We start from the raw sequence: 144,179 nt of genomic DNA on the forward strand, positions 1-144,179 counted from the left end.
TTTTCGACAAAAATGGGGGTTGTGTGGCCATTGATATTCGACCAAAGGCTCATACACCTCACTACACATGTTTCCTTTCCATAGATCACATTCTTGGATTTATGGTGGAGATCATTTCTTGGTCAAAAATCCGTAGGTGTTAGCGTTCAGTGTCATTGAAAATGGTTGTTCATGGCCATTTTCGACAAAAATGGGGTTTGTGTGGCCATTGATCATCAACTAGAGGCTCGTACACTTCACCCCACATATGTTTTCTTGCCATAGATCACATTCTTGGATTTCTGGTGGGGACCATTTCTTGGTCAAAAATCCGTTGGTGTTAGCCTTCGGTATTGTTGGAACTTGCTCTCTGGTGCAAGGGGATCCAACGGGGGTGTGCAGTGACGTAAACAGGGTTCTCGCACGAGATGGGAATAGCTCTGTTAATCTCGCCTCTCAAGGGCACTGTGCGGGGGTATTTATAGGTATCTGAGTGCCCAACGTCCTGTGTTAAGGACGCTTGTGCCCTCAGACACCTAGGTTATCCCCAGAATATTCCCATAAAGCGGGGTTACAGACCGTAATTACAGGGATGCCTTTACAAATTAGGCACGTAACGCGCAGCGGCCACGCAGGGCCTGTTACAATGGGCCGGATCACACGTGGGCCTCCATGCTGGACGAGGTCACGATGATGGGACGACCTCGTCACAGGTCTTCGTCCGATGACATATGAGACGAAGGGTGAGCCTGTCCGTTGTCTTGTCTCCGTTGGTCCAACGATTGCGGCGAAGGCATCGAGCGAAGGGTGGCGACTTCGCCTTCGCCCCAACATTTGCCCTCCGAGGGACCAGTTCGACTAAGTCATCTTGTGTCGAAGACGTCGCTAGATGGCGGAGACGCTGCCCTCGCTCGAAGTGGTTCCCCGGGGGTTTTTGACATGACCGTTGATTGACACCGTACTGTTGGACTGCGGGTTTCCCGAAGCGTCGCGCCCTGTGTATAAAAGGGGGCGGGGGGCGGCGTGTTTTGAACTTTATCTTTCCGCGCTCCGTGAAAACCCTAGCCGCCTTTTCCACCTTCCTGTTGCTCGTCTGCCCTCCTTGCTCCTGTTCGCCGGAGATCTGGCCCGAGTGAAGCAGACCGCCCGCCGCCGCCGATGGTACGTAGCGATGCCGACCTCTTCTTCTTTTGCTGCCGCTACGCCGCCGGTCGACGCGTCGTCTGAGGAGACATTGAGCACTGTGGCGGCAGAGGAGTTGCGCGCCGGCGATACGGTGGATTTCGGTGTGTCGCAGATGTCCTCGGTCCGCGTGCAAGATATGCAGCAGCTTGGTTACTTTGGCGGTGGAGTCGCTCGTGTCCCGGGAACGGAGGAGGTCCTCGAGCCGAAAGGCGAGTTGGTTGTGTTCGAGGCGTTCTTTGCCGCTGGTCTTCGCCTGCGTGCGCACTGATTTGTGGGAGAAGTCCTGCGCAGATTTAACGTTCAGATCCATCAGCTGACTCCAAATGCCGTGGTGGCTCTGTCGAAGTATGTCTGGGCGACGACTTCGTACGGCGAACAGCCATCAGTCGAAGTCTTCGCGAAGTACTATTGCCTGCACTGGCTGAAGAGGATGATCGGAAATGAAGTTGCCCAGTTTGGGTCCTGTACATTTACGCCGAAGACCGGCAAGACCTCGATGGAGGTAGTTGAGTTGGTTCCTTGCGCCCGCAACAAGTGGGGCAACTGGCATGAGTTTTGGTTCTACGTCGCGGAGGGCACAGTCGAAGACCATACGGGGCTCCCCGTGTCCGAGATGTGCTCGCATTATTACTCAGCATACCCGTCGTTTGAAGTGGCGGAGGAGGATGCAAACGAAGGAGCCCTTCGGTGCGCCGCCGGCCTGAGCAGCGGGCGCGATTTGGTTGAGGAGTTTGTGGCGTACGGGGTATGGCCTTTGGCGCATTGCTGGGCGTTGGGCGAAGTATGCCCTCACCAGATGCCTTCCCATGGTGGGAAGCTGGTGCGAAGTCCCGCCTTCGCGCTGGATCTGCGTAGCCGCGATCCAGCCACCTTTGTTCGTGAGGCAGAGGATGGGGCGGTGCGGATCGTCGGTCGGTACGTGCCGAAGACAGAGGGCCAGCGTAGCTGGGATATTCGCGGGTCTAATGACCGCTTGAACACGGTTTTTGAGTTGAACCGTCTGTCGTATGGCGGTTATCCGGGCCAAGACGATGTGGATCGTCGCGGGAAGAAACCGGTGGTAGAGACTGGAGACGACCCCACGCCGGCGGCCGCCCCGTCCTCTAAGAAGAGGAAACTAGGTATTGCTATGGGAGGACTGGGGGTTTCTGATGGTTTTGCTAGGGAACTGATGAGGACATGCGCGGCCCCGGGGGGGAGGATGTCTTCGCCTGAGCTCCGGGAGTCTTCGGCGCGGATGCTGAGGGTTACCGGGGGTTGGTGGCCTAGGAATGTTCCTATCCCCCGCGCGGCCGGCGAAGACTTTTTTACATCTCGCATGGTTCGTGATTGGAAAGTGTTTCCTTACGGGCAGAATATTGCTGTTGTTGTGTCGGCAGTGATGGACAAGGATCGTCAGGGAGCTGCGCAGAAGCGCTAGGCGGTCGTCAGGCTTTATGAGGCCAGGCTGAAGAGACAACGGGGGGCTGCGAAGGCTGCTGCCCCCGGCGGAGTCCAGCCGCCGCTAGCGACGAAGTCGGCCGTCCCTGCATCCAGCAGGGCGCCGGAGGCTGCGAAGGCGGCTGCCGCCGGTGGTTCCAAGTCTGTGAAGGCCGCCCCTGCGTCCAGCAGGGTGCCGGAGGCTGCGAAGGCGGCCCGAGAGTTGCCGCCGCCGGGCAAGCACGTCGCCGACTTCGCCACCGACATTAGTGTGGAAGATTATCTTGTTGGTAAGTCGTTGGCTCGAGTTATTTTTTTTAAATCTGTTGATACGTCGCAGGGTCGGACGAAGGCCAACTTGTTGTTGTTCCGCCTGCCGTGGCGACCGCGGCGGCTGCCGTGGTGCCCAGGGCGAAGGGCAGTGCTCTTAGTGCCGGCGGCGAGATACCGGCACTCACTGCCGTCAGGGACGAGGCGGGTGCTGTGTCCCGCCGGCTGAAGGAGATGAAGGAGGCACTAAGTCAGGTGCGTTGAGCTAGACTTCGGTTTTTTATCGGCTTCGCTGGGGCTGTGGTCTTATGTGTGTCTTGTAGGCGGCTGACTTCGCAGACCGCGCGGCGTCGGGGGCCCTGACGGCAGTTGTGTCTGCTGAAGTCGAGAGACTTCGGACGCAACATGCTGATGCCGTCCGGGAAAAGTCGGCCGCCGAAAGTAAGTGCCGCAAGCTGGCGGATAAGGTGGCCGCGCTGGAGGGTGAGAAAATTGACCTCCGGCGCCAACTGGCGGAGGAGAGGAAGGAGGCTAATGAGGCCCTCGCCAAGGCGCAGGCTACGCAGGCGGAGGCCAATTTGGCGCGGGCGGAGGGCAGTCTTGCCAAGCAGCGCGCCGAGCAGTTGGAGGAGCGGCTCAGCGCTCTGCAGGCCCGTGTGGAGAGGGCCGAGGCCTCGACGCGCTCGGAGGCTGAGCGGACACGCAAACAGCTTATGGATTCATACCATGAGCTGGGCGCGTGGACCGCTGACTTCGAAGTGCCGGACCGAGAGCCCAGACTTCGCTGCCTCGAGTGGATACAGGAGGAGTTGTTGGCGCTTCCCGCCATCGTGGAGGGGTTTATGTCCTATGCCTCCCTGGTCACCTGCGAGGGGGCGATGAGCGCGCTCTCTTGCGAAGGGTGCCGGCACTATGAGGTCTTCGACCAAGCTGATGAGGATTTCGAGCGCGATATCTACAAGGTTGAAGACCCTGTGGTGAAGGAATCCGCGGGAGCCCTCTATGACCGGATGTGGGGCCCCCACTGCGGGGGCATCAGGAACGCCTTCGGCGGTTTTCGGGGGCGGCTGCAGGGCGGCCTCGGACACAGCCACCGCCGGGTTCGGCTCCGGGTCAGGCAGCACGCTGTTCAAAGCCCCGAAGTCATCCACCCTCTCGCCACGCGTCGCCTGAAACACAGCACACAGATTCAGCAAACCCACATATAGCCCACATTCAACCAACGCCAAACAAAAGCCAAACATTACCTCACCGTCTCGGCCCGCTCCCTGACCACCAGCCGGCGGAGGCCCGTAGCCAACTGCCGCGCCGAGGGCTGAGGATCCTGTGAAGGTGGCGGCGGAGCCGACAGCGGAGGATCCCGCGACGGCTGGGTCTTCGCAGGTGGCTTAGTGGGTGTGGGTAGTTAGGGAATTTTGGATATGTTGCTGAATCTTGGTTGCTGCGCAGGTTCAAGATTTTGGGCCTGCGCACGCAACCGCTACTACTAATTTTTTGGCGGCTTCGACCGTGGATGATGGTAATAAATCGGATGGGTCTGCATCTAAGTTTTCTGATTTTGGTGACTCTGGGAGCTCGGTTGAGTGGACTGAGGAGTCGTCGGATGAGGACTTGGACTACTTTGCAGCCTTGGATGTGGCAGCGGCGGAGGCTTCGCCGCATGCTGCGGATGCTGAAGTTGTGCCTGGTCCGAGTACTGGGCGTAGGCGGCGAAGGGCGGTTGCGAAGCGTAGAGTGAGTGGGGCGGACGGCGGTCGGCTTCGTGTGAGTAGGGCTGGCAGGCAGGAACTGTTGTCCTTGCCGGCCGCTGTGAGTGCAGGTGAGGGGCAGTTGCGAAGTCTTTTTGCGGGTGAGGAGCTTAGGATAATGTTATTTAACTATAGGGAGATGGGAATTATTCTGAAGGTTGAGCTGATGTAGAGTGTGATGCCCTCGCTTGTACATGTGTAATGGCTTGTATGATGAGGTTGTGTGCCTTCGCACATTCGGCTATGCTCGCGAAGGCGTTACGTACTTGGTCTGCTGCATTTGTTATGTTGGTCTGGTGCGCATGTAGTCGGTCTTTGCGCGGACAGTTAGGTGTAGTCGTTTTCGCACTTGTTAAGCTTCGTCCGGCTGCACCCTTAGGCAACTGTTGCACGGATAGTCTTCGTGGAAGACTTTGATTTTTCGCACCTGTTGTGCTAGCCCAGCTGCACCCTTAGGCGACTTCTGCACGGATAGTCTGCGCGGAAGACCACGATTTTTCGCACTTGTTGTGCTAGCCCGGCTGCACCCTTAGGCGACTTCTGCACGGATAGTCTTCGCGGAAGACTACGATTTTTAGCACTTGTTGTGCTAATCCGGCTGCACCCGTAGGTGACTTCTGCACGGATAGTCTTCGCGGAAGACTACGATTTTTCGCACTTGTTGTGCTAATCCGGCTGCACCCATAGGCGACTTCTGCACGGATAGTCTTCGCGGAAGACTTCGATTTTTCGCACTTGTTGTGCTGGTCCGGCTGCACCCTTAGGCGACTTCTGCACGGATAGTCTTCGCGGAAGACTACGATTTTTCGCACTTGTTGTGCTAGTCCGGCTGCACCCTTAGGCGACTTTTGCGCGGAGTTGTCGCACGCGAGGGTGGCTAGCGCTGAGCCTCGCGGTGACTTTGTATTGGTCGAATGTCAAAGACCGTCGGCGCGGTCTTTTTTCGACGCAGGTTTTTGCGGGGGATTTTTCACTTGTATATTACATGACTCCGCCTCGTTAAAAACCTCACACCCCGGGAGGAAAAGAGTGCAGGCCAGAATAAAATTGTTTTGGCGAATTACAAGGGCGAATCGGCCCTGATGAGTCAAACAAAAAATTTGCGGAGATTGTCGATGTTCCAGGAGTGCTCCAGGTCTTCGCCGTTTGGTGTTGCGAGCCTGTAAGCGCTGGGGGAAGCCTTCGTCTTGACAATGAAAGGGCCCTCCCACTTGGGCTCTAGCTTGCCCCTGGACTCTGTCCGAGCTGTTCGGACGAGTACGAGGTCCTCTTCGCTGAATTCCCTCGGGATGACTGCGTGGTCGCGTCATGCTTTTGTCTGGGCTTGGTATTTATTTAGAGCCTGTAGGGCGAACACTCGGTCTCCATCGATGAGATCCTTCGAAGTGGGCTCGTCCACGTCTGGGACGGCTGACGGAACTGTTCGCGGGGACCCATGTTTTATTTCTTGTGGGTTCATGGCCTCCGATCCATATAGAAGGCGGAAAGGGGTGAACCCGGTCGCCCTGCACTCAGTCGTGTTTAGCGCCCAGACCGCCTCGGGTAACAGATCGGCCCACCTGCCCTTTTTTCGTCGAGGAGCATCTTTTTGACAGTTGTGAAAATTTTTCCATTGGCTCGTTCCACAACTCCGTTGGACTGCGGGTGATATACTGAGGCGAAGGCAAGCTTGGTGCCAATGGAGAAGCAAAAATCCTTGAAGTCTTGGATGTCAAACTGCTTGTCGTTGTCCACTGTTAGTTCGGACGGTACTCCGAAGCGGCAAACAATGTTTTGCCAAAAGAATTTCTGTGCAGTCTTTGATGTTATTGTGGAAACAGCCCTCGCCTCGATCCATTTGGTAAAGTATCGACAGCGACGAAGGCGAACTTAAGGTTCCCCTGAGCCGTGGGCAGGGGCCCGACGATGTCCAGGCCCCAGCGCTGCAGAGGCCATGTGTGGGCGATCAGTTTTGTGAATTACGAGGGGCTGCCTGATCGAGGAGAAAACTTCTGGCAGGCTTCGCAGGACCTTGCAACCCGATTTGCGGCGCAGATCATTGCGGGCCAGTGGAAACCTTGGCGGATCACCTTTGCGGCTAGGGCCCTTGGCCCTGCGTGAGAGCCGCAAGTACCACTGTGGACTTCGCGCAGGATTTGGATGCCTTCGGTCTCGGTGACACATTTAAGCATTGGTTGACTGACACCTTTCTTGTAGAGTTGGCCCTCAATCAGTGAGAAGTCCCGGCTTCGATGTTTGAGGCGCTTGGCCTCGTTGATGTCGGTTGGGTGGTAGTACCCCTGTAGGAACAGGGTTATTGGTGCCCGCCAGTCTTCGGTCATAATAAGGTTGACTATGCGGTGGCCCTCGCTGTCATTGGTTATTTGGAGCCCTTCGGGGCTCCGGACGGCTGGCGTGCCGATGACATGGTAGAACCCGTCGGAGGGCAGGGACTCGCCTCTGGTGGCAGCCTTGGCCAGTGCGTCGGCCTCTTCATTCTTGGCCTGGTCCACATGCTGCAAGGTGAATCCCTTGAATTGTCTCTCGAGACTTCGGATGGCCGCGAGGTATTGCATAAGTGTGGGGTCCTTTGCTGCATAGTCTTTCTCGACTTGGCCGGCAACTACCTTGGAGTCTGTTCTGATGATGCAGGTGGTGTCCCCAAGGGCCCTCAGCTTGCGGAGGCCGAGGATGACTGCTTCGTATTCTGCTATGTTATTTGTGCATCTGTCAGATTACAGAGCGAAGCTGAGGCGTGTTGCGTATCTGTGCTTGACCCTGGCGGGTGAGGTGATGACTGCAGCAGCGCCTGCCCCCGCATGGCACCACGCGCCGTCGTAGTGGATCGTCCAAACCTTCTCTGCGGACGGGTCCGGCTGTGTTATTGGCCCAGTCCAGTCGACGACGAAGTCTGCCAGGACTTGTGACTTGATGGCTGTCCTGGGCTCGAAATTGATGTGGTAGCCGGAGAGTTCGGCCGCCCACTTGGCAATCCTCACCGATGCCTCCGGGTTTCTGAACAATTCACCGTGTCCCCTGTCTGAGGTGACTCGGACCTTGAATGCTTCAAAATAATGGCGCAATTTGCGCGAAGACATAACAACTGCGTAGGCAATCTTCTCCAGCTCTGTCATGTTACATTTGGACGGTGTCAGCACTTCGAAGACGTAATAAACTGGGCACTGCCTGATCACGCCCTCAACTGTCTGCTCCTGCACCAGCGCCACGCTGACCGCATGCAGTGAAGCCGCAACATAGAGCAACAGGGGTAGCGAAGAGTCGGGGCTTGTAAGGACTGCCAACTCCGATAGGTACTGTTTTAATGAGACGAAGGCCGCTGCCTGCTCTGGTCCCCAAGCGAAGTCTTTTGTGCCATGGAGAGTTTTGAGGAAAGGGAGACTTCGCTCAGCGGATTTGGAGATGAATCTGTTGAGGGCGGCCAACCTGCCCGTCAGGCGCTGGACGTCTCTGGCGAACTGCGGAGGCGTCATGTTGATGATGGCCTGAATTTTGGTTGGGTTGGCCTCGATGCCGCGGTGTGATACCAGGTAGCCCAATATTTTGCCTTGGCGAACGCCGAAGACGCACTTTTCCGGGTTCAGGCAAAGTCGTGCGTCTCGCATGTTCGCGAATGTCTCAGCGAGGTCAGCGAGATGGTCCTCCTTGCTCTTGCTGGCGACGACGATGTCGTCCACATATGTGAATATATTTCTGCCGACTTGCCCTTCGAGCACTGTTTTAGTAAGCCGGGAGAAGGTGGACCCGACGTTCTTGAGTCCCTCCGGCATTCTAATGAAGCAATATGTGCCGAAGGGTGTTATAAAGCTGGTGCTAGCCTTGTCTTCCTCCTTCATGTATATCTAGTGGTAACCGGAGAAGCAGTCGAGGAGTGACATGACTTCGCATCCGGCCGCGCTATCGACTATTTTGTCGATCCGCGGCAACGGGTAGTTGTCCTTTGGGCAGGCCTTGTTGAGACTGGTGAAGTCGATGCACATTCGCCACTTGCCGCTCTTTTTCTGCACCATCACAACGTTGGAGAGCCACGTGGGGTAAGCCACCGGCTCGATGAATTTGGCTTCCAGGAGGCGGTGTACCTCTGCCTTGGCGGCCTCTGTCTTCTCGTCGGACATTTTGCGCAGCCGCTGTTTCTTCGGTCTCACCGAAGGGTCGATTCCCAAGCTGTGCTCAATTATGGATCGGCTGACCCCGACCAAGTCGAGGGCTGACCAGGCGAAGACATCTTTGTTCTTGGACAGGCAGCAGAGGAGTTTCTCCTCTTCATGCGAAGTGAGGTCTTCGCTGATAGTGACTGTCTGCTTGGGCGTGGCCTGGTCGAGGGGAACAGTCTTGGTCCCGTCGTTGCTCTGCAGCTGTGCCTTGTCGTGCTCTTTGTCGGTTGGGTTGACGGACGTTGGGACCTCGCGCTGGGTCGTGAGGCAGTGCACGTTTCTTTGTCCGGGGACGAAGTTCCGCTCTATGTTGCGCGCAGTCTGTTGGTTGCCGTAGACCGCAATGGCGCCTAACGGACCTGGTATCTTCATGCACAGGTACAGTCTGTGAATGGCTGCCTCAAACTTGTTGATAGAGCCCCGGCCCATGATGGCGTTGTACGGATACACCATATCGACGATATCAAAGGTTATTTGCTCACTTCGGGCATTGGGTGCTACACCGAAGGAGAGAGGCAGCTCTATTTTGCCGACAGGAAAAGTGCCCTTGCCGCCGAAACCATACAATGGGTTGTCCGAAGGCTTGAGAAGGATGTGGCTTATGCCCATGAGGTCGAAGGCATGGAGGAAAATGATGTCTGCTTGACTGCCATTGTCGACTAGTACTTTGTGCAGGTCCCAGCCTGCCACGCTGCAGTTGATAACCATGGCGTCGATGTGGGGGCGCTGAGCAGGTCGACGTCTCATGCGTCGAAGGTTAGCGATACGTGGGACCACTTCGTCTGCATGACTGGGCCGGTGATGGCGACGTGGTTGATGCTGCGGTAGTGGTCCCGCTTCTGCCGCTTTGTGTCGAAGTCGGTGCTGGACCCCCCAGTGATCATATGAATGACTCCGCGATACGGCTGATTGGCGAAGTCTTCTTGTTTTGGGGCGTGGGGGTGGGGGATGTTCTGATGTTGCTAGTGTGGAGGTGGGGTGGGGGAGGTATGATTTTTACTTCTTGGTGGTGTTGGTATGCGTGGTGCGGTGGATGCGGGGCGGGGGCATGGATGTATGGTGGAGGGGGTTGCTGATAAGTGTGCGCGACAACTCTGGGGTTGTCGGCTGGCTGCGCCCGTGCCATCCTGTCTTTGGTGGCCTTCGTTTCTGGGCAGTCTTTGGTTTGGTGGGCGCAGTCTTCGCCATGAAAAAGACAGTAGAATTGGCGCGGCGGCTGCGAACGCCCCCGACCCCTACAGCGAGTTCTGTTTCCGCGGCCCTGGGGGGGATACTCCTGGCGGCGAGGGGCGTCAGTAGCTGGGTGCTGGTTGGCGATGTTGTGCACCTGCTGCTGATTGCGGCCGTCTCGACCGAAGTCTGGCTGTGGAGTCCTCGTCCACGTGCGGCTGGACTGTGGAGCATCTTTGGGTTTCCGCTGAGACTCAACCTTGCGCTGGTGGAGCTCTTCGGATTTGGCATATTTTTCAAAGAGCTGATATAATTCCTGGAGGTTCTTGGGCGGGTCCCTGAAGCAGTGGCTGTAAAGGACGCCGGTGTGAAGGCCACTGATGGCGTAGTGGATGGCGATCTGGTCATCAACTGAGGGCAGCTGTAACTTGAGTGTTAGAAACTTGCGATAATACTCCCGCAGAGTCTCTTTTTCCAGCTGCTTGCAGAGTGAGAGTTCGGCCAAGGCGTCGGTGTCTGGGCGGTACCCTTGGAAGTTGAGCAGGAATTTGTCCCGGAGGCTTCTCCAGGAGTCAATGGACAGCGGGGGCAACCTGGTGAACCAAGTGAGAGCTGGGCCTTCGAGGGCGATGATGAAGGACTTGGCCATCGTGGCGTCGTCCCCTCCAGCAGATGCAACGGCGACCTGATAACTCATGATGTACAGTGCTGGGTCCGTGCTGCCGTTGTACTTGGGATAGGTCCCTGCCCGGAAGTTGGCAGGCCAGGGTGTCACTTGCAAGTGTGGCGCCAGAGGACTTCGCTCGTCGAGGTAGTTGACCCCTTGGAAAGGCGCGGCGTGTGGGAAGGCGTGGTCGCGTTAGGGGAAGTGCAGGTCTTCCATTTGCGCGCGCTGTTGCAGGGGTGGCCCGTGCTGCAGGCCAAGGTGGCCTTCGCGTATGTCTTCTAGTTGTGCGCGCTGTTGCAGGGGTGGCCCGTGCTGCAGGCCGAGGTGGCCTTCGCGCTGCATCAGCGCGATCTCCCGCTCGAGGTCCTGGGCCTTCTGCTCTTTGTCGCGTATCATTTGTCGCACCTTGGCTAGTGCGGACACGCGCTGGCGCTTGGCCTCCAGTATCTCCTTTTGCCTCTGGAGATTGCGGTTCTTGATGCGCAAAGCACGCAACTGTAACTGTTCTTCCGCTGAGACGCCGAGGACCTCGCCGTCCTCGGTGAAGTCCGCGCCCTCCGGTGGGGCGAAGCCTGGGGGAGGTTGCGGTTGTCCTTCGGGGCCGCAGGTGCGGAGAGCGTCGTCTTCGCAGGTGCGGAGAACATCGTCTTCAGTAGCCTCTTGGTGGGTGGAGTTGGTGAGGGCGAGGGCCTTGCCCTTTTTTGCGGCAAGCAGTGCTGCCTTCGCAGCCTCGTCAGCCTTCGAGTTAGCTTTCTTGGGTGCCATCACGGGTGGTTTTTTCATAGCACGAACGGTGGGCGCCAAATGTTGGAACTTGCTCTCTGGTGCAAGGGGATCCAACGAGGGTGTGCAGTGACGTAAACAGGGTTCTCGCACGAGATGGGAATAGCTCTGTTAATCTCGCCTCTCAAGGGAACTGTGCGGGGGTATTTATAGGTATCTGAGTGCACGGCGTTCTGTGTTAAGGACGCATGTGCCCTCATACACCTAGGTTATCCCCGGAATATTCCCATAAAGCAGGGTTACAGACCGTAATTACAGGGATGCCTTTACAAATTAGGCCCGTAACGCGCAGCGGCCACGCAGGGCCTGTTACAATGGGCCGGATCACACGTGGGCCTCCATGCTGGACGAGGTCGCGATGATGGGACGACCTCGTCATAGGTCTTCGTCCGATGACGTATGAGACGAAGGGTGAGCCTGTCCGTTGTCTTGTCTCCGTTGGTCCAACGATTGCTGCGAAGGCATCGAGCGAAGGGTGGCGTCTTTGCCTTCGCCCCAACAGGTATTATTGAAATGGTCGTTCATGGCTATTTTCGACAAAAATGGGGGTTGTGTGGCCATTTATCATCGACCAGAGGCTCATACACCTCACCCCACATATGTTTCCTTGCCATAGATCACATTCTTGGATTTCTGGTGGAGACCATTTCTTGGTAAAAAATCCGTAGGTGTTAGCCTCTGGTATTATTGAAAATGGTCGTTCATGGCTATTTTCATCAAAAATGGGGGTTGTGTGGCCATTTATCATCGACCAGAGGCTCGTACACCTCAAACCCACATATGTTTCCTTGCCATAGATCACATTCTTGGATTTCTGGTGGAGACCATTTCTTGGTCAAAAATTCATACGTGTTAGCCTTCGGTATTATAGAAAATGGTTGTTCATGGCTATTTTCGACAAAATAGGGGTTGTGTGGCCATTGATCATCGACCAGAGGCTCGTACACCTCACCCCACATATGTTTCCTTGCCATAGATCACATTCATGGATTTCTGGTGGAGACCATTTCTTGGGCAAAAATCCGAATGTGTTAGTCTTCGATATTTTTGAAAATGGTCATTCATGGCTATTTTCGACAAAAATGGGGGTTGTGTGGCCATTGATCTTCGACCAGAGGCTCATACACCTCACTACACATATGTTTCCTTGCCATAGATCAAATTCTTGGATTTATGATGGAGACCATTTCTTGGTCAAAAATCCATAGGTGTTAGCCTTCAGTGTCATTGAAAATGGTCGTTCATGGCTATTTTCGACTGAAATGGGGGTTGTGTGGCCATTTATCATCGACCAGAGGCTCATACACCTCACCCCACATTTGTTTTCTTGCCATAGATCATATTCTTGGATTTCTGGTGGAGACCATTTCTTGGTCAAAAATCTGTTGGTGTTAGCCTTCGGTGTTATTGAAAATGGTCGTTCATGGCTATTTTCGACTGAAATGGGGGTTGTGTGGCCATTTATCATCGACCAGAGGCTCATACACCTCACCCCACATATGTTTCCTTGCCATAGATCACATTCTTGGATTTCTGGTGGAGACCGTTTCTTGGTCAAAAGTCCGTAGGTGTTAGCCATCGGTATTATTGAAAATGGTCGTTCATGGCTATTTTCGACAAAAATGAGGGTTGTGTGGCCATTGATCATCGACCAGAGGCTCACACACCTCACTCCACATATGTTTCCTTGCCATAGATCACATTCTTGGATTTCTGGTGGAGACCATTTCTTTGTCAAAAATCCGTAGGTGTTAGCCTCTAGTATTATTGAAAATGGTCGTTCATTTTTGACCAAGAAATGGTCTCCACCAGAAATCCAAGAATGTGATCTATGGCAAGGAAACATTTGTGGGGTGAGGTGTACGAGCCTCTGGTCGATTATCAATCGCCACACAACCCCCATTTTTGTCGAAAATAGCCATGAACGGTTGTTTTCAATGACACTGAAGGCTAACACCTACGGATTTTTGACCAAAAACTGGTCTCCACCATAGATCCAAGAATGTGATAAATGGCAAGAAAACATATGTGTAGTGAGGTGTATGAGCCTCTGGTTGAAGATAAATGGCCACACAACCCCCATTTCTGTCGAAAATAGCCATGAATGACCATTTTCAATAATACCGAAGGCTAACACCTACGGATTTTTGACCAAGAAATGGTCTCCACCAGAAATCCAAGAATGTGATCTATGGCAAGGAAACATATGTGGGGTGAGGTGTATGAGCCTCTAGTCGATGATCAATGACTACAGAACCTCTATTTTGTCGAAAATAGCCATGAACGACCATTTTCAATGACACTGAGGGCTAACACCTATGGATTTTTGACCAAGAAATGGTCTCCACCATAAATCCAAGAATGTGATATATGGCAAGGAAACATATGTGTAGTGAGGTGTATGAGCCTCTGGTCGAAGATCAATGGCGAAACAACCCCCATTTTTATCGAAAATAGCCATGAATGACCATTTTCAAAAATACCGAAGGCTAACACATTCGGATTTTTGCTCAAGAAATGGTCTCCACCAGAAATCCAAGAATGTGATCTATGGCAAGGAAACATATGTGGGGTGAGGTGTACGAGCCTCTGGTCGATGATCAATGGCCACACAACCCCCATTTTGTCGAAAATAGCCATGAACGACCATTTTCAATAATACCGAAGGCTAACACGTACGAATTTTTGACCAAGAAATGGTCTCCAACAGAAATCCAAGAATGTGATCTATGGCAAGAAACATATGTGGGGTGAGGTGTACGAGCCTCTAGTCGATGATAAATGGCCATACAACCCCCATTTTTTATCAAAATAGCCATGAACGACCATTTTCAATAATACCAGAGGCTAACACCTACAGATTTTTGACCAAGAAATGGTCTCCACCAGAAATCCAAGAATGTGATCTATGGCAAGGAAACATATGTGGGGTGAGGTGTATGAGCCTCTAGTCGATGATCAATGGCCACACAACCCCCATTTTTATCGAAAATAGCCATGAACGACCATTTACAATAATATCGAAGGCTAACACTTACGGATTTTTGACCAAGAAAGGGTCTCCACCAGAAATCCAAGAATTTGATCTATGGCAAGGAAACATATGTGGGGTGAGGTGTACGAGCCTCTGGTCGATGATCAATGGCCACAGAACCCCCATTTTTGTCGAAAATAGCCATGAAAGACCATTTTCAATAATACCGAAGGCTAACACCTACGGATTTTTGACCAAGAAATCGTCTCCACCAGAAATCCAAGAATATGATCTATGGCAAGGAATTATATGTCGGGTGAGGTGTACGAGCCTCTGGACGATGATCAATGGCCACACAACCCCCATTTTTGTCGAAAATAGCCATGAACGACCATTTTGAATAATACCGAAGGCTAACACGTACGGATTTTTGACCAAGAAATGGTCTCCACGAGAAATCCAAGATTTTGATCTATGGCAATAAAACATATGTGGGGTGAGGTGTACGAGCCTCTGGTCGATGATCAATGGCCACACAACCCCCATTTTTGTCGAAAATAGCCATGAACGACCATTTTCAATAATACCGAAGGCTAACACCTACGGATTTTTGACCAAGAAATGGTCTCCACCAGAAATCCAAGAATCTGATCTATGGCAAGGAAACATATGTGGGGTGAGGTGTATGAGCCTCTGGTCGATTATCAATGGCCACACAACCCCCATTATTGTCGAAAATAGCCATGAACGACTATTTTCAATGACACTGAAGGCTAACACCTATGGATTTTTGACCAAGAACTGGTCTCCACCATAGATCCAAGAATGTGATCTATGGCAACAAAACATATGTGTAGTGAGGTGTATGAGCCTCTGGTTGAAGATAAATGGCCACAAAACCCCCATTTTTGTCGAAAATAGCCATGAATAACCATTTTCAATAATACCGAAGGCTAACACATTCGGATTTTTGCCCAAGAAATGGTCTCCACCAGAAATCCAAGAATGTGATCTACGGCAAGGAAACATATGTGGGTGAGGTGTATGAGCCTCTGGTCGATGATCAATGGCCACAGAACCTCTATTTTGTCGAAAATAGCCATGAACGACCATTTTCAATAATACCGAAGGCTAACACGTACGGATTTTTGACCAAGAAATGGTCTCCACGAGAAATCCAAGAATGTAATCTACGGCAAGGAAACATATGTGGGTGAGGTGTACGAGCCTCTAGTCGATGATCAATGGCCACACAACCCCCATTTTTTCGAAAATAGCCATGAACGACCATTTTCAATAATACCGAAGGCTAACACCTATGGATTTTTGACCAAGAACTGGTCTCCACCATAGATCCAAGAATGTGATCTATGGCAACAAAACATATGTGTAGTGAGGTGTATGAGCCTCTGGTTGAAGATAAATGGCCACACAACCCCCATTTTTGCCGAAAATAGCCATGAATAACCATTTTCAATAATACCGAAGGCTAACACATTCGGATTTTTGCCCAAGAAATGGTCTCCACCAGAAATCCAAGAATGTGATCTACGGCAAGGAAACATATGTGGGTGAGGTGTATGAGCCTCTGGTCGATGATCAATGGCCACAGAACCTCTATTTTGTCGAAAATAGCCATGAACGACCATTTTCAATAATACCGAAGGCTAACACGTACGGATTTTTGACCAAGAAATGGTCTCCACAAAAAATCCAAGAATGTGATCTACGACAAGGAAACATATGTGGTTGAGGTGTACGAGCCTCTAGTCGATGATCAATGGCCACACAACCCCCATTTTGTCGAAAATAGCCATGAACGACCACGACCATTTTCAATAATACCGAAGGCTAACACGTACAAATTTTTGACCAAGAAATGGTCTCCACTAGAAATCCAAGAATGTGATCTATGGCAAGGAAACATATGTGGGGTGAGGTGTACGAGCCTCTGGTTGATGATAAATGGCCACACAACCCCCATTTTTGATGAAAATAGACATGAACGACCATTTTCAATAATACCGAAGGCTAACACCTACGGATTTTTGACCAACAAATGGTCTCCACCAGAAATCCAAGAATGTGGTCTATGGCAAGGAAACATATGTGGGGTGAGGTGTATGAGCCTTTGGTCGATGATCAATAGCCACACAACCCCCATTTTTGTCGAAAATAGCTATGAACGACCATTTTCAATAATACCGAAGGCTAACACCTACGGATTTTTGACCAAGAAATGGTCACCACCAGAAATCCAAGAATGTGATCTATGGCAAGGAAACATATGTGGGGTGAGGTGTACGAGCCTCTGGTCGATAATCAATGGCCACACAACCCCCATTTTTGTCGAAAATAGCCATAAATGACCATTTTCAATAATACCGAAGGCTAACACGTACGAATTTTTAACCAAGAAATGGTCTCCACCAGAAATCCAAGAATGTTATCTATGGCAAGTAAACATATGTGGGGTGAGGTGTACGAGCCTCTGGTCGATGATAAATGGCCACACAACCCCCATTTTTGTCGAAAATAGCCATGAACGACAATTTTCAATGACACTGAAGGCTAACACCTATGGATTTTTGACCAAGAAATGGTCTCCACCAGAAATCCAAGAATCTGATCTATAGCAAGAAAACATATGTGGGGTGAAGTGTATGAGCCTCTGGTCGATGATCAATGGCCACACAACCCCCATTTTTGTCGAAAATAGCCATGAACGACCATTTTCAATGACACTGAAGGCTAACACCTATGGATTTTTGACCAAGAAATGGTCTCCACCAGAAATCCAAGAATGTGGTCTATGGCAAGGAAACATATGTGGGGTGAGGTGTATGAGCCTTTGGTCGATGATCAATTGCCACACAACCCCCATTTTGTCGAAAATAGCCATGAACGACCATTTCAATAATACCGAGGGCTAACACCTACGGATTTTTGACCAAGAAATGGTCTCCACCAGAAATCCAAGAATGTGATCTATGGCAAGGAAACTTATGTGGGGTGAGGTGTACAAGCCTCTGGTTGATGATCAATGGCGACACAACCCCCATTTTTGTCGAAAAAAGCCATGAATGACCATTTTCAATGACACTGAAGGCTAACACCTACGAATTTTTGACCAACAAATGGTCTCCACGAGAAATCCAAGATTGTGATATATGGCAAGAAAACATATGTGGGGTGAAGTGTACGAGCCTCTGGTCAATGATCAATGGCCACACAACCCCCATTTTTGTCAAAAATAGCCATGAACGACCATTTTCAATGACACTGAAGGCTAACACCTTTGGATTTTTGACCAAGAAATGGTCTCCACCATAAATCCAAGAATATGATCTATGGAAAGGAAACATATGTGTAGTGAGGTGTATGAGCATCTGGTTGAAGATAAATGGCCACACAACCCCCATTTGTGTCGAAAATAGCCATGAATGACCATTTTCAATAATACCGAAGGCTAACACGTACGAATTTTTGACCAAGAAATGGTCTCCACCAGAAATTTAAGAATGTTATCTATGGCAAGGAAACATATGTGGGGTGAGGTGTATGAGCCTCTGGTCGATGATCAATGGCCACACAACCCCCATTTTTGTCGAAAATAGCCATGAACGACCATTTACAATAATACCGAAGGCTAACACCTACGGATTTTTGACCAAGAAATGGTCTCCACCAGATATCCAAGAATGTGATCTATGGCAAGGAAACATATGTGGGGTGAGGTGTACGAGCCACTGATCGATGATCAATGGCCACACAACCCCCATTTTTGTTGAAAATAGCCATGAACGACCATTTTCAATAATTCTGAAGGCTAACACCTACGGATTTTTGACCAAGAAATCGTCTCCACCAGAAATCCAGGAATATGATCTATGGCAAGGAAACATATTTGTGGTGAGGTGTACGAGCCTCTGGTCGATGATCAATGGCCACACAACCCCCATTTTTGTCGAAAACAGCCATGAACGACCATTTTCAATAATATCGAAGGCTAACACGTACGGATTTTTGACCAAGAATTGGTCTCCACGAGAAATCCAAGATTGTGATCTATGGTAATTAAACATATGTGGGGTGAGGTGTACGAGCCTCTGGTCGATGATAAATGGCCACACAACCCCATTTTTGTCGAAAATAGCCATGAACGACCATTTTCAATAATACCGAAGGCTAACACCTACAGATTTTTGACCAAGAAATGGTCTCCACTAGAAATCCAAGAATGTGATCTATGGCAAGGAAACATATGTGGGGTGAGGTGTACGAGCCCCTGGTCGATTATCAATGGCCACACAACCCCCATTTTTGTCGAAAATTGCCATGAACGACTATTTTCAATGACACTGAAGGCTAACACCTATGGATTTTTGACCAAGAACTGGTCTCCACCATAGATCCAAGAATGTGATCTATGGCAAGAAAACATATGTGTAGTGAGGTGTATGAGCCTCTGGTTGAAGATAAATGGCCACACAACCCCCATTTTTGTCGAAAATAGCCATGAATGACCATTTTCAATAATACCGAAGGGTAACACGTTCGGATTTTTGCCCAAGAAATGGTCTCCACCAGAAATCCAAAAATGTGATCTATGTCAAGGAAACATATGTGGGGTGAGGTGTATGAGCCTCTGGTCGATGATCAATGGCCACATAACCTCTATTTTGTCAAAAATAGCCATGAACAACCATTTTCAATAATACCGAAGGCTAACACGTACGGATTTTTGACCAAGAAATGGTCTCCACCAGAAATCCAAGAATGTGATCTATAGCAAGAAAACATATGTGGGGTGAAGTGTACGAGCCTCTGGTCGATGATCAATGGCCACACAACCCCCATTTTTGTCGAAAATAGCCATGAACGACCATTTTCAATGACACTGAAGGCTAACACCTATGGATTTTTTGACCAAGAAATGGTCTCCACCAGAAATCCAAGAATGTGGTCTATGGCAAGGAACCATATGTGGGTGAGGTGTATGAGCCTTTGGTCCATGATCAATTGCCACACAACCCCCATTTTTTGTCGAAAATAGCCATGAACGACCATTTTCAATAATACCGAAGGCTAACACCTACGGATTTTTGACCAAGAAATGGTCTCCACCAGAAATCCAAGAATGTGATCTATGGCATGGAAACTTATGTGGGGTGAGGTGTACGAGCCTCTGGTCGATGATTAATGGCGACACAACCACCATTTTTGTCAAAAATAGCCATGAATGACCATTTTCAATGACACTGAAGGCTAACACCTACGAATTTTTGACCAACAAATGGTCTCAACGAGAAATCCAAGATTGTGATCTATGGCAAGAAAACATATGTGGGGTTAAGTGTACGAGCCTCTGGTTGATGATCAATGGCCACGCAACCCCCATTTTTGTCGAAAATAGCCATGAACGACCATTTTCAATGACACTGAAGGCTAACACCTATGGATTTTTGACCAAGAAATGGTCTCCACCATAAATCCAAGAATGTGATCTATGGAAAGGAAACATATGTGTAGTGAGGTGTATGAGCCTCTGGTCGAAGATCAATGGCCACACAACCCCCATTTGTGTCGAAAATAGCCATGAACGACCATTTTCAATAATACCGAAGGCTAACACGTACGAGTTTTTTACCAAGAAATGGTCTCCACCAGAAATCCAAGAATGTAATCTATGGCAAGGAAACATATGTGGGGTGAGGTTTATGAGCCTCTAGTCGATGATAAATGGCCACACAACCCCCATTTTTTATGAAAATAGCCATGAGCGACCATTTTCAATAATACTAGAGGCTAACACCTACAGATTTTTGACCAAGAAATGGTCTCCACCAGAAATCCTAGAATGTGATCTATGGCAAGGAAACATATGTGGGGTGAGGTGTATGAGCCTCTGGCGATGATCAATGGCCACACAACCCCCATTTTTGTCGAAAATAGCCATGAACGACCATTTTCAATAATACCGAAGGCTAACACCTACGGATTTTTGACCAAGAAATGGTCTCCACTAGAAATCCAAGAATGTGATCTACGACAAGGAAACATATGTGGGGTGAGGTGTATGAGCCTCTGGTCGATGATCAATGGCCACACAACCCCCATTTTTGTCGAAAATAGCCATGAACGACCATTCACAATAATACCGAAGGCTAACACCTATGGATTTTTGACCTAGAAATGGTCTCCACCATAAATCCAAGAATGTGATCTATGGCAAGGAAACATATGTGTAGTGAGGTGTATGAGCCTCTGGTCGAAGATCAATGGCCACACAACCCCCATTTTTGTCGAAAATAGCCATGAATGACCATTTTCAAAAATACCAAAGGCTAACACATTCGGATTTTTGCCCAAGAAATGGTCTCCACCAGAAATCCAAGAATGTGATCTATGGCAAGGAAACATATGTGGGGTGAGGTTTACGAGCCTCTGGTCGATGATCAATGGCCACACAACCCCCATTTTGCCAAAAATAGCCATGAACGACCATTTTCAATAATACCGAAGGCTAACACGTACGAGTTTTTGACCAAGAAATGGTCTCCACCAGAAATCCAAGAATGTGATCTATGGCAAGGAAACATATGTGGGGTGAGGTTTATGAGCCTCTAGTCGATGATAAATGGCCACACAACCCCCATTTTTTATGAAAATAGCCATGAGCGACCATTTTCAATAATACTAGAGGCTAACACATACGGATTTTTGACCAAGAAATGGTCTCCACCAGAAATTTAAGAATGTTATCTATGGCAAGGAAACAAATGTGGGGTGAGGTGTATGAGCCTCTAGTCGAAGATCAATGGCCACACAACCCCCATTTTTGTCGAAAATAGCCATGAATGACCATTTTCAAAAATACCAAAGGCTAACACATTCGGATTTTTGCCCAAGAAATGGTCTCCACCAGAAATCCAAGAATGTGATCTATGGCAAGGAAACATATGTGGGGTGAGGTGTACGAGCCTCTGGTCGATGATCAATGGCCACACAACCCCCATTTTGTCGAAAATAGCCATGAACGACCATTTTCAATAATACCGAAGGCTAACACCTACGGATTTTTGACCAAGAAATGGTCTCCACCAGAAATCCAAGAATGTGATCTATGGCAAGGAAACATATGTGGGGTGAGGTGTATGAGCCTCTGGCGAAGATCAATGGCCACACAACCCCCATTTTTGTCAAAAATAGCCATGAACGACCATTTTCAATAATACCGAAGGCTAACACTTACAGATTTTTGACCAAGAAATGGTCTCCACCAGAAATCCAAGAATGTGATCTACGGCAAGGAAACATATGTGGGGTGAGGTGTATGAGCCTCTGGTCGACGATCAATGGCCACACAACCCTAATTTTTGTCGAAAATAGCCATGAACGACCATTTTCAATGACATTGAAGGCTAACACCTACGGATTTTTGACCAAGAAATGGTCTCCACCATAAATCCAAGAATGTGATCTATGGGAAGGAAACATATGTGTAGTGAGGTGTATGAGCCTCTGGTCGAAGATCAATGGCCACACAACCCCAATTTTTGTCGAAAATAGCCATGAAAGACCATTTTCAAAAATACCAAAGGCTAACACATTCGGATTTTTGCCCAAGAAATGGTCTCCACCAGAAATCCAAGAATGTGATCTATGGCAAGGAAACATATGTGGGGTGAGGTGTACGAGCCTCTGGTCGATGATCAATGGCCACACAACCCCCATTTTGCCGAAAATAGCCATGAACGACCATTTTCAATAATACCGAAGGCTAACACGTACGAGTTTTTGACCAAGAAATGGTCTCCACCAGAAATCCAAGAATGTAATCTATGGCAAGGAAACATATGTGGGGTGAGGTTTACGAGCCTCTAGTCGATGATAAATGGCCACACAACCCCCATTTTTTATGAAAATAGCCATGAGCGACCATTTTCAATAATACTAGAGGCTAACACCTACGGATTTTTGACCAAGAAATGGTCTCCACCAGAAATCCAAGAATGTGATCTATGGCAAGGAAACATATGTGGGGTGAGGTGTATGAGCCTCTGGCGATGATCAATGGCCACACAACCCCCATTTTTGTCAAAAATAGCCATGAACGACCATTTTCAATAATACCGAAGGCTAACACCTACAGATTTTTGACCAAGAGATGGTCTCCACTAGAAATCCAAGAATGTGATCTACGACAAGGAAACATATGTGGGGTGAGGTGTATGAGCCTCTGGTCGACGATCAATGGCCACACAACCCTAATTTTTGTCGAAAATAGCCATGAACGACCATTTTCAATGACACTGAAGGCTAACACCTACGGATTTTTGACCTAGAAATGGTCTCCACCATAAATCCAAGAATGTGATCTATGGCAAGGAAACATATGTGTAGTGAGGTGTATGAGCCTCTGGTCGAAGATCAATGGCCACACAACCCCCATTTTTGTCGAAAATAGCCATGAATGACCATTTTCAAAAATACCAAAGGCTAACACATTCGGATTTTTGCCCAAGAAATGGTCTCCACCAGAAATCCAAGAATGTGATCTATGGCAAGGAAACATATGTGGGGTGAGGTGTACGAGCCTCTGGTCGGTGATCAATGGCCACACAACCCCCATTTTGCCGAAAATAGCCTTGAACGACCATTTTCAATAATACCGAAGGCTAACACGTACGAGTTTTTGACCAAGAAATGGTCTCCACCAGAAATCCAAGAATGTGATCTATGGCAAGGAAACATATGTGGGGTGAGGTTTATGAGCCTCTAGTCGATGATAAATGGCCACACAACCCCCATTTTTTATGAAAATAGCCATGAGCGACCATTTTCAATAATACTAGAGGCTAACACCTACGGATTTTTGACCAAGAAATGGTCTCCACCAGAAATCCAAGAATGTGATCTATGGCAAGGAAACATATGTGGGGTGAGGTGTATGAGCCTCTGGCGATGATCAATGGCCACACAACCCCCATTTTTGTCAAAAATAGCCATGAACGACCATTTTCAATAATACCGAAGGCTAACACCTACAGATTTTTGACCAAGAGATGGTCTCCACTAGAAATCCAAGAATGTGATCTACGACAAGGAAACATATGTGGGGTGAGGTGTATGAGCCTCTGGTCGACGATCAATGGCCACACAACCCTAATTTTTGTCGAAAATAGCCATGAACGACCATTTTCAATGACACTGAAGGCTAACACCTACGGATTTTTGACCTAGAAATGGTCTCCACCATAAATCCAAGAATGTGATCTATGGCAAGGAAACATATGTGTAGTGAGGTGTATGAGCCTCTGGTCGAAGATCAATGGCCACACAACCCCCATTTTTGTCGAAAATAGCCATGAATGACCATTTTCAAAAATACCAAAGGCTAACACATTCAGATTTTTGCCCAAGAAATGGTCTCCACAAGAAATCCAAGAATGTGATCTATGGCAAGGAAACATATGTGGGGTGAGGTTTACGAGCCTCTGGTCGATGATCAATGGCCACACAACCCCAATTTTGCCGAAAATAGCCATGAACGACCATTTTCAATAATACCGAAGGCTAACACGTACGAGTTTTTGACCAAGAAATGGTCTCCACCAGAAATCCAAGAATGTGATCTATGGCAAGGAAACATATGTGGGGTGAGGTTTATGAGCCTCTAGTCGATGATAAATGGCCACACAACCCCCATTTTTTATGAAAATAGCCATGAGCGACTATTTTCAATAATACTAGAGGCTAACACATACGGATTTTTGACCAAGAAATGGTCTCCACCAGAAATCCAAGAATGTGATCTGTGGCAAGGAAACATATGTGGGGTGAGGTGTATGAGCCTCTGGTCGATGATCAATGGCCACACAAACCCCATTTTTGTCAAAAATAGCCATGAACGACCATTTTCAATAATACCGAAGGCTAACACCTACGGATTTTTTACCAAGAAATGGTCTCCACCAGAAATCCAAGAATGTGACCAACGGCAAGGAAACATACGTGGGGTGAGGTGTATGAGCCTCTGGTCGACGATCAATGGCCACACAACCCTAATTTTTGTCGAAAATAGCCATGAACGACCATTTTCAATGACACTGAAGGCTAACACCTACGGATTTTTGACCAAGAAATGGTCTCCACCATAAATCCAAGAATGTGATCTATGGCAAGGAAACATATGTGTAGTGAGGTGTATGAGCCTCTGGTCGAAGATCAATGGCCACACAACCCCCATTTTTGTCGAAAATAGCCATGAATGACCATTTTCAAAAATACCAAAGGCTAACACATTCGGATTTTTGTCCAAGAAATGGTCTCCACCAGAAATCAAAGAATGTGATCTATGGCAAGGAAACATATGTGGGGTGAGGTTTACGAGCCTCTGGTCGATGATCAATGGCCACACAACCCCCATTTTGCCGAAAATAGCCATGAACGACCATTTTCAATAATACCGGAGGCTAACACGTACGAGTTTTTGACCAAGAAATGGTCTCCACCAGAAATCCAAGAATGTGATCTATGGCAAGGAAACATATGTGGGGTGAGGTTTATGAGCCTCTAGTCGATGATAAATGGCCACACAACCCCCATTTTTTATGAAAATAGCCATGAGCGACCATTTTCAATAATACTAGAGGCTAACACATACGGATTTTTGACCAAGAAATGGTCTCCACTAGAAATCCAAGAATGTGATCTGTGGCAAGGAAACATATGTGGGGTGAGGTGTATGAGCCTCTGGTCGATGATCAATGGCCACACAACCCCCATTTTTGTCGAAAATAGCCATGAATGACCATTTTCAATAATACCGAAGGCTAACACCTACAGATTTTTGACCAAGAAATGGTCTCGACCAGAAATCCAAGAATGTGACCTACGGCAAGGAAACATACGTGGGGTGAGGTGTATGAGCCTCTGGTCGACGATCAATGGCCACACAACCCTAATTTTTGTCGAAAATAGCCATGAACGACCATTTTCAATGACACTGAAGGCTAACACCTACGGATTTTTGACCAAGAAATGGTCTCCACCATAAATCCAAGAATGTGATCTATGGCAAGAAAACATATGTGTAGTGAGGTGTATGAGCCTCTGGTCGAAGATCAATGGCCACACAACCCCCATTTTTGTCGAAAATAGCCATGAATGACCATTTTCAAAAATACCAAAGGCTAACACATTCGGATTTTTGCCCAAGAAATGGTCTCCACCAGAAATCCAAGAATGTGATCTATGGCAAGGAAACATATGTGGGGTGAGGTGTACGAGCCTCTGGTCGGTGATCAATGGCCACACAACCCCCATTTTGCCGAAAATAGCCATGAACGACCATTTTCAATAATACCGAAGGCTAACACGTACGAGTTTTTGACCAAGAAATGGTCTCCACCAGAAATCCAAGAATGTGATCTATGGCAAGGAAACATATGTGGGGTGAGGTTTATGAGCCTCTAGTCGATGATAAATGGCCACACAACCCCCATTTTTTATGAAAATAGCCATGAGCGACCATTTTCAATAATACTAGAGGCTAACACCTACGGATTTTTGACCAAGAAATGGTCTCCACCAGAAATCCAAGAATGTGATCTGTGGCAAGGAAACATATGTGGGGTGAGGTGTATGAGCCTCTGGTCGATGATCAATGGCCACACAACCCCCATTTTTGTCGAAAATAGCCATGAATGACGATTTTCAATAATACCGAAGGCTAACACCTACGGATTTTTGACCAAGAAATGGTCTCCACCAGAAATCCAAGAATGTGACCTACGGCAAGGAAACATACGTGGGGTGAGGTGTATGAGCCTCTGGTCGATGATTAATGGCCACACAACCCTAATTTTTGTCGAAAATAGCCATGAACGACCATTTTCAATGACACTGAAGGCTAACACCTACGGATTTTTGACCAAGAAATGGTCTCCACCATAAATCCAAGAATGTGATCTATGGCAAGGAAACATATGTGTAGTGAGGTGTATGAGCCTCTAGTCGAAGATCAATGGACACACAACCCCCATTTTTGTCGAAAATAGCCATGAATGACCATTTTCAAAAATACCAAAGGCTAACACATTCAGATTTTTGCCCAAGAAATGGTCTCCACCAGAAATCCAAGAATGTGATCTATGGCAAGGAAACATATGTGGGGTGAGGTGTACGAGCCTCTGGTCGATGATCAATGGCCACACAACCCCGATTTTGCCGAAAATAGCCATGAACGACCATTTTCAATAATACCGAAGTCTAACACGTACGAGTTTTTGACCAAGAAATGGTCTCCACCAGAAATCCAAGACTGTGATCTATGGCAATGAAACATATGTGGGGTGAGGTTTATGAGCCTCTAGTTGATGATAAATGGCCACACAACCCCCATTTTTTATGAAAATAGCCATGAGCGACCATTTTCAATAATACTAGAGGCTAACACCTACGGATTTTTGACCAAGAAATGGTCTCCACCAGAAATCCAAGAATGTGATCTATGGCAAGGAAACATATGTGGGGTGAGGTGTATGAGCCTCTGGTCGATGATCAATGGCCACACAACCTCCATTTTTGTCGAAAATAGCCATGAACGACAATTTTCAATAATACCGAAGGCTAACACCTACGGATTTTTTGACCAAGAAATGGTCTCCACCAGAAATCCAAGAATGTGATCTACGGCAAGGAAACATATGTGGGGTGAGGTGTATGAGCCTCTGGTCGACGATCAATGGCCACACAACCCTAATTTTTGTCGAAAATAGCCATGAACGACCATTTTCAATGACACTGAAGGCTAATACCTATGGATTTTTGACCAAGAAATGGTCTCCACCATAAATCCAAGAATGTGATCTATGGCAAGGAAACATATGTGTAGTGAGGTGTATGAGCCTCTGGTCGAAGATCAATGGCCACACAACCCCCATTTTTGTCGAAAATAGCCATGAATGACCATTTTCAAAAATACCAAAAGCTAACACATTCGGATTTTTGCCCAAGAAATGGTCTCCACCAGAAATCCAAGAATGTGATCTATGGCAAGGAAACATATGTGGGGTGAGGTGTACGAGCCTCTGGTCGATGATCAATGGCCACACAACCCCCATTTTGCCGAAAATATCCATGAACGACCATTTTCAATAATACCGAAGGCTAACACGTACGAGTTTTTGACCAAGAAATGGTCTCCACCAGAAATCCAAGAATGTGATCTATGGCAAGGAAACATATGTGGGGTGAGGTTTATGAGCCTCTAGTCGATGATAAATGGCCACACAACCCCATTTTTTATGAAAATAGCCATGAGCGACCATTTTCAATAATACTAGAGGCTAACACCTACGGATTTTTGACCAAGAAATGGTCTCCACTAGAAATCCAAGAATGTGATCTATGGCAAGGAAACATATGTGGGGTGAGGTGTATGAGCCTCTGGTCGATGATCAATGGCCACACAACCTCCATTTTTGTCGAAAATAGCCATGAATGACAATTTTCAATAATATCGAAGGCTAACACCTACGGATTTTTGACCAAGAAATGGTCTCCACCAGAAATCCAAGAATGTGATCTACGACAAGGAAACATATGTGGGGTGAGGTGTATGAGCCTCTGGTCGACGATCAATGGCCACACAACCCTAATTTTTGTCGAAAATAGCCATGAACGACCATTTTCAATGACACTGAAGGCTAACACCTACGGATTTTGACCAAGAAATGGTCTCCACCATAAATCCAAGAATGTGATCTATGGCAAGGAAACATATGTGTAGTGAGGTGTATGAGCCTCTGGTCGAAGATCAATGGCCACACAACCCCCATTTTTGTCGAAAATAGCCATGAATGACCATTTTCAAAAATACCAAAGGATAACACATTCAGATTCTTGCCCAAGAAATGGTCTCCACCAGAAATCCAAGAATGTGATCTATGGCAAGGAAACATATGTGGGGTGAGGTGTACGAGCCTCTGGTCGATGATCAATAGCCACACAACCCCCATTTTGCCGAAAATAGCCATGAACGACCATTTTCAATAATACCGAAGGCTAACACGTACGAGTTTTTGACCAAGAAATGGTCTCCACCAGAAATTCAAGAATGTGATCTATGGCAAGGAAACATATGTGGGGTGAGGTTTATGAGCCTCTAGTCGATGATAAATGGCCACACAACCCCCATTTTTTATGAAAATAGCCATGAGCGACCATTTTCAATAATACTAGTGGCTAACACCTATGGATTTTTGACCAAGAAATGGTCTCCACCAGAAATCCAAGAATGTGATCTATGGCAAGGAAACATATGTGAGGTGAGGTGTATGAGCCTCTGGTCGATGATCAATGGCCACACAACCTCCATTTTGTCGAAAATAGCCATGAACGACCATTTTCAATAATACCGAAGGCTAACACGTACGAGTTTTTGACCAAGAAATGGTCTCCACCAGAAATCCAAGAATGTGATCTATGGCAAGGAAACATATGTGGGGTGAGGTTTATGAGCCTCTAGTCGATGATAAATGGCCACACAACCCCATTTTTTATGAAAATAGCCATGAGCGACCATTTTCAATAATACTAGTGGCTAACACCTATGGATTTTTGACCAAGAAATGGTCTCCACCAGAAATCCAAGAATGTGATCTACGGCAAGGAAACATATGTGGGGTGAGGTGTATGAGCCTCTGGTCGACGATCAATGGCCACACAACCCTAATTTTTGTCGAAAATAGCCATGAACGACCATTTTCAATGACACTGAAGGCTAACACCTACGGATTTTTGACCAAAAAATGGTCTCCACCATAAATCCAAGAATGTGATCTATGGCAAGGAAACATATGTGTAGTGAGGTGTATGAGCCTCTGGTCCAATATCAATGGCCACACAACCCCCATTTTTGTCGAAAATAGCCATGAACGACCATTTTCAATAGTTCCGAAGGCTAACACATTCAGATTTTTGACCAAGAAATGGTCTCCACCAGAAATCAAAGAATGTGATCTATGGCAAGGAAACATATGTGGGGTGAGGTGTACGAGCATTTGGTCGATGATCAATGGCCACACAACCCCCATTTTTGTCGAAAATAGCCATGAATGAACATTTTCAATAATACCGAAGGCTAACACGTACAGATTTTTGACCAAGAAATGGTCTCCACCAGATATTCAAGAATGTGATCTATGGCAAGGAAACATATGTGGGTTGAGGTGTATGATCCTCTGGTCGATGATAAATGGCCACACAACCCCCATTTCAGTCGAAAATAGCCATGAACGACCATTTTCAATAATACAGAAGGCTAACACCAACAGATTTTTGACCAAGAATTGGTCTGCACCAGAAATCCAAGAATGTGATCTATGGCAAGAAAACATATGTGGGGTGAAGTGTACGAGCCTCTGGTCGATGATCAATGGCCACACAACCCCCATTTTTGTCGAAAATAGCCATGAACGATAATTTTCAATGACACTGAAGGCTAACACCTATGGATTTTTGACCAAGAAATGGTCTCCACCATAAATCCAAGAATTTGATCTATGGCAAGGAAACATATGTGTAGTGAGGTGTATGAGCCTCTGGTCGAAGATCAATGGCCACATAACCCCCATTTTTGTCGAAAATAGCCATGAATGACCATTTTCAAAAATACCTAAGGCTAACACTTTCGGATTTTTGCCCAAGAAATGGTCTCCACCAGAAATCCAAGAATGTGATCTATGGCAAGGAAACATATGTGGGGTGAGGTGTACGAGCCTCTGGTCGATGATCAATGGCCACACAACCCCCATTTTATCGAAAATAGCCATGAACGACCATTTTCAATAATACCGAAGGCTAACACGTACGAATTTTTGACCAAGAAATGGTCTCCACCAAAAATCCAAGAATGTGATCTATGGCAAGGAAACATATGTGGGGTGAGGTGTACGAGCCTCTGGTCGATGATAAATGGCCACACAACCCCCATTTTTGATGAAAATAGCCATGAACGACCATTTTCAATAATACCAGAGGCTAACACCTACGGATTTTTTTACCAAGAAATGGTCTCCACCAGAAATCCAAGAATGTGATCTATGGCAAGGAAACATATGTGGGGTAAGGTGTATGAGCCTCTAGTCGATGATCAATGGCCACACAAACCCCATTTTTGTCGAAAATAGCCATGAATGACCATTTTCAATGACACTGAACGCTAACACCTACGGATTTTTGACCAAGAAATGGTCTCCACCATAAATCCAAGAATGTGATCTATGGAAAGGAAACATATGTAGTGAGGTGTATGAGCCTTTGGTCGAATATCAATGGCCACACAACCCCCATTTTTGTCGAAAATAGCCATGAACGACCATTTTCAATAGTACCGAAGGCTAAAACTTTCAGATTTTTGACCAAGAAATGGTCTCCACCAGAAATCAAAGAATGTGATCTATGGCAAGGAAACATATGTGGGGTGAGGTTTACGAGCCTCTGGTCGATGATCAATGGCCACACAACCCCCATTTTTGTCGAAAATAGCCATGAAGGACCATTTTCAATAATACTGAAGGCTAACACGTATAGATTTTTGACCAATAAATGGTCTCCACCAGAAATCCAAGAATGTGATCTATGGCTAGGAAACATATGTGGGGTGAGGTGTACGAGCCTCTGGTCGATGATAAATGGCCACACAACCCCATTTTAGTCGAAAATAGCCATGAACGACCATTTTTAAATAATACCGAAGGCTAACACCAACGGATTTTTGACTAAGAAATGGTCACCACCAGAAATCCAAGAATGTGATCTATGGCAAGAAAACCTATGTGGGGTGAAGTGTACGAGCCTCTGGTCGATGATCAATGGCCACACAACCCCCATTTTTGTCGGAAATAGCCATGGACGACCATTTTCAATGACACTGAAGGCTAACACCTACGGATTTTCGACCAAGAACTGGTCTCCACCATAAATCCAAGAATGTGATCTATGGCAAGGAAACATATGTGTAGTGAGGTGTATGAGCCTCTGGTCAAAGATCAATGGCCACACAACCCCCATTTTTTGTCGAAAATAGCCATGAATGACAATTTTCAATAATACCGAAGGCTAACACGTACGAATTTATGACCAAGAAATGGTCTCCACCAAAAATCCAAGAATGTGATCTATAGCAAGGAAACATATGTGGGGTGAGGTGTACGAGCCTCTGGTCGATGATAAATGGCCGCACAACCCCCATTTTTGATGAAAATAGCCATGAACGACCATTTTCAATAATACCAAAGGCTAACACCTACGGATTTTTGACCAAGAAATGGTCTCCACCAGAAATCCAAAATGTGATCTATGGAAAGGAAACATATGTGGGGTGAGGTGTACGAGCCTTTGGTCGATGATCAATGGCCACATAACCCCCATTTTTGTCGAAAATAGCCATGAACGACCATTTTCAATGACACTGAAGGGAAACACCTACGGATTTTTGACCAAGAAATGGACTCCACCATAAGTCCAAGAATGTGATCTATGGCAAGGAAACATATGTGGGGTGAGGTGTATGGGCCTCTGGTCGTTGATCAATGGCCACACAACGCCCATTTTTTGTCGAAAATGGCGATCAACGACCATTTTCAATAATACAGAAGGCTAACACATATGGATTTTTGACCAAGAATGGTCTCCACCAGAAATCCGAGAATGTGATATATGGCAAGGAAACATATGTGGGGTGAGGTGTACGAGCTTCTGGTGGATGATCAATGGCCACATAACCCCCATTTTCGTCGAAAATAGCCATGAACGACCATTTTCAATGACACTGAAGGCTAACACCTACGGAATTTTGACGAAGAAATGGTCTCCACCATAAATCCAAGAATGTGATCTATGGCAATGAAACATATGTGGGGTGAGGTGTACGAGCCTCTGGTCGATGATCAATGGCCACACAACCCCCATTTTTGTCAAAAATAGCCATGAACGACCATTTTCAATGACACTGAAGGCTAACACTCACGGATTTTTGACCAAGAAATGGTCTCCACCATAAATCCAAGAATGTGATCTATGGCAAGGAAACATATGTGTAGTGAGGTGTATCAGCCTCTGGTCGAATATCAATGGCCACACACCCTTATTTCTGTCGAAAATAGCCATGAACGACCATTTTCAATAGTACCGAAGCTAACACATTCGGATTTTTGACCAGGAAATGGTCTCCACCAGAAATCAAATAATGTGATCTATGGCAAGAAAACATATGTGGGGTGAGGTTTATGAGCCTCTGGTCGATGATCAATGGCCACACAACCCCCATTTTTGTTGAAAATACTCATGAATGGCCATTTTCAATAATACCGAAGGCTAACACGTACGGATTTTTGACCCAGAAATGGTCTCCACCAAAAATCAAAGAATGTGATCTATGGCAAGGAAACATATGTGGGGTGAGGTGTACGAGCCTCTGGTCGATGATAAATAGCCACACAACCCCCATTTTAGACGAAAATAGCCATGAACGACCATTTTCAATAATACCGAAGGCTAACACCAACGGATTCTTGACCAAGAAATGGTCTCCACCAGAAATCCAAGAATGTGATCAATGGCAACATATGTGGGGTAAAGTGTACGAGCCTCTGGTCGATGATCAATGGCCACACAACCCCCATTTTGTCGAAAATTGCCATGAACGACCATTTTCAATGACACGGAAGGCTAACACCTACGGATTTTTGCCCAAGAAATAGTCTCCACCATAAATCCAAGAATGTGATCTATGGCAAGGAAACATATGTGAGGTGAGGTGTATGAGCCTCTGGTCGATGATAAATGGCCACACAACCCCCGTTTTTTACGAAAATAGCCATGAACGACCATTTTCAATAATACCGAAGGCTAACACCTACGGATTTTTGATCAAGAAATGGTCTCCACCAGAAATCCAAGAATGTGATCTATGGCAAGGAAACATACGTGGGGTGAGGTGTATGAGCCTCTGGTCGATGATCAATGGCCACACAACCCCCATTTTTGTCGAAAATAGCCATGAACGACCATTTTCAATAATCCCGAAGGCTAACACCTTCGGATTTTTGACCAAGAAATGTTCTGCACCAGAAATCCAAAATGTGATCTATGGCAAGGAAACATGTGTGGGGTGAGGTGTACGAGCCTCTGGTCGATGATCAATGGCCACACAACCCCGATTTTTGTCGAAAATAGACATGAACGACCATTTTCAATGACACTGAAGGCTAACACCTACGGATTTTTGACCAAGAAATGGTCTCCACTAGAAATCCAAGAATGTGATCTATGGCAAGAAAACATATTTGATAAAAATGGGCGTTGTGTGGCCATTGATCATCGGCTAGAGGCCCACACACCTCATCCCACATATGTTTTCTTGCCATAGATCACATTCTTGGATTTCTAGTGGTGACCATTTCTTGGTCAAAAATCCGTAGGTGTTAGCCTTCAGTGTCATTGAAAATGGTCGTTCATGTCTATTTTCGACAAAAATGGGGGTTGTGTGGCCATTGATCATCGACCAGAGGCTCGTACACCTCACCCCACATATGTTTCCTTGCCATAGATCACATTTTGGATTTCTGGTGGAGAACATTTCTTGGTCAAAAATCCGTAGGTGTTAGCCTTCGCTATTATTGAAAATGGTCGTTCATGGCTATTTTCGACAAAAATGGGGGTTGTGTGGCCATTGATCATCGACCAGAGGCTCATACACCTCACCCCACGTATGTTTCCTTGCCATAGATCACATTCTTGGATTTCTGGTGGAGACCATTTCTTGATGAAAAATCCGTAGGTGTTAGCCTTCGGTATTATTGAAAATGGTCGTTCATGGCTATTTTCGTAAAAAACGGGGGTTGTGTGGCCATTTATCATCGACCAGAGGCTCATACACCTCACCTCACATATGTTTCCTTGCCATAGATCACATTCTTGGATTTATGGTGGAGACCATTTCTTGGGCAAAAATCCGTAGGTGTTAGCCTTCCGTGTCATTGAAAATGGTCGTTCATGGCAATTTTTGACAAAATGGGGGTTGTGTGGCCATTAATCATCGACCAGAGGCTCGTACACTTTACCCCACATATGTTTTCTTGCCATTGATCACATTCTTGGATTTCTGGTGGAGACCATTTCTTGGTCAAGAATCCGTTGGTGTTAGCCTTCGGTATTATTGAAAATGGTCGTTCATGGCTATTTTCGTCTAAAATGGGGGTTGTGTGGCCATTTATCATCGACCAGAGGCTCGTACACCTCACCCCACATATGTTTCCTTGCCATAGATCATATTCTTGGATTTTTGGTGGAGACCATTTCTGGGTCAAAAATCAGTACGTGTTAGCCATCGGTATTATTGAAAATGGCCATTCATGGCTATTTTCGACAAAAATGGGGGTTGTGTGGCCATTGATCATCGACCAGAGGCTCATAAACCTCACCCCACATATGTTTCCTTGCCATAGATCACATTCTTTGATTTCTGGTGGAGACCATTTCTTGGTCAAAAATCTGAATGTGTTAGCTTTGGTACTATTGAAAATGGTCGTTCATGGCTATTTTCGACAGAAATAAGGGTTGTGTGGCCATTGATATTCGACCAGAGGCTCATACACCTCACTACACATATGTTTCCTTGCCATAGATCACATTCTTGGATTTATGGTGGAGACCATTTCTTGGTCAAAAATCCGTGAGTGTTAGCCTTCAATGTCATTGAAAATGGTCGTTCACGGCTATTTTTGACAAAAATGGGTGTTGTGTGGCCATTGATCATCGACCATAGGCTAGTACACCTCACCCCACATATGTTTCATTGCCATAGATCACATTCTTGGATTTCTGGTGGAGACCATTTCTTGGGCAAAAATCTGAATGTGTTAGCCTTCGGTATTATTGAAAATGGTCATTCATGGCGATTTTCGACAAAAATGGGTGTTGTGTGGCCTCGACCAGATGCTCATACACCTCACTACACATATGTTTCCTTGCCATAGATCACATTCTTGGACTTATTGTGGAGACCATTTCTTGGTCAAAAATCCGTAGGTGTTACCCTTCAGTGTCATTGAAAATGGTCGTTCATGGCTATTTTCGACAAAAATGGGGGTTATGTGGCCATTGATCATCGACCAAAGGCTCGTACACCTCACCCCACATATGTTTCCTTGCCATAGATCACATTTTGGATTTCTGGTGGAGACCATTTCTTGGTCAAAAATACGTAGGTGTTAGCCTTCGGTATTATTGAAAATAGTCGTTCATGGCTATTTTTGACAAAAATGGGGGTTCTTTGGCCATTGATCATCGACCAGAGGCTCATACACCTCACCCCACATATGTTTCCTTTCCATAGATCACATTCTTGTATTTCTGGTGGAGACCATTTCTTGGTCAAAAATCCGTAGGTGTTAGCCTTCGGTATTATTGAAAATGGTCGTTCATGGCTATTTTCATCAAAAATGGGGGTTGTGTGGCCATTTATCATCGACCAGAGGCTAGTACACCTCACCCCACATATGTTTCCTTGCTATAGATCACATTCTTGGATTTCTGGTGGAGACCATTTCTTGGTCAAAAATTCGTACGTGTTAGCCTTCAGTATTATTGAAAATGATCGTTCATGGCTATTTTCGACAAAATGGGGGTTGTGTGGCCATTGATCATCGACCAGAGACTCGTACACCTCACCCACATATGTTTCCTTTCCATAGATCACATTTTTGGATTTCTAGTGGAGACCATTTCTTGGGCAAAAATCCGAATGTGTTAGCCTTCGGTATTATTGAAAATTGTCATTCATGGCTATTTTCGACAAAAATGGGGGTTGTGTGGTCATTGATCTTTGACCAGAGGCTCATACACCTCACTACACATATGTTTCCTTGCCATAGATCACATTCTTGGATTTATGGTGGAGACCAGTTGTTGGTCAAAAATCTGTAGGTGTTAGCCTTCAGTGTCATTGAAAATGGTCGTTCATGGCTATTTCCGACAAAAATGGGGGTTGTGTGGCCATTTATCATCGACCAGAGGCTCATACACCTCACCCCACATATGTTTCCTTGCCATAGATCACATTCTTGGATTTCTGGTGGAGACCATTTCTTGGTAAAAAATCCGTAGGTGTTAGCCTCTGGTATTATTGAAAATGGTCGTTCATGGCTATTTTCATCAAAAATGGGGGTTGTGTGGTCATTTATCATCGACCAGAGGCTCGTACACCTCACACTACATATGATTCCTTGCCATAGATCACATTCTTGGATTTCTGGTGGAGACCATTTCTTGGTCAAAAATTCGTACGTGTTAGCCTTCGGTATTATTGAAAATGGTCGTTCATGGCTATTTTCGACAAAATGGGGGTTGTGTGGCCATTGATCATCGACCAGAGGCTCGTACACCTCACCCCACATATGTTTCTTGCCATAGATCACATTCTTGGATTTCTGGTGGAGACCATTTCTTGGGCAAAAATCCGAATGTGTTAGCCTTCGGTATTTTTGAAAATGGTCATTCATGGCTATTTTCGACAAAAATGGGGGTTGTGTGGCCATTGATCTTCGACCAGAGGCTCATACACCTCACTACACATATGTTTCCTTGCCATAGATCAAATTCTTGGATTTATGGTGGAGACCATTTCTTGGTCAAAAATCCATAGGTGTTAGCCTTCAGTGTCATTGAAAATTATCGTTCATGGCTATTTTCGACAAAAATGGGGGTTGTGTGGCCATTGATCATCGACCAGAGGCTCGTACACTTAACCCCACATATGTTTTCTTGCCATAGATCACATTCTTGGATTTCTGGTGGAGACCATTTCTTGGTCAAAAATCTGTTGGTGTTAGCCTTCTGTATTATTGAAAATGGTCGTTCATGGCTATTTTCGACTGAAATGGGGGTTGTGTGGCCATTTATCATCGACCAGAGGCTCACACACCTCAACCAACATATGTTTCCTTGCCATAGATCACATTCTTGGATATCTAGTGGAGACCATTTCTTGGTCAAAAATCCGTACGTGTTAGCCTTCGGTATTATTGAAAATGGTCATTCATGGCTATTTTCGACAAAAATGGGGGTTGTGTGGCCATTGATCATCGACCAAAGGCTCGTACACCTCACCCCACATATGTTTCCTTGCCATAGATCACATTCTTTGATTTCTGGTGGAGACTATTTCTTGGTCAAAAATCCGAATGTGTTAGCCTTTGGAACTATTGAAAATGGTCGTTCATGGCTATTTTCGACAAAAATGGGGGTTGTGTGGCCATTGATATTGGACCAGAGGCTCATACACCTCACTACACATATGTTTCCTTGCCATAGATCACATTCTTGGATTTATGGTGGAGACCATTTCTTGGTCAAAAAGCCGTAGGTGTTAGCCTTCAGTGTCATTGAAAATGGTCGTTCATGGCTATTTTCGACAAAAAATAGGGTTGTGTGGCCATTGATCGTCGACCAGAGGCTCATACACCTCACCCCACATATGTTTCCTTGCCGTAGATCACATTCTTGGATTTCTGGTGGAGACCATTTCTTGGTCAAAAATTCGTAGGTGTTAGCCTTCGGTATTATTGAAAATGGTCGTTCATGGCTATTTTCGACAAAAATGGGGGTTGTGTGGCCATTGATCATCGACCAGAGGCTCATACACCTCACCCCACATATGTTTCCTTGCCATAGATCACATTCTTGGATTTCTGGTGGAGACCATTTCTTGGTCAAAAATCCGTAGGTGTTAGCCTCTAGTATTATTGAAAATGGTCGCTCATGGCTATTTTCATAAAAAAAATTGGGGTTGTGTGGCCATTTATCATCGACTAGAGGCTCATAAACCTCACCCCACATATGTTTCCTTGCCATAGATCACATTCTTGAATTTCTGGTGGAGACCATTTCTTGGTCAAAAACTCGTACGTGTTAGCCTTCGGTATTATTGAAAATGGTCGTTCATGGCTATTTTCGGCAAAATGGGGGTTGTGTGGCCATTGATCATCGACCAGAGGCTCGTACACCTCACCCCACATATGTTTCCTTGCCATAGATCACATTCTTGGATTTCTGGTGGAGACCATTTTTTGGGCAAAAATCCAAATGTGTTAGCCTTTGGTATTTTTGAAAATGGTCCTTCATGGCTATTTCGACAAAAATGGGAGTTGTGTGGCCATTGATCTTCGACCAGAGGCTCATACACCTCACTACACATATGTTTCCTTGCCATAGATCACATTCTTGGATTTATGGTGGAGACCATTTCTTGGTCAAAAATCCGTAGGTGTTAGCCTTCAGTGTCATTGAAAATGGTCGTTCATGGCTATTTTCGACAAAAATAAGGGTTGTGTGGCCATTGATCGTCGACCAGAGGCTCATACACCTCACCCCACATATTTTTCCTTGCCGTAGGTCACATTCTTGGATTTATGGTGGAGACCATTTCTTGGTCAAAAATCCGTAGGTGTTAGCCTTCGGTATGATTGAAAATGGTCATTCATGGCTATTTTCGACAAAAATGGGGGTTGTGTGGCCATTGATCATCGACCAGAGGCTCATACACCTCACCCCACATATGTTTCCTTGCCATAGATCACATTCTTGGATTTCTGGTGGAGACCATTTCTTGGTCAAAAATCCGTAGGTGTTAGCCTCTAGTATTATTGAAAATGGTCGCTCATGGCTATTTTCATAAAAAATGGGGGTTGTGTGGCCATTTATCATCGACTAGAGGCTCATAAACCTGACCCCACATATGTTTCCTTGCCATAGATCACATTCTTGGATTTCTGGTGGAGACCATTTCTTGGTCAAAAACTCGTACGTGTTAGCCTTCGGTATTATTGAAAATGGTCGTTCATGGCTATTTTCGGCAAAATGGGGGTTGTGTGGCCATTGATCATCGACTAGAGGCTCGTACACCTCACCCCACATATGTTTCCTTGCCATAGATCACATTCTTGGATTTCTGGTGGAGACCATTTCTTGGGCAAAAATCCGAATGTGTTAGCCTTTGGTATTTTTGAAAATGGTCATTCATGGCTATTTTCGACAAAAATGGGGGTTGTGTGGCCATTGATCTTCGACCAGAGGCTCATACACCTCACTACACATATGTTTCCTTTCCATAGATCACATTCTTGGATTTATGGTGGAGACCATTTCTTGGTCAAAAATCCGAAGGTGTTAGCCTTCAGTGTCATTGAAAATGGTTGTTCATGGCTATTTTCAACAAAAATTAGGGTTGTGTGGCCATTGATCGTCGACCAGAGGCTCATACACCTCACCCCACATATGTTTCCTTGCCGTAGATCACATTCTTGGATTTCTGGTGGAGACCATTTCTTGGTCAAAAATCCGTAGGTGTTAGCCTTCGGTATTATTAAAAATGGTCGTTCATGGCTATTTTCGACAAAAATGGGGGTTGTGTGGCCATTGATCATCGCCAGAGGCTCATACACCTCACCCCACATATGTTTCCTTGCCATAGATCACATTCTTGTATTTCTGGTGGAGACCATTTCTTGGTCAAAAATCCGTAGGTGTTAGCCTCTAGTATTATTGAAAATGGTCGCTCATGGCTATTTTCATACAAAATGGGGGTTGGGTGGCCATTTATCATCGACTAGAGGCTCATAAACCTCACCCCACATATGTTTCCTTGCCATAGATCACATTCTTGGATTTCTTGTGGAGACCATTTCTTGGTCAAAAACTCGTACGTGTTAGCCTTCCGTATTATTGAAAATGGTCGTTCATGGCTATTTTCGGCAAAATGGGGGTTGTGTGGCCATTGATCATCGACCAGAGGCTCGTACACCTCACCCCACATATGTTTCCTTGCCATAGATCACATTCTTGGATTTCTGGTGGAGACCATTTCTTGGTCAAAAATTCGTACGTGTTAGCCTTCGGTATTATTGAAAATGGTCATTCATGGCTATTTTCGACAAAAATGGGGGTTGTGTGGCCATTCATCTTCGACCAGAGGCTCATACACCTCACAACACATATGTTTCCTTGCCAAAGATCACATTCTTGGATTTATGGTGGAGACCATTTCTTGGTCAGAAATCCATAGGTGTTAGCCTTTAGTGTCATTGAAAATGGCCGTTAATGGCTATTTTCGACAAAAAATTGGGTTGTGTGGCCATTGATCATCGACCAGAGGCTCGTACACTTCACCCCACATATGTTTTCTTTCCATAGATCACCTTCTTGGATTTCTGGAGGAGACCGTTCCTTGGTCAAAAATCTGTTGGAGTTAGCCTTCGGTATTATTGAAAATGGTCGTTCATGGCTATTTTCGACTAAAATGGGGGTTGTGTGGCCATTTATCATCGATCAGAGGCTCGTGCAATTCACCCCACATATGTTTCCTTGCCATAGATCACATTCTTGGATTTCTAGTGGAGACCATTTCTTGGTCAAAAATCCGTACGTGTTAGCCTTCGGTATTATTGAATATGGTCATTCATGGCTATTTTCGACAAAAATGGGGGTTGTGTGGCCAATGATCATCGACCAAAGGCTCGTACACCTCACCCCACATATGTTTCCTTGCCATAGATCACATTCTTGGACTTCCGGTGGAGACCATTTATTGGTCAAAAATCTGTACGTGTTAGCCTTCAGTATTATTGAAAATGGTCACCCCACATATGTTTCCTTGCCATAGATCACATTCTTTGATTTCTGGTGGAGACCATTTCTTGGTCAAAAATCTGAATGTTTTAGCCTTCGGTACTATTGAAAATGGTCGTTCATGGCTATTTTCGACAAAAATGGGGGTTGTGTGGCGATTGATATTCGACCAAAGGCTCATACACCTCACTACACATATGTTTCCTTGCCATAGATCACATTCTTGGATTTATTGTGGAGACCATTTCTTTGTCAAAAATCCGTAGGTGTTAGCCTTCAGTGTCATTGAAAATGGTCGTTCATGGCTATTTTCGACAAAAATGGGGTTTGTGTGGCCATTGATCATCGACCAGAGGCTCGTACACTTCACCCTGAAAGGGAAATGTGCCCTTGGGCCATTTCTAAGTATTTTGGTGATTGAGTGCCAACACAAGTGCTTAAATGTGAATTTATGCTCATGGATGGACAAAGTGCAAATCAAGAGTAAAGGTATGTTTCTAAGCCTTAGTACATTGGTTTTGTGTACTAATATACTTGTCTAAGTGTTAGAAACAGGTAAAAACGAGTCAGAGAAAAGTTGGCTGTGTACAGCCAAAAGGCTGTTCGGTCTGGAGCACCGGACTGTCCGGTGGTGCACCGGACAGTGTCCGGTGCGCCAGGCTGACTCGGCGTGAAGTGACCGCTCTCGGAAATTCGCCGATGGCGTACGGCTAAAATTCACCGGACTGTCCGGTGTGCACCGGACTGTCCGGTGAGCCAACGGTCGGCCGAGCCAACGGTCGGCAGCGGAATCTGCGCGCGACACGTGGCCGGGCCAACGGTCGGAAGGGGGCACCGGACTGTCCGGTGTGCACCGGACATGTCCGGTGCACCAACGGCTCCCAGATCTGCAACGGTCGGCTGCGCCATTTTAGGAAGGAGATTGGGCACCGGACAGTGTCCGGTGTGCACCGGACTGTCCGGTGCACCCGACGACAGAAGGCAAGATTGGCCTTCCAGATTTGCTCTCAACGGCTCCTAGCTGCCTTGGGGCTATAAAAGGGACCCCTAGGCGCATGGAGAAGTTAACCAAGCAACCTTAGAGCATTCTTGATCATCCACACTCAGTCTTTGCGCATTCGTTTGTCATTCTCAGTGATTCGAGCTTCGTTCTAGTGAGAACTTTGAGATAGTGTCTTGAGCTCGATTCTTGGCCGTGTGTGTGCACATTTTGCTGTGGATTTGTGTGTGTTGCTAATCCCTCCCTTACTCCGTATTTCTTTGTGAATCTCAAGTGTAAGGGCGAGAGGCTCCAAGTTGTGGAGATTCCTCGCAAACGGGATATTGAAAGGCAAAGCAAAACACCGTGGTATTCAAGTTGGTCTTTGGACCGCTTGAGAGGGGTTGATTGCAACCCTCGTCCATTGGGACGCCACAACGTGGAGTAGGCAAGCGTTGGTCTTGGCCGAACCACGGGATAAACCACTGTGTCATCTCTGTGATTGATCTCTTGTGGTATTGTGTTTTGTTGAGACTCCTCTCTAGCCACTTGGCGATTATTGTGCTAACACTTAACAAGTTTTTGTGGCTATAAGTTTAAGTTTCACAGGATCACCTATTCACCCCCCCCTCTAGGTGCTCTCAATTGGTATCAGAGCCGTTCTCTTCAAGAAGGGACTAATCGCCCGAAGAGATGGATCCTAAGGGAAAGGGGATGGTGGTCGACAACAACGAGAAGGAGTCTATCTTCAACGAGCCGAAGAATGACAAGTCTACCAACTTGGGCTCAAGCCACAAGCGCAAAGATGGGAAGAAGAAGAAGACAAGGCGCATCAAGGAGATCGTCTACTACGACAGCGACGAATCCTCTTCTTCCCAAAAGGACGACGACAACGACTACAGGAAGACGGTCAATTCGAACTTTTCATTTGATTATTCTCGCATTCCACATAGTTCGAATTCGCATTTGCTTTCCATTCCTCTTGGCAAACCTCCACACTTCGATGGGGAAGACTACGGATTTTGGAGTCACAAAATGCGTAGTCACTTATTCTCTCTCCATCCAAGCATATGGGAGATTGTAGAGAATGGAATGAAATTTGATAGCTCGGATAGCCCTATGTTTATTAATGAACAGATTCATAAAAATGCACAAGCTACTACTGTGTTGCTAGCCTCTTTGTGCAGGGACGAATACAATAAGGTGAGCGGCTTGGACAATGCCATGCAGATATGGGACACCCTCAAGATCTCTCACGAGGGGAACGACATCACCATGCTTACTAAAATGGAGTTGGTGGAGGGCGAGCTTGGAAGATTTGCAATGATAAGGGGCGAGGAGCCAACCCAAACATACAACCGGCTCAAGACCCTTATCAACAAAATAAGGAGCTATGGAAGCACGCGATGGACGGACCATGACGTCGTCCGACTATTACTAAGGTCCTTTACCATTCTTGATCCTCATTTGGTGAACAAAATTCGTGAGAATCCCAGGTACACCAAAATGTCGCCCGAAGAAGTCCTAGGAAAATTCGTCAGCGGGCGAATGATGATTAAGGAAGCAAGGTACGTGGACGACGCCTTGAATGGACCGATCAACGAGCCACAACCTCTTGCTCTCAAAGCAACAAGAAGCAAGGAGGCGCTACCTAGCAAGGTGGCACAAATTGAGGCGGCCGGACTTAATGATGAAGAGATGGCTCTCATCATCAAACGCTTCAAGACGGTGCTAAAGGGTCACAAGGGGCAGCCAAGCAAGACCAAGACAAAGGGGAAGCGCTCATGCTTCAAGTGCGGTAAGATTGGTCATTTTATCGCTAACTGCCCCGATAATGATAGTGACCAGGAACAGGGAAACAAGAGGGAAAAGAAGAAGAATTACAAGAAGGCAAAGGGCGAGGCGCATCTAGGCAAGGAGTGGGACTCGGACTGCTCCTCTTCCGACTCCGACAATGAAGGACTCGCCGCCACCGCCTTCAACAAATCAACCCTCTTCCCCAACGAGCGTCACACATGCCTTATGGCAAGGGAGAAGAAGGTATGTACTCGAAACTCTACCTATGCTTCTTCAAGTGAGGACGAATCTAGTGATGAGGATGAAGTAGATTACTCATGTTTGTTTAAGGGCCTAGATAGAACCAAGGTAGACAAAATTAATGAATTGATTGATGCCTTGAATGATAAGAATATGCTTTTAGAAAAGCAAGAGGATTTGTTGTATGAAGAACATGATAAATTTGTAGAAGCTCAACGATCTCATGCTCTAGAAGTTAAAAGAAATGAAATGCTTTCTTGTGAATTATCTTCTTGCCATGAGACAATTTCTAAATTAAGGAGCATTAATGATGATTTGAATGCTAAGTTAGAGATTGCTAGTAAATCTACCTCTTGTGTAGAAAATATTGTAACGTGCACTAGGTGTAAAGATATTAACATTGATGCTTATAGTGAACACCTAGCTTGCATTTCTAAATTAAATGAAGAGGTAGCTAGTCTTAATATCCAACTTAAGACTAGCAAAAGTGATTTTGAGAAACTAAAATTTGCTAGGGATGCCTACACGGTTGGTAGACACCCCTCAATTAAGGATGGGCTTGGCTTCAAGAGGGAAGTCAAGAACTTAACAAGCCATAAGGCTCCCATCTCCGCCAAGGAGAAAGGGAAGGCCCCTATGGCTAGTAGTGATAAAAAGAACTATGCCTTTTTGTATCATGATAAGAGACAATCCAGAAATGCTTATCGGAGTTATAATGCATATGATGCTTTTGATTCTCATGCCATGTTTGCTTCTAGTTCTTCCTATGTGCATGATAGAAATGTTAGTAGGAGAAATGTTGTTCATAATATGCCTAGGAGAAATGTTGTTAATGTTCCTAGGAAAGCGAATGAACCTTCTACAATATATCATGCTTTAAATGCTTCATTTGCTATTTGTAGAAAAGATAGGAAGATAGTTGCTAGAAAATTAGGGGCAAGATGCAAGGGAGACAAAACTTGCATTTGGGTCCCTAAGGATATTTGTGCTAACCTTGTAGGACCCAACATGAGTTGGGTACCTAAGACCCAAGCCTAAATTTTCCTTGCAGGTTTATGCATCCGGGGGTTCAAGCTGGATTATCGACAACGGATGCACAAACCATATGACGGGGGAGAAGAAGATGTTCACCTCCTACGTCAAGAATAAGGATTCCCAAGATTCAATTATATTCGGTGATGGGAATCAAGGCAAGGTAAAAGGGTTAGGTAAAATTGCTATTTCTAATGAGCACTCTATCTCTAATGTGTTTTTAGTAGAGTCTCTTGGATATAATTTGCTATCGGTTAGTCAATTATGCAATATGGGATATAACTGTCTATTTACAAATGTAGATGTGTCTGTCTTTAGAAGAAGTGATGGTTCACTAGCTTTTAAGGGTGCATTAGACGGCAAACTTTATTTAGTTGATTTTGCAAAAGAAGAAGCCGGTCTAGATGCATGCTTAATAGCTAAGACTAGCATGGGCTGGCTGTGGCATCGCCGCTTAGCACATGTGGGGATGAAGAACCTTCACAAGCTTCTAAAGGGAGAACACGTGATAGGTTTGACTAACGTGCAATTCGAAAAAGATAGACCTTGTGCAGCTTGTCAGGCAGGTAAACAGGTGGGAGGAGCGCATCACAACAAGAATGTGATGACCACAACAAGACCCCTGGAGCTGCTACATATGGACCTCTTCGGACCCGTCGCCTATTTGAGCATAGGAGGAAGTAAGTATGGTCTAGTTATTATTGATGACTTTTCCCGCTTCACTTGGGTGTTCTTTTTGCAGGATAAGTCTGAAACCCAAGGGACCCTCAAGCGCTTCCTCAGGAGAGCTCAAAATGAGTTTGAGCTCAAGGTGAAAAAGATAAGGAGCGACAACGGGTCCGAATTCAAGAATCTTCAAGTGGAGGAATTCCTTGAGGAGGAAGGGATCAAGCACGAATTCTCCGCTCCCTACACACCACAACAAAATGGTGTGGTAGAGAGGAAGAACAGGACGCTCATTGATATGGCGAGGACGATGCTAGGAGAATTCAAGACCCCCGAGTGCTTTTGGTCGGAAGCCGTGAACACGGCTTGCCACGCCATCAACAGGGTCTACCTTCATCGCCTCCTCAAGAAGACTTCATATGAGCTACTAACCGGTAACAAATCCAATGTATCTTACTTTCGTGTATTTGGGAGCAAATGCTACATTCTAGTGAAGAAGGGTAGAAATTCTAAGTTTGCTCCCAAAGCTGTAGAAGGGTTTTTGTTAGGTTATGACTCAAATACAAAGGCGTATAGAGTCTTCAACAAATCATCGGGTTTGGTTGAAGTCTCTAGCGACGTTGTATTTGATGAGACTAATGGCTCTCCAAGAGAGCAAGTTGTTGATCTTGATGATGTAGATGAAGAAGATGTTCCAACGGCCGCGATACGCACCATGACGATTGGAGATGTACGGCCTCGGGAACAATTGTAGCAAGATCAACCTTCTTCCTCAACTATGATGCATCCCCCAACTCAAGACGATGAACAGGTTCATCAACAGGAGGCGTGTGATCAAGGGGGAGCACAAGATGATCATGTGATGGAGGAAGAAGCGGAACCGGCACCTCCAACCCAAGTTCGAGCGATGATTCAAAGGGATCATCCCGTCGACCAAATTCTGGGTGACATTAGCAAGGGAGTAACTACTCGGTCTCGATTAGTTAATTTTTGTGAACATTACTCCTTTGTCTCTTCTATTGAGCCTTTCAGGGTAGAAGAGGCCTTGCTAGATCCGGACTGGGTGTTGGCCATGCAGGAGGAGCTCAACAACTTCAAGAGAAATGAAGTTTGGACGCTGGTGCCTCGTCCTAAGCAAAATGTTGTGGGAACCAAGTGGGTGTTCCGCAACAAACAAGACGAGCACGGAGTGGTGACGAGGAACAAGGCTCGACTTGTGGCAAAAGGTTATGCCCAAGTCGCAGGTTTGGACTTTGAGGAGACTTTTGCTCCTGTGGCTAGGCTAGAATCAATTCGTATCTTGCTAGCATATGCCGCTCACCATTCTTTCAGGTTGTACCAAATGGATGTGAAGAGCGCTTTCCTCAACGGGCCAATCAAGGAGGAGGTGTACGTGGAGCAACCCCCTGGCTTCAAGGATGAACGGTACCCCGACCACGTGTGTAAGCTCTCTAAGGCGCTCTATGGACTTAAGCAAGCCCCAAGAGCATGGTATGAATGCCTTAGAGATTTCTTAATTGCTAATGGTTTCAAGGTTGGGAAAGCCGATCCAACTCTTTTCACTAAGACATGTGATGGTGATTTGTTTGTGTGCCAAATTTATGTCGATGACATAATATTTGGTTCTACTAATAAAAAGTCTTGTGAAGAGTTTAGCAGGGTGATGACGCAGAAATTCGAGATGTCGATGATGGGCGAGTTGAACTACTTCCTTGGATTCCAAGTGAAGCAACTCAAGGACGGCACCTTCATCTCCCAAACGAAGTATACGCAAGATCTGCTAAAGCGGTTTGGGATGAAGGACGCCAAGCCCGCAAAGACTCCGATGGGAACCGACGGACACACCGACCTCAACAAAGGAGGTAAGTCCGTTGATCAAAAAGCATATCGGTCAATGATAGGATCGTTACTTTACTTATGTGCTAGTAGACCGGATATTATGCTTAGCGTATGCATGTGTGCTAGATTTCAATCCGATCCTAAGGAGTGTCACTTAGTGGCGGTGAAGCGAATCCTTAGATATTTAGTTGCTACGCCTTGCTTCGGGCTCTGGTATCCAAAGGGGTCTACCTTTGACTTGATTGGATACTCCGATTCCGACTATGCTGGATGTAAGGTCGATAGGAAGAGTACATCGGGGACGTGCCAATTCTTAGGAAGGTCCCTGGTGTCATGGAATTCTAAGAAACAAACTTCCGTTGCCCTATCCACCGCTGAGGCCGAGTATGTTGCCGCAGGACAGTGTTGCGCGCAACTACTTTGGATGAGGCAAACCCTCAGGGACTTTGGCTACAATCTGAGCAAAGTCCCACTCCTATGTGATAATGAGAGTGCCATCCGGATGGCGGAAAATCCTGTTGAACACAGCCGCACAAAGCACATTGACATCCGGCATCACTTTTTGAGAGACCACCAGCAAAAGGGAGATATCGAAGTGTTTCATGTTAGCACCGAGAACCAGCTAGCCGATATCTTTACCAAGCCTCTAGATGAGAAGACCTTTTGCAGGTTGCGTAGTGAGCTAAATGTCTTAGATTCGCGGAACTTGGATTGAATTGTAGCATACATGTGTTTACACCTTTGATCATGTTCTTTCTGCATTTTGTTGCTTAGTTATGGTGCTCAAGTTGTACAAACACTCCTAGGACCTCACAAGTCCGTTGCAAAGTGATGCACATGTTTAGGGGGAGATGTGTTACAACTTGACCCTTTGAGACTAACCATGTGCTTGAGTTGATGCTTTAGTCTCAAAGAAGGATTGAAAGGGAAAAGGTGGACTTGGACCATGAAAGACTTCCACTGCACTCCGATGAGAGGGTAACTTATTCCAAGTTCATCTCATATACTCTTATTGCCTTTGTATTCTTATTGAAGATTTTGGTGAGGCAATGGGGTTAAAGGGCCAAGATTGATCCCGTTTTGGTGCTTGATGCCAAAGGGGGAGAAAATAAAGGCCAAAGTGATAAATGGATCAGCTACCACTTGAGAGATTTTGAAAATAGTAGAATAGAGTTTTTGTTTTGTCAAAACTCTTTTATTGTCTCTCTTGTCAAAAGTTGTTTTCTTGTGGGGAGAAGTGTTGATTATGGGAAATAGGGGGAGTTTTTGAAATCTTTGATCAATCTCTTTTGGAATGACTCTCTTTATGCTTCAACATGTGTGTTTGACTTAGAGATAGAGAATTGAGGTTGATTTGCAAAAACAAACCAAGTGGTGGCAAAGGATGATCCATATATGCCAAAATTGAATCAAAATAAATTTGAGTGTTATTTGAAGTGATATTGCACTTGTTATAGCTGCTTTATGTTGAGTTGGCATAAATCACCAAAAAGGGGGAGATTGAAAGGGAAATGTGCCCTTGGGCCATTTCTAAGTATTTTGGTGATTGAGTGCCAACACAAGTGCTTAAATGTGAATTTATGCTCATGGATGGACAAAGTGCAAATCAAGAGTAAAGGTATGTTTCTAAGCCTTAGTACATTGGTTTTGTGTACTAATATACTTGTCTAAGTGTTAGAAACAGGAGAAAACGAGTCAGAGAAAAGTTGGCTGTGTACAGCCAAAAGGCTGTTCGGTCTGGAGCACCGGACTGTCCGGTGGTGCACCGGACAGTGTCCGGTGCGCCAGGCTGACTCGGCGTGAAGTGACCGCTCTCGGGAATTCGCCGACGGCGTACGGCTAAAATTCACCGGACTGTCCGGTGTGCACCGGACTGTCCGGTGAGCCAACGGTCGGCCGAGCCAACGGTCGGCAGCGGAATCTGCGCGCGACACGTGGCCGGGCCAACGGTCGGAAGGGGGCACCGGACTGTCCGGTGTGCACCGGACATGTCCGGTGCACCGGACATGTCCGGTGCACCAACGGCTCCCAGATCTGCAACGGTCGGCTGCGCCATTTTAGGAAGGAGATCGGGCACCGGACAGTGTCCGGTGTGCACCGGACTGTCCGGTGCACCCGACGACAGAAGGCAAGATTGGCCTTCCAGATTTGCTCTCAACGGCTCCTAGCTGCCTTGGGGCTATAAAAGGGACCCCTAGGCGCATGGAGAAGTTAACCAAGCAACCTTAGAGCATTCTTGATCATCCACACTCAGTCTTTGCGCATTCGTTTGTCATTCTCAGTGATTCGAGCTCCGTTCTAGTGAGAACTTTGAGATAGTGTCTTGAGCTTGATTCTTGGCCATGTGTGTGCACATTTTGCTGTGGATTTGTGTGTGTTGCTAATCCCTCCCTTACTCCGTATTTCTTTGTGAATCTCAAGTGTAAGGGCGAGAGGCTCCAAGTTGTGGAGATTCCTCGCAAACGGGATATTGAAAGGCAAAGCAAAACACCGTGGTATTCAAGTTGGTCTTTGGACCGCTTGAGAGGGGTTGATTGCAACCCTCGTCCATTGGGACGCCACAACGTGGAGTAGGCAAGCGTTGGTCTTGGCCGAACCATGGGATAAACCACTGTGTCATCTCTGTGATTGATCTCTTGTGGTATTGTGTTTTGTTGAGACTCCTCTCTAGCCACTTGGCGATTATTGTGCTAACACTTAACAAGTTTTTGTGGCTATAAGTTTAAGTTTCACAGGATCACCTATTCACCCCCCCCTCCAGGTGCTCTCACACCCCACATATGTTTTCTTGCCAGAGATCACATTCTAGGATTTCTGGTGGAGACCATTTCTTGGTCAAAAATCCATTGGTGTTAGCCTTCGGTATTATTGAAAATGGTCGTTCATGGCTATTTTCGACTAAAATGGGGGTTGTGTGGCCATTTATCATCGACCAGAGGCTCATACACCTCACCCCACATATGTTTCCTTGCCATAGATCACATTCTTGGATTTCTGGTGGAGACCATTTCGTGGTCAAAAATCAGTTGGTGTTAGCCTTCAGTATTATTGAAAATGGTCGTTCATGGCTATTTTCGACTAAAATGGGGGTTGTGTGGCCATTTATCATCGACCAGAGGCTCGTACGATTCACCCCACATATGTTTCCTTGCCATAGATCACATTCTTGGATTTCTGGTGGAGACCATTTCTTGGTCAAAAATCCGTACGTGTTAGCCTTCGGTATTATTGAAAATGGTTATTCATGGCTATTTTCGACAAAAATGGGGGTTGTGTGGCCATTGATCTTCAACCAGAGGCTCATACACCTCACTACACATATGTTTCCTTGCCATAGATCACATCTTGGATTTATGGTGGAGACCATTTCTTTGTCAAAAATCCATAGGTGTTAGCCTTCAGTATCATTGAAAATGGTCGTTCATGGCTATTTTCGACAAAAATGGGGGTTGTGTGGCCATTGATCATCGACCAGAGGCTCGTACACTTCACCCCACATGTTTTCTTGACATAGATCACATTCTTGGATTTTAGAGGAGACCATTTCTTGGTCAAAAATCTGTTGGTGTTAGCCTTCGGTATTATTGAAAATGGTCGTTCATGGCTATTTTTGACTAAAATGGGGGTTGTGTGGCCATTTATCATCGACCAGAGGCTCGTACAATTCACCCCACATATGTTTCCGTGCCATAGATCACATTCTTGGATTTCTGGTGGAGACCATTTCTTGGTCAAAAATCCGTACGTGTTAGCCTTCGGTATTATTGAAAATGGTCATTCATGATTATTTTTGACACAAATGGGGGTGTGTGGCCATTGATCTTCGACCAGAGGCTCATACACCTCACTACACATATGTTTCCTTGCCATAGATCACATTCTTGGATTTATGGTGGAGACCATTTCTTGGTCAAAAATCCATAGGTGTTAGCCTTAAGTGTCATTGAAAATGGTCGTTCATGGCTATTTTCGACAAAAATTGGGGGTTGTGTGGCCATTGATCATCGACCAGAGGCTCGTACACTTCACCCCACATATGTTTTATTGCCATAGATCAGAATCTTGGATTTCTCGTGGAGTCCATTTGTTGGTCAAAAATTCGTAGGTGTTAGCCTTCAGTGTCATTGAAAATGGTCATTCATGGCTATTTTCGACAAAGATGGGGGTTGTGTCGCCATTGATCATCGACCAGAGGATCGTACACCTCACCCCACATAAGTTTCCTTGCCATATATCACATTCTAGGATTTCTGGTGGAGACCATTTCTTGGTCAAAAATCCGTAGGTGTTAGCCTTCGGTATTATTGAAAATGGTCGTTCATGGCTATTTTCGACAAAAATCGGGGTTGTGTGGCAATTGATCATTGACCAAAGGCTCATACACCTCATCCCACATGTGTTTCCTTGCCATAGACTACATTCTTGGATTTCTGGTGGTGACCATTTCTTGGTCAAAAATCCGTAGGTGTTAGCCTTCGGTATTATTGAAAATGGTCATTCATGGCTATTTTTCGACAAAAATGGTGGTTGTGTGGCCACTGATCATCGACCAAAGGCTCATACACCTCACCCCACATATGTTTCCTTGCCATAGACCACATTCTTGGATTTCTGGTGGAGACCATTTCTTGGTCAAAAATCTGTAGGTGTTAGCCTTCGGTATTATTGTAAATGGTCGTTCATGGCTATTTTCGACAAAAATGGGGGTTGTGTGGCCATTGATCATCGACCAGAGGCTCGTACACCTCACCCCACATATGTTTCCTTGCCGTAGAGCACACTCTTGGATTTCTGGTGGAGACCATTTCTTGGTCAAAAATTCGTACGTGTTAGCCTTCGGTATTATTGAAAAATGGTCGTTCATGGCTATTTTCGACAAAATGGGGGTTGTGTGGCCATTGATCATCGACCAGAGGCTCGTACACCTCACCCACATATGTTTCCTTGCTGTAGATCACATTCTTGGATTTTTGGTGGAGACCATTTCTTGGTCAAAAATCCGTACGTGTTAGCCTTCGGTATTATTGAAAATGGTCGTTCATGGCTATTTTTGACAAAATAGAGGTTCTGTGGCCATTGATCATCGACCAGAGGCTCATACACCTCACCCCACATATGTTTCCTTGACATAGATGACATTTTTGTATTTCTGGTGGAGACCATTTCTTGGGAAAAAAATCCGAATGTGTTAGCCTTCGGTATTATTGAAAATGGTCATTCATGGCTATTTTTGACAAAAATGGGGGTTGTGTGGCCATTTATCTTCAACCAGAGGCTCATACACCTCACTACACATATGGTTTCTTGCCATAGATCACATTCTTGGATCTTTGGTGGAGACCAAATCTTGGTCAAAAATCCATAGGTTGCCTTCAGTGTCATTGAAAATAGTCGTTCATGGCTATTTTCGACAAAAATGGGGGTTGTGTGGCCATTGATCATCGACCAGAGGCTCGTACACTTCACCCCACATATGTTTTCTTGCTATAGATCACATTCTTGGATTTCTGGTGGAGGCCATTTCTTGGTCAAAAATCCGTACGTGTTAGCCTTCGGTATTATTGAAAATGGTCGTTCATGGCTATTTTTGACAAAATAGAGGTTCAGTGGCCATTGATCATCGACCAGAGGCTCATACACCTCACCCCACATATGTTTCCTTGACATAGAACACATTTTTGGATTTCTGGTGGAGACCATTTCTTGGTCAAAAATCCGTACGTGTTAGCCTTCGGTATTATTGAAAATGGTCGTTCATGGCTGTTTTCAACAAAAATGGGGGTTGTGTGGCCATTGATCCTCGACCAGAGGCTCATACACCTCACTACACATATGTTTCCTTGCCATAGACCACATTCTTGGATTTCTGGTGGAGACCATTTCTTGGTCAAAAATCCATAGGTGTTAGCCTTCAGTGTCATTGAAAATGGTCGTTCATGGCTATTTTCGACAAAAATGGGGGTTGTGTGGCCATTGATCATCGACCAGAGGCTCGTACACTTCACCCCACATATGTTTTCTTGCTATAGATCACATTCTTGGATTTCTGGTGGAGACCATTTCTTGGTCAAAAATCCGTAGGTGTTAGCCTTCGGTATTATTGAAAATGGTCATTCATGGCTATTTTTCGACAAAAATGGTGGTTGTGTGGCCATTGATCATCGACCAAAGGCTCATACACCTCACCCCACATATGTTTCCTTGCCATAGACCACATTCTTGGATTTCTGGTGGAGACCATATCTTGGTCAAAAATCTGTAGGTGTTAGCCTTCGGTATTATTGTAAATGGTCGTTCATGGCTATTTTCGACAAAAATGGGGGTTGTGTGGCCATTGATCATCGACCAGAGGCTCGTACACCTCACCCCACATATGTTTCCTTGCCGTAGAGCACACTCTTGGATTTCTGGTGGAGACCATTTCTTGGTCAAAAATTCGTACGTGTTAGCCTTCGGTATTATTGAAAATGGTCGTTCATGGCTATTTTCGACAAAATGGGGGTTGTGTGGCCATTGATCATCGACTAGAGGCTCGTACACCTCACCCACATATGTTTCCTTGCCGTAGATAACATTCTTGGATTTTTGGTGGAGACCATTTCTTGGTCAAAAATCCGTACGTGTTAGCCTTCGGTATTATTGAAAATGGTCGTTCATGGCTATTTTTGACAAAATAGAGGTTATGTGGTCATTGATCATCGACCAGAGGCTCATACACCTCACCCCACATATGTTTCCTTGACATAGATCACATTTTTGTATTTCTGGTGGAGACCATTTCTTGGGAAAAAAATCCGAATGTGTTAGCCTTCGGTATTATTGAAAATGGTCATTCATGGCTATTTTTGACAAAAATGGGGGTTGTGTGGCCATTTATCTTCAACCAGAGGCTCATACACCTCACTACACATATGTTTTCTTGCCATAGATCACATTCTTGGATCTTTGGTGGAGATCAGTTCTTGGTCAAAAATCCATAGGTTGCCTTCAGTGTCATTGAAAATAGTCGTTCATGGCTATTTTCGACAAAAATGGGGGTTGTGTGGCCATTGATCATCGACCAGAGGCTCGTACACTTCACCCCACATATGATTTCTTGCTATAGATCACATTCTTGGATTTCTGGTGGAGACCATTTCTTGGTAAAAAATCCGTACGTGTTAGCCTTCGGTATTATCGAAAATGATCGTTCATGGCTATTTTTGACAAAATAGAGGTTCTGTGGCCATTGATCATCGACCAGAGGCTCATACACCTCACCGCACATATGTTTCCTTGACATAGAACACATTTTTGGATTTATGGTGGAGACCATTTCTTGGTCAAAAATCCGTACGTGTTAGCCTTCGGTATTATTGAAAATGGTCGTTCATGGCTGTTTTCAACAAAAATGGGGGTTGTGTGGCCATTGATCCTCGACAAGAGGCTCATACACCTCACTACACATATGTTTCCTTGCCATAGACCACATTCTTGGATTTCTGGTGGAGACCATTTCTTGGTCAAAAATCCATAGGTGTTAGCCTTCAGTGTCATTGAAAATGGTCGTTCATGGCTATTTTCGACAAAAATGGGGGTTGTGTGGCCATTGATCATCGACCAGAGGCTCGTACACTTCACCCCACATATGTTTTCTTGCTATAGATCACATTCTTGGATTTCTGGTGGAGACCATTTCTTGGTCAAAAATTCGTACGTGTTAGCCTTCGGTATTATTGAAAATGGTCATTCATGGCTATTTTCGACAAAAATAGGGGTTGTGTGGCCATTGATCATCGACCAAAGGCTCATACACCTCACCCCACATATGTTTCCTTGCCATAGACCACATTCTTGGATTTCTGGTGGAGACCATTTGTTGGTCAAAAATCCATAGGTGTTAGCCTTCGGTATTATTGAAAATGGTCGTTCATGGCTATTTTCATCAAAAATGGGGGTTGTGTGGCCATTGATCATCGACCAAAGGCTCATACACCTCACCCCACATATGTTTCCTTGCCATAGACCACATTCTTGAATTTCTGGTGGAGACCATTTCTTGGTCAAAAATCCATAGGTGTTAGCCTTCGGTATTATTGAAAATGCTCGTGGTCATTCATGGCTATTTTCGACAAAATGGGGGTTGTGTGGCCATTGATCATCGACCAGAGGCTTGTACACCTCACCCACATATGTTTCCTTGCCGTAGATCACATTCTTGGATTTCTGGTGGAGACCATTTCTTGGTCAAAAATCCGTACGTGTTAGCCTTCGGTATTATTGAAAATGGTCGTTCATGGCTATTTTTGACAAAATATTGGTTGTGTGGCCATTGATAATTGACCAGAGGCTCATACACCTCAGCCCACATATGTTTCCTTGCCATAGATCACATTCTTAGATTTCTGGTGCAGACCATTTCTTGGTCAAAAATCCGTAGGTGTTAGCCTTCGGTATTATTGAAAATGGTCGTTCATGGCTATTTTCGACAAAAATGGGGGTTGTGTGGCCATTGATCATCGACCAGAGGCTCGTACACCTCACCCCATATATGTTTTATTGCCATATATCAAAATCTTGGATTTCTCGTGGAGACCATTTCTTGGTCAAAAATCCGTACGTGTTAGCCTTCGGTATTATTGAAAATGGTCGTTCATGGCTATTTTCGACAAAAATGGGGGTTGTGTGGCCATTGATCATCGACCAGAGGCTCGTACACCTCACCCGACATATAATTACTTGCCATAGATCATATTCTTGGATTTCTGGTGGACACGATTTCTTGGTCGAAAATCCATAGGTGTTAGCCTTCGGTATTATTGTAAATGGTCGTTCATGGCTATTTTCGACAAAAATGGGGGTTGTGTGGCCATTGATCATCGACCAGAGGCTCATACACCTCACCCCACATATGTTTCCTTGCCATAGATAACATTCTTGAATTTCTAGTGGAGACCATTTCTTGGTCAAAAAACCGTACGTGTTAGCCTTCGGTATTATTGAAAATGGTCATGCATGGCTATTTTGGACACAAATGGGGTTGTGTGGCCATTGATCTTCGACCAGAGGCTCATACACCTCACTAAACATATGTTTCCTTGCCATAGATCACATTCTTGGATTTATGGTGGAGACCATTTCTTGGTCAAAAATCCATAGGTGTTAGCCTTCAGTGTCATTGAAAATGGTCGTTCATGGCTATTTTCGACAAAATGGGGGTTGCGTGGCCATTGATCATCGACCAGAGGCTCGTACACTTCACCCCACATATGTTTTCTTGCTATAGATCACATTCTTGGATTTCTGGTGGAGACCATTTCTTGGTCAAAAATCTGTTGGTGTTAGCCTTCGGTATTATTGAAAATGGTCGTTAATGGCTATTTTCGGCTAAAATGTGGGTTGTGTGGCCATTTATCATCGACCAGAGGCTCGTACACCTCACCCCACATATGTTTACTTGCCATAGATCACATTCTTGGATTTCTGGTGGAGACCATTTCTTGGTTAAAAATCCGTACGTGTTAGCCTTCGGTATTATTGAAAATGGTCATTTATGGCTATTTTCGACAAAAAATGGGGGTTGTGTGGCCGTTGATTATCGACCAGAGACTCGTACACCTCACCCCACATATGTTTCCTTGCCATAGATCACATTCTTGGATTTCTGGTGGTGACCATTTCTTGGTCTAAAATCCGTAGGTGTTAGCCTTCGGTAATATTGAAAATGGTCATTCATGGCTATTTTCGACAAAAATGGGGGTTGTGTGGCCATTGATCATCGACCAAAGGCTCATACACCTCACCCCACATATGTTTCCTTGCCATAGACCACATTCTTGGATTTCTGGTGGAGACCATTTGTTGGTCAAAAATCCGTAGGTGTTAGCCTTCGGTATTATTGAAAATGGTCGTTCATGGCTATTTTCATCAAAAATGGGGGTTGTGTGGCCATTGATCATCGACCAAAGGCTCATACACCTCACCCCACATATGTTTCCTTGCCATAGACCACATTCTTGGATTTCTGGTGAAGACCATTTCTTGGTCAAAAATCCATAGGTGTTAGCCTTCGGTATTATTGAAAATGCTCGTGGTCGTTCATGGCTATTTTCGACAAAATGGGGGTTGTGTGGCCATTGATCATCGACCGGAGGCTCGTACACCTCACCCACATATGTTTCCTTGCCGTAGATCACATTCTTGGATTTCTGGTGGAGACCATTTCTTGGTCAAAAATCCGTACGTGTTAGCCTTCGGTATTATTGAAAATGGTCGTTCATGGCTATTTTTGACAAAATATTGGTTGTGTGTCCATTGATAATCGACCAGTGGCTCATACACCTCAGCCCACATATGTTTCCTTGCCATAGATCACATTCTTAGATTTCTGGTGGAGACCATTTCTTGGTCAAAAATCCGTAGGTGTTAGCCTTCGGTATTATTGAAAATGGTCGTTCATGGCTATTTTCGACAAAAATGGGGGTTGTGTGGCCATTGATCATCGACCAGAGGCTCGTACACCTCACCCCACATATGTTTTATTGCCATAGATCAAAATCTTGGATTTCTCGTGGAGACCATTTCTTGGTCAAAAATCCGTACGTGTTAGCCTTCGGTATTATTGAAAATGGTCGTTCATGGCTATTTTCGACAAAAATGGGGGTTGTGTGGCCATTGATCATCGACCAGAGGCTCGTACACCTCACCCGACATATAATTCCTTGCCATAGATCATATTCTTGGATTTCTGGTGGACACGATTTCTTGGTCGAAAATCCGTAGGTGTTAGCCTTCGGTATTATTGAAAATGGTCGTTCATGGCTATTTTTGACAAAAATGGGGGTTCTGTGGCCATTGATCATTGACCAGAGGCTCGTACACCTCACCCCACATATGTTTCCTTGCCATAGATCAAATTCTTGGATTTCTGGTGGAGACCATTTCTTGGTCAAAAATCCGTAGGTGTTAGCCTTCGATATTATTGTAAATGGTCGTTCATGGCTATTTTCGATAAAAATGGGGGTTGTGTGGCCATTGATCATCGACTAGAGGCTCAAACACCTCACCCCACATATGTTTCCTTGCCATAGATCACATTCTTAGATTTCTGGTGGAGACCATTTCTTGGTCAAAAATCTGTAGGTGTTAGCCTCTGGTATTATTGAAAATGGTCGTTCATGGCTATTTTGATAAAAAAATGGGGGTTGTATGGCCATTTATCATCGACAAGAGGCTCGTACACCTCACCCCACATATGTTTCTTGCCATAGATCACATTCTTGGATTTCTGGTGGAGACCATTTCTTGGTCAAAAATTCGTACGTGTTAGCCTTCGGTATTATTGAAAATGGTCGTTCATGGCTATTTTCGACAAAATGGGGGTTGTGTGGCCATTGATCATCGACCAGAGGCTCATACACCTCACCCCAAGAATGTGATATATGGCAAGGAAACATATGTGTAGTGAGGTGTATGAGCCTCTGGTCGATGATAAATGGCCACACAACCCCCATTCTTGTCGAAAATAGCCATGAACGACCATTTTACAATAATATCGAAGGCTAACACCTACAAATTTTTGACCAAGAAATGGTCTCCACCAGAAATCCAAGAATTTGATCTATGGCAAGGAAACATATGTGGGGTGAGGTGTACGAGCATCTGGTCGATGATCAATGGCCACACAACCCCCATTTTTGTCGAAAAAAGCCATGAACGACCATTTTCACTAATACCGAAGGCTAACACCAACGGATTTTTGACCAAGAAATCGTCCACCAGAAATCCAAGAATATGATCTATGCCAAGGAATTATATGTCGGGTGAGGTGTACGAGCCTCTTGTCGATGATCAATGGCCACACAACCCCCATTTTTGTCGAAAATAGCCATGAATGACCTTTTTCAATAATACCGAAGGCTAACACGTACGGATTTTTGACGAAGAAATGGTCTCCACGAGAAATCCAAGATTTTGATCTATGGCAATAAAACATATGTGGGGTGAGGTGTACGATCCTCTGGTCGATGATCAATGGCCACACAACCCCCATTTTTGTCGAAAATAGCCATGAACGACCATTTTCAATGATACCGAAGGCTAACACGTATGGATTTTTGACCAAGAAATGGTCTCCACCAGAAATCCAAGAATGTGATCTATGGCAAGGAAACATATGTGGGGTGAGGTGTATGAGCCTCTGGTCGATTATCAATGGCCACACAACCCCCATTATTGTCGAAAATAGCCATGAAGGACTATTTTCAATGACACTTAAGGCTAACACCTATGGATTTTTGACCAAGAACTGGTCTCCACCATAGATCCAAGAATGTGATCTATGGCAAGAAAACATATGTGTAGTGAGGTGTATGAGCCTCTGGTTGAAGATAAATGGCCACACAACCCCCATTTTTGTCGAAAATAGCCATGAATAACCATTTTCAATAATACTGTAGCCTAACACATTCGGATTTTTGCCCAAGAAATGGTCTCCGCCAGAAATCCAAGAATGTGATCTACGGCAAGGAAACATATGTGGGTGAGGTGTATGAGCCTCTGGTCGATGATCAATGGCCATAGAACATCTATTTTGTCGAAAATAGCCATGAACGACCATTTTCAATAATACCGAAGGCTAACACGTACGGATTTTTGACCAAGAAATGGTCTCCACCAGAAATCCAAGAATGTGATCTACGGCAAGGAAACATATGTGGGTGAGGTGTACGAGCCTCTGGTCGATGATCAATGGCCACACAACCCCCATTTTGTCGAAAATAGCCATGAACGACCACGACCATTTTCAATAATACCGAAGGCTAACACGTACGAATTTTTGACCAAGAAATGGTCTCCACTAGAAATCCAAGAATGTGATCTATGGCAAGGAAACATATGTGGGGTGAGGTGTACGAGCCTCTGGTTGATAATAAATGGCCACACAACCCCCATTTTTGATGAAAATAGCCATGAACGACCATTTTCAATAATACCGAAGGCTAACACCTACGGATTTTTTACCAACAAATGGTCTCCATCAGAAATCCAAGAATGTGGTCTATAGCAAGGAAACATATGTGTTAAGGACGCATGTGCCCTCAGCCACCTAGGTTATCCCCAGAATATTCCCATAAAGCAGGGTTACAGACTGTAATTACAGGAATGCCTTTACAAATTAGGCCCGTAACACGCGGCGGCCACGCTGGGCCCGTTACGATGGGCCGGATCACACGTGGGCCTCTGAGCTGCACGAGGCCGCACGGTGGGATGACGCCATCGCAGGCCTTCGTCTGGTGCCGAATAAAGCGAAGGGTGTCCCTGCCTGTTTTGTCTCCGTCGGACCAGCGACTGCAGAGAGGGCCTCGAGCGAAGGGTGACGTCTTTGCCTTCGCCCCAACATTTGCCCTCCGAGGGACCAGTTCGACAAAGTCACCTGGTGCCAAAGACGTCGCTAGATGGTGGAGACGCTGCCCTCGCTCGAAGTGGTTCCGCGGGGGTTTTTGACATGACCGTTGATTGACATCGTGCTGTTGGATTGCGGGTTTCCCGAAGCGCCGTGCCCTGTTGGATTGCGGGTTTCCCGAAGAGCCGCGCCCTGTCTATAAAAGAGGGCGGGGGTCGGCGCTTTTTGAACTTCACTTTCCTCGCTCCGTGAAAACCCTAGCCGCCTTTTCCACCGTCTTGCTGCTCGTCTGCCCGCCGTGCTCTTGTTCGCCGGAGATCTGGCTCGAGTGAAGCAGACCGCCCGCCGCCGCCGACGGTACGTAGCGATGCTGACCTCCTCTTCTTCCGCTACCGCTACGCCGCCGGCCGACGCCTCGTCTAAGGAGACGCTGAGTAGTTTGGAGGCGGAGGAGTTGCGCGCCGGCGATTCTGTGGATTTTGGCGTGTCGCGGATGTCGTCGGTCCGCGTGCAAGATATGAAGAGGCTGGGTTACTTTGGCGGCGGAGTTGCTCGTGTTCCGGGGACGGAGGAAGTCCCCGAGCTGGAAGGCGAGTTGGTTGTGTTCGAGGCGTTCTTCGCCGCCGGTCTCCGTCTGCCGGCGCACCGATTTGTTGGCGAAGTCCTGCACAGGTTTAATGTTCAGATACATCAGCTGACTCCGAATGCCGTGGTGGCTCTGTCGAAGTATGTCTGGGCGACGACTTCGTACGGCAGACAGCCATCAGTCGAAGTCTTTGCGAAGTACTATTGCCTGCACTGGCAGAAGAGGATGATTGGAGATGAAGTTGCCCAGTTTGGGTCCTGTACGTTTACGCCGAAGACCGGCAAGACCACAATGCAGGTAGTCGAGTTGGTTCCTTGCGCCCGCAACAAGTGGGGCAACTAGAATGAATTTTGGTTTTACGTCGCGGAAGGTATCGTCGAAGACCATGAGGGGCTCCCCGTGTCCGAGATGTGTTCTCATTTTTACTCAGCATACCCGCCCTTTGAGGTGGCGGAGGATGATGCGGACGAAGGGGCCCTTCGGTGCGCCGCCGGCCTGAGCAGTGGGCGCGATTTGGTTGAAGAATTTGTGGCGTACGGGGTATGGCCCTTGGCGCATGGCTGGGCGTTGGGCGAAGTGTGCCCTCGCCAGATGCCTTCCCATGGTGGGAAGATGGTGCGAAGTCCTGCCTTCGTGCTAAATCTGCAAAACTGCGATCCGGCCGCCTTTGTGCGTGAGGCGGAGGATGGGGCGGTGCGGCTCGTTGGTCGTTACATGCCGAGGACAGAGGGCCAGCGCAGCTGGGATATCCGTGGGTCGAATGACCGTTTGAACAGGGTTTTTGAATTAAATCAATTGCCGTATGACGGCTATCCCGGCCAAGACGATGTGGACCACCATGGGAAGAAGCCGGTGGTGGAGACTGGAGACGTTCCTGCGCCGGCGACCGCCCCATCCTCTAAAAAGAGGAAATTAGGTACTGCTATGGGAGGACTTGGGGTTTTCGATGGTTTTGCTAGAGAGTTGATGAGGACATGCGCGGCCCCGGGGGGAAGGACGTCTTCGCCCGAGCTCCGGGAGTCTTCGGCGCGGATGCTGAGGGTTACCGGGGGTTGGTGGCCTAGGAATGTTCCTATCCCCCGCGCGGCCGGCGAAGACTTTTTTACATCTCGCATGGTTCGTGAATGGAGAGTTTTTCCTTACGGGCGGAATATTGCTGTTGTTGTGTCGGCAGTGATGGACAAGGATCGCCAGGGAGCTGCACAAAAGCGTCAGGCGGTTGTCAGGCTTCATGAAGCCAGGCCGAAGAGGCAGCGGGGGGCTGCGAAGGCTACGGCCCCCGGCGGAGGCAAGCCGCCGCTGGCGGCTAAGTCGGGCGTCCCTGCATCTAGCAAGGCGCCGGAGGCAGCGGCAGGCGCCGGTGGTTCCAAGTCGACGAAGGCTGTGCCGCCGTCCAGCAGGGTGCCGGAGATCGCGAAGGCTGCCCGAGTGTTGCCGTCGGCTGGCAAGCGCGTCGCCGACTTCGCCACCGACATTAGTGTGGACGACTATCTTGGTGGTAAGTCGTTGGCTCTTTTTTTTTATTCGTTGATACGTTGCAGGGTCGGACGAAGGCCAACTTGCTATAGTTGCGCCTGCTGCGGCGACCACGACGACTGCCGTAGTGCCAAAGGCGAAGGGCAGGGCTCTTAGCGCCGGAGGCGAGATGTCGGCACTCGCGGCAGTCAGGGATGAGGCGGGCGCTGTGTCCCGCCAGCTGAAGGAGGTGAAGGAGGCACTAAGTCAAGTCCGTTGAGCTAGACTTCAGTGTTTTTTTATGCCGGTTTTGCTGGGGGCCGCGGTCTTACGTGTGTTTTGCAGGCGGCTGACTTCGTCGACCGCACAGCGTCGGGGGCGCTCACGGCAGTTGTGTCTGCCGAAGTCGAGAGACTTCAGACGCAACATGCTGACGCCGTCCGTGAAAAATCGGTCACCGACAGTAAGTGCCGCAAGCTGGCGGACAAGGTGGCCGCATTGGAGAGGGAGAAGACTGACCTCCGGCGCCAACTGGCAGGGGAGAGGAGGGAGACCAACGAGGCCCTCGCCAAGGAGTAGGCTGCGTAGGCGAAGGCCAAACTGGCGCGGGCAGAGGGCAGTCTTGCCAGGGAGCGCGCCGAGCAGCTGCAGGAGCGGTTCACCGCCCTGGAGAGCCGTGTGGAGAGGGCCGAGGCCGCGTCGCGCGCGGAGGCAGAGCAGACGCGCAAACAGCTTATGGATTCATACCATGAGCTGGGCGCGCGGACCGGTGACTTCGAAGTACCGGACCGAGAGCCCGGACTTCGCTGCTTGGAGTTGGTGCAGGAGGAGTTGCAGGCACTCCCCACTATCGTGGAGGGGTTTATGTCGTATGCCTCCCTGGTCACCTCGGAGGGGGCGATGAACGCGCTCTCCCGCGAAGGGTGCCGGCACTTCGAGGTCTTCGACCAAGCCGATGAAGATTTTGAGCGAGATATCTACAAGGTTGAGGACCCCATAGTGACGGAATCCGCCGGAGCCATCTACGACCGGATGTGGGGTCCGCACGGTCGCGAGGTGGTCAGGGAGCGGGCCGAGATGGCGAGGGCTCAGGTAACGTTTGGCGTTTGCTTGGCGTTTGCTGGATGTGGGCTATGTGTGGGTTTGCTGAATTTGTGTGCTGTGTCTTAGGCGGCGCGTGGCGAGAGGGTGGATGACTTCGGGGCGTTGAACAGCGTGCTGCCTGACCCGGAGCCGATCCCGGCGGAGGCGTGTCCGGGGCCGCCCTGGAGCCACCCCCGGAGACTGAGGAAGGCGCTCCGGATGCCCCTGCATCTGCTGCGGCCGTCGGAGACCTTCCCCCAGAGACCGCCGAAGGCGCGCCAGATGCCCCCGCAGCCGCTGCGCCGAGTGCTGAGGATCCTGCGACGTTGGCGGCGGAGGCGACAGCGGAGGCAACGGCGGAGGCAACGGCGGAGGCTCCCGCAACGGCTGGGTCTTCGCGGGTGGCGTAGTGGGTGTAGATAGTTAGGGAATTTTGGATATGTTGCTGAATTTTGGTTGCTGCGCAGGTTCAAGATTTTGGGCCTGCGCACGCAACCGCCACTACTAAATTTTTGGCGGCTTCGACCGTGGATGGTGGTGTTAAATGTGATGGTTCTGCATCTGAGTTTTCTGATTTTGCTGACTCTGGGAGCTCGGTTGAGTGGACTGAGGAGTCGTCGGAGGAGGACTTGGACTACTTTGCGGCCTTGGATGTGGCTGCGGCGGAGGCTTCACCACACGCTGTGGACACAGAAGATGTGCCTGGTCCTAGTACCGGGCGCCAGCGACGAAGGGCGGTTGCGAAGCGCAGAGTGAGTGAAGCGGAGGGAGGTCGGCTTCGCGTGAGTAGGGCTGGCCGGCAGGAACTGTTTCTTTGCCAGCCGCCGCGAGTACAGGTGAAGGGGAATTGCGAAGTCTTTTGCGGGTGAGGAGCTTAGGATAATGTTATTTAATTATAGGGAGATGGGAATTATTCCTAAGGTTGAGCCGATGTAGAGTGTGGTGCCCTCGCTTGTACATGTGTAAAGGCTTGTATGATGAGGTTGTGTGCCCCCACACACTTGGCTATGCTTGCGAAGGCGTTATGTACTTGATCTAGTGTGTTTTGTTATGCTGTGCTGGTGCGCATATAGTCGGTCTTGGCGCGGACAGTTTGGTGTTGTCGATTTTGCTTTTGTTGTGCTAGTCCGGCTGCACCCTTAGGCGGCTTCTGCACGGATAGTCTTCGCGGTAGACTGAGGTTTTTCGCACTTGTTGTGCTAGTCTGGCTGCACCCTTAGGCGACTTCTGTGCGGATAGTCTTCGCGGTGGACTTCGGTTTTTCGCACTTGTTGTGCTAGTCCGGCTGCACCCTTAGGCGACTTCTGCACGGATAGTCTTCGCGGTAGACTGAGGTTTTTCGCACTTGTTGTGCTAGTCCGACTGCACCCTTAGGCGACTTCTGCGTGGATAGTCTTCGCGGTGGACTTCGGTTTTTCGCACTTGTTGTGCTAGTCCGGCTGCACCCTTAGGCGACTTCTGCGCGGATAGTCTTCGCGGTAGACTTCGGTTTTTTCGCACTTGTTGTGCTAGTCCGGCTGCACCCTTAGGCGACTTCTGCGCGGATAGTCTTCGCGGTAGACTTCGGTTTTTTCGCACTTGTTGTGCTAGTCCGGCTGCACCCTTAGGCGACTTCTGCACGGATAGTCTTCGCGGTAGACTTCGGTTTTTTCGCACTTGTTGTGCTAGTCCGGCTGCACCCTTAGGCGACTTCTGCGCGGATTTGTCGCACGCGAGGGTGGCTAGCGCTGAGCCTCGTGGTGACCTCGTAGTGGTCGAATGTCGAAGACCGTCGTCGCGGTCTTTTTTCGACGCATGTTTTTGCGGGGGATTTTTCACACATATATTACATGGCTGCGCCTCGTTAAAAACCTCACCCCCCGGGAGGAAAAGAGTGCGGGCCAGTATAAGATTGTTTTTGCGAATTACAAGGGCGAATCAGCCCTGATGAGTCAAACAAAAAATTTGCGGAGGTTGTCGATGTTCCAGGAGTGCTCCAGGTCTTTGTCGTTTGGCGTTGTAAGCCTGTAAGCGCTGGGGGAAGCTTTCGTCTTGACTATAAAGGGGCCCTCCCACTTGGGCTCCAGCTTGCCCCTGGACTCTGTCTGAGCTGTTCGGACGAGTACGAGGTCCCCTTCACTGAATTCCCTCGGGATGACTGTGTGGTCGCGCCATGCTTTTGCCTGGGCTTGGTATTTGTTTAGGGCCTGTAGGGCGAAGACTCGGTCTCCGTCAATGAGATCCTTTGAAGTTGGCTCGTCCACGTCGGGGACGGCTGACGGAACTGTTCGCGGGGACCCATGTTTTATTTCTTGTGGGGTCATGGCCTCCGATCCGTATAGAAGGCGGAAAGGAGTAAACTCGGTCGCCCTGCACTCAGTCGTGTTTAGTGCCCAGACTGCCTCGGGTAACAAATCGGTCCATCTGCCCTTTTTTTCATCGAGGAGCATCTTTTTGACAGCTGTGAAGATTTTCCCATTGGCGCGTTCCACAACTCCGTTGGACTGCGGATGATAGACTGAGGCGAAGGCAAGCTTGGTGCCAATGGAGAAGCAAAAATCCTTGAAGTCTTGGCTGTCAAACTGCTTGCCGTTGTCGACTGTTAGTTCGGACGGTACTCCGAAGCGGCAAACAATGTTTTGCCAAAAGAATTTCTGGGCAGTTTTTGATGTTATTGTGGAAACAGCCCTTGCCTCGATCCATTTGGTGAAGTACTCGACTGCGACGAAGGCGAACTTAAGGTTCCCCTGAGTGGTGGGCAGGGGCCCGACAATGTCCAGGCCCCAGCGCTGGAGAGGCCATGTGTGGACAATCAGCTTTGTATACTGCGAGGGGCTGCTTGACCGAGGAGAAAACTTCTGGCAGGCTTCGCAGGACCTTGTGACCCGATTTGCGGCGCAGATCATTGCGGGCCAGTAAAAGCCTTGGCGGATAACCTTAGCAGCTAGGGCCCTTGGCCCTGCGTGCGAGCCGCACGTGCCGCTGTGGACTTCACATAGGATCTGGATGCCCTCGGTTTCGATGACGCACTTAAGCATTGGCTGACTGACCCCTTTCTTGTAGAGTTGGCCTTCAATCAGTGCGAAGTCTCGGCTTCGATGTCTGAGGCGCTTGGCCTCACTGATGTCGGTTGGATGATAGTACCCCTGTGGGAACAGGGTTATTGGTGCCCGCCAGTCTTCGGTCATGATAAGGTTGACTATGCGGTGGCCCTCGCTGTCATTAGTTATTTGGAGCCCTTCGGGGCTCCGGACGACTGGTGTGCCGATGACATGAAAGAACACGTCGGAGGGCAAGGACTCGCCCCTGGCGGCGGCCTTGGCCAATGCGTCGGCCTCTTCATTCTTGGCCCGATCCACATGCTGCAAGTTGAATCCCTTGAATTGTCTCTCGAGGCTTCGGATGGCCGCGAGGTATTGCATAAGCGCGGGGTCCTTTGCTGCATAGTCTTTCTCGACTTGGCCGGCAACTACCTTGGAGTCTGTTTTGATGATGCAGGTGGTGACTCCGAGGGCCCTTAGCTTGCGGAGGCCGAGGATGATTGCTTCGTATTCTGCTATATTATATGTGCATCTGTCGGATTCCAGAGCGAAGCTGAGGCGTGCTGCATATCTGTGCTTGACCCCGACTGGTGAGGTGATGACTGCAGCGGCGCCTGCCCCCGCATGGCACTATGCGCCGTCGCAATGGATCGTCCAAACCTTCTCTGCGGACGGGTCTGGCTGCGTTGTTGGCCCAGTCTAGTCGACGACGAAGTCTGCCAGGACTTGCGACTTGATGGCTGTCCTGGGCTCGAAGCTGATGTGGTAGCCGGAGAGTTCGGCCGCCCACTTGGCAATCCTCACCGATGCCTCCGGGTTTCTGAATAATTCGCCGAGTCCCCTGTCTGAGGTGACTCGGACCTTGAATGCTTCGAAGTAATGGCGCAATTTGCGCGAAGACATAACGACTGCGTAGGCAATTTTCTCCAGCTCTGTCATGTTGCACTTGGACGGTGTCAGCACTTCGGAGACATAGTAAACGGGGCACTGCCTGACCACGCCCTCAACTGTCTGCTCCTGCACTAGTGTCGCGCTGACCGCGTGCGGCGAAGCCGCGACGTAGAGCAACAGGGGGAGCGAGGAGTCGGGGCTTGTAAGGACGGCCAACTCTGTCAGGTACTGTTTTAATGAGGCGAAGGCTGCTGCCTGCTCTGGTCCCCAGGCGAAGTCTTTTGCACCACGAAGTGTTTTGAGGAAGGGGAGACTTCGCTCGGCGGACCTGGAAATGAATCTGTTGAGAGCGGCCAATCTGCCTGTCAGGCGCTGAACGTCTCTGGCGGACTGTGGAGGCGTCATGTTTATGATGGCCTGAATCTTGGTTGGGTTGGCTTCGATGCCCCGGTGCGATACCAGGTAGCCCAATATTTTGCCTTGGCGAACGCCGAAGACGCACTTTTCCGGGTTTTGGTGGAGTCGTGCGTCTCGCATGTTTGCGAATGTCTCGGCGAGGTCAGCGAGATGGTCCGCCTTGCTCTTGCTGGCGACGACAATGTCGTCCACATATGTGAATATATTTCTGCCAACTTGCCCGTTGAGCACTGTCTTGGTTAGCCTGGAGAAGGTGGACCCGGCGTTCTTGAGTCCCTCCGGCATTCTAATGAAGCAATATGTGCCGAAGGGTGTTATAAAGCTGGTGCTAGCCTTGTCTTCCTCCTTCATGTATATCTGGTGGTAACCGGAGAAGCAGTCGAGGAGTGACATGACTTCGCATCCGGCCGCGCTATCGACTATTTTGTTAATCCGCGGCAACGGGAAATTGTCCTTTGGGCATGCCTTATTGAGACTGGTGAAGTTGATGCACATTCGCCACTTCCCGCTCTTTTTCTGCACCATCACTACATTGGAGAGCCACGTGGGGTAAGCCACCGGCTCGATGAATTTGGCCTCCAGGAGGCGGTGCACTTCTGCCTTGGCGGCCTCTGTCTTCTCGTCGGACATCTTGCGAAGCCGCTGTTTTTTCGGCCTTACCGAAGGGTCGATTCCCAAGCTGTGCTCAATTATGGAACGGCTGACCCCGACCAGATCGAGGGCTGACCAGGCGAAGACATCTTTATTCTTGGAAAGGCAGCAGAGGAGCTTCTCCTCTTCATGCGAAGTGAGGTCTTCGCTGATAGTGACTGTCTGCTTGGGCGTGGCCTGATCGAGGGGGACAGTCTTTGTCCCGTCGTTGCTCTGCAGCTGTGCCTTGTCGTGCTGTTTGTCGGTTGGGCTGGCGGGCGCGGGGACCTCGCGCTGGGCCGTGAGGCAGTGCACGTTTCTCTGACCGGGCACGAAGTCCCGCTCTATGTTGCGCGCCGTCTGTTGGTTGCCGTAGACCGTAATAACGCCTGACGGACCTGGTATCTTCATACATAGGTACAGTCCGTGAATGGCGGCTTCGAACTTATTGATAGAGCCCCGGCCCATGATGGCGTTGTATGGATATACCATATCCACAATATCAAATGTCACCTGCTCACTTCGTGCATTGGGTGCTACACCGAAGGAGAGGGGCAACTCTATTTTGCCGACAGGAAAGGTGCCCTTGCCGCCGAAGCCATACAACGGGTTGTCCGAAGGCTTGAGCAGGCTTTGGCTTATGCCCATGCGATCGAAGGCGTGGAGGAAGATGATGTCCGCTTGACTGCCATTGTCAACTAGGACTTTGTGCAGGTCCTAGCCTGCCACGCTGCAATTGATAACCATGGCGTCGCAGTGGGGGGCGCTGCGCAGGTCGACGTCCCGTGCGTCGAAGGTTAGCGGTATGTGGGACCACATTGTCTGCACGACTGGGCCGGTGACGGCGACGTGGTTGATGCTGCGGTAGTGGTCCCGCTTCTGCCTCTTTGTGTTGAAGTCAGTGCTGGACCCCCCAGTTATCATGTGAATGACTCCGCGATACGGCTGATCGGCGAAGTCCTCCTGCTTTGGAGCATGGGGGATGTTTTGATGTTGCTGGTGTGGTGGTGGGGGTGGGGAAGGCACGATTTGTACTTCCTGATGGTGTTGGTAAGCGTGGTGCGGTGGATGCGGGGCGGGGGCGTGGATATATGGTGGAGGGGGTTGCTGGTAAGTGTGTGCGACAACTCTGGGGTTGTCGGCTGGTTGCGCCCGTGCCATCCTGTCTCTGGTGGCCTTCGTTTCTGGGCAGTCTTTGGTTTGGTGGGCGCAGTCTTCGCCGTGGAAGAGGCAGTAGAATCGGCGCGGCGGCTGTGCACGCCCCCGACTCCTACCGGGAGTTCCATTTCCGCGGCCCTGGGGGGATACTCCTGACGACGAGGGGCGTCAGCAGCGGGGTGCTGGTTGGCGATGTTATGCACTTGCTGTTGATTGCGGCCGTCTCGTCCGGAGTCCGGCTGCGGAGTCCTCGTCCACGTGCGGCTAGACTGTGGAGCATCTTTTGGCTTCCTTTGAGACTCAACCTTGCGCTGGTGGAGCTCTTCAGATTTGGCGTATTTTTCAAACAGCTGATATAATTCCTGGAGGTTCCTGGGTGGATCTCTGATGCAGTGGCTGTAAAGGACGCCGGCGCGAAGGCCACTGATAGCGTAGTGGATAGCGATCTGGTCATCGACTGAGGGCAGTTGTGACTTGAATGTTAAAAATTTGCGGTAATACTCCCGCAGCGTCTCCTTTTCCAGCTGCTTGCAGAGCGAGAGTTCGGCCAAGGCGTCGGTGTCTGGGCGGTACCCTTGGAAGTTGAGCAGGAACTTGTCCCGTAGGCTTCTCCAGGAATCAATGGACAGCGGAGGCAACCTGGTGAACCAGGTGAGAGCGGGGCCTTCTAGGGCGATGATGAAAGACTTCGCCATTGTGGCGTCGTCCCCTCCGGAAGATGCAACGACGACCTGATAACTCATTATGTACTGCGCTGGGTCGGTGCTGCCGTTGTACTTGGGATAGGTCCCTGCCCGGAAGTTAGCTGGCCAAGGCGTCACTTGCAGGTGTGGCGCCAGGGAACTTCGCTCATCGAGATAGTTGACCCCTTGGAATGGCGAAGCGTGCGGGAAGGTGTGGTCGCGCTGGGGGAAACGCGGGTCTTCCGGTTGTGCGCGGTCTTGCAGGGGTGGCCCATGCTGCAGGCCGAGGTGGCCTTCGCGCGTGTCTTCCAGTTGTGCGCGCTGCTGGAGGGGTGGCCCGTGCTGCAGGCCAAGGTGGCCTTCGCGCTGCATCAGCGCGATCTCCCGCTCGAGGTCTTGGGCCTTCTGCTCTTCGTCGCGTATCATTTGCCGCACTTTGGCTAGTGCGGACACGCGCTGGCACTTGGCCTCCAGTATCTCTTTCTGCCTCTGGAGATTGCGGTTCTTGAGGCGCAGGGCGCGCAGCTGTAGCTGTTCTTCCGCTGAGACGCCGAGGACTTCACCATCCTCGGTGAGGTCCGCGCCCTCGAGTGGGGCGAAGCCTGGGGGTGGCTGCGATTGTCCTTCAGGGCCGCAGGTGCGGAGAGTGTCGTCTTCGCAGGTGCGGGGAACGTTGTCTTCAGTGGCCTCTAGGTGGGTGCATTGGGTGAGGGCGAGGGCCTTGCCCTTTCTTGCGGCAAGCAGTGCTGCCTTCGCAGCCTCGTCAGCCTTCGGGTTAGCTCTCTTGGGTGCCATCGCGGGTGGTTTTCTCGTAGCACGAACGGTGGGCGCCAAATGTTGGAACTTGCTCTCGGTCGCAAGGAGGGCCAACAAGGGTGAACAGTGACGTTAACAGGGTTTACACGCTAGATGGCAATAGCTCTGTTAATCTGGCCTCTCACGGGCACTGTGCGGGGGTATTTATAGGTATCTGAGCGCCCAGCGCCTTGTGTTAAGGACGCATGTGCCCTCAGCCACCTAGGTTATCCCCAGAATATTCCCATAAAGCAGGGTTACAGACTGTAATTACAGGAATGCCTTTACAAATTAGGCCCGTAACACGCGGCGGCCACGCAGGGCTCGTTACGATGGGCCGGATCACACGTGGGCCTCTGAGCTGGACGAGGCCGCACGGTGGGATGACGCCGTCGCAGGCCTTCGTCTGGTGCCGAATAAAGCGAAGGGTGTCCCTGCCCGTTTTGTCTCCGTTGGACTGGCGACTGTAGAGAGGGCCTCGAGCGAAGGGTGGCGTCTTTGCCTTCGCCCCAACAACGACCATTTTCAATAATACCAGAGGCTAACACCTACAGATTTTTGACCAAGAAATGGTCTCCACCAGAAATCCAAGAATGTGATCTATGGCAAGGAAACATATGTGGGGTGAGGTGTATGAGCCTCTAGTCGATGATCAATGGCCACACAATCCCCATTCTTGTCGAAAATAGCCATGAACGACCATTTACAATAACATCGAAGGCTAACACCTACAAATTTTTGACCAAGAAATGGTCTCCACCAGAAATCCAAGAATTTGATCTATGGCAAGGAAACATATGTGGGGTGAGGTGTACGAGCATCTGGTCGATGATCAATGGCCACACAACCCCCATTTTTGTCGAAAAAAGCCATGAACGACCATTTTCAATAATACCGAAGGCTAACACCTACGGATTTTTGACCAAGAAATCGTCTCCACCAGAAATCCAAGAATATGATCTATGGCAAGGAATTATATGTCGGGTGAGGTGTACGAGCCTCTTGTCGATGATCAATGGCCACACAACCCCCATTTTTGTCGAAAATAGCCATGAACGACCTTTTTCAATAATACCGAAGGCTAACACGTACGGATTTTTGACGAAGAAATGGTCTCCACGAGAAATCCAAGATTTTGATCTATGGCAATAAAACATATGTGGGGTGAGGTGTACGAGCCTCTGGTCGATGATCAATGGCCACACAACCCCCATTTTTGTCGAAAATAGCCATGAACGACCATTTTCAATGATACCGAAGGCTAACACCTACGGATTTTTGACCAAGAAATGGTCTCCACCAGAAATCCAAGAATGTGATCTATGGCAAGGAAACATATGTGGGGTGAGGTGTACGAGCCTCTGGTCGATTATCAATGGCCACACAACCCCCATTATTGTCGAAAATAGCCATGAAGGACTATTTTCAATGACACTGAAGGCTAACACCTATGGATTTTTGACCAAGAACTGGTCTCCACCATAGATCCAAGAATGTGATCTATGGCAAGAAAACATATGTGTAGTGAGGTGTATGAGCCTCTGGTTGAAGATAAATGGCCACACAACCCCCATTTTTGTCGAAAATAGCCATGAATAACCATTTTCAATAATATCGAAGGCTAACACATTCGGATTTTTGCCCAAGAAATGGTCTCCGCCAGAAATCCAAGAATGTGATCTACGGCAAGGAAACATATGTGGGTGAGGTGTATGAGCCTCTGGTCGATGATCAATGGCCATAGAACATCTATTTTGTCGAAAATAGCCATGAACGACCATTTTCAATAATACCGAAGGCTAACACGTACGGATTTTTGACCAAGAAATGGTCTCCACCAGAAATCCAAGAATGTGATCTACGGCAAGGAAGCATATGTGGGTGAGGTGTACGAGCCTCTGGTCGATGATCAATGGCCACACAACCCCCATTTTGTCGAAAATAGCCATGAACGACCACGACCATTTTCAATAATACCGAAGGCTAACACGTACGAATTTTTGACCAAGAAATGGTCTCCACTAGAAATCCAAGAATGTGATCTATGGCAAGGAAACATATGTGGGGTGAGGTGTACGAGCCTCTGGTTGATAATAAATGGCCACACAACCCCCATTTTTGATGAAAATAGCCATGAACGACCATTTTCAATAATACCGAAGGTTAACACCTACGGATTTTTTACCAACAAATGGTCTCCATCAGAAATCCAAGAATGTGGTCTATGGCAAGGAAACATATGTGGGGTGAGGTGTATGAGCCTTTGGTCGATGATCAATGGCCACACAACCCCCATTTTTGTCGAAAATAGCTATGAACGACCATTTTCAATAATACCGAAGGTTAACACCTACAGATTTTTGACCAAGAAATGGTCACCACCAGAAATCCAAGAATGTGATCTATGGCAAGGAAACATATGTGGGGTGAGGTGTATGAGCCTCTGGTCGATAATCAATGGCCACACAACCCCATTTTTGTCGAAAATAGCCATAAATGACCATTTTCAATAATACCAAAGGCTAACACGTACGAATTTTTAACCAAGAAATGGTCTCCACCAGAAATCCAAGAATGTGATCTATGGCAAGTAAACATATGTGGGGTGGGGTGTACGAGCCTCTGGTCAATGATAAATGGCCACACAACCCCCATTTTAGTCGAAAATAGCCATGAACGACCATTTTCAATAATACCGAAGGCTTACACCAACAGATTTTTGACCAAGAAATGGTCTCCACCGGAAATCCAAGAATGTGATCTATAGCAAGAAAACATATGTGGGGTGAAGCGTACGAGCCTATGGTCGATGATCAATGGCCACACAACCCCCATTTTTGTCGAAAATAGCCATGAACGACCATTTTCAATGACAATGAAGGCTAACACCTATGGATTTTTGACCAAGAAATGGTCTCCACCAGAAATCCAGGAATGTGGTCTATGGCAAGGAAACATATGTGGGGTGAGGTGTATGAGCCTTTTGGTCGATGATCAATTGCCACACAACCCCCATTTTTGTCGAAAATAGCCATGAACGACCATTTTCAATAATACCGAAGGCTAACACCTACGGATTTTTGACCAAGAAATGGTCTCCACCAGAAATCCAAGAATGTGATCTATGGCAAGGAAACTTATGTGGGGTGAGGTGTACGAGCCTCTGGTCGATGATCAATGGCGACACAACCCCCATTTTTGTCGAAAATAGCCATGAATGACCATTTTCAATGACACTGAAGGCTAACACCTACGATTTTTTGACCAACAAATGGTCTCCACGAGAAATCCAAGATTGTGATCTATGGCAAGAAAACATTTGTGGGGTTAAGTGTACGAGCCTCTGGTCGATGATCAATGGCCACACAACCCCCATTTTTGTCGAAAATAGCCATGAACGACCATTTTCAATGACACTGAAGGCTAACACCTATGGATTTTTGACCAAGAAATGGTCTCCACCATAAATCCAAGAATGTGATCTATGGCAAGGAAACATATGTGTAGTGAGGTGTATGAGCCTCTGGTCGAAGATCAATGGCCACACAACCCCCATTTGTGTCGAAAATAGCCATGAATGACCATTTTCAATAATACCGAAGGCTAACACGTACGGATTTTTTACCAAGAAATGTTCTCCACCAGAAATCCAAGAATGTGATCTATGGCAAGGAAACATATGTGGTGTGAGGTGTATGAGCCTCTAGTCGATGATCAATGGCCACACATCCCCCATTTTTGTTGAAAGTAGCCATGAACGACCATTTACAATAATACCGAAGGCTAACACCTACAGATTTTTGACCAAGAAATGTGTTGGGTCTATGCTTCGTCGCCGAAGGTCTTCTAGGAAGAAGCGGCTTTCGGCTGAAGCTGTTTGTATGAGATGGCCGAAGGTTCCTCTTCATGAAGCTTCGGTATTACAAACCGACTTAAAGATAGAATGACCTTTTAGTCCATAAAAGTCTGAGTCAATGTTGTAAACTTTTATAAGGGGCATACTTGTAATTCCTCACAGGCTGCGTTCTGTGCCTATAAATAGTGAACAGTATTCCTTTACTGTCCACGCATTCTGGTAATTGCAATCGCATCTTTCGGGAATCAACCTTTGTCAAGGCAGAGGTATTATTGTATTCAATAATTCAATATATTAAGTAAATATAATATAATTCGTCTATGATTTATTTACCCTTTTATACCCTTTATTTTATGTTATCTCATACAATCTATTGAAATTTTATTACGAAGATTTAAGCTCCGTAATTATATTCTCATCAACCTTCGTCCAAGGCTCATTATCCTCGAGGGAACAATGTTTCATGGACGAAGGACGTTAACATTTAACATTTTATGTTGCCTTGTTCTTAATTCATAGCATTTGAGAACAAGTCCCCAACATTGGCGCCCACCTCCGGTGAACTCACTTCCACTTTTTGAGCTGATGGCTTCGTTCAACGATCAAGCTGGAGCTGCTTCGGACCCGAAGCTGGTGCTCCCGATCACAGGTGGTTCGTCCTCAGAGCCAGCCAACAAGAAACAGAAGAAGGAAGCACAGAGAAGGGTACAGCATGTTGGGGTGCAAGGACCCTTCATCAAGTCAAGATGGTCTCACATTCCTATTACCTTCTCCCAAGAGGACCTTCAGCTCAAGGATTACCCACACAACGATGCCATGGTTATCTCTTGTGTTATCAAAGGATTTCTGGTCCACAATGTCTTGGTTGACACAGGCAGTGCAGCTGATATCATATTTGCTAAGGCCTTCAGACAAATGCAAGAGCCAGAAGATAAGATTCATGATGCTACACATCCTCTCTGTGGCTTCGGAGGAAGACAGATTGTAGCACTGGGCAAGATCACCATGTCAGTGACCTTCGGGTTCATCAACAACACTAGAACTGAGCAAGTTGTGTTTGACATTGTTGACATGGAATACCCTTACAATGCAGTTATTGGTCGCGACACCCTCAATGCTTTCGAAGCAATTCTTCATCCTGCCTATCTTTGCATGAAGATACCTTCGGATCAAGGACCCATCGCTATTCATGGAAGTCAGGAAGCTGCCAGAAGGGCCGAAGGAAACTGGACTGACTCAAAAGCAATCCATAACATAGATGGAGCTGAAGCTTGTGAATAGTACAAATTCAGAAGGGAGAAAGCAGCTTCAGCAGATCAGCCGAAGCCTATGCTCTTATGTGAGGACATAGCAGAGCAGAAGGTGTTGTTGGGCTCTCAATTATCCGAAGAGCAGGAGAAAACCTTGATAAGGTTTTTGTTCAACAACAAAGATGTTTTTGCATGGTCAGCCAATGATCTCTGCGGAGTAAATAGGGATGTTATTGAACACTCGCTCAATGTTGACCCATCCTTCAGACCCAGAAAGCAGAGGCTTCGGAAAATGTCTGATGATAAGGCCGAAGGTGCTCGTAACGAAGTCAAAAGACTCCTCATTGCAGGAGTTATCAGAGAAGTAAAGTACCCAAAATGGCTAGCTAACACTGTTATGGTAAAAAAGGCCAATGGCAAGTGGCGAATGTGTATCGATTTTACAGATCTCAACAAGGCTTGTCCGAAGGACGAATTCCCATTGCCAAGGATAGACTCTTTAGTTGATGCAGCAGCTTCTTCAGAGCTCATGAGTCTGCTAGACTGTTACTCAGGCTATCACCAAATCTGGATGAAGAAGGAAGATGAGCCGAAGACTAGCTTCATAACCCCAAGTGGCACATATTGCTATCTTCGGATGCCTGAGGGGCTCAAAAACGCTGGAGGAAGTTTCAGCAGAATGACTGCGAAGGTTCTCCAGTCTCAGATAGGCAGAAATGTGCTAACTTATGTTGATGACATCATTGTAAAAAGCACGAAACAGGAAAATCATATTCCTGATTTGCAGGAGACTTTCGCCAGTTTCAGACAAGCTGGCTTAAAGTTGAATCCAGAAAAATGTGTTTTCGGAGTAAAGAAGGGGAAATTTCTTGGATGCTTGGTTTCAACAAAGGGAATCGAAGCTAATCCAAGTAAAATTGAAGCTATACTTCGGATGGAACCACCAACTACAAAAAAGGGGGCCCAAAGATTAACAGGGAGGTTGGCATCTCTTAATAGATTTATATCCAGATCAGCAGAAAGAAATTTACCATTCTTCGAAGTGCTGAAATCAGCCGAAGTCTTTCAATGGGGACCAAGCCAGCAAAAAGCCTTCGAAGAGCTGAAGCAATATCTGATAGATTTGACAACATTAACTCCACCAACACCAGGGGCTCCTTTGTTATTATATGTGGCAGCTTCGCACTCAGCGGTAAGTGCAGCACTTGTCCAGGAGAAGCTTGATGGCCAAGTCAGGAAGCAGGTCCCAGTGTATTTTGTATCTGAAGTTCTTAGTATATCAAAGAAAAACTACACAGAATTAGAGAAGGTGTTATATGCTGTTTTGATGGCATCCAGGAAGCTTCGGCATTATTATCAAGCATTATTATCAAGGATATTATGAGAAATAAAGAAGCTACTGGGCGCATTGGAAAATGGGCTGCAGAGCTCAATGAATTTTGCATTGATTATGTGCATAGATCTTCGATCCAATCCCAGGCGTTAGCAGACTTCATTGCTGACTGGACGCCAGGGGCTCAGGATGAAGAAACAAATAAGGATGCCGAAGTATGGACAGTTTTTTGCGATGGGTCTTGGGGAACCTTCGGGGCAGGAGCAGCTGTTGTGTTGGTCTCGCCATCCAAAGTTAAAACTTGTTATGCGGCAAGACTCGATTTCAGTTGTACAAACAATATTACTGAGTACGAAGCCCTGCTTTTGGGTCTTCGGAAGCTAAAAGCAATGGGAATCAGAAGAGCCATACTTAAAACTGATTCCCAGGTTGTTTCGGGTCATATCGACAAGAGTTGCAAGGCTAAAGATCCGAAGCTTGAAAAATATCTGGATATGGTTCGAAGAGTCGAAGCTTCCTTCGAAGGATTTTCTGTCAAAAATATCCCTCGAGGACAAAATGAGCATGCTGATTTGCTAGCTAAGTCAGCAGCACAGGGGCTGCCTTTACCTTCGGATGTGTTCTTCGAAACAATAAAGGCACCTTCAGTGGAACTCCTTGAAAGAGCAGTCCTCAATATATCTCCTGTTTATAGCGAAGATTGGAGAACTGAGATCATCTCTTACCTACAGGGTAAATTCCTTTCAGATGATGAAGCTTATAACAGGAGGATAGAGGCAAGAGCTCGTCCATATGTCATGATAGAAGGGGAGTTGTACAAGCATGGAGTTTGTGCTCCGCTACTCAAGTGTTTATCTAGAACCGAAGGTATAGAGTTAATGAAAGAAATACATACAGGCCTGTGTGGATCTCACATTGGATCTAGGCCGTTACTTGGAAAAATTTTCCGCCAAGGGTTTTATTGGCCGAAGGCAGCTTCGGATGCAGCGGAATTAGTTCAAAAGTGCGAAGGTTGTCAGAAATGTGCAAGAGATCAAAAACAACCTTCGTCCTTAACACAGCTCATACAACCCATTTGGCCATTGCAAAGGTGGGGCCTTGACTTGTTAGGTCCGTTACCACCGGCCCAAGGGAACCTAAGATATGTTGTAGTGGCTGTGGAATATTTTTCTAAATGGATTGAGGCAAAGCCTTTAGCCACAATAACTTCGGCCATCGTCCAAAAGTTTTTCTGGCAGAATATTGTTTGTCGTTTCGGGGTACCAAAGGCTATCACTGTGGATAATGGAACACAGTTTGACTCCGAAGCTTTCAGGGATTTCTGTGATCAAATTGGTACGAAGATCCATTTTGCATCAGTCAGGCATCCGGAGTCAAACGGACTCGTTGAAAGAGCCAATGGCATTATAATGACAGGAATAATGAAGTTAATCTTCAATCAACCCAGGGGAAAGTGGCCAGATCAGTTAACCAAAGTGGTGTGGAGCCACAACACAACAACATCAAGGTCTACAGGCTTTACTCCATTCAAGTTATTATTCGGTGACGAAGCAATAACTCCGGAGGAAGCTAAAACCGGATCAATAAGAGTAGTAGCTTCGGCAGAATCAGGTTCCGAAGCTGCTTATTCTGTAGAAAAAGATGCTTTAGAAGGGATCAGACTGCAAGCCGTGGAAAACATCAATAAATATCAAGCCGAAACAATCAAATGGCGTGATAGAAAGGTTCGGCTAAAGAATATTGAGCCAGGACATTTGGTGTTTCGAAGAGTGGCCAACCCAGATACAGTAGGCAAGTTGCAGCTGAAATGGGAAGGACCTTTTTTGGTAGTATCTTCGTCAAGACCCGGTTCGTACAGATTGAAGGATATGGACGGTAACGACATTCCTAGATCTTGGAATGCGGATGAGCTTCGGCGATATTATGTATAACTTGATGTAATTTTCTATATTTTTTCACTTTTTCTTTCATGGCACCCTTTTCCTTTCTGAAGGGGGAGAAAGGTTTTTAATGGGGCCATCACATGTAATTTCCTTTTTTAGTTCTATAAGAGCAAAATCCCCCAAGGTTGTAAATGTAAAAGCTGAGAACGCACCATCGAGTGCCAAAAAGTAAAGGCGAAGAAGCTCCAAAGTCGTTCCTAAGGGAATGCAGAGCTTACAGCGAAAAGTCAATGCTGATTTTGCCAAAAGTAAAGGCAAAGAAGCTCCAAAGTCGTTCCTAAGGGAATGCAGAACTTACAGCGAAAAGTCAATGCTGATTCCGCCAAAAGTAAAGGCGAAGAAGCTCCAAAGTCGTTCTTAAGGGAATGCAGAGCTTACAGCGAAAAGTCAACGCTGATTCCGCCAAAAGTAAAAGGCGAAGAAGCTCCAAAGTCGTTCCTAAGGGAATGCAGAGCTGAGGTGTGATTGTTTCTAAGGAAATAATGGCTATGAGTATGGCTTCGGATATGTGTTTGGACATTCATTTGCACATCACATTACATCATAGCATTTGCATTCATAAACATTCATCCAGGCATATGTAGGATAATCATCATCATGGCATAAGTGGTTGTTTCGGCAAAAAAAAAGAAAGAGCTTCGTATACAAAAAGGAGAGCTTCGAAAGAAAGGGAAATGTTGTTTTCTATGCTTAGCTGCGTACGAAAAGAAGGGAAGGTGTTTTTCGCCTTCGGCTCAAAAAAGAAAATTTCGTCCACATCAAAGCACTTCTCATACATCAATGGAAGGATAAGAGTATATTACAAGGTATGAACAGAATTCATTAAAGACAAGTTTTAGTTACATTTACAAAAGTTATCTCAAAAGTTTCTTAAGTCTGTCTACAGTCTACTCCTATTTAATCTCCAAGGAGCTTCAGCTTCGACGTCATTTTTTAATCATCGGCTTCGGCTTCGTCATCCTACATGAATTAAGTTGTTGTAAGTCAAAATCGAGCTTGAAGGAAGAGGTAAGCACAAGGTATGATTTCTTACTGGTTCAAGATGACTACGAGCTTCGTCTCCAGCCTTTTCTCGCCCACCTTTTGTCCATATCATTTTTATAAATCTATTGGAGATACTTCGGGCGAGATCAGGAATGTCATCTAGGATTGATGGTGATAAAGTGAAATTTGGCCTATTGACAATCTTTCCATGATCGCAGCCAGCTTTTAGGAAAGCTGCAGCAGTGCCCCGAGAAGCTACCCAGGCACAGAAGTCACCGTGCCCAGCTATAACTTCGTCGAGCTCGTCAATTTCACCCTCAATGTGTTCGAAGGTCTTCGGTAGATCTTCAGCTGAGGGAGTGAATTTCTCACTGCTGGCTCCAACTGAGTGGAAAATTTTTCTTAATCGCTGAATGCATTTGTTGCTAAATTCCAAACATTTTTCTTGAAGGCTCGTCAATAGTTTTTTCAAATCTGAATTTTGTTGAGCTTCGGCTTCAAGTTTTGCATTAAGATCTTGCTTTTCTTGTTCGAACTGCTCAGATTGGCGGAGAAGCTTTGCGTTCAGTTCTGTTATTTTAGCTTCGGCCTCCGCCAATAAACCTTCAGTTGCTTGGAGCTCAAAGTTCTTCTTCTCAACAGCAGTTGTTTGCTCCTTTATTTTGCTTTCTAAATTTTCAATTATAACTTCGTGTTTCTTGTCTTCAAAATCTTGCTGCATTTTCAAGGCTTTGCTCAACAGCATACTCTGCACGAAAACAACCTTCGTTAGACATGTTTTCATTATTAAAAACAATAAAAGTTAAGGGAAAGGTAGTTCACCTTGAAATTGGAATAAAATAAACTACCGACGATATGTTGTCGTCGGTAGCGGCTAATGTCCGTTTCTAGCTTCGGAAAACCGATACTCTTTGACAGAGTACCGATAACTTTGGCTCCAGTTTGATCTCGAATACAATCTATTTTTTCATCATCAATACCTCCGAAGAGGAGTGCTCCTGGTTTGTACCCGCAAGATTTGGCATACTCTTTTAGCTCTTCTATTTCGGGTTTTTACAATGTCTCTCCAACTAAATTCTGAAACATGAAGGCCTCCTCCTCCGAAGCTTCGTCAGCAATTTCCTTTTCTTTCTCCGACACTGCGGCCGTGGCCTCTTCGGTGGCAGTGGTAGCTTCTTCTGTGGCCATGTCTAGCAGTATTTTGTCAATGTGTTTGATTGTGCTCTCCAGGTTCAAATCTTCAACTGAGGCAGCTTCGGCAGCTGCGACCTCCGAAGGTGTGATTTCAATATATGTCCTTTCTTCAGCTGCTGGTGTCTTCTGGGCTGAAGCTCTTGGCGGTGTCTTGTCAATGACCTCTGTCACACCGATGATTCTTTGTCTCTTTACTTTAGTTGTTTTCTTCATTTGTTCGGGCTCCTTTTCCTTCTGAAAAAACTTTGTCAGTTGAGGCCCCAATGGACTTAGCTTCGCAGGCAGAGATTCAGTCATTACCTTCAAAATTTCCTCCACATCAGTGGCAGAGGGTGATGCGGGGGTTTCTTCTTCGTCAGATATTTTTCGCTTCGGAGAAGACGCTTTCCTCTTCTTCGGAATTTTCTTCTTTGGTAGTTCTTTTTCGTCTTCGTTTAAGGCTTCAGTTATCTTTTTCCTTTTCTGGCCTCCGACACCTTTGTTCAGATTTTCATAGTCAGGGTATTCAAAACCCAAGGCGTCCAGCACTCGATTTAGTCTTCGCTTCGGACGGGTGCCGAAGGCTTCGGTCATCAACTGATCTTCTTTTTTGGAATAATTGCCAAGTATTTCATTGCACATTACTTCAATTGTGTCTAGCCACTCTTGGCAAGGCGTTTTAAAGTATTTCTTAAACTTGAAATAGTAAGGTAAACGTACAAGTTCACCTTCTCTCTTCTCCCCCTTTAGCTTCGGCATTTCCCATTCTTTCAAACTAGGAAAAACTTTGAAAGCCAAAAACTCCTGAACCAGGTCTCTTGTACTGATATGCTCTGCAATAATTCTGAATTCATTCAGTGCTTGTTGTGTTGGACCTTCGGGTGTCATGTTGCAGCGAGGTCGGGTTTCTCCGAAGATTGGTTCGAGTGGACTTTGCACAAGCTTCTCCTTGTCGTCATCAACCTTGACATAGAACCACTCCGATTTCCAGCCTGCTGCCCATTTGCTCCGGTAACTGATTACAGGAAACTTTGTGGTTTTCCGGTAGGCGAAATTATAGCAACCAAAATTGTCATGCAATCCATCTTTTCTAGCCTTCGTCTGATAGTGCAATTCGTGAACTCGGCAAAAGCTGTCCGCAAATGGCTCCACTGCTTGGCTTCGAAGTGCCCAGATATAAACACTAAGCCTAACGATAGCGTTAGGAGTCAGCTGGTGAAAATAGATACCGAACCTCTTCAGTACCTCTGCAATAATCCCATGTAGGGGGAATCTTAATCCAGCCTTTAGAAAGCTTTTGAAAATAACAATTTCATCCTTCTCTGGCTTTGGGGTAGTCTCTTCTCCCCCGAAGCGTAGTAGCTTCTTCTGATTTTCATTAAAAAAGCCCGACTTTACCATCTTGGAAAGATCAGCCTTCGAAACAGTAGACTTTCCGAAATCCAAGTGGCTGGGCTTGCTTGGCATGGCAATGCGATAATCATCTTCGGGATCAGTTTCCTCAATATCTTCTTCTTCTGCTTCAGCAATTGCTTGTTCTGCTTGTTCTGCATCATCGCTGGGGATCTTTTCCAAAGTTACCAGTCCGGATCTTTGCATTGCTTCGGAGATGGGAACAGTCTCCGAAGCTTCAGTTTCGCCCCCCTCACGCTCAACCCTGGCGGTAGAACGCACTCTGGCCATTTAATTATGAATTTGTGGAAGTTTAATACTTTTTTCTTCCGAAGTTTTTTCTTCGGACGAAGCAGGCTTCAAGCTGGAGCTTCGTTCGATTCCGAGAGTCAAGCTTCGGCGATGGCTAAAAATTTTGGCAGCAAAACAGTGCAAATAGCAATGAATGCTGTGGTAACTTCACACCTACTCGTCTGTTTATATAGTACTGCAGGTAAGAAGGCGAAGCGCCAGGATTTTTACACCAGGCGGACACCCGCTCGCACTCACTGTGTGGTGGACCGCAAAGACCAAACAGTAACTCTGCAAGGTGGGACCGCTACGCGCTGGGAAACTGAATCGTTTCTCGACAACGAGCTCAGGGAAGGTGTTTTTTAGACCTTCGGCGCCCCGAAGCTTAAGAGACTTTTTTCACGGATCAAGCTCGTTACGAAAAACGATCTAGCACCGCGAAAGGGGCTACTGTTGGGTCTATGCTTCGTCGCCGAAGGTCTTCTAGGAAGAAGCGGCTTTTGGCTGAAGCTGTTTGTATGAGATGGCCGAAGGTTCCTCTTCATGAAGCTTCGGTATTACAAACCGACTTAAAGATAGAATGACCTTTTAGTCCATAAAAGTCTGAGTCAATGTTGTAAACTTTTATAAGGGGCATACTTGTAATTCCTCACAGGCTGCGTTCTGTGCCTATAAATAGTGAACAGTATTCCTTTACTGTTCACGCATTCTGGTAATTGCAATCGCATCTTTCGGGAATCAACCTTTGTCAAGGCAGAGGTATTATTGTATTCAATAATTCAATATATTAAGTAAATATAATATAATTCGTCTATGATTTATTTACCCTTTTATACCCTTTATTTTATGTTATCTCATACAATCTATTGAAATTTTATTACAAAGATTTAAGCTCCATAATTATATTCTCATCAACCTTCGTCCAAGGCTCATTATCCTCGAGGGAACAATGTTTCATGGACGAAGGACGTTAACATTTAACATTTTATGTTGCCTTGTTCTTAATTCATAGCATTTGAGAACAAGTCCCCAACAAAATGGTCTCCACCAGAAATCCAAGAATGTGATCTATGGCAAGGAAACATATGTGGGCTGAGGTGTACGAGCCTCTGATCGATGATCAATGGCCACACAACCCCCATTTTTGTCGAAAATAGCCAGGAACGACCATTTTCAATAATTCTGAAGGCTAACACCTATGGATTTTTGACCAACAAATCGTCTCCACCAGAAATCCAAGAATATAATCTATGGCAAGGAAACATATTTGGGGTGAGGTGTACGAGCCTCTGGTCGATGATCAATGGCCACACAACCCCCATTTTTGTTGAAAACAGCCATGAACGACCATTTTCAATAATACCGAAGGCTAACACGTACAGATTTTTGACCAAGAAATGGTCTCCACGAGAAATCCAAGATTGTGATCTATGGCAATTAAACATATGTGGGGTGAGGTGTACGATCCTCTGTCGATGATCAATGGCCACACAACCCCCATTTTGTCGAAAATAGCCATGAACGACCACGACCATTTTCAATAATACCGAAGGCTAACACGTACGATTTTTTGACCAAGAAATGGTCTCCACTAGAAATCCAAGAATGTGATCGATGGCAAGGAAACATATGTGGGGTGAGGTGTACGAGCCTCTGGTTGATAATAAATGGCCACACAACCCCCATTTTTGATGAAAATAGCCATGAACGACCATTTTCAATAATACCGAAGGCTAACACCTAAGGATTTTTGACCAACAAATGGTCTCCACCAGAAATCCAAGAATGTGGTCTATGGCAAGGAAACATATGTGGGGTGAGGTGTATGAGCCTTTGGTCGATGATCAATGGCCACACAACCCCCATTTTTGTCGAAAATAGCTATGAACGACCATTTTCAATAATACCGGAGGCTAACACCTACGGATTTTTGACCAAGAAATGGTCACCACCAGAAATCCAAGAATGTGATCTATGGCAAGGAAACATATGTGGGGTGAGGTGTACGAGCCTCTAGTTGATAATAAATGGCCACACAACCCCCATTTTTGATGAAAATAGCCATGAACGACCATTTTCAATAATACCGAAGGCTAACACCTAAGGATTTTTGACCAACAAATGGTCTCCACCAGAAATCCAAGAATGTGGTCTATGGCAAGGAAACATATGTGGGGTGAGGTGTATGAGCCTTTGGTCGATGATCAATGGCCACACAACCCCCATTTTTGTCGAAAATAGCTATGAACGACCATTTTCAATAATACCGAAGGCTAACACCTACGGATTTTTGACCAACAAATGGTCACCACCAGAAATCCAAGAATGTGATCTATGGCAAGGAAACATATGTCGGGTGAGGTGTACGAGCCTCTGGTCGATAATCAATGGCCACACAACCCTGTTTTTGTCAAAAATAGCCATAAATGACCATTTTCAATAATACCGAAGGCTAACACGTACGGATTTTTAACCAAGAAATGCTCTCCACCAGAAATCCAAGAATGTGATCTATGGCAAGTAAACATATGTGGAGTGAGGTGTACGAGCCTCTGGTCGATGATAAATGGCCACACAACCCCCATTTTAGTCGAAAATAGCCATGAACGACCATTTTCAATAATACCGAAGGCTTACACCAACAGATTTTTGACCAAGAAATGGTCTCCACCAGAAATCCAAGAATGTGATCTATAGCAAGAAAACATATGTGGGGTGAAGTGTACGAGCCTCTGGTCGATGATCAATGGCCACACAACCACCATTTTTGTCGAAAATAGCCATGAACGACCATTTTCAATGACACTGAAGGCTAACACCTATGGATTTTTGACCAAGAAATGGTCTCCACCAGAAATCCAAGAATGTTGCCTATGGCAAGGAAACATATGTGGGGTGAGGTGTATGAGCCTTTGGTCGATGATCAATTGCCACACAACCCCCATTTTTGTCGAAAATAGCCATGAACGACCATTTTCAATAATACCGAAGGCTAACACCTACGGATTTTTGACCAAGAAATGGTCTCCACCAGAAATCCAAGAATGTGATCTATGGCAAGGAAACTTATGTGGGGTGAGGTGTACGAGCCTCTGGTCGATGATCAATGGCGACACAACCCCCATTTTTGTCGAAAATAGCCATGAATGACCATTTTCAATGACACTGAAGGCTAACACCAACGATTTTTTGACCAACAAATGGTCTCCACGAGAAATCCAAGATTGTGATCTATGGCAAGAAAACTTTTGTGGGGTGAAGTGTACGAGCCTCTGGTCGATGATCAATGGCCACACAACCCCCATTTTTGTCAAAAATAGCCATGAACGACCATTTTCAATGACACTGAAGGCTAACACCTATGGATTTTTGACCAAGAAATGGTCTCCACCATAAATCCAAGAATGTGATCTATGGCAAGGAAACATATGTGTAGTGAGGTGTATGAGCCTCTGGTCGAAGATCAATGGCCACACAACCCCCATTTGTGTCGAAAATAGCCATGAATGACCATTTTCAATAATACCGAAGGCTAACACGTACGGATTTTTTACCAAGAAATGTTCTCCACCAGAAATCCAAGAATGTGATCTATGGCAAGGAAACATATGTGGGGTGAGGTGTATGAGCCTCTGGTCGATGATCAATGGCCACACAACCCCCATTTTTGTTGAAAATAGCCATGAACGACCATTTACAATAATACCGAAGGCTAACACCTACAGATTTTTGACCAAGAAATGGTCTCCACCAGAAATCCAAGAATGTGATCTATGACAAGGAAACATATGTGGGCTGAGGTGTACGAGCCTCTGATCGATGATCAATGGCCAAACAACCCCCATTTTTGTCGAAAATAGCCATGAACGACCATTTTCAATAATTCCGAAGGCTAACACCTACGGATTTTTGACCAAGAAATCGTCTCCACCAGACATCCAAGAATATGATCTATGGCAAGGAAACATATTTGGGGTGAGGTGTACGAGCCTCTGGTCGATGATCAATGGCCACACAACCCCCATTTTTGTCGAAAACAGCCATGAACGACCATTTTCAATAATACCGAAGGCTAACACGTACGGATTTTTGACCAAGAAATGGTCTCCACGAGAAATCCAATATTGTAATCTATGGCAAGGAAACATATGTGGGGTGAGGTCTACGAGCCTCTGTCGATGATAAATGGCCACACAACCCCCATTTTTGTCAAAAATAGCCATGAACGACCATTTTCAATAATACCGAAGGCTAACACCTACGGATTTTTGGCCAAGAAATAGTCTCCACCAGAAATCCAAGAATGTGATCTATGGCAAGGAAACATATGTGGGGTGAGGTGTACGAGCCCCTGGTCGATTATCAATGGCCACACAACCCCCATTTTTGTCGAAAATTGCCATGAACGACTATTTTCAATGACACTGAAGGCTAACACCTATGGATTTTTGACCAAGAACTGGTCTCCACCATAGATCAAAGAATGTGATCTATGGCAAGAAAACATATGTGTAGTGAGGTGTATGAGCCTCTGGTTGAAGATAAATGGCCACACAACCCCCATTTTTGTCGAAAATAGCCATGAATGACCATTTTCAATAATACCGAAGGCTAACACATTCGGATTTTTGCCCAAGAAATGGTCTCCACCAGAAATCCAAAAATGTGATCTATGTCAAGGAAAAATATGTGGGGTGAGGTGTATGAGCCTCTGGTCGATGATCAATGGCCACAGAACCTCTATTTTGTCAAAAATATCCATGAACGACCATTTTCAATAATACCGAAGGCTAACATGTACGGATTTTTGACCAAGAAATGGTCTCCACCAGAAATCCAAGAATGTGATCTACGGCAAGGAAACATATGTGGGTGAGGTGTACGAGCCTCTGGTCGATGATCAATGGCCATACAACCCCCATTTTGTCGAAAATAGCCATGAACGACCATTTTCAATAATACCGAAGGCTAACCCGTACGAATTTTTGACCAAGAAATGGTCTGCACCAGAAATCCACGAGTGTGCTCTATGGCAAGGAAACATATGTGGGGTGAGGTGTACGAGCCTCTGGTCAATTATAAATGGCCACACAACCCCCATTTTTTATGAAAATAGCCATGAACGACCATTTTCAATAATACCGAAAACTAACACCTACGGATTTTTGACCAACAAATGGTCTCCACCAGAAATCCAAGAATGTGGTCTATGGCAAGGAAACATATGTGGGGTGAGGTGTATGAGCCTTTGGTCGATGATCAATGGCCACACAACCCCCATTTTTGTCGAAAATAGCCATGAACGACCATTTTCAATAATACCGAAGGCTAACACCTACAGATTTTTGACCAAGAAATGGTCACCACCAGAAATCCAAGAATGTGGTCTATGGCAAGGAAACACATGTGGGGTGAGGTGTATGAGCCTTTGGTCGATGATCAATTGACACACAACCCCCATTTTTGTCGAAAATAGCCATGAACGACCATTTTCAATAATACCGAAGGCTAACACCTACGGATTTTTGACCAAGAAATGGTCTCCACCAGAAATCCAAGAATGTGATATATGGCAAGGAAACTTATGTGGGGTGAGGTGTACGATCCTCTGGTCGATGATCAATGGCGACACAACCCCCATTTTTGTCGAAAATAGCCATGAATGACCATTTTCAATGACACTGAAGGCTAACACCAAGAAATTTTTGACCAACAAATGGTCTCCACGAGAAATCCAAGATTCTGATCTATGGCAAGAAAACATATGTGGGGTGAAGTGTACGAGCCTCTGGTCGATGATCAATGGCCACACAACCCCCATTTTTGTCGAAAATAGCCATGAACGACCATTTTCAATGACACTGAAGGCTAACACCTATGGATTTTTGACCAAGAAATGGTCTCCACCATAAATCCAAGAATGTGATCTATGGCAAGGAAACATATGTGTAGTGAGGTTTATGAGCCTCTGGTCGAAGATCAATTGCCACACAACCCCCATTTGTGTCGAAAATAGCCATGAATGACCATTTTCAATAACACCGAAGGCTAACACGTACAAATTTTTGACCAAGAAATGGTCTCCACCAGAAATCCAAGAATGTGATCTATGGCAAGGAAACATATGTGGGGTGAATTGTACGAGCCTCCGGTCAATGATAAATGGCCACACAACCCCCATTTTAGTCAAAAATAGCCATGAACGACCATTTTCAATAATACTGAAGGCTAACACCAACAGATTTTTGACCAAGAAATGGTCTCCTCTAGAAATCCAAGAATGTGATCTATGGCAAGAAAACATATGTGGGGTGAAGTGTACGAGCCTCTAGTCGATGATCAATGGCCACACAACCCCCATTTTTGTCGAAAATAGCCATGAACGACCATTTTCAATGACACTGAAGGCTAACACCTATGGATTTTTGACCAAGAAATGGTCTCCACCATAAATCCAAGAATGTGATCTATGGCAAGGAAACATAAGTGTAGTGAGGTGTATGAGCCTCAGGTCGAAGATCAATGGCCACACAACCCCCATTTTTGTCGAAAATAGCCATGAATGACCATTTTCAAGAATACCGAAGGCTAACACGTACGGATTTTTGACCAAGAAATGGTCTCCACCAGAAATCCAAGAATGTGATCTATGGCAAGGAAACCAATGTGGGGTGAATTGTACGAGCCTCTGGTCGATGATAAATGGCCACGCAACCCTCATTTTAGTCGAAAATAGCCATGAACGACCATTTTCAATAATACCGAAGGCTAACACCAACAGATTTTTGACCAAGAAATGGTCTCCTCCAGAAATCCAAGAATGTGATCTATGGCAAGAAAACATATGTGGGGTGAAGTGTACGAGCCTCTGGTCGATGATAAATGGCCACACAACCCCCATTTTTGTCGAAAATAGCCATGAACGACCATTTTCAATGACACTAAAGGCTAACACCTATGGATTTCTGACCATGAAATGGTCTCCACCATAAATCCAAAAATGTGATCTATGGCAAGGAAACATATGTGTAGTGAGGTGTATGAGCGTCTGGTCGAAGATCAATGGCCACACAACCCCCATTTTTGTCGAAAATAGCCATGAATGACCATTTTCAAAAATACCGAAGGATAACACATTCAGATTTTTTCCCAAGAAATGATCTCCACCAGAAATCCAAGAATGTGATCTATGGCAAGGAAACATATGTGGGGTGAGGTGTACGAGCCTCTGGTCGATGATCAAGGGCCACACAACCCCCATTTTGTCGAAAATAGCCATGAACGACCATTTTTAATAATACCGAAGGCTAACACGTACGAATTTTTTACCAAGAAATGGTCTCCACCAGAAATCCAAGAATGTGATCTATGGCAAGGAAACATATGTGGGTGAGGTTTACGAGCCTCTAGTCGATGATAGATGGCCACACAACCCCCATTTTTGATGAAAATAGCCATGAGCGACCATTTTCAATAATACTAGAGGCTAACACCTACGGATTTTTGACTAAGAAATGGTCTCCACCAGAACTCCAAGAATGTGATCTATGGCAAGGAAACATATGTGGGGTGAGGTGTATGAGCCTCTGGTCGATGATCAATGGCCACACAACCCCCATTTTTGTCGAAAATAGCCATGAACGACCATTTTCAATAATACCGAAGGCTAACACCTACGGATTTTTGACCAAGAAATGGTCTTCACCAGAAATCCAAGAATGTGATCTACGACAAGGAAACATATGTGGGGTGAGGTGTACGAGCCTCTAGTCGATGATCAATGGCCACACAACCCCTATTTTTGTCGAAAATAGCCATGAACAACCATTTTCAATGACACTGAAGGCTAAGAACTACGGATTTTTGACCAAAAAATGGTCTCCACCATAACTCCAAGAATGTGATCTATGGCAAGGAAACATATGTGGGTTGAGGTGTACGAGCCTCTGGTTGATGATCAATGGCCACACAACCCTAATTTTTGTGGAAAATAGCCATGAACGACCATTTTCAATGACACTGAAGGCTAACACATTTGGATTTTTGACCAAAAAATGGTCTCCACCAGAAATCAAAGAATGTGATCTATGGCAAGGAAACATATGTGGGGTGAGGTTTACGAGCCCCTGATTGATGATCATTGGCCACACAACCCCCATTTTTGTCGAAAATAGCCATCATTGACCATTTTCAATAATACCGAAGGCTAACACGTACGGATTTTTGACCAAGAAATGGTCTCCACCAGAAATCCAAGAATGTGATCTATGGCAAGGAAACTTATGTGGGGTGAGGTGTATGAGCCTCTGGTAGATGATAAATGGCCACACAACCCCCATTTTAGTCGAAAATAGCCATGAACGACCATTTTCAATATTACCGAAGGCTAACACCAACGGATTTTTGAGCCATAGATCACATTTTTGCCGAAAATAGCCATGAATGACCATTTTCAAAAATACCAAAGGCTAACACATACAGATTTTTGACCAAGAAATGGTCTCCACCAGAAATCCAAGAATGTGATCTATGGCAAGGAAACATATGTGGGGTGAGGTGTATGAGCCTCTGGTCGATGATCAATGGCCACACAACCCCCATTTTTGTCGAAAATAGCCATGAATGACCATTTACAATAATACCGAAGGCTAACACCTACGGATTTTTGACCAAGAAATGGTCTCCACCAGAAATCCAAGAATGTGATCTATGGCAAGGAAACATATGTGGGGTGAGGTGTATGAGCCTCTGGTCGATGATCAATGGCCACACAACCCCCATTTTTGCCGAAAATAGCCATGAATGACCATTTTCAAAAATACCAAAGGCTAACACATACGGATTTTTGACCAAGAAATGGTCTCCACCAGAAATCCAAGAATGTGATCTATGGCAAGGAAACATATGTGGGGTGAGGTGTATGAGCCTCTGGTCGATGATCAATGGCCACACAACCCCCATTTTTGTCGAAAATAGCCATGAATGACCATTTACAATAATACCGAAGGCTAACACCTACGAGTTTTTGACCAAGAAATGGTCTCCACCAAAAATCCAAGAATGTGATCTATGGCAAGGAAACATATGTGTAGTGAGGTGTACGAGCCTCTGGTCGATGATCAATGGCCACACAACCCCCATTTTTGTCGAAAATAGCCATGAATGACCATTTTCAATAATACCGAAGGCTAACACCTACGGATTTTTGACCAAGAAATGGTCACCACCAGAAATCCAAGAATGTGATCTATGGCAAGGAAACATATGTGGGGTGAGGTGTACGAGCCTCTGGTCGATGATCAATGGCCACAGAACCCCCATTTTGCCGAAAATAGCCATGAACGACCATTTTCAATAATACCGAAGGCTAACACGTACGAGTTTTTGACCAAGAAATGGTCTCCACCAAAAATCCAAGAATGTGATCTATGGCAAGGAAACATATGTGTAGTGAGGTGTACGAGCCTTTGGTTGATGATCAATGGCCACACAACCCCCATTTTTGTCGAAAATAGCCATGAATGACCATTTTCAATAATACCGAAGGCTAACACCTACGGATTTTTGACCAAGAAATGATCTCCACCAGAAATCCAAGAATGTGATCTATGGCAAGGAAACATATGTGGGGTGAGGTGTACGAGCCTCTGGTCGATGATCAATGGCCACACAACCCCCATTTTGCCGAAAATAGCCATGAACGACCATTTTCAATAATACCGAAGGCTAACACGTACGAGTTTTTAACCAAGAAATGGTCTCCACCAGAAATCCAAGAATGTGATCTATGGCAAGGAAACATATGTGGGGTGAGGTTTATGAGCCTCTAGTCGATGATAAAAGGACACACAACCCCCATTTTTTATGAAAATAGCCATGAGCGACCTTGAAAATAGCCATGAGCGACCATTTTCAATAATACAAGAGGCTAACACCTACGGATTTTAGACCAAGAAATGGTCTCCACCAGAAATCCAAGAATGTGATCTATGGCAAGGAAACATATGTGGGGTGAGGTGTATGAGCGTCTGGTCGATGATCAATGGCCACACAACCCCCATTTTTGTCGAAAATAGCCATGAATGACCATTTTCAATAATACCGAAGGCTAACACCTACGGATTTTTGACCAAGAAATGGTCTCCACCAGAAATCCAAGAATGTGATCTATGGCAAGGAAACATATGTGGGGTGAGGTGTATGAGCCTCTGGTCGACGATCAATGGCCACACAACCCTAATTTTTGTCGAAAATAGCCATGAACGACCATTTTCAATGACACTGAAGGCTAACACCTACGAATTTTTGACCAAGAAATGGTCTCCACCATAAATCCAAGAATGTGATCTATGGCAAGGAAACATATGTGGGGTGAGGTGTATGAGCGTCTGGTCGATGATCAATGGCCACACAACCCCCATTTTTGTCGAAAATAGCCATGAACGACCATTTTCAATAATATCGAAGGCTAACACCTACGGATTTTTGACCAAGAAATGGTCTCCACCAGAAATCCAAGAATGTGATCTACGACAAGGAAACATATGTGGGGTGAGGTGTATGAGCCTCTGGTCGACGATCAATGGCCACACAACCCCCATTTTTGCCGAAAATAGCCATGAATGACCATTTTCAAAAATACCAAAGGCTAACACATACGGATTTTTGACCAAGAAATGGTCTCCACCAGAAATCCAAGAATGTGATCTATGGCAAGGAAACATATGTGGGGTGAGGTGTATGAGCCTCTGGTCGATGATCAATGGCCACACAACCCCCATTTTTGTCGAAAATAGCCATGAATGACCATTTACAAATAATACCGAAGGCTAACACCTACGGATTTTTGACCAAGAAATGGTCTCCACCAGAAATCCAAGAATGTGATCTATGGCAAGGAAACATATGTGGGGTGAGGTGTATGAGCCTCTGGTCGATGATCAATGGCCACACAACCCCCATTTTTGTCGAAAATAGCCATGAACGACCATTTTCAATAATACCGAAGGCTAACACGTACGAGTTTTTGACCAAGAAATGGTCTCCACCAAAAATCCAAGAATGTGATCTATGGCAAGGAAACATATGTGTAGTGAGGTGTACGAGCCTCTGGTCGATGATCAATGGCCACACAACCCCCATTTTTGTCGAAAATAGCCATGAATGACCATTTTCAATAATACCGAAGGCTAACACCTACGAATTTTTGACCAAGAAATGATCTCCACCAGAAATCCAAGAATGTGATCTATGGCAAGGAAACATATGTGGGGTGAGGTGTACGAGCCTCTGGTCGATGATCAATGGCCACACAACCCCCATTTTGCCGAAAATAACCATGAACGACCATTTTCAATAATACCGAAGGCTAACACGTACGAGTTTTTAACCAAGAAATGGCCTCCACCAGAAATCCAAGAATGTGATCTATGGCAAGGAAACATATGTGGGGTGAGGTTTATGAGCCTCTAGTCGATGATAAATGGACACACAACCCCCATTTTTTATGAAAATAGCCATGAGCGACCTTGAAAATAGCCATGAGCGACCATTTTCAATAATACAAGAGGCTAAGGAAACATATGTGGGGTGAGGTGTATGAGCGTCTGATCGATGATCAATGGCCACACAACCCCTATTTTTGTCGAAAATAGCCATGAACGACCATTTTCAATAATACCGAAGGCTAACACCTACGGATTTTTGACCAAGAAATGGTCTCCACCAGAAATCCAAGAATGTGATCTATGGCAAGGAAACATATGTGGGGTGAGGTGTATGAGCCTCTGGTCGACGATCAATGGCCACACAACCCTAATTTTTGTCGAAAATAGCCATGAACGACCATTTTCAATGACACTGAAGGCTAACACCTACGGATTTTTGACCAAGAAATGGTCTCCACCAGAAATCCAAGAATGTGATCTACGACAAGGAAACATATGTGGGGTGAGGTGTATGAGCCTCTGGTCGACGATCAATGGCCACACAACCCCCATTTTGCCGAAAATAACCATGAATGACCATTTTCAATAATATCGAAGGCTAACACCTACGGATTTTTGACCAAGAAATGGTCTCCACCAGAAATCCAAGAATGTGATCTACGACAAGGAAACATATGTGGGGTGAGGTGTATGAGCCTCTGGTCGACGATCAATGGCCACACAACCCCCATTTTGCCGAAAATAGCCATGAATGACCATTTTCAATAATACCGAAGGCTAACACGTACGAGTTTTTAACCAAGAAATGGTTTCCACCAGAAATCCAAGAATGTAATCTATGGCAAGGAAACATATGTGGGGTGAGGTTTATGAGCCTCTAGTCGATGATAAATGGCCACACAACCCCCATTTTTTATGAAAATAGCCATGAGCGACCTTGAAAATAGCCATGAGCGACCATTTTCAATAATACTAGAGGCTAACACCTACGGATTTTAGACCAAGAAATGGTCTCCACCAGAAATCCAAGAATGTGATCTATGGCAAGGAAACATATGTGGGGTGAGGTGTATGAGCGTCTGGTCGATGATCAATGGCCACACAACCCCCATTTTTGTCGAAAATAGCCATGAACGACCATTTTCAATAATACCGAAGGCTAACACGTACGAGGTTTTAACCAAGAAATGGTTTCCACCAAAAATCCAAGAATGTAATCTATGGCAAGGAAACATATGTGGGGTGAGGTGTATGAGCCTCTGGTCGATGATCAATGGCCACACAACCCCCATTTTTGTCGAAAATAGCCATGAGCGACCATTTTCAATAATACCGAAGGCTAACACCTACGGATTTTAGGCCAAGAAATGGTCTCCACCAGAAATCCAAGAATGTGATCTATGACAAGGAAACATATGTGGGGTGAGGTGTATGAGCCTCTGGTCGATGATCAATGGCCACACAACCCCCATTTTTGTCGAAAATAGCCATGAACGACCATTTTCAATAATACCGAAGGCTAACACGTACGAGTTTTTGACCAAGAAATGGTCTCCACCAAAAATCCAAGAATGTGATCTCTGGCAAGAAAACATATGTGGGGTGAAGTGTACGAGCCTTTGGTCGATGATCAATGGCCACACAAACCCCATTTTTGTCGAAACTAGCCGTGAACGACCATTTTCAATGACACTGAAGGCTAACACCTACGGATTTTGGACCAAGAAATAGTCTCCACAATAAATCTAAGAATGTGATCTATGGCAAGGAAATATATGTGTAGTGAGGTGTATGAGCCTTTGGTCGAATATCAATGGCCACACAACCCCCATTTTTGTCTAAAATAGCCATGAACGACCATTTTCAATAGTACCGAAGGCTAAAACATTCAGATTTTTGACCAAGAAATGGTCTCCACCAGAAATCAAAGAATGTGATCTATGGCTAGGAAAAATATGTGGGGTGAGGTTTACGAGCCTCTGGTCGATGATCAATGGTCACACAACCCCCATTTTTGTCGAAAATAGCCATGAATGACCATTTTCAATAATACTGAAGGCTAACACGTACAAATTTTTGACCAATAAATGTTCTCCACCGGAAATCCAAGAATGTGATCTATGGCAAGGAAACATATGTGGGGTGAGGTGTACGAGCCTCTGGTCGATGATCATTGGCCACACAACCCCCATTTTTGTCGAAAATAGCCATGAATGACCATATTCAATAATACCGAAGGCTAACACGTACAGATTTTTGACCAAGAAATGGTCTCCACCGAAAATCCAAGAATGTGATCTATGGCAAGGAAACATATGTGGGGTGAATTGCACGAGCCTCTGGTCGATGATAAATGGCCACACAACCCCCATTTTAGTCGAAAATAGCCATGAACGACCATTTTCAATAATACCGAAGGCTAACACCAACAGATTTTTGACCAAGGAATGGTCTCCTCCAGAAATCCAAGAATGTGATCTATGGAAAGAAAACATATGTGGGGTGAAGTGTATGAGCCTCTGGTCGATGATCAATGGACACACAACCCCCATTTTTGTCGAAAAATAGCCATGAACGACCATTTTCAATGACACTAAACGCTAACACCTATGGATTTCTGACCAAGAAATGGTCTCCACCATAAATCCAAGAATGTGATCTATCGCAAGGAAACATATGTGTAGTGAGGTGTATGAGCCTCTGGTCGAAGATCAATGGCCACACAACCCCCATTTTTGTCGAAAATAGCCATGAATGACCATTTTCAAAAATACCAAAGGCTAACACATTCGGATTTTTGCCCAAGAAATGGTCTCCACCAGAAATCCAAGAATGTGATCTATGGCAAGGAAACATATGTGGGGTGAGGTGTACGAGCCTCTGGTCGATGATCAATGGCCACACAACCCCCATTTTGCCGAAAATAGCCATGAACGACCATTTTCAATAATACCGAAGGCTAACACGTACGAGTTTTTGACCAAGAAATGGTCTCCACCAGAAATCCAAGAATGTGATCTATGGCAAGGAAACATATGTGGGGTGAGGTTTATGAGCCTCTAGTCGATGATAAATGGCCACACAACCCCCATTTTTTATGAAAATAGCCATGAGCGACCATTTTCAATAATACTAGAGGCTAACACCTACGGATTTTTGACCAAGAAATGGTCTCCACTAGAAATCCAAGAATATGATCTATGGCAAGGAAACATATGTGGGGTGAGGTGTATGAGCCTCTGGTCGATGATTAATGGCCACACAACCCCCATTTTTGTCGAAAATAGCCATGAACGACCATTTTCAATAATACCGAAGGCTAACACGTACGAGTTTTTGACCAAGAAATGGTCTCCACCAGAAATCCAAGAATGTGATCTATGGCAAGGAAACATATGTGGGGTGAGGTTTATGAGCCTCTAGTCGATGATAAATGGCCACACAACCCCCATTTTTTATGAAAATAGTCATGAGCGACCATTTTCAATAATACTAGAGGCTAACACCTACGGATTTTTGACCAAAAAATGGTCTCCACCATAAATCCAAGAATGTGATCTATGGCAAGGAAACATATGTGTAGTGAGGTGTATGAGCCTCTGGTCGAAGATCAATGGCCACACAACCCCCATTTTTGTCGAAAATAGCCATGAATGACCATTTTCAATAATACCGAAGGCTAACACGTACGAGTTTTTGACCAAGAAATGGTCTCCACCAGAAATCCAAGAATGTGATCTATGGCAAGGAAACATATGTGGGGTGAGGTTTATGAGCTTCTAGTCGATGATAAATGGCCACACAACCCCCATTTTTTTATGAAAATAGCCATGAGCGACCATTTTCAATAATACTAGAGGCTAACACCTACAGATTTTTGACCAAGAAATGGTCTCCACCAGAAATCGAAGAATGTGATCTATGGCAAGGAAACATATGTGGGGTGAGGTGTACGAGCCTCTGGTCGATGATCAATGGCCACACAACCCCCATTTTGCCGAAAATAGCCATCAACGACCATTTTCAATAATACCGAAGGCTAACACGTACGAGTTTTTGACCAAGAAATGGTCTCCACCAGAAATCCAAGAATGTGATCTATGGCAAGGAAACATATGCGGGGTGAGGTTTATGAGCCTCTAGTCGATGATAAATGGCCACACAACCCCCATTTTTTATGAAAATTGCCATGAGCGACCATTTTCAATAATACTAGAGGCTAACACCTACGGATTTTTGACCAAGAAATGGTCTCCACCAGAAATCCAAGAATGTGATCTATGGCAAGGAAACATATGTGGGGTGAGGTGTATGAGCCTCTGGTCGATGATCAATGGCCACACAACCCCCATTTTTGTCGAAAATAGACATGAACGACCATTTTCAATAATACCGAAAGCTAACACCTACGGATTTTTGACCAAGAAATGGTCTCCACCAGAAATCCAAGAATGTGATCTACTGCAAGGAAACATATGTGGGGTGAGGTGTATGAGCCTCTGGTCGACGATCAATGGCCACACAACCCTAATTTTTGTCGAAAATAGCCATGAACGACCATTTTCAATGACACTGAAGGCTAACACCTACGAATTTTTGACCAAGAAATGGTCTCCACCATAAATTCAAGAATGTGATCTATGGCAAGGAAACATATGTGTAGTGAGGTGTATTAGCCTCTGGTCCAATATCAATGGCCACACAACCCCCATTTTTGTCGAAAATAGCCATGAACGACCATTTTCAATAGTTCCGAAGGCTAACACATTCGGATTTTTGACCAAGAAATGGTCTCCACCAGAAATCAAAGAATGTGATCTATGGCAAGGAAACATATGTGGGGTGAGGTGTACAAGCCTTTGGTCGATGATCAATGGCCACACAACCCCCATTTTTGTCGAAAATAGCCATGAATGACCATTTTCAAAAATACCAAAGGCTAACACATTCGGATTTTTGCCCAAGAAATGGTCTCCACCAGAAATCCAAGAATGTGATCTATGGCAAGGAAACATATGTGGGGTGAGGTGTACGAGCCTCTGGTCGATGATCAATGGCCACACAACCCCCATTTTGCCGAAAATAGCCATGAACGACCATTTTCAATAATACCGAAGGCTAACATGTACGAGTTTTTGACCAAGAAATGGTCTCCACCAGAAATCTAAGAATGTGATCTATGGCAAGGAAACATATGTGGGGTGAGGTTTATGAGCTTCTAGTCGATGATAAATGGCCACACAACCCCCATTTTATTATGAAAATAGCCATGAGCGACCATTTTCAATAATACTAGAGGCTAACACCTACGGATTTTTGACCAAGAAATGGTCTCCACCAGAAATCGAAGAATGTGATCTATGGCAAGGAAACATATGTGGGGTGAGGTGTATTAGCCTCTGGTCGATGATCAATGGCCACACAACCCTTATTTTTGTCGAAAATAGCCATGAACGACCATTTTCAATAATACCGAAGGCTAACACCTACGGATTTTTGACCAAGAAATGGTCTCCACCAGAAATCCAAGAATGTGATCTACGACAAAGAAACATATGTGGGGTGAGGTGTATGAGCCTCTGGTCGACGATCAATGGCCACACAACCCTAATTTTTGTCGAAAATAGCTATGAACGACCATTTTCAATGACACTGAAGGCTAACACCTACGGATTTTTGACCAAGAAATGGTCTCCACCATAAATCCAAGAATGTGATCTATGGCAAGGAAACATATGTGTAGTGAGGTGTATGAGCCTCTAGTCGAAGATCAATGGCCACACAACCCCCATTTTTGTCTAAAATAGTCATGAATGACCATTTTCAAAAATACCAAAGGCTAACACATTCGGATTTTTGCCCAAGAAATGGTCTCCACCAGAAATCCAAGAATGTGATCTATGGCAAGGAAACATATGTGGGGTGAGGTGTACGAGCCTCTGGTCGATGATCAATGGCCACACAACCCCCATTTTGCCGAAAATAGCCATGAACGACCATTTTCAATAATACCGAAGGCTAACACGTACGAGTTTTTGACCAAGAAATGGTCTCCACCAGAAATCCAAGAATGTGATCTATGGCAAGGAAACATTTGTGGGGTGAGGTTTATGAGCCTCTAGTCGATGATAAATGGCCACACAACCCCCATTTTTTATGAAAATAGCCATGAGCGACCATTTTCAATAATACTAGAGGCTAACACCTACAGATTTTTGACCAAGAAATGGTCTCCACTAGAAATCCAAGAATATGATCTATGGCAAGGAAACATATGTGGGGTGAGGTGTATGAGCCTCTGGTCGATGATTAATGGCCACACAACCCCCATTTTTGTCGAAAATAGCCATGAACGACCATTTTCAATAATACCGAAGGCTAACACCTACGGATTTTTGACCAAGAAATGGTCTCCACCAGAAATCCAAGAATGTGATCTACGGCAAGGAAACATATGTGGGGTGAGGTGTATGAGCCTCTGGTCGACGATCAATGGCCACACAACCCTAATTTTTGTCGAAAATAGCCATGAACGACCATTTTCAATGACACTGAAGGCTAACACCTACGGATTTTTGACCAAAAAATGGTCTCCACCATAAATCCAAGAATGTGATCTATGGCAAGGAAACATATGTGTAGTGAGGTGTATGAGCCTCTGGTCGAAGATCAATGGCCACACAACCCCCATTTTTGTCGAAAATAGCCATGAATGACCATTTTCAATAATACCGAAGGCTAACACGTACGAGTTTTTGACCAAGAAATGGTCTCCACCAGAAATCCAAGAATGTGATCTATGGCAAGGAAACATATGTGGGGTGAGGTTTATGAGCTTCTAGTCGATGATAAATGGCCACACAACCCCCATTTTTTTATGAAAATAGCCATGAGCGACCATTTTCAATAATACTAGAGGCTAACACCTACAGATTTTTGACCAAGAAATGGTCTCCACCAGAAATCGAAGAATGTGATCTATGGCAAGGAAACATATGTGGGGTGAGGTGTACGAGCCTCTGGTCGATGATCAATGGCCACACAACCCCCATTTTGCCGAAAATAGCCATCAACGACCATTTTCAATAATACCGAAGGCTAACACGTACGAGTTTTTGACCAAGAAATGGTCTCCACTAGAAATCCAAGAATGTGATCTATGGCAAGGAAACATATGCGGGGTGAGGTTTATGAGCCTCTAGTCGATGATAAATGGCCACACAACCCCCATTTTTTATGAAAATTGCCATGAGCGACCATTTTCAATAATACTAGAGGCTAACACCTACGGATTTTTGACCAAGAAATGGTCTCCACCAGAAATCCAAGAATGTGATCTATGGCAAGGAAACATATGTGGGGTGAGGTGTATGAGCCTCTGGTCGATGATCAATGGCCACACAACCCCCATTTTTGTCGAAAATAGCCATGAACGACCATTTTCAATAATACCGAAGGCTAACACCTACGGATTTTTGACCAAGAAATGGTCTCCACCAGAAATCCAAGAATGTGATCTACGGCAAGGAAACATATGTGGGGTGAGGTGTATGAGCCTCTGGTCGACGATCAATGGCCACACAACCCTAATTTTTGTCGAAAATAGCCATGAACGACCATTTTCAATGACACTGAAGGCTAACACCTACGGATTTTTGACCAAGAAATGGTCTCCACCATAAATTCAAGAATGTGATCTATGGCAAGGAAACATATGTGTAGTGAGGTGTATTAGCCTCTGGTCCAATATCAATGGCCACACAACCCCCATTTTTGTCGAAAATAGCCATGAACGACCATTTTCAATAGTTCCGAAGGCTAACACATTCGGATTTTTGACCAAGAAATGGTCTCCACCAGAAATCAAAGAATGTGATCTATGGCAAGGAAACATATGTGGGGTGAGGTGTACAAGCCTTTGGTCGATGATCAATGGCCACACAACCCCCATTTTTGTCGAAAATAGCCATGAATGGCCATTTTCATAAATACCAAAGGCTAACACATTCGGATTTTTGCCCAAGAAATGGTCTCCACCAGAAATCCAAGAATGTGATCTATGGCAAGAAAACATATGTGGGGTGAGGTGTACGAGCCTCTGGTCGATGATCAATGGCCACACAACCCCCATTTTGCCGAAAATAGCCATGAACGGCCATTTTCAATAATACCGAAGGCTAACATGTAGGAGTTTTTGACCAAGAAATGGTCTCCACCAGAAATTTAAGAATGTGATCTATGGCAAGGAAACATATGTGGGGTGAGGTTTATGAGCTTCTAGTCGATGATAAATGGCCACACAACCCCCATTTTATTATGAAAATAGCCATGAGCGACCATTTTCAATAATACTAGAGGCTAACACCTACGGATTTTTGACCAAGAAATGGTCTCCACCAGAAATCGAAGAATGTGATCTATGGCAAGGAAACATATGTGGGGTGAGGTGTATTAGCCTCTGGTCGATGATCAATGGCCACACAACCCTTATTTTTGTCGAAAATAGCCATGAACGACCATTTTCAATAATACCGAAGGCTAACACCTACGGATTTTTGACCAAGAAATGGTCTCCACCAGAAATCCAAGAATGTGATCTACGACAAGGAAACATATGTGGGGTGAGGTGTATGAGCCTCTGGTCGACGATCAATGGCCACACAACCCTAATTTTTGTCGAAAATAGCCATGAACGACCATTTTCAATGACACTGAAGGCTAACACCTACGGATTTTTGACCAAGAAATGGTCTCCACCATAAATCCAAGAATGTGATCTATGGCAAGGAAACATATGTGTAGTGAGGTGTATGAGCCTCTAGTCGAAGATCAATGGCCACACAACCCCCATTTTTGTCTAAAATAGCCATGAATGACCATTTTCAAAAATACCAAAGGCTAACACATTCGGATTTTTGCCCAAGAAATGGTCTCCACCAGAAATCCAAGAATGTGATCTATGGCAAGGAAACATATGTGGGGTGAGGTGTACGAGCCTCTGGTCGATGATCAATGGCCACACAACCCCCATTTTGCCGAAAATAGCCATGAACGACCATTTTCAATAATACCGAAGGCTAACACGTACGAGTTTTTGACCAAGAAATGGTCTCCACCAGAAATCCAAGAATGTGATCTATGGCAAGGAAACATATGTGGGGTGAGGTTTATGAGCCTCTAGTCGATGATAAATGGCCACACAACCCCCATTTTTTATGAAAATAGCCATGAGCGACCATCTTCAATAATACTAGAGGCTAACACCTACGGATTTTTGACCAAGAAATGGTCTCCACTAGAAATCCAAGAATATGATCTATGGCAAGGAAACATATGTGGGGTGAGGTGTATGAGCCTCTGGTCGATGATTAATGGCCACACAACCCCCATTTTTGTCGAAAATAGACATGAACGACCATTTTCAATAATACCGAAGGCTAACACCTACGGATTTTTGCCCAAGAAATGGTCTCCACCAGAAATCCAAGAATGTGATCTACGGCAAGGAAACATATGTGGGGTGAGGTGTATGAGCCTCTGGACGACGATCAATGGCCACACAACCCTAATTTTTGTCGAAAATAGCCATGAACGACCATTTTCAATGACACTGAAGGCTAACACCTACGGATTTTTGACCAAAAACTGGTCTCCACCATAAATCCAAGAATGTGATCTATGGCAAGGAAACATATGTGTAGTGAGGTGTATGAGCCTCTGGTCGAAGATCAATGGCCACACAACCCCCATTTTTGTCGAAAATAGCCATGAATGACCATTTTCAATAATACCGAAGGCTAACACGTACGAGTTTTTGACCAAGAAATGGTCTCCACCAGAAATCCAAGAATGTGATCTATGGCAAGGAAACATATGTGGGGTGAGGTTTATGAGCTTCTAGTCGATGATAAATGGCCACACAACCCCCATTTTTTTATGAAAATAGCCATGAGCGACCATTTTCAATAATACTAGAGGCTAACACCTACAGATTTTTGACCAAGAAATGGTCTCCACCAGAAATCGAAGAATGTGATCTATGGCAAGGAAACATATGTGGGGTGAGGTGTACGAGCCTCTGGTCGATGATCAATGGCCACACAACCCCCATTTTGCCGAAAATAGCCATCAACGACCATTTTCAATAATACCGAAGGCTAACACGTACGAGTTTTTGACCAAGAAATGGTCTCCACCAGAAATCCAAGAATGTGATCTATGGCAAGGAAACATATGCGGGGTGAGGTTTATGAGCCTCTAGTCGATGATAAATGGCCACACAACCCCCATTTTTTATGAAAATTGCCATGAGCGACCATTTTCAATAATACTAGAGGCTAACACCTACGGATTTTTGACCAAGAAATGGTCTCCACCAGAAATCCAAGAATGTGATCTATGGCAAGGAAACATATGTGGGGTGAGGTGTATGAGCCTCTGGTCGATGATCAATGGCCACACAACCCCCATTTTTGTCGAAAATAGCCATGAACGACCATTTTCAATAATACCGAAGGCTAACACCTACGGATTTTTGACCAAGAAATGGTCTCCACCAGAAATCGAAGAATGTGATCTACGGCAAGGAAACATATGTGGGGTGAGGTGTATGAGCCTCTGGTCGACGATCAATGGCCACACAACCCTAATTTTTGTCGAAAATAGCCATGAACGACCATTTTCAATGACACTGAAGGCTAACACCTACGGATTTTTGACCAAGAAATGGTCTCCACCATAAATTCAAGAATGTGATCTATGGCAAGGAAACATATGTGTAGTGAGGTGTATTAGCCTCTGGTCCAATATCAATGGCCACACAACCCCCATTTTTGTCGAAAATAGCCATGAACGACCATTTTCAATAGTTCCGAAGGCTAACACATTCGGATTTTTGACCAAGAAATGGTCTCCACCAGAAATCAAAGAATGTGATCTATGGCAAGGAAACATATGTGGGGTGAGGTGTACAAGCCTTTGGTCGATGATCAATGGCCACACAACCCCCATTTTTGTCGAAAATAGCCATGAATGACCATTTTCAAAAATACCAAAGGCTAACACATTCGGATTTTTGCCCAAGAAATGGTCTCCACCAGAAATCCAAGAATGTGATCTATGGCAAGGAAACATATGTGGGGTGAGGTGTACGAGCCTCTGGTCGATGATCAATGGCCACACAACCCCCATTTTGCCGAAAATAGCCATGAACGGCCATCTTCAATAATACCGAAGGCTAACATGTACGAGTTTTTGACCAAGAAATGGTCTCCACCAGAAATCTAAGAATGTGATCTATGGCAAGGAAACATATGTGGGGTGAGGTTTATGAGCTTCTAGTCGATGATAAATGGCCACACAACCCCCATTTTATTATGAAAATAGCCATGAACGACCATTTTCAATAATACTAGAGGCTAACACCTACGGATTTTTGACCAAGAAATGGTCTCCACCAGAAATCGAAGAATGTGATCTATGGCAAGGAAACATATGTGGGGTGAGGTGTATTAGCCTCTGGTCGATGATCAATGGCCACACAACCCTTATTTTTGTCGAAAATAGCCATGAACGACCATTTTCAATAATACCGAAGGCTAACACCTACGGATTTTTGACCAAGAAATGGTCTCCACCAGAAATCCAAGAATGTGATCTACGACAAGGAAACATATGTGGGGTGAGGTGTATGAGCCTCTGGTCGACGATCAATGGCCACACAACCCTAATTTTTGTCGAAAATAGCCATGAACGACCATTTTCAATGACACTGAAGGCTAACACCTACGGATTTTTGACCAAGAAATGGTCTCCACCATAAATCCAAGAATGTGATCTATGGCAAGGAAACATATGTGTAGTGAGGTGTATGAGCCTCTAGTCGAAGATCAATGGCCACACAACCCCCATTTTTGTCTAAAATAGCCATGAACGACCATTTTCAAAAATACCAAAGGCTAACACATTCGGATTTTTGCCCAAGAAATGGTCTCCACCAGAAATCAAAGAATGTGATCTATGGCAAGGAAACATATGTGGGGTGAGGTTTACGAGCCTCTGGTCGACGATCAATGGCCACACAACCCCCATTTTTGTCGAAAATAGCCATGAATGACCATTTTCAATAATACTGAAGGCTAACACGTACAGATTTTTTACCAATAAATGGACTCCACCAGAAATCCAAGAATGTGATCTATGGCAAGGAAACATATGTGGGGTGATGTGTACGAGCCTCTGGTCGATGATAAATGGCCACACAACCCCCATTTTAGTCGAAAATAGCCATGAACGACCATTTTCAATAATCCCGAAGGCTAACACCAACGGATTTTTGACTAAGAAATGGTCTCCACCAGAAATCCAAGAATGTGATCTATGGCAAGAAAACCTATGTGGGGTGAAGTGTACGAGCCTCTGGTCGATGATCAATGGCCACACAACCCCCATTTTTGTCGGAAATAGCCATGAACGACCATTTTCAATGACACTGAAGGCTAACACCTACAGATTTTTGACCAAGAAATGGTCTCCACCATAAATCCAATAATGTGATCTATGGCAAGGAAACATATGTGTAGTGAGGTGTATGAGCCTCTGGTCAAAGATCAATGGCCACACAACCCCCATTTTTGTCGAAAATAGCCATGAATGACAATTTTCAATAATACCGAAGGCTAACATATTCTGATTTTTGCCCAAGAAATGGTCTCCACTAGAAATCCAAGAGTGTGATCTATGGCAAGGAAACATATGTGGGGTGACGTGTACCAGCCTCTGGTCGATGATCAATGGCCACACAACCCCCATTTTGTCGAAAATAGCCATGAACGATCATTTTCAATAATACTGAAGGCTAACATATGTTTCCTTAGCCTTCGGTATTATTGAAAATGGTCGTTTATGGCTATTTTCGACAAAATGGGGGTTGTGTGGCCATTGATCATCGACCAGAGGCTCGTACACCTCACCCCACATATGTTTCCTTGCCATAGATCACATTCTTGGATTTCTGGAGGAGACCATTTCTTGGTCAAAAATCCGTAGGTGTTAGCCTCTAGTATTATTGAAAATGGTCGCTCATGGCTATTTTCATAAAAAATGGGGGTTGTGTGGCCATTTATCATCGACTAGAAGCTCATAAACCTCACCCCACATATGTTTCCTTGCCATAGATCACATTCTTGGATTTCTGGTGAAGACCATTTCTTGGTCAAAAACTCGTACGTGTTAGCCTTCGGTATTATTGAAAATGGTCGTTCATGGCTATTTTCAGCAAAATGGGGGTTGGGTGGCCATTGATCATTGACCAGAGGCTCGTACACCTCACCCCACATATGTTTCCTTGCCATAGATCACATTCTTGGATTTCCGGTGGAGACCATTTCTTGGGCAAAAATCCGAATGTGTTAGCCTTTGGTATTTTTGAAAATGGTCATTCATGGCTATTTTCGACAAAAATGGGGGTTGTGTGGCCATTGATCTTCGACCAGAGGCTCATACACCTCACTACACATATGTTTCCTTGCCATAGATCACATTCTTCGATTTATGGTGGAGACCATTTCTTGGTCAAAAATCCGTAGGTGTTAGCCTTCAGTGTCATTGAAAATGGTCGTTCATGGCTATTTTCGACAAAAATTAGGGTTGTGTGGCCATTGATCGTCGACCAGAGGCTCATACACCTCACCCCACATATGTTTTCTTTCCGTAGATCACATTCTTGGATTTCTGGTGGAGACCATTTCTTGGTCAAAAATCCGTAGGTGTTAGCCTTCGGTATTATTGAAAATGGTCGTTCATGGCAATTTTCGACAAAAATGGGGGTTGTGTGGCCATTGATAATCGACCAGAGGCTCAAACACCTCACCCCACATATGTTTCCTTGCCATAGATCACATTCTTGGATTTCTGGTGGAGACCATTTCTTGGTCAAAAATCCGTAGGTGTTAGCCTCTAGTATTATTGAAAATGGTCGCTCATGGCTATTTTCATAAAAAATGGGGGTTGTGTGGCCATTTATCATCGACTAGAGGCTCATAAACCTCACCCCACATATGTTTCCTTGCCATAGATCACATTCTTGGATTTCTGGTGGAGACCATTTCTTGGTCAAAAACTCGTACGTGTTAGCCTTCGGTATTATTGAAAATGGTCGTTCATGGCTATTTTCGGCAAAATGGGGGTTGTGTGGCCATTGATCATCGACCAGAGGCTCGTACACCTCACCCCACATATGTTTTCTTGCCATAGATCACATTCTTGGATTTCTGGTGGAGGCCATTTCTTGGGCAAAAATCCGAATGTGTTAGCCTTTGGTATTTTTGAAAATGGTCATTCATGGCTATTTTCGACAAAAATGGGGGTTGTGTGGCCATTGATCTTCGACCAGAGTCTCATACACCTCACTACACATATGTTTCCTTGCCATAGATTACATTCTTGGATTTATGGTGGAGACCATTTCTTGGTCAGAAATCCATAGGTGTTAGCCTTTAGTGTCATTGAAAATGGTCGTTCATGGCTATTTTCGACAAAAATGGGGGTTGTGTGGCCATTGATCATCGACCAGAGGCTCGTACACTTCACCCCACATATGTTTTCTTTCCATAGATCACATTCTTGGATTTCTGGAAGAGACCATTCCTTGGTCAAAAATCTGTTGGTGCTAGCCTTCGGTATTATTGAAAATGGTCGTTCATGGCTATTTTCGACTAAAATGGGGGTTGTGTGGCCATTTATCATCATCCAGAGGCTCGTGCAATTCACCCCACATATGTTTCCTTGCCATAAATCACATTCTTGGATTTCCAGTGGAGACCATTTCTTGGTCAAAAATCTATTGGTGTTAGCCTTCAGTGTCATTGAAAATGGTCGTTCATGGCTATTTTCGACAAAAATGGGGTTTGTGAGCCTCTGGTCGATAAATAGCCATGAACGACCATTTTCAATAGTACCGAAGGCTAAAACATATGTGGGGTGAGGTTTACGAGCCTCTGGTCGATGATCAATGGCCACACAACCCCCATTTTTGTCGAAAATAGCCATGAATGACCATTTTCAATAATAGTGAAGGCTAACACGTACAGATTTTTGACCAATAAATGGTCTCCACCGGAAATCCAAGAATGTGATCTATGGCAAGGAAACATATGTGGGGTGAGGTGTACGAGCCTCTGGTCGATGGTCATTGGCCACACAACCCCCATTTTTGTCGAAAATAGCCATGAACGACCATTTTCAATAATACCGAAGGCTAACACGTACGGATTTTTGACCAAGAAATGGTCTCCACCAGAAATCCAAGAATGTGATCTATGGCAAGGAAACATATGTGGCGTGAATTGCACGAGCCTCTGGTCGATGATAAATGGCCACACAACCCCCATTTTAGTCGAAAATAGCGATGAACCACCATTTTCAATGACACCGAAGGCTAACACCAACAGATTTTTGACCAAGGAATGGTCTCCTCCAGAAAACCAAGAATGTGATCTATGGAAAGAAAACATATGTGGGGTGAAGTGTACGAGCCTCTGGTCGACGATCAATGGCCACACAACCCCCATTTTTGTCGAAAATAGCCATGAACGACCATTTTCAATGACACTGAAGGCTAACACCTATAGATTTTTGACCAAGAAATGGTCTCCACCATAAATCCAAGAATGTGATATATGGCAAGGAAACATATGTGTAGTGAGGTGTATGAGCCTCTGGTCGAAGATCAATGGCCACACAACCCCCATTTTTGTCGAAAATAGCCATGAATGACCATTTTCAAAAATACCAAAGGCTAACACATTCGAATTTTTGCCCAAGAAATGGTCTCCACCAGAGATCCATGAATGTGATCTATGGAAAAGAAACATATGAGGGGTGAGGTGTACGAGCCTCTGGTCGATGATCAATGGCCACACAACCCCCATTTTGCCGAAAATAGCCATGAACGACCATTTTCAATAATACCGAAGGCTAACACGTACGAGTTTTTGACCAAGAAATGGTCTCCACCAGAAATCCAAGAATGTGATCTATGGCAAGGAAACATATGTGGGGTGAGGTTTATGAGCCTCTAGTCGATGATAAATGGCCACACAACCCCCATTTTTTATGAAAATAGTCATGAGCGACCATTTTCAATAATACTAGAGGCTAACACCTACGGATTTTTGACCAAGAAATGGTCTCCATCAGAAATCCAAGAATGTGATCTATGGTAAGGAAACATATGTGGGGTGAGGTGTATGAGCCTCTGGTCGATGATCAATGGCCACACAACCCCCATTTTTGTCGAAAATAGCCATGAACGACCATTTTCAATAATACCGAAGGATAACACCTATGGATTTTTGACCAAGAAATGGTCTCCACTAGAAATCCAAGAATGTGATCTACGACAAGGAAAAATATGTGGGGTGAGGTGTCTGAGCCTCTGGTCGACGATCAATGGCCACACAAGCCTAATTTTTGTCGAAAATAGCCATGAACGACCATTTTCAATGACACTGAAGGCTAACACCTACAGATTTTTGACCAAGAAATGGTCTCCACCATAAATCCAAGAATGTGATCTATGGCAAGGAAACATATGTGTAGTGAGGTGTATGAGCCTCTGGTCGAAGATCAATGGCCACACAACCCCATTTTTGTCGAAAATAGCCATGAATGACCATTTTCAAAAATACCAAAGGCTAACACATTCGAATTTTTGCCCAAGAAATGGTCTCCACCAGAAATCAAAGAATGTGATCTATGGCAAGGAAACATATGAGGGGTGAGGTGTACGAGCCTCTGGTCGATGATCAATGGCCACACAACCCCCATTTTGCCGAAAATAGCCATGAACGACCATTTTCAATAATACCGAAGGCTAACACGTACGAGTTTTTGACCAAGAAATTGTCTCCACCAGAAATCCAAGAATGTGATCTATGGCAAGGAAACATATGTGGGGTGAGGTTTATGAGCCTCTAGTCGATGATAAATGGCCACATAACCCCCATTTTTTATGAAAATAGCCATGTGCGACCATTTTCAATAATACTAGAGGCTAACACCTACGGATTTTTGACCAAGAAATGGTCTCCACCAGAAATCCAAGAATGTGATCTATGGCAAGGAAACGTATGTGGGGTGAGGTGTATGAGCCTCTGGTCGATGATCAATGGCCACACAACCCCCATTTTTGTCGAAAATAGCCATGAACGACCATTTTCAATAATACCGAAGGCTAACACCTACGGATTTTTGACCAAGAAATGGTCTCCACCAGAAATCCAAGAATGTGTTCTACGGCAAGGAAACATATGTGGGGTGAGGTGTATGAGCCTCTGGTCGACGATCAATGGCCACACAACCCTAATTTTTGTCGAAAATAGCCATGAACGACCATTTTCAATGACACTGAAGGCTAACACCTACGGATTTTTGACCAAGAAATGGTCTCCACCATAAATCCAAGAATATGATCTATGGCAAGGAAACATATGTGTAGTGAGGTGTATGAGACTCTGGTCCAATATCAATGGCCACACAACCCCCATTTTTGTCGAAAATAGCCATGAACGACCATTTTCAATAGTTCCGAAGGCTAACACATTTGGATTTTTGACCAAGAAATCGTCTCCACCATAAATCCATGAATGTGATCTATGGCAAGGAAACATATGTGGGGTGAGGTGTACGAGCCTCTGGTCGATGATAAATGGCCACACAACGCCCATTTTAGTCGAAAATAGCCATGAACGACCATTTTCAATAATACCGAAGGCTAACACCAACGGATTTTTGACTAAGAAATGGTCTCCACCAGAAATCCAAGAATGTGATCTATGGCAAGGAAACATTTGTGGGGTGAGGTTTATGAGGCTCTAGTCGATGATAAATGGCCACACAACCCCCATTTTAGTCGAAAATAGCCATGAACGACCATTTTCAATAATACCGAAGGCTAACACCAACAGATTTTTGACCAAGAAATGGTCTCCACCAGAAATCCAAGAATGTGATCTATGGCAAGAAAACATATGTGGGGTGAAGTGTACGAGCCTCTGGTCGATGATCATTTTTGTCGAAAATAGCCATGAACGACCATTTTCAATGACACTGAAGGCTAAGACCTATGGATTTTTGACCAAGAAATGGTCTCCACTATAAATCCAAGAATTTGATCTATGGCAAGGAAACATATGTGTAGTGAGGTGTATGAGCCTCTGGTGGAAGATCAATGGCCACACAACCTCCATTTTTGTCGAAAATAGCCATGAACGACCATTTTCAATAATACCGAAGGCTAACACGTATGATTTTTTAACCAAGAAATGGTCTCCACCAGAAATCCAAGAATGTGATCTATGGCAAGGAAACATATGTGGGGTGTGGTATACGAGCCTCTGGTTGATGATAAATGGCCACACAACCCCCATTTTTGATGAAAATAGCCATGAACGACCATTTTCAATAATACTAGAGGCTAACACCTACGGATTTTTTACCAAGAAATGGTCTCCACCAGAAATTCAAGAATGTGATCTATGGCAAGGAAACATATGTGGGTTGAGGTGTATGAGCCTCTGGTCGATGATAAATGGCCACACAACCCCCATTTTTGTCGAAAATAGCCATGAACGACCATTTCCAATAATACCGAAGGCTAACACCAACGGATTTTTGACCAAGAAATGGTCCCCACCAGAAATCCAAGAGTGTGATCTATGGCAAGAAAACATATGTGGGGTGAAGTGTACAAGCCTCTGGTCGATGATCAATGGCCACGCAAACCCCATTTTTTTGTCGAAAATAGCCATGAACGACCATTTTCAATGACACTGAACGCTAACACCTACGGATTTTTGACCAAGAAATGGTCTCCACCATAAATCCAAGAATGTGATATATGGAAAGGAAACATGTGTAGTGAGGTGTATGAGCCTTTGGTCGAATATCAATGGCCACACAACCCCCATTTTTGTCGAAAATAGCCATGAACGACCATTTTCAATAGTACCGAAGGCTAAAACATTCAGATTTTTGACCAAGAAATGGTCTCCACCAGAAATCAAAGAATGTGATCTATGGCAAGGAAACATATGTGGGGTGAGTTTTACGAGCCTCTGGTCGATGATCAATGGCCACACAACCCCCATTTTTGTCGAAAATAGCCATGAATGACCATTTTCAATAATACTGAAGGCTAACACGTATAGATTTTTGACCAATAAATGGTCTCCACAAGAAATCCAAGAATGTGATCTATGGCAAGTAAACATATGTGGGGTGAGGTGTACGAGCCTCTGGTCCATGATAAATGGCCACACAACCCCCATTTTAGTCGAAAATAGCCATGAACGACCATTTTCAATAATACTGAAGGCTAACACCAACGGATTTTTGACTAAGAAATGGTCTCCACCAGAAATCCAAGAATGTGATATATGGCAAGAAAACCTATGTGGGGTGAAGTGTACGAGCCTCTGGTCGATGATCAATGGCCACACAACCCCCATTTTTGTCGAAAATAGCCATGAACGACCATTTTCAATGACACTGAAGGCTAACACCTACGGATTTTTGACCAAGAAATGGTCTCCACCATAAATCCAAGAATGTGATCTATGGCAAGGAAACATATGTGTAGTGAGGTGTATGAGCCTCTGGACAAAAATCAATGGCCACACAACCCCCATTTTTGTCGAAAATAGCCATGAATGACAATTTTCAATAATACCGAAGGCTAACACATTCGGATTTTTGCCCAAGAAATGGTCTCCACTAGAAATCCAAGAATGTGATCTATGTCAAGGAAACATATGTGGGGTGAGGTGTACGAGCCTCTGCTCGATGATCAATGGCCACACAACCCCCATTTTGTCGTAAATAGCTATGAACGATCATTTTCAATAATACTGAAGGCTAACACGTACGAATTTTTGACCAAAAAATGGTCTCCACAAGAAATCCAAGAATGTGATCTATAGCAAGGAAACATATGTGGGGTGAGGTGTACGAGCCTCTGGTCGATGATAAATGGCCACACAACCCCCGTTTTTTATGAAAATAGCCATGAACGAACATTTTCAATAATACCGAAGCCTAACACCTACGGATTTTTGACCAAGAAATGGTCACCACCAGAAATCCAAGAATGTGATCTATGGAAAGGAAACATATGTGGGGTGAGGTGTATGACCTAAGTCCCGCCTTGGAGGCTGGACTACACTTAAATGGGGATAACCCGTCAATCCCTCGGATCTAGAACGATGCGGCCACTTACAGGATCAAGTACCACAATCTCACTCGATGGTGAGTCACAGAGCAAATACAATAAAGCATAAAACCATGCATGGAAGAGTATTAAATTATTACATCACCATCGGAGTTTTGCAAAGTAGTCATCATTGTTCGAAGTGCAGCGGAATAAAACTAACGGTAAATAAACAGAGAGATGAGGAAGCCTGTCCCATCACTCCTCATGCTCCTCCTCGGCCGAGGTAGGGTCCCACTCGACAGTCCAACCCGGTGGCAAGATGGACGGCCAAGTCACTCCAGCAACCATGTCCTCCAGAGAACCTGTAAAAATTATGCCACAAGCAAGGCTGAGTATACTAATACTCAGCTAGACTTACCCGGTGTGAGGAGTCTACTCCTCTACCTCTAGACATGCAGCTGTTTGGCTGTGGGGTTTGGTTGCCAAAAGCACTAGCTGAGTTTCTAAATCAAGTTTTTAACTTTGTCAAATTAAGTGTGACTCTCTTAAGGCTACAGATGTACTATCTACTCATACATAGTAGCAAACATTTTTAGCAATCAACATCTTGTATCATCTCATCATAATTCCACTTGTTACTCAATGTAGCAGCATGGATCAAGCAGTCTCATTAGCTGCGAGAAGCAGACGATTCGAATCGAGTTTTCATCCTTGCAAGGTAAACCTAAACACACGACATGTAGGGGCACTCCGTCCCCACACACATCAATCGTCCCCATCGGTTCCCTGGCAACAGAAAGGGGCTCACCGCCTTGGCGTACAATGCCTCACTGACCCCGACTGCCGTCGTGCAGTGACCGCACTTGTACCCACCATAACCGGAATGGGAGACCACGTCTCAGGTCGCGTGAGGAGGGAAATCTGCTGGCAGGTTCACTCTGGTACTAGGCTTACCGATTTACCATATTTCTCGGTATGTGTTTAGTACGTTCAAACGCTTGACACACGGTACCACACCTTAATCCTTATTCCAATTTTCATCCCGTGGAAAACCAACCCCCATGGATTGTTGTCCACAACCCAGCATCATTATGAGAAGAAAGTGGATACAACCAATTTCCTGACCTCGCACGAGTGCTAGAAAAATCACTCGACTTCTACCGAGATCCTAATGAATAAAGCAGCTACTCGACTTAGCATTCTAGTATTCATCTCAATGGGATTCCTGAGATCATGCAACTAGGGTTTCAAACAACTCCTACACTTAAGTGCACAATCAATCCTACAACATTAAGTATATTAAAATAGCATAAATAACAGGTTATGCATAAACTGGGGCTTGCCTTCCAAGGCTGTGGCAGGCAGATCCTCTTGTGCAGGCTCGGGTGCTGGATACGGGGCTACCTCCTGAGTAGCTCCTTGCTCCGGCGCGAGGACGTACTCCCCGTCAGCGAGGTTACAGTCTATCGAAATGCAATGAACATGTATGTCATGATTATGCAGGATTTTAATAACATCATGCTAAAGGAAGGAAGGAAAACTAAGTTAATGAGTAACTTAGGGTCATTATAGCTTGTCCTAGGACTTTAAGGTTCAATTGAAATAGGCTATGCTCTAGACAAAAATAACAAGAGTTGTGTAAAATGGGCCACTTTGCACTACAACTCTTAATTAGGTGTGGGTTCTGTCCTAAGGGTTATTTCTGTTGGCATTTAACAGTAATAATAGGCTTCTGTGCCAAAGATCACAAAAAGCAAAGGGATGGTTATTTAGTTATGATTTTCTAAAGTTTAATGCCAAAAAGGCACTTTCTACTACATTGTTATTTGAAAAATGTCAAACAGCAGATTTCATATTTTTCCTAAGTTCTTAATAACAAAACATTAACTATCCCAAGGGCTGGGTTGTTTTCACCTTGGGGTTATTTTTGTAGGGTTTTTCTAATTTTTTCTTGTTTTCTTAAAATAAAAGGTATCCTATTTATTTTATACTAAACCAGGGTATCATAGATTTTTCTAGTGAACTACACTGAATAAGTACCCTAACAAAAATTGGAGTACCCCCTGGTTCATTATTTAAATCACCTTTTCTATTTTTCTAACCTTAAGCATATCGTAAAATAAATGGCAAAAACTAACTTAATGGGGTGGACAGAGAGGTTTAGCATTTTTAAACAGGTTAGTAGGTGGACATAAACTTCTCCAAATTTTCCTAACCTTAGTCAAATAGTGCAACTATTTTTATTCCTATTATTTAGCTTTTGGTCAAAACAATAATTAAATCAGAACCCTAAAGTTTTCTGTAGTACATAAGGGTTTTATATTTTTCCTAAGCAGTTTACATTATTTAAAGTCTGACAAAATTGATTTGACTAAATTTGGATGAATAAAACAGAAGTTATGAATTATTCAAGTTCTGTTCAAAATTTAAATCAGATTTAATAAAGGTTTCCTGGAAAACTACTTTGCGCCGAGGACCCTGGGTTTAATCCAAATCAACCCACTCAAATCTACCCCTGCGCCACTATTCCCCTGAGTCACTGACAGTTCAAAAATCCCCCTGACCTTTCCTTCTTCTTCCCCGAGGTCCTTCCCCTAATGTAAACAGTATCCGCGGGAAAGAAAAGGGCGGCGCGGCTTACTGACGGTGAGAGAGGTCCGGCGAGGGGCGGGGTTGGCTCGGGGAGGCTCTGGCGGTCACAACGATGTACGGCTCGATGGCGGGGATGGCCGGAATCGCTCGGTCCACGTGCGCAGGCGGGAGTTCTCGTCGGCGGCGGGTGTGCCGGCCAATTCACGGCGATCTCGTTCAATCCAATGGCACGGTGAGCTTCACAGGGTGATGTAGAGGCTATCTGTGCATTGAATCGAAAAATGGCGCAGTGGCTTACCCGGTCTACGCTCGCCGGCGGTCGGAGGGAGTCTGGCGACCGTGGACTGGCCTCTTCGGCGAAGCAAACATTGATTCCTTGCTCGGGGAGCTTCACCGAGGTGTGCTTAGTCCTCTCCGAGGGTCGGACGGGGTTGGGAAAGGCTTGGTTGGCCGGTCTACGGTGGCAGGGGCTCTGGTGGCCGCGGACACGCCATGCACAGGCAAACGCCGGTGAGTTTGAGCTCCGGTGAGGTTGAGCGTGCGCGGAAGGGTACGGTTAAGGTCACTAGGCGTTATATAGGCGCGGGCGCGGGACATGGCGTCGGCTGGCCTTTGGCGCGACGCGGGGCACGCGAGGTCGGGCGCGGGCGTGCTCTGGCGCGCGCAGAACGCGTCGAACACGTGGAAGTGTTCATCTGCCCATGTTCAAACGCCTGCTGAGATCGCAAACGTGCGAATCTTGGCAAAAATCTGGCGCAGACCTCTTCCTGGCACCTATGGCTATCTCTCATATGTGAGTTCCAAGGGAAGATAAGCCCTGGGTCAGAAGATATGTGGACGCCAAATCTGGCTTGTCCCCCTGCCCGCTGCGCGACAAAAGTGATGCCAAGCCATGTCAAACGTCAAGGTCTCGGTCTCAACTTTTTCCAGGGGGTGCCCTAGGTGGTATGCCACATTTTTGGTATAGAACGTAATTGGTTTTGGTGCCATCTTCAAGGTGAACACGGTGGATCTTTAGATTAGGTGTAGTTTTTGACTTAGAGAGAATTAGAGAGCTCTAGCTCTTTCTCTACTTAGGGAATGGATTTGGGGTTTCTTAAGGGGTCTTTTAGCAATGTTTCCTCTCTATAATTGTAGGTTAATAAGTTACTTAACTTTGTGCCAAAGGTTTGGTCATGACTTGCACCATTGCTTAAACTCTCCCCTTTAACCAAGGTGCTTAGGAGATAGGGTTCAAGAGAGGTCTAGGGTTTACACCCCCCTTGTCCAAAGTGATAATTGCACACCACTAGGGTAATGCTTTTGGTCATTCACATCTCTTGGTTAAAACCTAGCCTCCAAGGCTCTTACACTTTGCTCCTTAAGTTTCTTCCACATGTGATCATAGTCATTAGTGCATAGATGTGCCCTAGTCATGGTAACACCTGAGGTGTTACAGCCCGCCCCCTTAAAGGAATCTCGTCCCGAGATTTTAGGCAGAGTCCTCTAGAGGGGTGCCATGAAAGCGCGTTGGTGTGCTACTCTTTCTTTTACTCAAGTTTCTCTTGTTAACTGCTCTTCGAATGTCATTCTCTTTGCAACTTCAGAAGGAAGTCCTTTTTAAGTTAAATCCACAACTTAGACTACCCTTGTTATCTAAGTTTTTCTTATAATTGTATTCAAAGGGCAGGCGGGGGTGGGGTTTTGGGTTACGTACCGACTCCTTTGGGCAGAAAGTCGGGGAAGCGAGAGCGTAGAAAATTCTCAGTCTCCCATGTAGCTTCTTCTGCTGAATGGTGACTCCACTGAACCTTATACATTCGGATTGACCTTGCCCGCGTTGATCTCTCCTTCTGATCCAATACCTTGATGGGGTACTCTTGATAGGACAAGTCTGGTTCTATCTCAATGTCCGGTTCAGGTAGCACTTCAGTGGGTAGGCGAACACATTTCCGCAGCTGAGATACATGGAACACATCATGAACAGCTGACATGCTAGGTGGCAACTTCAATTGATAGGCTACGGGTCCACAAGCCTCCTTGATCTCGTAGGGTCCAATGTAGCGAGGAGCTAACTTGCCCTTGATCCCGAATCTCTAGACACCCTTGGTGGGTGACACCTTAAGATAAACATGGTCCCCCACTTCAAACTGCAGAGGCTTCCGCCTCTTGTCATGATAGCTCTTTTGCCTGGCCTGAGCAGCTTCTAAGTTCTTCTTGATGACTCTGACCTTTGCCTCTACTTCAAGTACCAAATCTGGCACAAATATTTCCCTCTCTCCTGCTTGAGACCAATTTAGCGGGGTTCTACATCTTCTCCCATATAAAGCTTCAAAAGGTGCCATCTTTATACTGGACTGGTAGCTGTTATTATAAGAAAACTCTGCCAAAGAAAGACACTTATCCCAATCTTTTCCGTAGTGCAGTACACATGCCCTCAACATGTCTTCCAAAATCTGGTTTACCCTTTCTGTCTGGCCATCTGTTTGGGGATGGTATGCTGAGCTTCGTATGACATGGGTCCCAAGTGATTCCTGCAATTGTTCCAAAAAATCGTGCCACAAATGGTGCTCCTCTGTCTGAGACTATAGTCCTTGGTATTCCATGCAGACGAACTATCTGGTCAATGTAGATCTCTGCATACTTCTCTGTCCTGTGGGTGGTGTGTACTAGCAAGAAATGATCGGTCTTGGTCAACCTATCCACAATAACCCAAATGGAATCATGGTGCCTGGAGGTATTGGGCAATCCCACGATAAAGTCCATGCAAATGTCCTCCCATTTCCAAGATGGTATGGGAAGGGGTTGCAAAGGGCTTGCTTCCTTCAAATGACTGGCTTTAGTCCTTTGGCAGGTGTCACACTCGGATATATACTTGGCAATTTCCCTCTTCATCCTAGTCCACCAGTATAAGGATCTGAGATCATGATACATCTTGTTGCTACCAGGGTGCATGAAGAATTTGGAAAGGTGAGCTTCATCCAATATCCTCTTTCTGAGTTCAGGGTCCTTGGGAACAACCAATCGATCTCCAAACCATAAAATTCCCTTGCTGTCCTGACGGAAGCACTTGTATTTTTCTGCCTTCTGCTTGATCATGTCTTGGATAACCTGAACACCCTTATCCTCAATCTGTGCCCTGACTATTTGCTCTTGCAATGTGGGCTCTACCGAGATATAATTTAAGTCACCTGAAGAAACAACTTCCAGGTTTAGCTTGCACAATTCATCACATAGGGTGGTAACTCTTGCATCCATGCTCATACAATTGCACTGGGCCTTTCTGCTCAAGGCATCTGCCACAACATTGGCCTTGCCCGGATGGTAATGCACCTCTAAATCATAGTCCTTGATTAACTCCAACCATCTCCTCTGCCTCATGTTCAAATCTGCCTGAGTGAAAATGTATTTGAGGCTGTTATGATCAGTGTAAATGTTACAGTGAGCTCCCATCAAGTAGTGTCTCCATATTTTGAGAGCATGAACAACAGCTGCTAACTCCAGATCATGTGTAGGGTAGTTCTGCTCATGGGGTCTGAGTGCTCGGGAGGCATAAGCAATTACTCTGTTATCTTGCATTAAGACACATCCCAAACCAGTGCCAGAAGCATCACAATAAACTTCAAAGGGCTTGGTGTTGTCAGGTTGAGCCAACACTGGGGCTGTGGTCAAATGCTGCCTTAGTGTATGAAAAGCATCTTCGCACTTTTGGCTCCAATCATACTTGAATCCCTTCTTCAATAGTTCAGTCATTGGCTTGGCAATCCTGGAGAAATCCGGAATAAATCGTCGATAATACCCTGCCAATCCCAGAAAACTCTGAATCTGCCTCACTGTAGTCGGGGGTTTCCAATCCATTACCTCTTGTACCTTCTCAGGATCAACTGATATCTCATCCTGAGAAATTGTATGACCCAAGAATTTAATCTCCTTCAGCCAGAATTCACATTTAGACAATTTAGCATACAAATGATGGTCACGCAGTCTCTGAAGTACAGTATGCAAATGTTTGGTGTGCTCGGCTTCATTCTTGGAATAGACCAGAATAACATCAATGAAGACGACCACAAATTTTTCCAACTCTGGCATGAACACTGAGTTCATCAAGTACATAAAATAAGCCGGGGCATTGGTCAGCCCAAAAGACATCACCAAAAATTCATAGAGCCCATATCTGGTAGAGAAAGCCGTCTTGGGAATATCACTGGCACGGATCTTGATCTGATGGTAACCCGAGCGAAGGTCTATTTTGGAGAAGACCTTGGCTCCCACCAACTGATCGAACAATACATCAATGCGAGGCAGTGGGTATTTGTTCTTGATGGTCACCGCATTGAGAGGGCGGTAATCAACACACATTCTCAAACTTTCATCCTTTTTTTCTTTACGAATAAGGCAGGACATCCCCATGGTGAAGTACTTGGGCGAATAAATCCCTTGTCCAACAACTCCTGTAGTTGCTTTTTCAATTCTGCCAATTCCGCGGGAGGCATCCTATAGGGTCTCTTGGAGATAGGAGTAGTCCCGGGTTGCAATTCGATTGCGAACTCGATGTCTCGGTTAGGTGGCATCCCTGGCAATTCATCTGGAAAAACATCTGGGTAGTCACAAACCACTGGGATCTGTTCCACTGGGGATTCTATCATAACGAAGGCACAAGAACGGGTACAACCCTGATCAGGCAAATATAAAACAGTCTCGCCATAAGCAGGGGAATGAATTTCAATGGCCCTGGCTGCAATATCCATTATTGCCTGATGCCTGGTCAACCAGTCAGCTCCCAATATAATATCCACACTATCCAATCCTAAGATGAGAAGGGTGGTTCTAATCACAAGACTACCAAATTTTATAGGCACTTGCCTGTTGATTTGATAGGTGGCAACCCTACCTCCTGGTGTTGAAATTGTAATGCCCCCATCGGTGTGGTGAAAGGGCAACTAGCACTTGGCACTAAATTTGGCACTGATAAAACTATGCGATGCACCAGAATCAAAAATAATAATAGCAGGATAATTCAAAACTGTAAAGATACAAGTCATGACGGGTGCCCCCTCTGGAATATTAGCCATGGTGGTGAAGTTCAGCCTGCCCTGCCTCACTTGCACCTTCTGTCTCTTGCCTTGATTCTGATTCACATTCTGCCCCTGCCTCTATTGGTTCCTAGGGCAATTCTTGGCATAATGTCCGGTGTTGCCGCATGTGAAACACCTCTTGTCAATTGCCTGGTGATACTGTTGCTGCTGCTGATTGTTCCTCTGATATAGAAACTGGGTGCGGTTGGGTGCCTGCTGTTGCTGCTGCTGTGGTCGAATCACCCATCTCCCTTGCTGCTGCTGGGGTCCCCTGTTCTGCGTGTCGGACACAATCCTGAAGCGTTGTGGCAGAGCTGAGGGTCCTGCCACAGGGGTCTTCCTCTTCTTTTCTGCCTGACGAGCTGTGATACAGTCCTCTTGAGAGATGGCCATGTTGACCAACTCATTGTAGTTGTTGTCCCTGACGGTTTTGAGACGGTCACGGAGCTTAGTGCTGAGCCCCCTCTTGAACCTGTCTCTCTTCTTCTCGTCCGTATCTACATGATATCCAGCATACTGGCACAGGTCATTAAAAGCCTGAGCATACTGCAATACTGTCCTATTGCCCTGAGTGAGTGCCAGAAACTCGTTGAGCTTTCGGTCCATAATCCCGACTGGTATGTGGTGTCCCCTGAAAGCGGCCTTGAACTCTCTCCATTCTACCTCTCGGTCATCTGGCTGCATGGCAAGAAAATGGTCCCACCAAGTCCTTGCGGGTCCGCGAAGCTGCTGGGTGGCGAACCTGACTTTTGTGACCTCTGAGCAAACTCCATGGAGTAGCGGGAATTTGGATTCCACTACTCTCAACCACACATCCGCATCAAGTGGGTCCTCTGCCCTGGTGAACAAAGGAGGCTGGGTACTGAGGAACTCCTGGTAGGTAGTTGCCGCGGGGTGATGCTGATGATCTCCACCACCATAGTGCTGAGGTGGTGGCTGACGCTGAGCTAGCTGCCTCAAGATCTCATTCTGCTGAGCCATTAGCTCCTGCAGAGTGGGAGGCGGTGGAGGAACGCGCTCATTCTGGCCACGACGCGTTCTCCCAGCCATCTGAAAAATCACATGCACTCTCAATAACACATCTTCAAGTTTAAGGTTTAATCGCGGTGAAAGAGTCAAAGGCGAATTGATAGATTCTGACATAAACATAAAGGATTTAAAAAGGCATAAACTTTCCTTCCAAATTTAAAACTAACATCATCCATCAACCATGCTACCAAAAGAGTTTATCACGATTACAATCAATGGCCCAAAAGACTCAACTCTAACTAGCCTAGTACCGCAAGGGTGCAAAAGCTAAGCTAGCTGGGAGGAGTCCTACCATCACTGACTTCTAACCCTACTCCTGATACCTAGTGAGCGAACGAGGCAACACTCGACTCGGGGGAAGGTGGTCTCCCTGAGCCAGCAGTGTCCAAGCTGGAGGCAGGCTCATCTCCTCCCTCAATGTCGACGTCCTCGTTGGCCTCCATATCCTAGATCTCCTGGTGATGCATATCCAGGTGCTCATTAGCCTCAGCAAGCTGCTACTGAGTGTTAATAAGCTGATCCTCGAGAACCTCAATGGTGTTCTCCCTGGTCCCCACTAATTCCTCCAGCTCTTGGATCTCATTGGATAGCTGCTCCACCTGCAGGTCCTTTTCCACCATCTCAGTGGACAAGTCCACCACAAGCTCCTCTCTGTTGTCCAGGGTGATCTTAGTCCCTTCCAATAGTGCCATCAGATGGGACATTGCCTCACCACGCATCAATTGCAGATGGTACAGGGCATTCATGCACCGCACGGTCAAGTGAGCAGTCTGACCTGGGTAGATAGCCCAGATGTCCTTGGCATGCTCCACCCGGTCCTTCCACATTGGGTCGTCCTCCCTTTCTGCGGGGAACAAGCCAATGGGATGGGTAGACAGCTCCAAGGGGTGGAATCCACAGAACGTAGTCAACCCGTGCAGAGCAATTGCCTCGATCGTGTCCTCAGCCCGGTATCCAAAGGACTCAGAATCCAGTGAACGCTAGCCTGGCTGTAGGGGATGAGGCTCCAGGGTCATCCTCACCCTACAGCGGGGCACTCGGTGCTTCTCGAACTGCTGCACCGCGTACTGAGGAGGTGTCGCGTATCCGGCCCCCTGAAGTACCTCCCACAAAATGTGGGGAAAGCCCTCTCGTGCAAGCCCATCAGTGTGGGACAGTGCATTCCCGTCGTCTGAGGATCCGTGGGAAGTCATCTGTGTACGGTTAAGCATAAGTAAAGGAAAAAGAATTATAAAAAGAACAAGAAAATAAGACTCAACTTCTCTCTAATTATAAAAATGGTACTGGGGTACTTAGTTGGTCATCATTTTGTATTTAAGTCCTTAATTTTCATTTGTTTAATTTAATTTAAGAATGCATGCATGTCGTCCTGAACGACCTCACATCAATATAAAGGGAATAGGGAAGAACTCCCGTCCCTTATAGCAGCCTATAGGGCTTAAACACTTAGCCACCTAGCTACCCTTCTATCATCCTAAGGCTTCACGTCCTAGGTCTACCCTGATCGTCCTACGATCTATCCAACATTTGTTTGTATCAAGTTTTACTTTGGAAAAGGATGGTATTTATATTTTATTGATTCCTCTGTGGTGGTACAAGCTCTGATACCAGTTGTGGCGGAACTGCCCGAATTATTCCAACTTAAGTGCCTAAGTCCTGCCTTGGAGGCTGGACTACACTTAAATGGGGATAACCCGTCAATCCCTCAGATCTAGTCCGACGCGGCCACTGACAGGATCAAGTACCACAATCTCACTCGATGGTGAGTCACAGAGCAAATACAATAAAGCTTAAAATCATGCATGGAAGAGTATTAAATTATTACATCACCATCGGAGTTTTGCAAAGTAGTCATCATTGTTCGAAGTGCAGCGGAATAAAACTAACGGTAAATAAATAGAGAGATGGGGAAGCCTGTCCCATCACTCCTCATGCTCCTCCTCGGCCGAGGTAGGGTCCCACTCGACAGTCCAACCCGGTGGCAAGATGGACGGCCAAGTCACTCCAGCAACCATGTCCTCCAGAGAACCTGTAAAAATTATGCCACAAGCAAGGCTGAGTATACTAATACTCAGCTAGACTTACCTGGTGTTAGGAGTCTACTCCTCTACCTCTAGACATGCAGCTGTTTGATTGTGGGGTTTGGTTGCCAAAAGCACTAGCTGAGTTTCTAAATCAAGTTTTTAACTTTGTCAAATTAAGTCTGACTCTCTTAAGGCTAAAGATGTACTATCTACTCATACATAGTAGCAAACATTTTTAGCAATCAACATCTTGTATCATCTTATCATAATTCCACTTGTTACTCAATGTAGCAGCATGGATCAAGCAGTCTCATTAGCTGCGAGAAGCAGCCGATTCGAATCGAGTTTTCATCCTTGCAAGGTAAACCTAAACACACGACATGTAGGGGCACTCCGTCCCCACACACATCAACCGTCCCCATCGGTTCCCTAGCAACAGAAAGGGGCTCACCGCCTTGGCGTACAATGCCTCACTGACCCCGACTGCCGTCGTGCAGTGACCGCACTTGTACCCACCATAACTGGAATGGGAGACCACGTCTCAGGTCGCGTGAGGAGGGCAATCTGTGGGCAGGTTCACTCAGGTACTAGGCTTACCGATTTACCATATTTCTCGGTATGTGTTTAGTACGTTCAAACGCTTGACACACGGTACCACACCTTAATCCTTATTCCAATTTTCATCCCGTGGACAACCAACCCCCATGGATTGTTGTCCACAACCCAGCATCATTATGAGAAGAAAGGTGATACAACCAATTTCCTGACCTCACGCGAGTGCTAGAAAATCACTCGACTTCTACCGAGATCCTAATGAATAAAGCAGCTACTCGACTTAGCATTCTAGTATTCATCTCAATGGGATTCCTGAGATCATGCAACTAGGGTTTCAAAAAACTCCTACACTTAAGTGCACAATCAATCCTACAATCATTAAGTATATTAAAATAGCATAAATAACAGGTTATGCATAAACTGGGGCTTGCCTTCCAAGGCTGTGGCAGGCAGATCCTCTGGTGCAGGATCGGGTGCTGGATCCGGGGCTACCTCCTGAGCAGCTCCTTGCTCCGGCACGAGGACGTACTCCCCGTCAGCGAGGTTACAGTCTATCGAAATGCAATGAACATGTATGTCATGATTATGCAGGATTTTAATAACATCATGCTAAAGGAAGGAAAACTAAGTTAATGAGTAACTTAGGGTTTCTGGGTCATACGTGGCTTTTAGTGGTTTATGTTTATCACTCTAGGTTTAGGTCTTGTTAGAGATAGGCATAGTGGATTGGTATTTCCTTTATATATTTCAGTGGACAATTTACAAAGGGTTTTAGGATGACACCATTTTCCATTATTTGTTTTCCTTTCTTTATTTTCTATTTATGACTTCTAGTGGAGGTTTGAACTACAACATTGGTTTAACTTTTTCCAAAAAATTTGTAAAAATTACAGCGGGTTGCCATTGGTCATTATAGCTTGTCCTAGGACTTTGAGGTTCAATTGAAACAGGCTATGCTCTAGACAAAAATAACAAGAGTTGTGTAAAATGGGCCACTTTGCACTACAACTCTTAATTAGAAGTGGGTTCTGTCCTAAGGGTTATTTCTGTTGGCATTTAACAGTAATAATAGGCTTCTGTGCCAAAGATCACAGAAAGCTAATGGATGGTTATTTAGTTATGATTTTCTAAAGTTTAATGCCAAAAAGGCACTTTCTACTACATTGTTATTTGAAAAATGTCAAATAGCAGATTTCATATTTTTCCTAAGTTCTTAATAACAAAACATTAACTATCCCAAGGGTTGGGGTGTTTTCACCTTGGGGTTATTTTTGTAGGGTTTTCTAAGTTTTTCTTCTTTTCTTAAAATAAAAGGTATCCTATTTATTTTATACTAAACCAGGGTATCATAGATTTTTCTAGTGAACTACACTGAATAAGTACCATAACAAAAATAGGAGTACCCCCTGGTTCATTATTGGAATCACCTTTTCTATTTTTCTAACCTTAAGCATATGGTAAAATAAATGGCAAAAACTAACTTAATGGGGTGGACAGAGAGGTTTAGCATTTTTAAATAGGTTAGTAGGTGGACATAAACTTCTCCAAATTTTCCTAACCTTAGTCAAATAGTGCAACTATTTTTATTCCTATTATTTAGCTTTTGGTCAAAACAATAATTAAATCAGAACCCTAAAGTTTTCTGTAGTACATAAGGGTTTTATATTTTTTCTAAGCAGTTTACATTATTTAAAGTCTGACAAAATTGGTTTGACTAAATTTGGATGAATAAAACAGAAGTTATGAATTATTCAAGTTCTGTTCAAAATTTAAATCAGATTTAATAAAGGTTTCCTGGAAAACTACTTTGCGCCGAGGACCCTGGGTTTAATCCAAATCAACCCACTCAAATCTACCCCTGCGCCACTATTCCCCTGAGTCACTGACAGTTCAAAAATCCCCCTGACATTTCCTTCTTCTTCCCCGAGGTCCTTCCCCTAATGTAAACAGTATCCGCAGGAAAGAAAAGGGCGGCTTGGCTTACCGACGGTGAGAGAGGTCCGGCGAGGGGCGGGGTTGGCTCGGGGAGGCTCTGGCGGTCACAACGATGTACGGCTCGACGGCGGGGATGGCCGGAATCGCTCGGTCCACGTGCGCAGGCGGGAGTTCTCGTCGGCGGCGGTTGTGCCGGCCAATTCACGGCGATCTAGTTCAATCCAATGGCACGGTGAGCTTCACAGGGTGATGTAGAGGCTATTTGTGCATTGAATCGAAAAATGGCGCAGTGGCTTACCCGGTCTACGCTCGCCGATGGTCGGAGGGAGTCCAGCGACCGTGGACTGGCCTCTCCGGCGAAGCAAACTTCGATTCCTTGCTCGGGGAGCTTCACCGAGGTGTGCTTAGTCCTCTCCGAGGGTCGGACGGGGTTGGGAAAGGCTTGGTTGGCCGGTCTATGGTGGCAGGGGCATGGGTGGCCGCGGACACGCCGTGCACGGGCAAACGCCGGTGAGTTTGAGCTCCGGTGAGGTTGAGCGTGCGCGGAAGGGTACGGTTAAGGTCACGGGGCGTCATATAGGCGCGGGCGCGGGCCATGGCGTCGGCTGGCCTTTGACGCGACGTGGGGCACGCGAGGTCGGGCGCGGGCGTGCTCTGGCGCGCGCAGAACGCGTCGAACACGTGGAAGTGTTCATCTGTCCGTGTTCAAACGCCTGTTGAGATCGCAAACGTGCGAATCTTGGCAAAAATTCGGCGCAGACCTCTTCCTGGCACCTATGGCTCTCTCATATGTGAGTTCCAAGGGAAGATAAGCCCTAGGTCAGAAGATATGTGGACGCCAAATCTGGCTTGTCCCCCTGCCCGCTGCGCGACAAAAGTGATGCCAAGCCATGTCAAACGTCAAGGTCTCGGTCTCAACTTTTTCCAGGGGGTGCCCTAGGTGGTATGCCACATTTTTGGTATAGAACTTAAGTGGTTTTGGTGCCATCTTCAAGGTGAACACGGTGGATCTTTAGATTAGGTGTAGTTTTTGACTTAGAGAGAATTAGAGAGCTCTAGCTCTTTCTCTACTTAGGGAATGGGTTTGGGGTTTCTTAAGGGGTCTTTTAGCAATGTTTCCTCTCTATAATTGTAGGTTATAAGTTACTTAACTTTGTGCCAAAGGTTTGGTCATGACTTGCACCTTTGCTTAAACACTCCCCTTTAACCAAGGTGCTTAGGAGATAGGGTTCAAGAGAGGTCTAGGGTTTACTCCCCCCTTGTCCAAAGTGATAATTGCACACCACTCTGGTAATGCTTTTGGTCATTCACATCTCTTGGTTAAAACCTAGCCTCCAAGGCTCTTACACTTTGCTCCTTAAGTTTCTTCCACATGTGATCATAGTCATTAGTGCATAGATGTGCCCCAGCCATGGTAACACCTGAAGTGTTACAACATTTCTTGGGCAAAAATCCGAATGTCTTAGCCTTCGGTATTTTTGAAAATAGTCATTCATGGCTATTTTTGACAAAAATGGCGGTTGTGTGGCCATTGATCTTTGACCAGAGGCTCATACACCTCACTACACATATGGTTCCTTGCCATATATCAAATTCTTGGATTTATGGTGGAGACCATTTCATGGTCAAAAATCCATAGGTGTTAGCCTTCAGTGTCATTGAAAATGGTCGTTCATGGCTATTTTTGACAAAAATGGGGTTTGTGTGGCCATTGATCATCGACCAGAGGCTCGTACACTTCACCCCACATATGTTTTCTTGCCATAGATCACATTCTTGGATTTCTGGTGGAGACCATTTCTTGGTCAAAAATCTGTTGGTGTTAGCCTTCGGTATTATTGAAAATGGTCGTTCATGGCTATTTTCGACTGAAATTGGGGTTGTGTGGCCATTTATCATCGACCAGAGGCTCATACACCTCACCCCACATATGTTTCCTTTCCATAGATCACATTCTTGGATTTCTGGTGGAGACCATTTCTTGGTCAAAAATCCGTAGGTGTTAGCCTTCGGTATTATTGAAAATGGTCGTTCACGGCTATTTTCATCAAAAATGGGGGTTGTGTGGCCATTTATCATCGACCAGAGGCTCTTACACCTCACCCCACATATGTTTCCTTGCTATAGATCACATTCTTGGATTTCTGGTGGAGACCATTTCTTGGTCAAAAATTCGTACGTGTTAGCCTTCAATATTATTGAAAATGATCGTTCATGGCTATTTTCGACAAAGTGGGGGTTGTGTGGCCATTGATCATCGACCTGAGGCTCATACACCTCACCCCACATATTTTCCTTGCCATAGATCACATTCTTGGATTTCTAGTGGAGACCATTTCTTGGGCAAAAATCCGAATGTGTTAGCCTTTGGTATTTTTGAAAATGGTCATTCATGGCTATTTTCGACAAAAATGGGGGTTGTGTGGCCATTGATCTTCGACTAGAGGCTCATACACCTCACTACACATATGTTTACTTGCCATATATCAAATTCTTGGATTTATGGTGGAGACCATTTCTTGGTCAAAAATCCATAGGTGTTGGCCTTCAGTGTCATTGAAAATGGTCGTTCGTGGCTATTTTCGACAAAAATGGGGGTTGTGTGGCCATTGATCATCGACCAGAGGCTCGTACACTTCACCCCACATATGTTTTCTTGTCATAGATCACATTCTTGGATTTCTGGTGGAGACCATTTCTTGGTCAAAAATCTGTTGGTGTTAGCCTTCGGTATTATTGAAAATGGTCGTTCATGGCTATTTTCGACTGAAATGGGGGTTGTGTGGCCATTTATCATCGACCAGAGGCTCATACACCTCACCCCACATATGTTTCCTTTCCATAGATCACATTCTTGGATTTCTGGTGGTGACCATTTCTTGGTCAAAAATCCGTAGGTGTTAGCCTTCGGTATTATTGAAAATGGTCGTTCATGGCTATTTTCATCAAAAATGGGATTTGTGTGGCCATTTATCATCGACCAGAGGCTCGTACACCTCACGCCACATATGTTTCCTTGCTATAGATCACATTCTTGGATTTCTGGTGGAGACCATTTCTTGGTCAGAAGTTCGTACGTGTTAGCCTTCAGTATTATTGAAAATGATCGTTCATGGCTATTTTCGACAAAATGGGGGTTGTGTGGCCATTGATCATCGACCAGAGGCTCGTACACCTCACCCCACATATGTTTCCTTGCCATAGATCACATTCTTGGATTTCTAGTGGAGACCATTTCTTGGGCAAAAATCCGAATGTGTTAGCCTTCGGTATTATTGAAAATGGTCGTTCATGGCTATTTTCGACAAAAATGGGGGTTGTGTGTCCATTGATCTTTGACCAGAGGCTCATACACCTCACTACACATATGTTTCCTTGCCATAGATCACATTCTTGGATTTATGGTGGAGACCATTTCTTGGTCAAAAATCCGTAGGTGTTAGCCTTCAGTGTCATTGAAAATGGTCGTTCATGGCTATTTCCGACAAAACTGGGGGTTGTGTGGCCATTGATCATCGACCAGAGGCTCGTACACTTCACCCCACATAGGTTTTCATGCCATAGATCACATTCCTGGATTTCTGGTGGAGACCATTTCTTAGTCAAAAATCCGTTGGTGTTAGCCTTTGGTATTATTGAAAATGGTCGTTCATGGCTATTTTCGACTAAAATGGGGGTTGTGTGGCCATTTATCATTGACCAGAGGCTCGTACACCTCACCCCACATATGTTTCCTTGCCATAGACCACATTCTTGGATTTCTGGTGGAGACCATTTATTGGTCAAAAATCTGTACGTGTTAGCCTTTAGTATTATTGAAAATGGTCATTCATGGCTCTTTTCGACAAAAATGGGGGTTGTGTGGCCATTGATCATCGACCAGAGGCTCGTAAACCTCACCCCACATATGTTTCCTTGCCATAGATCACATTCTTTGATTTCTGGTTGAGACCATTTCTTGGTCAAAAATCTGAATGTTTTAGCCTTCGGTACTATTGAAAATGGTCGTTCATGGCTATTTTCGACAAAAATGGGGGTTGTGTGGCCATTGATATTCGACCAAAGGCTCATACACCTCACTACACATGTTTCCTTTCCATAGATCACATTCTTGGAATTATGGTGGAGACCATTTCTTGGTCAAAAATCCATAGGTGTTAGCGTTCAGTGTCATTGAAAATGGTTGTTCATGGCTATTTTCGACAAAAATGGGGTTTGTGTGGCCATTGATCATCGACCAGAGGCTCGTACACTTCACCCCACATATGTTTTCTTGCCATAGATCACATTCTTAGATTTCTAGTGGGGACCATTTCTTGGTCAAAAATCCGTTGGTGTTAGCCTTCGGTATTATTGAAAATGGTCGTTCATGGTTATTTTCGACAAAAATGGGGGTTGTGTGGCCATTGATCATCGACCAGAGGCTCGTAATCCTCACCCCACATATGTTTCCTTGCCATAGATCACATTCTTGGATTTCTGGTGGAGACCATTTCTTGGGCAAAAATCCGAATGTGTTAGCCTTCGGTATTTTTGAAAATGATCATTCATGGCTATTTTCGACAAAAATGGGGGTTGTGTGGCCATTGATCTTTGACCAGAGGCTCGTACACCTCACTACACATATGTTTCCTTGCCATATATCAAATTCTTGGATTTATGGTGGAGACCATTTCTTGGTCAAAAATCCATAGGTGTTAGCCTTCAGTGTCATTGAAAATGGTCGTTCATGGCTATTTTCGACAAAAATGGGGGTTGTGTGGCCATTGATCATCGACCAGAGGCTCATACACTTCACCCCACATATGTTTTCTTGCCATAGATCACATTCTTGAATTTCTGGTGGAGACCATTTCTTGGTCAAAAATCTGTTGGTGTTAGCCTTCGGTATTATTGAAAATGGTCATTCATGGCTATTTTCGACTGAAATGGGGGTTGTGTAGCCATTTAGCATCGACCAGAGGCTCATACACCTCACCCCACATATGTTTCCTTGCCATAGAAAACATTCTTGGATATCTGGTGGAGACCATTTCTTGGTCAAAAATCCGTACGTGTGTGGCTATTTTCGACAAAAATGGGGGTTGTGTGGCTATTGATTATCGACCAAAGGCTCGTACACCTCACCCCACATATGTTTCCTTGCCATAGATCACATTCTTTGATTTCTGGTGGAGACCATTTCTTGGTCAAAAATCTGAATATGTTAGCCTTCGGAATTATTGAAAATGGTCGTTCATGGCTATTTTCGACAAAAATGGTGGTTGTGTGGCCATTGATCATCGACCAAAGGCTCGTACACCTCACCCCACATATGTTTCCTTGCCATAGATCACATTCTTTGATTTCTGGTGGCGACCATTTCTTGGTCAAAAATCCGAATTTGTTAGTCTTCGGTACTATTGAAAATGGTCGTTCATGGCTATTTTCGACAAAAATGGGGGTTGTGTGGCCATTGATATTCAACCAGAGGCTCGTAGACCTCACTACACATATGTTTCCTTGCCATAGATCACATTCTTGGATTTATGGTGGAGACCATTTCTTGGTCAAAAATCCGTAGGTGTTAGGCTTAAGTGTCATTGAAAATGGTTGTTCATGGCTATTTTCGACAAAAATAGGGGTTGTGTGGCCATTGATCATCGACCAGAGTCTCGTACACCTCACCCCACATATGTTTCCTTGCCATAGATCATATTCTTGGATTTCTAGTGGAGATCATTTCTTGGTCAAAAATCCGTAGGTGTTAGCCTTCGGTATTATTGAAAATGGTCGTTCATGGCTATTTTCGACAAAAATGGGGTTGTGTGGCCATTGATCATCAACCAGAGGCTCATACACCTCACCCCACATATGTTTCCTTGCCATAGATCACATTCTTGGATTTCTGGTGGAGACCATTTCTTGGTAAAAAATCCGTAGGTGTTAGCCTCTAGTATTATTGAAAATGGTCGTTCATGGTTATTTTCATCAAAAATGGGGGTTGTGTGGCCATTTATCATCGACCAGAGGCTCGTACACCTCACCCCACATATGTTTCCTTGCCATAGATCACATTCTTGGATTTCTGGTGGAGACCATTTCTTGGTCAAAAATTCGTACGTGTTAGCCTTCGGTATTATTGAAAATGGTCGTTCATGGCTATTTTCGACAAAATGGGGATTGTGTGGCCATTGATCATCGACCAGAGGCATGTACACCTCACCCCACATATGTTTCCTTGCCATAGATCACATTCTTGGACTTCTGGTGGAGACCATTTCTTGGGCAAAAATCCGAATGTGTTAGCCTTCGTTATTCTTGAAAATGGTCATTCATGGCTATTTTCGACAAAAATTTGGGTTGTTTGGCCATTGATCTTCGACCAGAGGCTCATACACCTCACTACACATAAGTTTCTTTGCCATAGATCAAATTCTTGGATTTATGGTGTAGACCATTTCTTGGTCAAAAATCCATAGGTGTTAGCCTTCAGTGTCATTGAAAATGGTCGTTCATGGCTATTTTCGACAAAAATGGGGGTTGTGTGGCCATTGATCATCGACCAGAGGCTCGTACACTTCACCCCACAAATGTTTTCTTGCGATAGATCACATTCTTGGATTTCTGGTGGAGACCATTTCTTGATCAAAAATCTGTTGGTGTTAGCCTTCGGTATTATTGAAAATGGTCGTTCATGGCTATTTTCGACTAAAATGGGGGTTGTGTGGCCATTTATCATCGACCAGAGGCTCATACACCTCACCCCACATATGTTACCTTGCCATAGATCACATTCTTTGATATCTGGTGGAGACCATTTCTTGGTCAAAAATCCGTACGTGTTAGCCTTCGGTATTATTGAAAATGGTCATTCATGGCTATTTTCGACAAAAATGGGGGTCATGTGGCAATTGATCATCGACCAAAGGATCGTACACCTCACCCCACATTCTTTTATTTCTGGTGGAGACCATTTCTTGGTCAAAAATCCGTAGGTGTTAGCCTTCAGTGTCATTGAAAATGGTCGTTCATGGCTATTTTCGACAAAAATTAGGGTTGTGTGGCCATTGATCATCGACCAGAGGCTCGTACACCTCAACCCACATTTGTTTCCTTGCCATAGATCACATTCTTGGATTTATGGTGGAGACCATTTTTTGGTCAAAAATCCGTAGTTGTTAGCCTTCGGTGTCATTGAAAATGGTCGTTCATGGCTATTTTCGACAAAAATTAGGGTTGTGTGGCCATTGATCATCGACCAGAGGCTCGTACACCTCACCCCACATATGTCTCCTTGCCATAGATCACATTCTTGGATTTCTGGTGGAGACCATTTCTTGGTCAAAAATCCGTAGGTGTTAGCCTTCGGTATTATTGAAAATGGTCGTTCATGGCTATTTTCGACAAAAATGGGGGTTGTGTGGCCATTGCTCATCGACCAGAGGCTCATACACCTCACCCCACATATGTTTCCTTGCCATAGATCACATTCTTGGATTTCTGGTGGAGGCCATTTCTTAGTCAAAAATCTGTAGGTGTTAGCCTCTAGTATTATTGAAAATGGTCGCTCATGGCTATTTTCATCAAAAATGGGTGTTGTGTGGCCATCTATCATCGACTAAAGGCTCGTAAACCTCACCCCACATATGTTTCCTTGCCATAGATCACATTCTTGGATTTCTGGTGGAGACCATTTTTTGGTCAAAAATTCGTACGTGTTAGCCTTCGATATTATTGAAAATGGTCGTTGATGGCTATTTTCGGCAAAATGGGGTTGTGTGGCCATTGATCATTGACCAGAGGCTCGTACACCTCACCCCACATATGCTTCCTTGCCATAGATCACATTCTTGGATTTCAGGTGGAGACCATTTCTTGGGAAAAAATCCGAATGTGTTAGCCTTCGGTATTATTGAAAATGGTCATTCATGGCTATTTTCGACAAAAATGGGGGTTGTGTGGCCATTGATCTTCAACCAGAGGCTCATACACCTCACTACACTTATGTTTCCTTGCCATAGATCACATTCTTGGATTTATGGTGGAGACCATTTCTTGGTCAAAAATCCATAGGTGTTAGCCTTCAGTGTCATTGAAAATGGTCATTCATGGCTATTTTCGACAAAAATGGAGGTTGTGTGGCCATTGATCATCGACCAGAGGCTCGTACACTTCACCCCACATATGTTTTCTTGCCATAGATCACATTCTAGGATTTCTAGAGGAGACCATTTCTTGGTCAAAAATCTGTTGGTGTTAGCCTTCGGTATTATTGAAAATGGTCGTTCATGGCTATTTTTGACTAAAATGGGGGTTGTGTGGCCATTTATCATCGACCGGAGGCTCGTACAATTCACCCCACATATGTTTCCTTGCCATAGATCACATTCTTGGATTTCTGGTGGAGACCATTTCTTGGTCAAAAATCCGTACGTGTTAGCCTTCGGTATTATTGAAAATGGTCATTCATGGCTATTTTCGACACAAATGGGGGTTGTGTGGCCATTGATCTTCGACCAGAGGCTCATACACCTCACTACACATATGTTTCCTTGCCATAGATCACATTCTTGGATTTATGGTGGCGACCATTTCTTGGTCAAAAATCCATAGGTGTTAGCCTTCAGTGTCATTGAAAATGGTCGTTCTTGGCTATTTTCGACAAAAATGGGGGTTGTGTGGCCATTGATCATCGACCAGAGGCTCGTACACTTCACCCCACATATGTTTTCTTGCCATAGATCAGAATTTTGGATTTCTCGTGGAGACCATTTGTTGGTCAAAAATTCGTAGGTGTTAGCCTTCAGTGTCATTGAAAATGGTCATTCATGGCTATTTTCGATAAAAATGGGGGTTGTGTCGCCATTGATCATCGACCAGAGGATCGTACACCTCACCCCACATATGTTTCCTTGCCATATATCACATTCTTGGATTTTTGGTGGAGACCATTTCTTGGTCAAAAATCCGTAGGTGTTAGCCTTCGGTATTATTGAAAATCGTCATTCATAGCTATTTTCGACAAAAATGGGGGTTGTGTGGCAATTGATCATCGACCAAAGGCTCATAAACCTCACCCCACATGTGTTTCCTTGCCACAGACCACATTCTTGGATTTCTGGTGGTGACCATTTCTTGGTCAAAAATCCGTAGGTGTTAGCCTTCGGTATTATTGAAAATGGTCGTTCATGGCTATTTTCGACAAAAATGGGTGTTGTGTGGCCATTGATCATCGACCAAAGGCTCATACACCTCACCCCACATATGTTTCCTTGCCATAGACCACATTCTTGGATTTCTTGTGGAGACCATTTGTTGGTCAAAAATCCGTAGGTGTTAGCTTTCGGTATTATTGAAAATGGTCGTTCATGGCTATTTTCATCAAAAATGGGGGTTGTGTGGCCATTTATCATCGACCAGAGGCTCGTACACCTCACCCCACATATGTTTCCTTGCCATAGAGCACACTCTTGGATTTCTGGTGGAGACCATTTCTTGGTCAAAAATTCGTACGTGTTAGCCTTCGGTATTATTGAAAATGGTCGTTCATGGCTATTTTCGACAAAATGGGGGTTGTGTGGCCATTGATCATCGACCAGAGGCTCGTACACCTCACCCACATATGTTTCTTTGCCATAGATCACATTCTTGGATTTCTGGTGGAGACCATTTCTTGGTCAAAAATCCGTACGTGTTAGCCTTCGGCATTATTGAAAATGGTCGTTCATGGCTATTTTTGACAAAATAGAGGTTCTGTGGCCATTGATCATCGACGAGAGGCTCATACACCTCACCCCACATATGTTTCCTTGACATAGATCACATTTTTGGATTTCTGGTGGAGACCATTTCTTGGGCAAAATCTGAATGTGTTAGCCTTCGGTATTATTGAAAATGGTCGTTCATGGCTATTTTCATCAAAAATGGGGGTTGTGTGGCCATTTATCTTCAACCAGAGGCTCATACACCTCACTACACATATGTTTTCTTGCCATAGATCACATTCTTGGATCTATGGTGGAGACTAGTTCTTGGTCAAAAATCCATAGGTGTTAGCCTTCAGTGTCATTGAAAATAGTCGTTCATGGCAATTTTCGACAAAAATGGGGGTTGTGTGGCCATTGATAATCGACCAGGGGCTCGTACACCTCACCCCACATATGTTTCCTTGCCATAGATCACATTCTTGGATTTCTGGTGGAGACCATTTCTTGGTCAAAAATCCGTTGGTGTTAGCCTTCGGTATTATTGAAAATGGTCGTTCATGGCGATTTTCGACAAAAATGGGGGTTGTGTGGCCATTTATCATCGACCTGAGGCTCGTACACCTCAACCCACATATGTTTAATTGCCATAGATCACAATCTTGGATTTCTCGTGGAGACCATTTCTTGGTCAAAAATCCGTACGTGTTAGCCTTCGGTATTATTGAAAATGGTTGTTCATGGCTGTTTTCGACAAAAATGGGGGTTGTGTGGCCATTGATCATCGACCAGAGGCTCGTACACCTCACCCCAAATATGTTTCCTTTCCATAGATCATATTCTTGGATTTCTGGTGGAGACGATTTCTTGGTCAAAATTCCGTAGGTGTTAGCCTTCGGAATTATTGAAAATGGTCGTTCATGACTATTTTCGACAAAAATGGGGGTTGTGTGGCCATTGATCATCGATCAGAGGCTCGTACACCTCACCGCACATATGTTTCCTTGCCATAGATCACATTCTTGGATTTCTGGTGGAGACCATTTCTTGGTCAAAAATCCGTAGGTGTTAGCCTTCGGTATTATTGTAAATGGTCGTTCATGGCTATTTTCGACAAAAATGGGGGTTGTGTGGCCATTGATCATCGACCAAAGGCTCATACACCTCACCCCACATATGTTTCCTTGCCATAGATCACATTCTTGGATTTCTGGTGGAGACCATTTCTTGGTCAAAAATCCGTACGTGTTAGCCTTCGGTATTATTGAAAATGGTCATTCATGGCTATTTTCGACACAAATGGGGGTTGTGTGGCCATTGATCTTCGACCAGAGGCTCATACACCTCACTACACATATGTTTCCTTGCCATAGATCACATTCTTGGATTTATCGTGGAGACCATTTCTTGGTCAAAAATCCATAGGTGTTAGCCTTCAGTGTCATTGAAAATGGTCGTTCATGGCTATTTTCGACAAAAATGGGGTTTGTGTGGCCATTGATCATCGACCAGAGGCTCGTACACTTCACCCCACATATGTTTTCTTGCCATAGATCACAATCTTGGATTTCTCGTGGAGACCATTTGTTGGTCAAAAATTCGTAGGTGTTAGCCTTTAGTGTCATTGAAAATGGTCATTCATGGCTATTTTTGACAAAAATGGGGGTTGTGTCGCCATTGATCATCGACCAGAGGCTCGTACACCTCTCCCCACATAAGTTTCCTTGCCATAGATCACATTCTTAGATTTTCGGGGGAGACCATGTCTTGGTCAAAAATCCGTAGGTGTTAGCCTTCGGTATTATTGAAAATGGTCGTTCATGGCTATTTTCGACAAAAATGGGGGTTGTGTGGCAATTGATCATCGACCAAAGGCTCATACACCTCACCCCACATATGTTTCCTTGCCATAGACCACATTCTTGTATTTCTGGTGGAGACCATTTCTTGTTCAAAAATCCATAGGTGTTAGCCATCAGTGTCATTGAAAATGGTCGTTCATGGCTATTTTCGACAAAAATGGGGGTTGTGTGGCCATTGATCGTCGACCAGAGGCTCGTACACTTCACCCCACATACGTTTTCTTGCTATAGATCACATTCTTGGATTTCTGGTGGAGACCATTTATGGTTAAAAATCCGTACGTGTTAGCCTTCGGTTTTATTGAAAATGGTCATTTATGGCTATTTTCGACAAAAATGGGGGTTGTGTGGCCATTGATTATCGACCGGAGACTCGTACACCTAACCTCACATATGTTTCCTTGCCATAGATCACATTCTTGGATTTCTGGTGGTGACCATTTTTGGTCAAAAATCCATAGGTGTTAGCCTTCGGTATTATTGATAATGGTCGTTCATAGCTATTTTCGACAAAAATGGGGGTTGTGTGGCCATTGATCATCAACCAAAGGCTCATACACCTCACCCCACATATGTTTCCTTGCCATAGACCACATTCTTGGATTTCTAGTGGAGACCATTTGTTGGTCAAAAAACCGTAGGTGTTAGCCTTCGGTATTATTGAAAATGGTCGTTCATGGCTATTTTCATCAAAAATGGGGGTTGTGTGGCCATTTATCATCAACCAGAGGCTCGTACACCTCACCCCACATATGTTTCCTTGCCATAGATCACATTCTTGGATTTCTAGTGCAGACCATTTCTTGGTCAAAAATTTGTACGTGTTAGCCTTCGGTATTATTGAAAATGGTCGTGGTCGTTCATGGCTATTTTCGACAAAATGGGGGTTGTGTGGCCATTGATCATCGACCAGAGGCTCGTACGCCTCACCCACATATGTTTCCTTCCCGTAGATCACATTCTTGGATTTCTGGTGGAGACCATTTCTTGGTCAAAAATCCGTACGTGTTAGCCTTCGGTATTATTGAAAATGGTCGTTCATGGCTATTTTCGACAAAATAGAGGTTCTGTGGCCATTGATCATCGACCAGGGGCTCATAAACCTCACCCACAAATGTTTCCTTGTCGTAGATCACATTCTTGGATTTCTGGTGGAGACCATTTCTTGGGCAAAAATCCGAATGTGTTAGCCTTCGGTATTATTGAAAATGGTTATTCATGGCTGTTTTCGACAAAAATGGGGGTTGTGTGGCCATTTATCTTCAACCAGAGGCTCATACACCTCACTACAAATATGTTTTCTTGCCATAGATCACATTCTTGGATCCATGGTGGAGACCAGTGCTTGGTCAAAAATCCATAGATGTTAGCCTTCAGTGTCATTGAAAATAGTCGTTCATGGCTATTTTCGACAATAATGGGGGTTGTGTGGCCATTGATAATCGACCAGAGGCTCGTACACCTCAACCCACATATGTTTCCTTGCCATAGATCACATTCTTGGATTTCTGGTGGAGACCATTTCTTGGTCAAAAATCCGTAGGTGTTAGCCTTCGGTATTATTGAAAATGGTCGTTCATGGCTATTTTCGACAAAAATGGGGGTTGTGTGGCCATTGATCATCGACCAGAGGCTCGTACACCTCACCCCACATATGTTTTATTGCCATAGATCAAAATCTTGGATTTCTCGTGGAGACCATTTCTTGGTCAAAAATCCGTACGTGTTAGCCTTCGGTATTATTGAAAATGGTCGTTCATGGCTATTTTCGTCAAAAATGGGGGTTGTGTGGCCATTGATCATCGACCAGAGGCTCGTACACCTCACCCCACATATGTTTCCTTGCCATAGATCAAATTCTTGGATTTCTGGTGGAGACCATTTCTTGGTCAAAAATCCGTAGGTGTTAGCCTTCGATATTATTGTAAATGGTCGTTCATGGCTATTTTCGACAAAAATGGGGGTTGTGTGGCCATTGATCATCGACCAGAGTCTCATACACCTCACCCCACATATGTTTCCTTGCCATAGATCACATTCTTGGATTTCTGGTGGAGACCATTTCTTGGTCAAAAATCTGTAGGTGTTAGCCTCTAGTATTATTGAAAATGGTCGTTCATGGCTATTTTGATAAAAAATGGGGGTTGTATGGCCATTTATCATCGACCAGAAGCTCGTACACCTCACCCCACATATGTTTCTTGCCATAGATCACATTCTTGGATTTCTGGTGGAGACCATTTCTTGGTCAAAAATTCGTACGTGTTAGCCTTCGGTATTATCGAAAATGGTCATTCACGGCTATTTTCGACAAAATGGGGGTTGTATGGCCATTGATCATCGACCAGAGGCTCGTACACCTCACCCCACATATGTTTCCTTGCCATAGATCACATTCTTGAATTTCTGGTGGAGACCATTTCTTGGGCAAAAATCTGAATGTGTTAGCCTTCAGTATTTTTGAAAATGGTCATTCATGGCTATTTTCGATAAAAATGGGGGTTGTTTCGCCATTGATCTTCGAACAGAGGCTCATACACCTCACTACACATATGTTTCCTTGCCATATATCACATTCTTGGATTTATGGTGGAGACAATTTCTTGGTCAAAAATCCATAGTTGTTAGCCTTCAGTGTCATTGAAAATGGTCGTTCATGGCTATTTTCGACAAAATAGAGGTTCTGTGGCCATTGATCATCGACCAGAGGCTCATAGACCTCACCCCACATATGTTTCCTTGCCATTGATCACATTCTTGGATTTCTGGTGGAGACCATTTCTTGGTCAAAAATTCGTAGGTGTTAGCCTTCGGTATTATTGAAAATGGTCTCCACCAGAAATCCAAGAATGTGATCTATGGCAAGAAACATAAGTGGGGTGAGGTGTACGAGCCTCTGGTCGATGATAAATGGCCATACAACCCCCATTTTTTAATCAAAATAGCCATGAACGACCATTTTCAATAATACCAGAGGCTAACACCTACAGATTTTTGACCAAGAAATGGTCTCCACCAGAAATCCAAAAATGTGATCTATGGCAAGGAAACATATGTTGGCTGAGGTGTATGAGCCTCTTGTCGATGATCAATGGCCACACAACCCCCATTTTTGTCGAAAATAGCCATGAACGACCATTTACAATAATATCGAAGGCTAACACCTACGGATTTTTGACCAAGAAATGGTCTCCACCAGAAATTCAAGAATTTGATCTATGGCAAGGAAACATATGTGGGGTGAGGTGTACGAGCCTCTGGTCGATGATCAATGGCCACACAACCCCTATTTTTGTCGAAAATAGCCATGAACGACCATTTTCAATAATACCGAAGGCTAACACCTACGGATTTTTGACCAAGAAATCGTCTCCACCAGAAATCCAAGAATATGATCTATGGCAAGGAATTATATGTCGGGTGAGGTGTACGAGCCTCTGGTCGATGATCAATGGCCACACAACCCCCATTTTTGTCGAAAATAGCCACGAACGACCATTTTCAATAATACCGAAGGCTAACACGTACGGATTTTTGACCAAGAAATGGTCTCCACGAGAAATCCAAGATTTTGATCTATGGCAATAAAACATATGTGGGGTGAGGTTTACGAGCCTCTGGTCGATGATCAATGGCCACACAACCCCCATTTTTGTCGAAAATAGCCATGACGACCATTTTCAATAATACCGAAGGCTAACACCTACGGATTTTTGACCAAGAAATGGTCTCCACCAGAAATCCAAGAATGTGATCTATGGCAAGGAAACATATGTGGGGTGAGGTGTACGAGCCTCTGGTCGATTATCAATGGCCACACAACCCCCATTATTGTCAAAAATAGCCATGAACGACTATTTTCAATG

Source organism: Zea mays, chromosome 7 (genome assembly GCF_902167145.1).
Source record: "Zea mays cultivar B73 chromosome 7, Zm-B73-REFERENCE-NAM-5.0, whole genome shotgun sequence".
Taxonomy (NCBI): Eukaryota; Viridiplantae; Streptophyta; class Magnoliopsida; order Poales; family Poaceae; genus Zea; species Zea mays.